Raw genomic sequence first — 106,392 nt, forward strand, 5'->3', positions numbered from 1 at the left:
GTCTGCACTATCATCTGCACTATCATCCACCACTCCCACTTCCTGCACTTTACCCTTGCCCTTGCCATTTTTCCTTCCAGGATTCTTTTTGCATTTGGGGACAGGTGTCTTTTGGTATTTCCACTGCCTCACAACCTGGAGGGGTACCAAAGTTCTATGCACCAGTGGCTGCAGCTCACCAGATTGATCAATCCATTTCTGAAATCCAAACACATCATTTGGATGGGATTCCTGTTGCTTGTGCCAAAAGGACAGCAGCTGGGTAGCTGTTGTTGTCCACATGTGACTTGGGTCATGGTCAAAGGTAAATCCTTCCAGAAGATGGCAGGCTGCTATCATTTCCACTTGATGATGACCAAAATTCTTGAATGGTACTGCTGATGAGGGATTTCTGCATGCTAATCCTGATAGCACTCAGTAGTGAGCAGTCACAAATCCATGAACCATTTTTTGTAGTTGGTCCTGGCTAAGGCCTGTGATTTCTCCTATCCAAATCTCTCCATTGGCATTTTTCACCAATTTCACAGAGTCAACCTTGCCCATCCTCATTGCTTTGGCTGCTGTCTTTTTCCAAGCATGTTTGGGACTTGACTCACCATCATGCTCTAGCAGTGTTCCTAGTTCCTCAAATGTTTCCCCAAGGTACTCTTGCCAGCTTCCTTCTGGTGTGTGGACATTGTTGAAGGGGATTCCATCTGTGATTTCATTATTGAAGTCCATACTGTCATTGCATGAGTCTTACCTAGGCCTAGAGGAGCATGTGGTGGACTCATGTGCATTCCTGTATAGTTCCCTCCTCATTTTTCCACCCAGCCATACACACTATGTGCATTCTGCAATACCTCCACATCTCCATCACAAAGTTTTGGACATACTTGTACCCATACTTGGCTGCATTCCTGGGAACCAGGATAAATTGAAGACTGGAAAGTTGACCTCATACAATCAAACCTTGCTTTTGTCTCTGGTGTGGGGCCTTCCCACCCATTCCACCTTTCCACTATATCTTCAGTGGCAGCCAATTGTTCCTCCATCAGGTTGTCCTGAATAAAAGCTGTCAATGCATTCTGATACTGTTGGATCTGCTTGCTTCCATGGGTATCACCTTCTTCTCCTTTCATTTCTGCAAGCTTCTCCTGTATTTGCACTTGGTACAATTCACAGACCACTGCACACACAGAGTATTTGTAACTGGATCTAAGGGTAATGTGAGGCTTCTTTGAATGGAGGGGCTTTTTCAACCAATCTTGTATTAGCTACAAGGGTGCTTTGAATTGTGAGCATCCAAATCAGAACTTTTAGAGCATACCTTGCACTTGGTCTGGACTTTGCTCCCTCTCAACTCCTTGTTCCTGTCCAATCACTGCATCTCCTCCCATATGGATAGCAGAACTGCAGGCTTCTTCTTCTTCCCTGCTTGCCTCCATTCCTGGTGTCAGCACCCAAGGATCTCCAACTCTTCCACTTCAAATGTTTCTTCCTCCCTTTCCCCCACATCTGATGGGTCTAGATCTTGCTCACCATCAGCATCATCTCTTTCTGTCTGGTCCCAGGTGTCTGATTCATACTGGGACTCCATGGAGTATGATGTGGTATGATGTAGAATGGTGTATAATAGATGGTTGGCTACTAAGTTTTTTTGCACCCTTGTTTGGTCTCAATGCATTTCAGTACTAGTGCAGTCATGCCAAGGAATTCATTTGGACCTCTGTGAAGCAACTGAAATATCCAATCAGGCTGATCTCTTTGACAGTATCCTGCCCAAAGGCAGATTAGTTCCCAGTTTGCATCCAGGCTGTCAGTTGGCTTGCCCAATCATATCCATACTTCTATTGATACCAAACATCTCATTTCACCTTCATCAGCTAATATAGCATCCAAATTCACCATCATAATCCAGGCAAAGCACCCAGGTAATGTTGCAGCAGGAAGGGAATGTGCAGGCAGGGATTGAGCAGTAATAAAAAGGCAGTGCCATGCATTGTGCAAGGTCAGCATAGTTGCATTTGTAATTATGCCCTGACATGTGTTAAGGTACCAATGTTGATAGGGCTAAATGATAAAGTGACTTGCACTAGCAGTAGCATTTCTAACAACTGACCTCATACTGTGAAATCAGCAACCTCCAGATGGCCAAGGGAAGCACTCAAAAGGGTATGAGAATGATTGGTCCTACCCCAGGCCATTGGGTGAAGAAGCTGGAAGTCAAGACTCAGAGAACTGGAGGTAGATATAGATTGCAATTGGCAGAAGCCATGATCAAACAGCCAGATCCAACAACCCCTGTCCATTCTCCCCAATCCTCACCATCCAAGCATTCAAGGTCTCACTCCCACAAGTACTTTGATGCATGGGCAGATTCAGCCTTTGATGGACATGAAAGCATGAGCCCACTGGTCCAGCAACTGATGCTACCATGGAAAAAGGTATGCAGCAGTTCACCAACCTGAAAGCAGACTTCACATGGTGTGTCAGACACAGAACAATTACATCCACAAATGGGTTCCATGGAAGGGGGAGTTCTTGAAGATACTCCTGGAGTGGAAGCCTCCCCAGAGCCAAGGAACTGCACCTGGTGTGGCAACAACAGGGTATACAGATGTCTGGATTGCTTGCATCAGCCCCTATTCTGCACAGAATGTTGCTGGAAGAATCATGAGAGCATGCCTTTCCACAGGATCCAACAGTGGACAGGGGACTTCTATGAGGAATCCACCCTCCACGTGGTGAGAGATCAGTTGGTTGCCCAGAATTACATTCACATCAAGACCCACAGACTGGCATTCAGTTGCACCTGGGACATGGCAGAGCACCCTGTCCCCATGTGATTGCACAAGCCCAGCAAGCAGCAGGTGAACCTCTGCCCATGGATGATCAAGAGTGGGAAGATGTGGAAGATATCAAAGAAAACCCAAAGCACCTCTGTCCTCCAGTGGGGTCAAGATATTTTACCATCATGGATGTCACAGGTGTTCATTTCATTGTAGTGAATTGGTGTGAATGTGAGACTGCAGCAACCCAATACATACAGTTACTCAGAGCCAAGCTATTTCCCTCAACATTCAAGAAGCCAAGCACTACGTTCACATTCATGGTTCTGGATGACTTCCTGAGGGACAACCTGGAATGTGGAACATCTGGCATGAACTATTACAGCAAGTTGAATTGGATCAAATCCAGTGTGTTTCCACACCTCATTCCAGTAATATTTGGTATTTTGGTTCCAAGTGTTGGAATGTCTGAAGGGTCAATCAGGATAGATACCATGAGCTTCTATGGGTTGTGCAGAAATGGTGATACCTCAAGCTACTTAAATGGAATGGATTCCACAGAACAACCAGGTCAGCAGAGAAAGGCAGACTAGCATTATTTTGTGCAGCATGCCCCCAGCCTGGAATAAATGTTGATACCAATGAGAATTTGGACCAGTAAGTGGCTCAAATAATGCAATCCTCATATGCTGACCTTCTTCAGCTGGTGGTTCACCCACACAGTAGTAATGGACAGAAACTTTAAAGCAGAACACATGCATGAGTGGAAATCTGAAGATCAAGTGTGGTTGATAGATGGACTAGGTTATATGGTGACCAATCCACACTACATGGACTATTTGAAGGCCACTCCACATATTGCAGTGTGGGACACTACCTCTGGGTAGTGTGTGAATAGGGGAAAGCTGTAGGGGAAATCCCTAGGCTCAACCCAAGGGGTGCTGAGTAGGAAGGAGATGTAGAGTGCAATGGTAGAGTTGGTCAAAGAGTCAAATGTAGGGCACAGAATTTAATTCTGTGGAGTTGGAGGTAGGAATAGACTTGCTTTTGAAATTCCAGGTGATGATCTCGACCTGACAAAGTAACTCCAAGATGAATTAAGTGCATGGGAGGGGAAACAAGACACAGTAGATGCAAGGACACGGATATGCAGAAGACACAGTAGATGCACAACTCTCTGAACTCTTTAGACCCACATATGACACAGATTGTGAGTCCTAAAAATGATGATTCTTTTTTGTTGCTGAGGTGGAATTATATAGTACATGGATAGTAAGGTACTGATTGGAGAATTGTGGGGCAGGTAAAGCAAAATTCCGAAAAACAAAGGGGACAACATGTCAGATGTCAAGGCCATACAGCAACATGTGAAAACAAACTGTAAAGTAGTAACTGAGAATGACCAACAGGAAAGATGAATATCTTCTGACAGGACAAGTGTACACTGTATTGTGGAGTGGAACATGAAGGGTACAGGCCATAGATGCAAAAGGGGTTCTTGCATTGTGGAGAAAGGTGCATGGGAAAGGAATGAGAGGGGTAACTGGAGTTTTTACTGATGATCTATGTGGTTTCCTGGCTACATGGTGAGGCAAAGGTTGAAGCAACACAACTGCAGAATTCCAGATAGACATATGTCAGGCTGATGTTGACATGGAATTCCAGGACAATGACTGGTGTGTGTTATTGATGGACAGGGGAGCTCTGAAGGTTTAATGGGTAAGGTGGCACATGAGGCAGATGTAATAATTCCAAAGACAACAGGCATGGTTGGTAATGGCAGGATTTTGGTGTTAGCATCCCTGTTTCGGCCTCAGGGAGTATACTGCTCCCTACACCTCCCAGGGTCTTCAAATGCTGACCATCCTCAGTCAGAGGTCATCAAGTTGCAACAGAAGGGTGGCAGAGATGCAGAAGGTGATGTAAATGAAGAAGGCTTGTGTTCGGCCACATGCCTTGTTTGAGCAAAAACTCTGCACCTGGATAATGTATCAGCAGCAACCCTGCAGAATTAAAAAAACTTGCCCAGGAACCATCTCATCATCAGATTCACCCTTGCTACTCCACCACCTCATTCTCAGATACTCACTACCCTTGCCAACTACTATGCAAGCTTACTTTGTCAATGACATGTGTCCCATGTTCAGCATGAGGGACCAGGTGACCACAGCACTCATTGCAGCTCTAGGGCACATCTGGGACCTGATTGAGGTGGTGCCACAGCCAGAGGAGAGATTGGAGATGATCTATGCATAGGTGGAGGACTGGGACAAGACTTGGGTGAGTAAACCTTCCACCACAGCATGTCATGTGTTGTCAGAGTTCTGCAGGCCAGCATTTACTCATGGTGGAAATACATTGATGACAATGGAATTACTGTACCAAAGGTTCATGACAAGTGCATGTGCAACTCCACCAAGAAATCTGTGATGTGCCAAAACCTTTTAGTCCCAGGTGCCATCGTCATCACTGACCTCTAGCACCCAGTGGAGCAAAGACAGATCCACATCAATGGCATCTTCAAAGACTACCAGGAGAGGGTAGAGTTGAGGGTGCAGCTCAAGGCAGAGAGGTTGACAAGAGAACCTTCTATGTGCTGTGAGTCAAAGTGTGGTTCAGTGGTGAAAACCAACCAAAACCAACACAAAAGACAAAAAGAGTGAGTGGTGGTGTGCCTATACAGTACCTAGATGGTAGGACCTGTTCTTTGGGAGGGTTTTTGCAAGCTACAGCACTCAAAGATGAGTGCTGAGGGTTGGGGGTGCTCCTGACGAAGAAGAAGCAGGAATGTGAGAGAATGTGATAGGGTAGACTGCTGTCAGCCTACAGAAGGATGGATGACAACTTAATTTGATGTCCTAAGCTGCACTGAGCTCAGGGAGGGCTTGGAGTGAAGTATATTGATGATAGACAAGGATAAGCAAAGTAGACAATAGTTAGACCCTTAATAAAGTCTCAACTATCAAAGCTGCTGAATGAATTACTGAGTGATGATAAAATTCAAGCAAGAGGGGCTCTCTGATGTCTTTTTTTTTGCTATCTAAGTACAGTGATTTATATACAGTACAGGGTGCAAACACTTGGTAAGTGATTGGTAACTGATGAGTAAGGAATGTAAGCAATGGGTAATCATCTTGGAAAGCATTGGTAAGCATTGGTAAGGATTAGCAAGCCAAAAAGCAAAGAATCTGTAAGCAAAGTCAAAAGATTGGTAAGTATTGGCAATAGGTGAGTCAAAGACAGTCAGAACATCAAAGTATGAGTCAAGTAATGTCAGGAACTGGGAAAGCACACTGGAATCACATTAGGGGGAGGCTGTGCATGTCACATCTCAAAGAGATTGCTTCTAGGCCAAGGTGGGATGACAGAGAGGCAGCACTGATCTGATGCTGATATAGTACATCCAAAAGTGGACAGGGTGAGTCAGATGTCAACAGGGGTCAAGCTTTGGGGGTCTGTGGGGTGACAGGAGCATAGGGGATTGCAACTTTCCCCCCCAAACCATCCTCTCAGTGAAGCAAATAAAAACTTCATGAATGAGGCTCTGTTGGAAGAGAGGATGAAGGGGGAGTGTCTTCTGCTGTATCTTGCAACAAGGAGGCAAGATGTGCATCATACTCATCATGGATGTGATCAGGGAGAGTGGAGAACAGTAGATTATACTGTAGCTGTCACAATCTTGGAAGAATGACAGATGAGACTGGTATGAAGACATTGCAGGGAGCAGGGAGGGAGGATCCATATGCTTCTTGGACTGGAGAGACTGAAATGACCACATAAGACCTTTCCAAGTGAATGACAGACCTGAGGCAACCAAAGAACATCCTCCTAGAGGTCATACTGACAAAAGAACATGCTGTCCAAGCTGGATGGGCTGAGAGGGCACAGATGAGGGTGGGATGTACCAGGATGCTTCAGGATGGAAGCTGGTAGGAGCTCCTGGTAGATATATGTAGTCATGGTCCCTAGCAAAGGGGACAAGTGAAATGATTGATGTAGAGGCAGCCATATCAGAAGAATTTAGTGAAATGAGTGTCTTTTGGAGGGAGTGCTGTAGAAACATGTGGAGTGCACAAATCCTTTCCATTTTGGAAGGTAAGATCATGTGGCTGAGCACTACAGGTGAGTGTGGGAATGGTCTTGGTATCTGCAGAAATGGCAGAGATATGTTGAAAACTGGAATGCTGTACATGGGCGCTTAAGAATTTTAGCCAGTGCTTAACTCACTCCCTTTCTTTTTCTCTGGCACTGATGACTTGTTCTTGTGTGAGGGATGACTGCCGACATTCCTGGCTGTCCTTCTTTGCATGAGGGCTATGGTCTTCATTGCCATTCATCAGTTGTATCCATGTCCACCTCACCAAACACCTTTAGTGTGTGACAGTGCACACACAGACAGGCAGCAATGGTGATAGGTGAAGGTCGAGGCTGTGTGCCCAGCAACACTGAAGCAGGGGAGTCTTCAAGGGGGACTGGATGACCAGTGAGGCAATGGACAGATAGCACAGGCAAGGGGAAGGGCAAGGAAAAGGTATGTCCTACCCTCCAGGAAACTCCAAGCATGATGGCTGACATTCAGAAAAACTCCACAGGCCACAGACAAAGTTGCTGAGCTGGAGAATGATGAAGGCAACTGCCTGCCCAACCCTGACCTGTCAAAAACTGGTGCTCTGGCACCTGAAGCCAACCTGCCATGCAGGGAGTGTGTGAAGGTCAATGCCAAGTGTGAAGGTCTTCCTGGGGAGTCATGTGAGCAATGTAGACAGGCCAAGCAGAAATGCAGCCAGTTGCTCAGAGTGGGTAGGAAGGTGAGTACAAGCTGACCACAACATGAAGAACAAGGGCACTGAACCATAACTCAGCCCAAGAACACTGGAAGTGGAGAGACAGCTGCTGGGCCATCACATAAATGGGTCAAATCAGTAATGGTAACAGCAACAACTGAAACTCCAGTGTCAACTGGGTTGAAACTTCGAATCCCTATTTGGACATATCATACAGATCATTGAATTCCTCAAATCTCAATAATAACTGCAATTGAAAAGAAACTAAGTGTATAGAATGATAGAGTATATAGTATATTTGGTCCCTTTACCGAGGCGCAGAGCAGATAAATGCTAAATTGAATGTGCTAGGACGAAGTCGAGTGAAATCGCTGCGGTAGCCTCGATTTCGCCCAAAAGGGAATAAAAACAAGACCCCAGACACCAGTTGGTAGGATGCCTGAAGTGGGGTTGGTGTTCGGAATTCTCCGAATGCACACCTCTTGAGTCTGCACAAAACATGCTCCAGTATTACGCAATAGATGGTACATCAGGCGACCATTGTATTCAGATACTCATCGGCCATCATGGTAAAGACAAATTGCAGGTGATTTTTCTAGCACGGAATAGCCCAGCGTGGGGTGCTGAGAAGTACACTTGTTATACAGCCTCGACGTCTCCGTCTCTACGAGCGATCTTGTTGCAGCGCGAGCTGAACTGATGCGGCTGCAGAACCGCGAGCGGGAGTTACTGGAAGAGCTCCGCAGTGTCCATTCTGCTGCCCAGGCGCAGATGGACAGGATTAACGGTTTCGTCAAGCGCAGACTCCCAGCACCAATTACCCGTCTTCCACTCTCAGTGCTCTCGGATATCATTCATCGTACGATCTGTAACACCCACCCCGTGTCGGACGCGCATCATTGCACTAAGAGGGAGCTGGCTAGCGTATCGCGTTGCTGGAGAGATTCTATCCTTAACTGCCCCAAACTCTGGACTACCATCGTGATTGGTCCTTCATGGTCTGCTCCCCTCGTCATAGCACACGTCAAAAGAAGTGGAGAGTGCCCTCTAGATATCATCATAACCAAGTGGAACTCTATGAACCAATCTTCATGACTCAAACAACTCCTAGGTGCTACTGTCACTTGCGGATATCGATGGCGCAGTCTTGTTATTCGAGAGAATAATGCGACCCTTCTCTTTGAAAACATCCGGTACATGATGTTCCCTGCCCTGAAACGTGTTGAGATCTCGGGAACACAGTTCTCCAGCTGTCCGCTCTTTCTTACTTTCCATTATGCTCCTGCTCTCGAGCAGATGAAACTCTTAAAAGGAAGCTTTATTGACCGAATTCCAAATGTTACCAGTCTCCGATCTGTCTATTTATACCTGGACGACGAGAAAGGAATGTCGGGGTCACTGCTGTTGAGCTCGTTGCTCCCAATCCAGCAATTGTCCGAGCTTGGCCTTTCTGGAACTAGCGACGAATGGCCGGATGCCGAGAGCATTTGCTTACCTGTCCTTACGTCTCTAACACTCACTCTCTCTGACCCATGGCCAGCGTTGGGAGCTTTGGTTACTCCCGGTCTTCTTTCTCTAGCATGTTCAGAATCCAAGATCAGTACACAAACCATGCGCAGGTGTGGGTGTCCCTGGGCACATGCCTTCCGAGATTTCCCCAAGAAGTTCGCAACTGTTCAGCGTCTTTGCCTTTCTGATTCGACCAATATCACGGCACTAGGCGCGCAGGCAGTATGCGCCGCGTGCCCCGGGGTACGCCGTGCGGAGCTGCCTGCCAATGTGATGGATGTATTCTTTGTCAAAGACAGTGCTCCTGCGGGCCTCTGGCAAGACCTTAAGCGTTTGACTTTTAGAGGTCTTACAACTGGGACAGTCCCTCGTGAATTTGTGCGGTGGCTCGTCGCACGAGAGTCCAATCACAGGCATCTACTACAAGTTACATTCAGTGAATTTAAAACGACAGACAGCCCAGATGCTGGCGGTTTTTGGCCGGGTTCCCTGTATGAACAACTGCATAGTCATTGTAAATTGAAGCTGAAAGGAATTCCACTGAAGGCCACTCTGAACATGGATTCATTGATGGTACGTATTCATGTGGCTGTGGGATCTTGGGACTCATCTCTTCATGAACAGGATACCCGAGGCACATCCAGTGTCTATGATTCTCCGGGGATGGTCAAAACCAGGTACTTGTGGTGTTGTCACTGTTATGACTCGGCTAGGAGTAAGATATAAGCAAGGGTTTCGAGTTGCATATACTTCTTCATCCTCAGTAATGACTCTTTTCGTAGTGAAAGTGTATTTTTTTCCGGCATCCGTAGACTGAATTGCTGATCTCATGTTCGAGTTAAGATTCAAGGGAGCTTGATTGATATGTGATATGCAACGGACTGAGAGATACAAATGAACGGAGGAAGTCATAACGGAGGTTGAAGACATCCGCTATAAACTGCCGGAAAGCCTCATACCATTGATGTCGATGTTGGGGAAGTCACCACAGAGCCACATTTAAAACTCTGCTGGCTATGTCCGAAGGATATGCGTACAAGGAGTACGTGTCCCGGGGATTTGCTGGAATAGAATATACAATATGCATTCCAACACGCTGTGACCCCTGGTTCCGCTTGGTCAGTACAATCAAAAGCCGTTGCTCGTTCCATGGCGTGCAAGTAGTGTCGTGATACATATCTAAAAATCCGTCGGTAGGCCCCCTCCCCGCTGACGGGTCCTACCCGGCGTAGTCGCAGGGCTGCAGCACAAGCACGGAAAAGTGGTTACTCCTGAGGATGCGTCTTTCCGAGAAATAGGGACTCGCATGATTAAGTAGCAATAACATACCTCGCATCGACCTCGCAGCCAAGAATAGCCGGAGCATTGCTGCACGTCCTTGTGACTCGTGAGAGGAGCAGCGTAAGCGCAGCGCAGTGCTTCTTCAAGGAAGATCTTCTCTGACGGATCCGTGATGGAACTTCGAACAAGCACACGGCGAGGGTACATACTGAGATTATGGGAACCGCGAGACGTAGATGGGGTGAAATTATGCATGCTACCCCAGATTTCGAACGACACAAGTGATAGACGCACCGGAACATAATGGCAGTCAACACTAGCCCCGAATCTATGTTTCTCGTTTCATGATTACATCGTCATGGTCGTGTTGGAGAGCCTCGAAGGCCGAGGGGTTGTGGTGCTGATCAAACTTGGGGTGGCAGGAGGACTCGCCAAGTCCTACTGTTGTTCCGTGGACAAAAACTTCAAGGTAGGCAGGAACAAGCTGGGATGTGTCCTGTAAACTTTCCATTCTCGAACTCACCACTGTTGTCGGGAAGTGTAGATGACGATGGAATTGTGTGTTCGGAGTATCGTTTCTGTCGCCCCCAACCTCATTTCACTGTACACCATCTACGTACATACCATCCAACCCAAAAAAAGTCATGTAAATCAGAGATGTGGGTAGTTTGCCTATGCACTCGTTGTCATTATCGCATCCGGTAGCGACAGATGACATGACCGTACAACGAAACGAGCCCGAATGAGGAATAGAGGTGAATGATGAAGGAATGTGTAAGTGCGATCAAGCAGCAGCACCCCCACCGCCGCCAGTAAGGAGCATGAGCGCAGCAAGTTCCTTTCTGATATCCGCCTCCCCCTCGATCTTTTTCAACTGCGTCGCTTCGAGATGGTCTCCCCGCTTAGCCTTTTCTTTGAGTTCGTCGATGGCTTTGAGCTATGTTCCGAAGTTGAGAAGGAAAGAACTAGTGAGGGAGATTGGTAAACGCACCTTCTTATTCAGATTTCTTATTTTCTTCGACGCCATATCCATCGAATCTGCATTCTCTTTGGGGGTAGTCAGCTGGGCAGTCGGACAGGGCGCCGCCCCATTCAAGCCGTTCGCAACGTCGATCGAAAGTCTGGCAGATATTGTTGTGTCCCCGCCGCCGGTGGGCGTAGCAGCACCGGATGAGACGTCCCCACCGCCACCACTAGCAGTAGTTTTCCCCTTCTTTGCGTCCTTTTTCTTGCGTTTCTTTTCTCCGGCAGTTTCTGCGGCACCTCCGGCAGTATTCGAACCCGCGCCAGGACCAGCACCGCCAGAGGGGGCACCATTGTCGCCGGTAGACGGCGTCCTCGGAGGCGCGCCCGGGACATGTCTCCTTCCCCCATTCACTCCGTTTGCTCCCTGGGGTGTGCCAGCACCCCGACCATACCCTCTCGTTGGTGTCCCATTTGTGCCATTCCCATTGCCGGTACCCCCACGCACCGGTGTCCCGCCCTCGTCCTCTCTCTTGAATATTGCCGGTGTCGCCAGTCCGCGGGCTCCAGGAGGTCTATATGCACCGGCCGGTTTCGCACTCGCCGGTTTCCCATTGGTCCCTACGTTCGACACGCTCTCGGACGGTGGCGGCGCTTGTGGAATGGTTTGGGGGAACGCCGGAACCTGATCTACGGGTGTCGGTCTCCATCCGGCTTGGTACAGTTCGTCGATGGGTTGGACATGTACGAGTGGACCTGAACAGTGCCAGACCTTGATTCCATTGTCGACGCGTAACCGGGGGGATAAGACGGCTGTGAGAAGGAATCGACCGCAGGGAGACCATGAGCAGTAGGATGTATTCGGAGCGTCGATGGTGCAGATTTTGGTGAGGGAACGACGGTCGATGATGTCGGTTTTTCCGGCGAGGTTGCCGAATCCAGCGAGTAGAATGAGACGGCCCTGGGGGTTGAAGGAGATGGTGTTGATGGGGGAACTGCCGAAGTCGTAGAGTGTGCGGACGCGGGAGTCGAAGAGCATGGCTTTGGCGGGCATGTCTGGACGTACGGGTTAGTGAGGTGAGGCGAGGGAGAAATGAAGAAACGCACATCCGTATACCACACCAAACTCTTTGCTGTTTGGACTCCATGCGACGTCATGAATGGGGCCGTCCTTGTCCAGCGTGACCCGACAATCAAAGTTACCGGCGGCACTGAGAAGGTAGAGCGAAGTCTCTCCGTAATAGCTCATGTTGGAATTGTCGACTTCCGTTTGAGTGATGATCAGCGCTTGGGTGCCTAGATCGTTCCATTTGATTTGGGTGCGATCTGCTTTGAAGAAGGTTTTGGAGCTGGTGGGTGTTGGGCTGAGTGCGAGGAGGCCATATATTTTGACGCTGGCGGGTGCGCCCTACAGAAGAAGGGAGTGTGTAATAGCGAGAGGGGAAGAGATGTCAACGGACCTTTTTCTCTGCGACGAATACGGCGATAGAGGGGTTGAGGCCGGGACTGACGGACAACATGGCAGCGTTTTCGACCCTGAGCTTATCGATGATGCCCTTGCTCCATTCAGCAGGTCTGAACACCTGTATTTCCTGAGCAACGAGGCGGACTGCGTGTGACTCGAATACGGTGTACTGAATGTCCCAGTTTTCCTGAGATTTTTGTGAGAAGGCGATGAGCTCTTCGCCTGTGCTGACGGAGAAGACACGAAGGTTTTTGTGTTGGGCGCCGTCTTCGAGCTTCACTGCGAGATGATCAGCAGGAGGAAAAAGCACGTGCACGACACGAGGACATACCAGGACGTTCCCAGGTAGAGAGGTAAGTGCCACGAGGCGAGAAGTTGAGTTCGACGACATTGGGAATGTTCAGCTCCTGCAAGAGGATAGCGTTTTCGGCCTGGAAGATCCTGACGCTGTGGACGTATGAGTGGGTGGGCGGGTGATGACGCGAGCAGGACGTACGAAGATGGGAGGGCGTATGCGAAGAGTCTGCCGTCGTTGCTGTACTGGCAGGTGCGAGCTGGCACGCCTGGATCCGAGAATCCGTGGACGGGGGAGTAGGCGGGAGAGCCGTGGACGAGGCCGAGACGCTTTTGGGCGCGGACTGGCAGGGGGATGAACCATCAATGCAGGGACTGGCAGGAGGGAGAGACAGCTTACAAGCGATCTGAGAGGACATCATCGAGTAATATCAGAGAAGGCAAGCGAATGCCTCAGCTGCGAACGGGGGGTGGGTGGAGGACAGACAAACACACTCAACCCCGCGGAAGAAGCGGTGAGGGGCGTAGTTTAGGGCAAGCACCGCGTCTCCCTCATGACCACTCCGAGGACGGGCACGCACTCCCCGCCGATGCTGACCGACCTGACGCTGTCGCAGATCCCAGATCTCTCCAGAGCGTCCTCCGAGGACAACTTGCTCGCAGACGACTCCGACTTTGACCTGCTCCGGCGCGACTACGAGCAGGGTCTCGTCGCCAGCTTTGCATCAGAGCAACCCAGTCCACGGGTGGGGATCCCTTCTACGACGCGATCGTACACTGACCGGCTACTCTACAGCCCAGCACCCGTGGCATATTCAAGGCCAAGACCAACAGGTCGTCCCTCCTACGACCCCCATCCACAATCTCCACGAACTCGCCATCGAAGAATACGCGTGCGGTTCATAAGACGACGCGCCAGTTTGCAGAACATCAACCTGACCGCAACACTGAGAACGTGCTCTCGCACGACATACTACGACGTGTACGTGCTAACAAGAGCGGGCGGTCCGCCATCGAGGCCACCGACGTTCCCTGCGCATATACGCACCCAGTGCACTCTAAACTCGATGCTCAGATCCAATCAACCAAACCACCTTCGACGCGCCAGACTCAGTCCCAGATTCCACGCATTGCAGACAAGGATTATGAGAGCCAGAGTGGTGACGGAAGTCGTGCGCGGCTCCCCAGGTATGTTGCATATTCGTGCTTTGTCTTTTGCTTCCCTAAAAATCGCTTTCCCCACTACTTCCGATGAACCCCCGTCGACACAAAGAAGGAACGCCCCAGCTCCCGAAGTTGTCAGCCTTCCTACGGCAGGACCTGTCGATGAGAACCTACCCGTACATAGAGTCAATACTCCAACTCCAGAAGCCACCAACCTGGCTACGGCAGGACTACACGGGGCAGATGTCCCTCCCATACCGGCACCTACGCATATACCCACTCAACCTTATCCCGATACATCTTCGCCGTCTTTCCCACCGCAACAGCTTCCTAAAGGCCCGTCCGACAACATGGAGGATGACGAACAGGAGGAACTTGAAGTGGCTGACATCACGATGTCCATCGCAGATTCAGACTCGGAATCAACCACTTCCAAGTCACCTAATAGCACAGATGTGAACTCGGACTCAATACCAACACGGTCCCTCGAACAAGAGCGCGTCCAAACCGTATTTTCACCTATGCGGCGTGGTACGAAGCGGAGTACCGATGGGAATCAGGAGGCTGCAAACGAGGGGAATAGGGAAGAAGACGGCGAGGATGGACAGACGAATTTGCGCATGGATGTCCAGTTGAGTGCCGAGAAGGGTGGTACTGGTGGTGAAGACGGGCCTACATGCATGGCCGAGCACGAAACTAAAAGGAGCAAAAAGGTTCACCCGCAGAAGAAAGTCAGAGTATCAGAGTCTACCTCGGCGAAAACTCTCCCTGCAAAGCGCACAAAGTACGTTCCTAGATCTGCTACTGCATGTATCTCAAGCACCGCGACGTCAAGCTTAAAGATGACAACGACGGCGAAGGCTGGAGCAGGTGGAGGTAAGACAATCGGAGCCCCTCATCTCACCCAATTGCGCGAAGCGCATAGACGGCTTGGGATCGCAAAAAGTGAGCGTCCCATCGCGCCGAGCGGTTCTGGGTTCAGTAGCAGGAGAAGTGGAACTAGTGCTGCCGGTGGAAGAATTGGGGTGCGCCCATCGTCGAGATCTGTATCTGCTTCACTTGGTCGGAGACACACGAAGCCGGTCATAGAGGTACCACTACCTTCGAGGCCTGGACCGTCCGTGCTTCCCAAGGAGCGCGAAAAGGAACCTTGGGTCGACATGTGGACCACGGATGCAACCGATTCCAAGACAAATTCCGGGACAGAGACGAGGACGGGTGGCGCAAGACTAGCTGCGGCGGGAGGGCACCTGACCAAGCCCGTACCATTCACGTTCCGCGTCGATGCACGGGTGCGCAGAGTCGTGACCGACCCGTGCGTTTGCGGGCCTGGTCTGAACGGCGGTATTGACGGTGAAAAGGACAAGAGTAAGAAGAGAGGGGATGACGGACTCAAGAAACAGATGTTATTCGAGTCGGATCACGGAGAATCGCGGTTGCGCCGTCCTGCACCGTCGAGTAGCGTTCCCCCGAAACCTGCGACAATGACGATGATCTCTACCAACACTGCGACCTCTACGGCTTCATCCACGACATCAATGTCATCGACAACCACCACCGTGCCACATCCCTTCACATTCACAACCACCCTGCGCGCTACTGAACGTGCGAAATTTGACGCCCTGATTCGTGAAAAACAAGAGGAGATGGCGCGGGCGAGAGAGGAAGCTCAGAAACAGGTCGAGGAAGCGCTGCAGAGAGAGGTGAAAGAGATGAGACGGCGAGCTGTTCCGAAGGCACACGAGGTGCCAGAGTGGTATAAGGATATGCCAAAGAGAGGAGCAGAGGGGATGGGGGGAGGATAGAGATTGGAAGCATAGTGTACTTGTAATTCCCAACATGACATTGATGTGCAGTTTATTTTGAGTCCCTCTATTAGGCCAAAATGTACATGTCAGATGACCCACCTTCAGGACCATTGGTGACTGAACTATGTGAGAATTGGTGGACATTGCCATCAGCAGGACATTGCATGCACTTCAGGTAACCAATTTTCATAAGCATTAGGCTGAAGTTTTTCTACAAATCATCCAAGCTAAAAGCCACTCAGACCAGGTCATCCCAGGGACATCTGGCCATGTCCCAGGGCTATTTGCAGTGTGCAGGACCTGAGATGTCCCATAATCCCAGTGCTTTGGTAATATATTTTGGGCTGTCCCATGGCTGCCTTAGGTGTCAGGGGTCCTCAACTGCAAATGTGCAACTTGCACCCACATTGGAATGCCAGCCTTCATTCACAAACACATTGCTGTTATGATCATCATCCAGACAATGAGCATACCCATCAAACTGGGGGGATGGACGAAAACATTACCCTCCCAAAAAACACTTACTATACATATTAGGTGATATTTGAAGACTACCAGGCAATGAGTGTGTTTGTGTGATGCCATCTGTAGAATTGTACAATGTGAATGAAGGTGAACCTGTCAATTACTAAAGGTTAATGGATTCAGAATCCCCCCAATAGTACTGTAAGTTCTTGTGTTTGTGACAACAGTCACTCCTTACTAAGATCACTACTTTCATTTTCAAAGCACAGTTGAGGTACATACATACATGCATAGTATCAAAATGATGCTATTGTGGGGGATGAACATTTGAGTGCTCCACTGGCATAGGATGCTATATGATCTGATTGGCATGGGGCCCCATGCCCAGGACAGTGGGATGCCCCTTGATAGCTTTGGAGGCTACTGTGGGACATTCCACCTCCTTTCTTGAGGCCAGTAGCATGTTTCATCATAGCTTTGGAGGTTACTGGGGGCCATCCCCCCAATTTTGCATACTCATGGTATATTAAAACACCTCAGAAGTCATGGGCACTCATCTAATGAATTTTTCAGAGACATACAAGACCAGCTTCACTATCTATGTGGTTGTCATAGTTGTGTCTTGACCCCAGCTGGACTTGGTCTTGCACTCATTCAGTCTGGCCTCAGCCTCACCAATCCCTTATCCCCAGATGTCCTAGCACAGTGAACACTGCTTTGCAGTGCATGTCACTTCAGTTGAACTCTGCCCAGTCTTGTCCCCAGTCTGCCCTGTCCCAGTCTCTGTTACCTTAGTCATACCTTACTAATACTCTCCTTACCAATTGTCTTAGCAATCCTTGTGAGACCAGCATTACCAGTCTCCATACTATAGTCTGTCTCTGGTATATAAACCCATAGTTACTTGACTTGTACTCTCCAGTCTGAAATCAACTAAGTTCACTCTGATAACCCCATCTCAGCCTTGGACTTGGACTGAGACCCATGCAAGGGAATAGTGCTGCATCCTCAGTTGCTAAGTCCAATCAGTCCACCCCTTTGTATCTTTGTCTTTCCTCCTGGTCTCAACCCCTTGGCCTTGTGCCCACTTTGGTCTCTGGTCTGGCCTCAACCCAGACATCACAAACTTGACAGTATTTCAGACTCACTACTTGTGTGGGTCTAAAACATCATGGCAACAAAGACTCATTTCCAACCTCCCCATGGCCACTCTGCCACCAACCCCAACTCCACCTCAGCCAGTGGAACTCACCACAAGACAGCACTAGCTGCCTTGGGCACCACTAGGCACTCTCCAGACCCCATTAGTCCTTTCAGGGGTTTTTCAGCCTGAACATCCAATACTCCTACCCCATGTTGTCCCACTGCTCCCATCCCCAAGGATGACCCTGGCAATGATGATAATAACAGTCCTGGTGATGATAATCTGACTCCAGCTTTTCAATGGAAGGTCCACCATTGCCATAACCCAAGTAGTAGATGTCAATATCTGCTTCACATCCAGCAATGTCACCCTGGTAACCCTGTTCTTAGCCCTGTTGGATTCTGAGTGTAAGATAGTCCTTGGACATGACTGGCTCACCCACTACAATCTGTCAATTGATTGGGTACTGAGCAGTCTAACATTCCAGACTCCTGCACAAGGAATGCCAACCCAATCAACACCCCCTGTAAGCCTGGTCTCCACCAGCCTCCCTGACTCCAGTCCTAGTGACCAGCCTGGCCTCATGCCATCTGTACCAGTCTCTGACTCCCCAGTTTGCACCCCCCTGAAGGCCCCTCTTGTCTCCCTAATCAATGCAGCTGCCTTCATGTGCACCTGCAAACTTGAAGGGTCTATCCAGTTCCAACTTCAGCTCCATCCCTTGGACTCAGCTCAAGCCTGATTGGCCTTGGCCTCCCCTCCTCTGGCCTTACCCAAGGTCCCAGAGGAGTATCATGACTTTGCTGATGTATTTAGCAAGGCCAAGGCCTTGGCACTCCCACCACACTGGGAGTACAACCTGAAAATAGAGCTTGAAGAAGGAACAACCCTGCCATTAGGCACCATCTACTTGCTGTCCCTGGTTGAGCTGCAAGCTCTCTGCAATGAAGGTATGAGTTTCTACACTATGTCAGTACCAAGTAAATGAGTGGGAATCTAGCTATACTCACCTCAGTGTATGAAGTAGTCACTGAGGTGGAAAACAATGGTGCAGAAAATTTATAGTACAGTAATTAGTAAGTGTGTTGACATCGGAATTTAATTCTGAGGGTCAGGGAGAAACTCCAAGCCCTCTGGGCAAAACTTTGGGATGCTACCGTAATTCCTGATCACATTCTTGACACTCCCCCTCAATCAGAATGAAGTCTGAGTGCAGATGTGAAGTGTTTCACCTTGATGCTAGGTAGAGGTTTGGTAAGGGTATTGGTGACCATGTCATCAGTAAGACAATAAATTAAATGAAAGGAATGATTTTCCACAGCAAAATGAATGAAATGGTATCATATATTGATGTGCTTGGTGTGAGCATGATAGCTGCCATCTTTGGTAAGTGTGATGGTGGATTGACTGTTGGAATACAGTGGGATAGGGTGTTTGAGTGGTCAGAAAACTTCCCCAATGAGTCATTGAAGCCACAGGTCCTCTTTGGCTGCATGAGTTGCTGCAACATACTCTGCTTCAGCAGTGGAGAGTGTTATGAGTTCTTGTTTCTGCAAAGCCCAACTGATAGCTCCTCCATCCAGTAGATAGGTGTATCCACTTATAGCCTGTCAATGCTCCTGCAAAGCTCCATCTGCATCGGTATAGCCCTCAAGGCCTTGTTCTGAATTTCTGAATGTCAAAGAAAGCACTTTTGTGCCTGAGATATACCTGTAGATTTGTTTCATGGCCTCCCAGTGAGTCATGTTGGGTGTGTTGTTGAACTGCATGACTGTGGAGACAGCAAATGCAATGTCAGGGTGTGTTCCAATGGCAAGGTGCATGAGGGAGCCAACAGTGGCACAGTAGGGTACATTTTTCATGTGTGCAGCTTCTTCAGCTGGCTGCAGAATTTCTCCATGGGAGAGTTTTATGCTGGGGTCCATCAGAATTGCAGCTGGCTTGCAGTCGGTGAGGTTGTATTTCATTAGGATAGCCTTGATGTATGACTGCTGTGACAGGGGTATGGTGCAGGCTTCTCTATTCTGCATCACCTTCATTCCAAGTAGCCAACTGATGGGCCCCAGGTCAGAGATTTTGAAACAAGTGCTTATCTCCTGTTTGAACAAGTGAATTAACAATGGGGAACTGCCTGTTACAGTGCAGTCATCAATGTGGCTGGTGAGGATGAGGATTTCCAATCCTATGCAACCATAGAATACTCCCCAGTCTGTGTGTGCCCTGGTAAGCCCAAGGTCTGTGAGAGTTGCACACAGCTTCTGGTACCACCAAAGTGTGCCTTGTTTTGAGCTGTATAATGCTATGTTTAGCTTCCCAACTGGATGGGAAAAATTCCGCCCTGCAGCATAGCCCTCAGGGAGCTCCATGTAGATGTCTTTGCCATCTCTGAGTTTGCCATTGAGGAATGCTGAGTGGAAATCAAGTACATTGATATCCCAGTCATTGCATGTGGCAATTGCTAGTGTGGTGTGGAGAAATGCAAGTCTTGCAACAGGAGCATATGTTTCATTGTAGTCAACACCCTGGATCTGAGAGTAGCCCTTAGTGACTAGGCAGGCCTTGTACTTCTCAATCTCTCCAGTGGCATTGCATTTGATCTTGAAGACCCATTTGCACCCTTGGGGCACTCAATGACATCCCAGGTATGTGCTTCCTCTAGGCTCTTGAATTCTGCATTTATGGCATTTTGCCACTTTGGCCAGTCAGCTCAGAATTTTGCCTCTGTACTGTTGACAGATCCAGCCCTTTCGGCTTCAGCCATCCCTGCCACCATAGCATACATGATGTTAGTGTCATCTTCATCAGTAGTTAGTTCTTCATCAAGTACAGTAGGTGGTGTTCTCTTAGGAATTTAGGGTTGTTAGGATTGCTGTGCCTCTCTCAGAGCTCCTTTACAAAGTCAAGAGGGATGTGCCCATCACAAGTGCCTTCCCCTGCATGTAGGTGCCTCATATAGTCTGATTCAAAGCACTGGCAAGTAGAACAATGAAGTTGAGGTGGAGGTGTTTTGAAATTTTCTCCAAGTGGGTCTGGAATGAGTTTTGGAATTTCCAAAGTTGCTTCAGTGGGTCACTTGAACTGTCTGCATGGCCTCAGAAGTTCCTTGTGAAGCTGTGGAATTTTGTTTTGAGGCATTGGAATTCCCCTGCTCCCCCTTGAGCAGCACACCATGTGGTATGGACACATCTTGGCACTCAAAAATGACACTATGTTCTATGCCAATTGCTTGTGTGTCTGGCCAGTAGATGTGGTGGCCATTGCTCTCAGGATCAAATCCTACCCAGTGTCTGTCTTGGGCTCACATGTCTAGTTTGGAGCCAGAGGTGTCATGGACCTTGACATGACATCCCCAGACTGGAATTTCTGAGAGGTCAGGTGGTCTTTAGGTAGAGCATTTCATAGGGAGTTTTTGTGCCTAGATGGTGAGTTGATGAGCAGTTTTTGAGCCAGGTTGCATGCATGATGGCCTCCCCCCAGAGATTCTTGGGTAGGCTGCTGGTGTGAATCATCGCATGTATGCACTCAACAAGTGTCCTGTTGAGTTGTTCTGCAACTCCATTGTGTTTGGGGGTATCATGGATGATTATGTGTTGTTCTGTGCCTCGGGATTTCAGATATTCTGAAAATTCTGCACTAAGATACTCTGCCCCCACAATCTGAGTGAAGTCACTTGATTTTAGTATTGAACTGTGTGTTCAGCCATGCTTTGTAGGCCTTGTATGATGTGAAGGTCTCAGCTTTTGTCTTCTGGAGGTACAGCTTGGTGTAGCAGGTGTGGTTGTCTGTGAATGACACATAGTACTGACTGTGGCTAGGGGTTTGGACTGGAGAAGGTCCCCAGAGATCTGTGTGGACCTCATTGCCTAGATGTTCATGGCAGGGTGGGTTGCACTCCTTCCCAATGGGCTTCTGAGTCACTTTGGCATATTCACATGAGTTGCATGTGCCCATGGTGGAATGTGCTTTGTCCAGTTTAATTCCACTGATCATGCCATCCTTGAGCATGTGCCAGATGGCTTCAGGAGTGATATGGCCAAGCCTGATGTGTATCTCCTCCATGGTTAGGGATTCTGTGGCCTTGGCTAGGCCTGTGAAGGCATGACAAGCTCATTTGAGGCAGTAGAGCCCTTTTTGCATTGGAATTTCAGCTACTTTCTTTTTCCGAGTGTCAAAAATTTGACAACACTTGTCACAGAATAATGCCACATACCCAGTGACATCAAGTTTGCTGACAGAAACAAGTGTAATTCCCATCTTGGGAGCATAGAGCATGTCCTTGAGTCAAATGTAGGTCTGGGTAGTGCCATTTGGGAGCAAGGTTGCAAGATCACCTTTTCTGATGGCATGGAAGGTGTGATTGTCAGCCACAGTGATAGGTTTGGGTATGATTGGCTTGTAATTGAGGAATTTGCTGCAGTAGGAGGACATATGACATGAAGTGCCAGAGTCAAACAGGATGGTCTCTTCTGTGGAATTTAGGCTTTCACCTGTGAGCAGAGCATGGTTGAAGGTGTTCATATATGCATCTTCTTTGTCAATGATGATATCCTGGGGGTTCAGAATTTCTTCCTCTGCAATTTCCATTACCCAGTTGTCATCCTGCAGGTGTGCTAGCCAAACTCTGTCAGGTTACGAGTCAGCACTGGTCTGCACACTCAAGCTGGCTGATGCACTGGCTGCAGTGGCTGCTTTTCTGGTGCCTTTCTCCTTCTTTTTCCCTTTTCCTTTGTTCTGGAACCACTTGGGTGCTTGCCCAGCTTTTCTGCCACCCTCTTCCCAGCATTGGTCTCACACATGACCTTTCTTTCTGCAATTTTCACAGGTAGACTTCTTTCTGTCCTTCACTGAATAGGCTGCATCTTTGGAATTTCTGGAGTTTCCAGAATTGCCTCTCTTAGTCCATGTTTGGTGCCTATCATATTCATTGGAAATTACTTTGATGATGAAGTCTGGAGATAGGTCCTTTTGCATGACCAGGGCTGAAGATGTCATAGCTGTGAGGTTGGAGTCATAAGAAGCAGGAAGTGAACTGAGGATGATGGCTGCAAAGTCATCATCTGTGATTGGCTGTCCAAGTGCAGCAAGTTGTTCATGCAGTGCATGCATCTTGTTGAAGTGAGCACAGACATTGCCTTTTTCTGCACAGCAGGACTCTTGGAGTTTTCTCCAAAGATTGATTGTGATGATGTGAGAGCAGTTTTGGAAAAGGTCAGTGAGGACACCCCACACACTCTTTGCAGTCTCTTCCTTCAGAACTTGAAGGAACAATGATTCCAGGAGTGACACAGCAATCACTTGCTTGACATATCTGTTGTCCTTAGCCCATTGCCAGAGTTTTTCTGGGTATTCATTAACAAGTTTTTGCTCTGTGGCTGTGGGCTTCCAGGAGGTGTCTTTCCCTGCTGAAGGGTCCTCTGGTTTTGCATCCAAGCCAGTCAGGTGTCTAATCAGCCCTTTTGAACTGACAGCCCATTCAACCTGAGCCTTGTAATATAGCCAGTTGCTTCCATCTGCATTTAGGGTTGGGACTTGTAAGGAATGATTGTCTTTTGCCATAGTGGGTATTCTTGCTGTGTAATAACTCTTTCAGAATTGGACTGTGAGAGCAGGGCTCATAACCTAATAACATGCTTTCTGGACCCTGCCCCAGACTCTGAGGGCAACTTGCCTTATATGGAAGGTTGCCTGAAGGCAACCTACACAGCCACTGAGGGCAACCTCATAGCCACTGAAGGCAACCTACACAGCCACTGAAGGCAACCTCCAAATAAGGAAGGTTGCCTGAGGGCAACTGTACAGCCACTGAGGGCAACCTCACAGCCACTGAAGGTGACCACATAGCAGGTGAAGTCAACCTACACAGCCACTGAGGGCAACCTCCAAATAAGGAAGGTTGCCTGAAGGCAACCTACACAGCCATTGAAGGCAACCTGCACAGCCACTGAATGAAGGCAACCACATAGCAGGCAAAGACAAGCAACACAGCAACACAGTCACTGTCAGTAGAGACAATAAGTGACCAGTTGCTTATTCTGGACACAAGATGACTAGCAAGTGATTAGCAGAAAAGCAGACATTGTAGTGACTACTGACTACCAACCACAGATCTGATGAACATGACTAGCAAAATTAAGCAACCAGTTGCTTATCTGGACAGAAGATGACTATCAGGTTGAGAGGGCACCTTGTGCAACCACTGCAGGCAGCTAGATAGTGGGTGAAGGCAACCCATACAGCCACTGAAGGCAACCCCACAGCTACAAGATCCTGGATTTCCATCAGGTTATCTTTCATACCCTGAATGCCATGCATGCCCATGTGTCCAGGTCTTGTGATATAACAGTAGGGGTGACAACTCTACATGATCTCTAGGGAAGTTACAGTTGCTCAGTACCCTCACAAATAAGCAGCCAGTTGCTTATCTGAGTTGGGACAAAAATTTGGGATGGGTGCCAATATCACAATACACCAACATGTTGAGAGGGATTGCCTAATGGGGACATCCAAATTGGGATGTTTAGGGTAGGCAGGCCAAATTAATAGAGATGATTGTGGGAAATTTTCTGCTTTGCATCTCTTCTCCTTACCACCACCATCTCATCATGCTCACCTATGCTTGTACAACCTATGGTGAAACCTTTTCCACCAAGAATCCTTATATCTCTCACAGCAAGAAGTGCTGTTCCAAGGCTACCATTCACCTGGCTCATACCAACCAGACAATTGAAGTGGTAAAGGATGGAAAGGGGAATTTCATCTGTCAATGTTCTGTCATGGGTTGTCCCAAACCCTTCAAGTTTGCTAACAGTCTCAGAGCTCACATCAAGAAGGCTGGCAGTAGATGGCTAGGGCCAGAAATACAGGTGAGCAGTGGTGGGAAATTGTTTCCTTATTTGGATATAAATCTGAGCATGTAATTCAGGGTGATCCATCCATGGGGAAACTTGACTTGGTGAGTGGCTTTACCAACCAGAAAAATAAGCAACTCCATGAGCAAGGGATGGAAGCTGGATCCAGCAGGGACTTGGTGAGTGCAATTCTGAGGAGAAAGTGATCAGCCACCCATGACATCACCATCCCAGACCCATGAGGAGGAGAGTAATGCAGGTGGTCCCAGCAGGACCAGCAAGCACTTGGTAAGTGACTGGCCCAAGCCAGAATAAGTGACTGGTCACTTATTCTGCCCAATGTCATTATAGCATGATGATATCAGTGAGAGTGACAGCAGAGATGTGAGTACCAAGCTTATGGCCATTGGTGACAAGGGAGTGATGTGTGGTCATGGCACACCAGTTCCATCACAGGGGATCCCCAGTGAGTAGATGTGTTGCATCTGTCTATCCACACCCCACAGTGCTAAACAGGGAAACAGATAGCCAAGGATTTGTGTCAGATCCCATCCCCTCACTGTTGGTGCACAGTGTGCCATCCTGTTTACACTGAGTTGATTAGGTAATATGTTAGGTACTTAGCTTACACTTCATCTTACCTTACACCTCAGACTTTGTCATTTCAAGTCTGAGGTACAGTGTCTTTTCACCACTACAGTATACTTTTCTGTACTCACTACCTACACAGTTTTGTGTCTAGGTTAGTATCTAATAAAGACTTCATCATTTCATGTCCAAGTTTTGTGTCTAGGCTAACTTGAGTAGCCTTCTGCTCTCCCCCTACCCACAAAACTCACCAGTTGATTCCACAAGATGAAATTATGCATTCACCCCCTCCACCAGCAGTGAGTGTCATTGCTTTCCCACAAATAAGTGACTGGTCACTTATCCAAGGTCTGGGTAACCATTCCAGGGCAATGTAAGGATGGTGTCACCTACAGCCCACAAGTCAGTCCCTCCCCCAAAATCCCCTCAAGCACCAGCACCAGCACCAGCACCAGCACCACCATTGCCATCTCTCATGGTGAGTCTATCAGAGTCAACTTGCTCACAACCAGACTCAAGTTCCTTCAGTCAGCAATCCAAGCCCACAAACAAAACACTGGCAATGTTGTGCCATCTTCAGGACAAAGGACCCTGCAGCCACACTTGCCATTGACCACATCTCCAGGACTGATCTCTCATGGTTTTCTGAATTCACTGGACCTTGCAGTGAATGCAGAATTCCATTTCCTGACATGCCAAGTCTGTGAAATGCCATTGGGAGTGGGAGAAGTCAAGAGCCATCTGGCAAAGATCCATGGCAGACAGGCAACCTACAGTGACATGACCTTGAAGCCAGCCATGGCATCACTGGAGGTGACAGAACAGCTGCCCACTGGTATTAGAGGGAAGGAAGAGATGAAATGATTGGAAGAGGGGGACAAAATACTGGCAGCATCAGAAAGCTTTGAGGGGTGCTGCAGTCTGTGCAGAGTGTTGAGGAAAGATGGGATGGAGTGACATGGGATCAGAGAATGCCCACATCTGGATGGGTGTGGATGGAGTGAATATGGGGAGTGGAGAAGAGGGCTGCAGTATGACATGCAGCACCACCAAAAGATCTGCTACATGTGCCATGTGCCACAGGTAAATGACAGGGTGCACCCACAATTCAAGAAGGCAGAGAAGGAGAACAAGGACTGCAAGTTTGCAGATGTGGTGGCACCTGCAGCATATGGGATCTATCAGAATGAGGAGTTACAAAGGGAAGCAGAGAAAAGGTTTGGGGAAAGCTGGGGGGAGGGTGGAGTGTATGTGAAGTGGTTGATGAGGCAACCAAGGCAAGGACATCACAGCAACTTGATTGACCTGATCATGTGGTATCATGAGCATTCACAGACATGAATAGAAGAGCAGGGATTTGTACATATGACAGTGACAGGGACTAGGAAAAACAAGCAACTGGTCATTTATCTAGAACAGGAACACAACTGCTACTAGCAAGCTCACATGAGAAAAAGGAAAGACTGACCAGTGACTGATAAGGACAAGCACTAACTGGTGATGACTGACTACCAACTGCTAACTGGTAAGCAAGATGGACAGACTACAGATGGCAAGGGACCAAGGCTGAACTGGCAAGTATGAGTATAGAAAATAAGTGACTGGTTGCTTATCTGGACTGGTGAAAGAGATGATACTGGCAAGTGACAAGCAACCACTACTGACTACAAACACCAAGTGCCTGACAACTGACAACTGAAATGCAACTACCAACTACTATACAGCCCCTGGGGGAATTATAATTACAAACTGCCAACCATAATTTGGGGGAAATAATTCTGGGAGTCAATAGATATGTCCATTGGGATGTCCCAGGTGAAATTTGAATGAAATTGGCAGTTGGGAAAAAAATCTACAGGGGGTAGAAGGATGGTCAGACCATGAAGTGGTATCTCTTTGGAAATACTTCTTGGAGGCTGGAAATCATTTCCATTGTTTTCAGTGGCATTGATAACACCCAGGACATCCATCCCTGGCAAGCTGGCACCCCCTCCTGATGCTACCAGATTGCCATCCCTGGGGTACAAGGAGGGGATCAGGCATGTCAATGAAACAAATATGGGGACCTTTGTAATGCAATTCTGATGGTCTTGTAATGTCATACAGATGGGTTAGACATGATTCAGACAGCCAGTTTGATCTCTGAAATTGTTTTGATGGAGTGAACATGGGGAGAGGGGTAACATATCTTACATGGATATTCTGATACTTAGGAGTGCTGCAACCATTGTCATCATCTGTTGTAACTTTCAGGCCCTCCAGGACAACCATTCCTGACAAGCTTTCATGCTTCCTAAATTTTACAGGATTAGCACCCCCAGGATAAGAGGAGGGGAATGACACATAGGGTCCTTTCTGGTGTGATCCAAATGGTCCTGCCATGTCATACAAGTGGCACAGACATGGTATGGGCAGCTGGATTGATCTGGAGTGTTTTGATGGAGCAAAGCTGAAGAGGGGGGTTCATGTTGGGGTCCAGTATCATCCCAAGATGCCAAACATGTTGCTACCTGATCAGACTACACTAGGCAACACTGGGATTCAGTTCCACAGGAATGGGAGCCACAATCTATATCAACATTGCATTCATCACTTTCTCCCTCTGTACCCATATCCTTGCCTTCCCCCCCCATCCCTCTGCTTCCCACTATGAGGTGGTCCCCTAACCCTCCACCCTATGCAAGGCCTTCCCTCTTCTTGCTGGAGGCTCTCAGGCATTCTTTGCCTTGGATGACTTCTTTGTCTGTGCCTCTTTCAGCCTCTGCCTTTCTAAGATGAGGGCCTTGCTAGCCAGCAGTTTGTCATATCCTGCATGCTCCAGGAGCTCCATCTGCAGTGCATTCCTGGGCTTTACCACTTGAGATGCTCATCTCCTGGCCTGCTGCTGTTCCTTCTCAGTGGAGATCCCCTCAATCTTGTAGAACTTGGGATTTGTCACCAGAACCACCTTCTCACCCTCCACCCACCATGTCATCCCAGGACTCTTGTCACTCCCTTTGGCCACATCAGGTAACATCTGAAGGATGGCAAATATCCTGCCAAGGTGGTCCAGGACCTCAAACTCCTCCAGGGGTGTCCTGTTCTTCATCTCCTGGTGATACTCCCAAACATAGCCAGGCTTCATCCAGAAGACACTCCATGGCTACCTCTGTGAAGGTTGTCCTGCTGTGGGTTGTGGGAAAAACAGATTGACCCTCTCTGCAAAGCTTTTGAATTCACAGGCACATATGGTCCTGAAGGTCTTGTTCAGAGTCCAACTCTGAATGGCATCTTCCAAAGATGTTGGCACCAGTTTTCTCTCTGGACCTGTCAGCCAAGTCACATCCAACTGGATCCAAAGTTGACAGGTAAACAGAACAAAAAGTTTCCCTATCACTGGCCCCAGAATGGACAGTTGGGCCAACCACTTCCAGTCCTGCATGATCAACCAAGGCTGCAGTTGGATAGTCCTTGTCAATTTGGCCCATGTTGGTCTGCTGCCAATGGGAAATTGTTCCATGTTGTCCAGAGGGGGAATCCTTGGCCAGGCAGGTTGTCCATCACCCCTCTTCAACTTTCCCTCCATCAGCTTGAGTACCTCCAGCTCGTCATGATCCTGAACTTCTGGAAGATGGGAAACATGATGCAAGTCCAGGTCCAAAAGGAAGAGCATTCCCAACCACTCACACACCCTGGAGACCTGGAGAAGGGCCATGGACTCCCTCACAACCATTCAGTACAGCTTCCAATGGCACTGGAATCTGCCTCTGACTGAGGCACAAGGATGTCAATGTACACATGATTGTGCTTGTGCATAGGAGCCTTCTCCTCAACAATAGGACCAAGGTAGATGGGCAGCAGTGTGTTGAACTGTAGGGAATGTGTCACCCATATGAGACTGTTGATGTCCATGGTGACTTCCCACTCCTCTGGAGTCACCAACTTGTGATCCAGCTCCAGGTCCAGGCAGATGTGTCATCCATCCTCATGCCACCAATTCACAAAGGTGTTCACAAGACATTCTGAGGTGCTTGAGCCAATCTTGATCATCTGAGAGGCACCCAGTATGACCACATCATCCACATTGACTCTTGATGGATGGGGCACCTGCCAGGCAAGAGAGTAATTTCCTGTAATGAAGCAATCAAAAGAGGGCACCAGGGCAGAATATGAGCACTCACCAGTAACATGGTTGCCAATTTGATGAGAAGACTCATAGTTAGCCAGAACACCCACTTGGAGGATATGGTCTGACAATCTGATGAGGGGACCCAAGTAGAACATCTGGTTGGAGGAACTCAGCAGACAATACCCATAATCTCAAAAGGATGTCCACATCCCAGGCTGGTAGTAGGGCTCCTCCATGATCTCATTGCAGTTGCAGTCCTGGTGCAAGCTTTCCAAGACAGGTCCTCCTTCATACTCATCAAACCTGCAATCAAAACACTTCCATTGTTGACCCTGGTATGCAGGGAGGTATACTGGTGGAGTTGGATGTGGGAAATGGTACATCATTCCAGCCAACCAGTCCTTGACATGCTTGCATTGCTGGATGATCTCAAGGGGATCATCTGGAGTGGATTCCCCTTCAACTTGATGACCATGGGCAGCCTGAGGAGGAAGTTGATCCCTGGCTCTGGCCCTGCTCACATATGGGTAGTGCCAAAGGAGATCCCTGAGACTCTGAGACTTGGCATCCTGAGGCAAATGATGGTCTTCACCTTCATCTTCAGTGTCAGTCAGAAAGTCACCATCAGAGTGCACATCAGGGTTCACTACATTGCCAGAGTCATCCCCCCTTTGGCAGCAAAGGCAGTTGGCCCCAATGACATTCAACTCACAGACAATGGTAGCATGTTGCTCTCCAGATGATTGGTTTTCCACATCCATGAGGATGTCTTCACCAATGGCTTCAGTGTCATCCCACTGTGTCCATATGTGGCCAGGGGGAAGGGTGGTTGTAGACAAGTAATGATAGTCCTCCCAGCACCTTTGACAGCCCTCCTTCACCATGACAAGCATTCTAAGGCAGAGACAATGACCACAAGGAATTGGAGGGATGTGAATGGTAGGCCTGCCATCACCAGATAGCCCTCCTCTCATGAGTGACTCCATGATAGAGGATGCAATGGGCCCACAGTCAAAACCATTCTGTGACCAATTGTACACCTGCACATCAACTTGGGTTGGGTCACTGGCACCAAATCCATGAAGAGATGCTATGTGTGTCCAGTAGAAAGGGCCATTCCATGTGTTCCAGTCATTGTGCAGTGGGTCATAGTAGGGATGGGGGGTTTCAGGGACATGTTCAATGCACCTTCCAAGGATGAATGCAAGGTTCAACCAATAATCAATGACTGCAACAAAGAAGTGACTGTTTTGCATGACCACAAAGGCAATGGGAACAGATGGATCAGCAGGATGGGAATCAAAGAGATGGCATTGATGAAAAAATTGAATCTCCTGTGCATCTGGTAAGGCATGGGTGCCCCCACTGACAGATGGAATGACAGAGAACAAGTCAGCATAGTGGACATGCATCCTGCCCTGGACAGCATACCATTGGGACAGGAGATGAAAGTTGAGGATGCTGGCATTGATCCAAGTTTCATAGCAGAGTGTCCCTAGGGTCTGGTAGGCCATTGCCCATGTGGTAGGCCTGGCCATGGAACACACTTTCAGAAGCAATCATAAGCAGACAGAGAGAAAGAGCACAGAAGAGAACAACAAAGAACAAATATATGGAGAGGAGGAAGTCAGGTGGTCATACTGCAACTTATCATATACCACCAGAACCTGTGTTCGCCATGCTTCCAACACCTTGGGCAGTCTTACTAACATCAGTAAAGGTTGTTGTGACATGCCAAACAATGACAAACATTGTCTAGCAAAATGTAGACTGGGGGAAGTCAGGTGGCCATACTGAAACTTATCATATACCTCCAATACCTGTGTTTGCAAAGGCTTCTACCACCTTATGCTGTCTGAATAATGTTCTTGACTACTACCATGGCTACCCAGTACTACCTGTCCTCCCTCAGATTCATCCACAATCCCAAAGCCTTGTTGGAAAAAGATTGGCATGTTAGGTTGGCTCCAGGAGGCTCCAAAGGGTCCATCTGACCATGCCAGGTCACCAATGCTGCCAATAAAGTTGTCATGGAGCTCCCCCATCACTACAACAAGCCTATTCAGGCTTTCACCTGGAGAGAAAAGGTGATCCAGCTGGTGCTTCACTCCAAGAAGGAGGTGGAGGTGGAAGAGCTGCTGGTGCAGAATCTGACCATGATCCTCACATATATGAACAGGGTTTTTGTTCAAGTAGTTGCAGAGGCAAAGAAAGTCAAATGCAGAGATCACACCTTGATTGGCACAGTCCAACATTCAACAACTACTTATTGATAGAATATTTCATGCAGCACCATGAACCAGCCCAGGTGAGGAATTATAGATGCAACAATGACCACAACATCAACTGCACCAGCATTGCAGAGGTTGGTAAGTGTTTCAATTTCCTTGTATCCTTTTGCTGCTATTCACATACTTATACCAAAGACTGGGTTCTCCATGAGCACTCCCTGGGTGGGATGTGGTATGGGAGCTGGACTCAGTTCAAAATGGATGAGAACATGAAGACTGTGGATGTGGCATGGAGACTGATCTATGTGATAGCAGACTTCTATGATCCAGTGGAGGATGAGGACGCTGACTGTAAGCATGGGGATACTGTCTTTCCCCATCTACTGCATTCTAACTTCAAACAGTCAGATACACATACAAAGAACATCTGCAAGGCAGTGCTGCAGATAAAGTCAAGGGAAAGGCACAGGGAGAGGGAGATGATAGCATTGGAGGAGGTCATCATGGTGGTGGGGTGAGTAGCAAGGGCAAGGGATGTGATAAGGGCAAGAGACAAGCAGGAGGGACTGTGAATGAGTGCAGAGCCTCTCAGAGGCTGAAAGATAAGCATAAGCAAAAGTCCCCCACACCATCACCCTCTCACAGCCTTGTCCACAAGGTCCAGATGCAATTCATGCAATGCATCATTTGCCTGGCCCTGTCTCAGATGTATTTCCTCTTCCACAAGACTGCCAAGGCCAATGTCATGGAAATACTGTACTCTGATATATGATGGCAGTGGAACATTGCTGACCTCCTGGTGACCAGGATAATCAGGGAGGAACAGATCATCAGTTTTGTTGTTGCTGTCCCTGTCGAATGGGGCTATACTTCTGGGCCTTTGCCTGGGGTTAACTTGCCAGTCATTTCCAATGAACTGGGCTGCTCCATGTACTAGTGCATCAATCTGTGATTGCAACCAGTCTTGCTGGCATGAAATCAACAACCAGTCTGCCTCTGTTGCCCTGGGGTCCATCTGTCATGTATCCATAGCAAGCACTATTTGAGCCTGCTCAACCTTTAATGCCTGTGCAATCCAAGTAGCTGAACCACATGAGCTGCTGAATGAATGGTTGTTATGGATTAGGTCAATCTCAATGGCTTTCATGGTGGGTGCTACCATGATGTATGTAAGTTATGGGACAGACGATACAGTTGGCCCCCTTACCCTTCTCCAGCCAGACTTCATATATGTCCATGGCCTGTGGAGTATTCTGCTGGCATGACTGTGCCACAAGTTCTTGTTCCACCCATAACTGATGCAAGCCATCCAGTACCTTGCTATCCAACTCATTGAATTTATCTTGGATTGTTGCTAATGACTGCTTGGCAACCTTGAACATCTGTTTCAATGCCGATGCTATGTGCAAGTAATCAAGTGATGGTCAACCATGTACTGTGATGACATACACATCCATATCATTTTGAGGAAGTTACTATCATTCATTTGGAAGTCCAGCAACTCCTGACAGTGTGCTGTCACCATTCCCTGGGCTGATGGTGAGATTATGTTGAGAGAAGACCAGAGGGTCTCCATGATTTCACCATCCACCTGGCTGGCACCCAGAATAAAGTTTGGAGCATATCTGGTGAAGCACTCTGTCTGATGGCCATGGACATGCCATAGTCCAATGTTGGGCTGAATCTGTAATCCAAAAGGCAGAGAGAGATATCTATTTTCCTCAAGCTGGTGGGCCAAGTTCTTGCTATACTGACAATTGATGTCATAAAAGGTTATGACTGGTTGCCAGGGGTCCAATCCATGGTGCATGGCATGGACCAGAGCATAATCCATATTGACCTGCCTGCTATATTGTTAGTCATGACCAGGGACTATGAATTGGTGCATGCTGCTCTCCCTTCTGAAAGTCAACCATTGCATGAGGTACAAAACAGCCATGCCTCACACAGGCACATCCACCAATCCCAGTCAATTCCAACTTATTCCTTTGTGCATTTGCTTGATTAACAGCCCAGTGGTTATTGCAGTCAGATTTCTGCATGATGCAATCAGTCTGGTGCCTTTGGAGAGATCATGGTGCACCAACTTCTATTCAATTTATGGTCCCAGTCAAATATTCCTTGTATGGAGCTGATGTGACCATGAAGCCATTTCCATCCATGAGCCAGACCTCTTCAGCAGCATTCTTGGGCAGCATATGCTCAGCCTTGAAGTTGCCATCCATCACAAAGGTCCTAGCAAACTGGCAGCTACACAAGTCAGGCTAACAATGCCTTTGCAATAATGAATAGAATACAGACTCAGAGAGATTGATATCCTGATCTGGTACATTGATCCCTGGCTGGGGACAGGCAGGGCAGAAGAGGACAAGTTCACTGGCCCAGGGATCAGGCAACTGTTGATGGAATCCCTGCCATTTCAACAGCTTTAGGAGCCTCCACATTCTTGACACCCTGAGCAATTCCCTATACCTATTCTTTGACCAGCATAAGCAATGTGGCATATGGTAGGCCAGGGGTGATCACACTCACCAGCACTAGGTGAGGAAATGTGCTTGAGGTGACTCTCTGAAGTTTGCTATAATAGTTCATGGCAGAGGTTCCACATTCAACATTGTCCCTGATGAAGTCATCCAGCACCTGGAAAGTCAAAGCTGTCCTTGGTGCCTTAGTTGTAGCCAGGAATAGGCTGGCCATGGTAAGCCAAAGATGTGAATCCTCAGACCCAGGGCAGTTGCAATACTGCACATTGCAAAAGTGCATGCTGCCAGTGTCCACAACTGTCAGATAGTTTCTATCATCTGGTGGGTTGAGATGTGCCAGTCGTTGACTCTCCTTGATGTCCTCCCACTCTTCATCTACATGGCTGGCAGCATCCTCCCAAGAACCTTCCCCTGCCAGGCATGGTGCTCCAGCATGGCCCAAGTGTAGCACCAAACCAACCTATGATATCAGTCATCACAGATGATGGGTTGAAGCCAGAACTCACCAGCTGTAGAGTGAAGTCTTCAAAGAATCTTCCATTCCATTTTTGTACCCAATGGAATGGTCTGAGTTTGTGTTGCTTGATGCAACATGTTTTACAAGACAATGGGTGATGAGCACAGTCCATGCATCTATATGGTGCCCCTTCTGCTTTACACACAAAACAAGCCATGACATCAGGCAGGGCCTCCATGTCCAGGAGCACAGACAGGTATCTACTCTTATAGGGCAGCCACTCTTCCAGATAACTGTTCTGTAATACCATAAAGCACACATTGCCAACACTGGGATGTTTGATAATGCACACCTGGCTTTTTGGAATTCTTGATGTCCTCAGTGGTGATGCATCATCCATGTAGCAATATAGGTCAGCATCATTACCCTGGACTAAATTGGGTTCCTGGATGCTTGAAGATCCTGCCCTAGTAGGTGATTTGTTGCTTTGGCCAGTTGCATATCTTGCCTTCTTTCTCAGAGTAAACTTGACCATCTTTTCTTTGGATCCCCTGGTTGTTTTCACCTTTTTCCAAGTGACATGGGTTACCAGGGTGGCCACTGCAGCTTGGGTGATTTGTGACTTGCCCATGTCTAGTATCAAGTCCTTGCAGGATGTCTGCAGGCCTCAGCCATACATGCCTCATTGTGATGCCTGGCATGACTATGATTTGAGTTGGATCTTGGAATCAATGTCAGAAGATCCAATCAAGATCAAACTATACTTTATCTATACATAGTAGCAGACTGGATGATAGATGAATCAGCTTACCATGTTTGGCCATGGTACTGATTGACTGGAACAAGACCATACTAACAATGGGTATGTATCATGACCAGAACATTACTTGGCCCCTGGAACTTTATTCAAGAATGGGTGATGGTAACTATGAGGAACAGACTCCAAATTTTCTTTCAACAGAGGGTAACATTACCTGCAACTAACCAACCCCAACACCTTCTCCAACATTCAGAATGGCCAGCAGTGATCACAGTACTAATTGTGTTAATACCTCAGATGAGGAGGACTTTTCCTCCAATGAGGAATCTAGCTTGGATAGCACAGAGACAACAAAATCTGCACTGGGAAAGCTGAGACTGGACAAACTTCAAATCCTCCAAAATGGTCTAAATGATTGGAAGGAAGCTGACATGAACAAAAGGGTCTCACTGATGGAGGGCATGTAGAACAAAATCAAATGGCTGGATGCCAACAAGAGCCTCAAACAAAATGAATGGAATAGAAAACAGACAGTAAGCTTGATGGTTTTGATGTGCTTGCAGTCATGTTAAGTATATTTTACAGGTGATCAAGAACTGGATGTATAACAACAGTCAGTCCCATGCACAGAAGGCCCTGGTCAAGTATGGCTCCAAATGGATGGCCCTAAAGGTGATCAAGCTGCAGCATAAGAAGGATATCCAGCAAGTACTTGTGAAGGCTGGAATACATCCCAGGACATTGGCTATGATCAAACACTATCAGCCAGCCATTCAGAAGGTAGTCCAGTCATTGACCAAGGCTGAATTGGACCAGGCAGCCTGTTTGGCAAAAGAGTGGAATGAGAGAAAGCTGCCACCCGAAGCCCAGGCAGAGTAAGCATCCAAGTTCTCCCATGGGCAATACTAACTTAAATGCGGGGTGGCAACAAGTAAGGGCTGGAAGTATGCAAAACAGTTTGCATATGACATGTGGAAGCAGTGTGGGATGAGAGTGGTGATCATGTCAGCATGGAAGGATAAGGAAGGCAAAGTGATGGTTGGAGTGTGAGTGCTTTCCTGACAGGCTTCACCATATCTGACTGGTGTAGGAATGACTTCAATGACAAGCTGGGTGATGGAGAGCTCTATTTGGATTGGGAAGACCTTCATGGAAAGTGGTCAGCCTATGCAAAGAAGGCCTTTGGGGCCAATGGTATGGAGGATGGCAGTGGAGAGGATGAGGCCAGTCAAACCACAGTAAAAGCACAGAAAGGAAAAAAGCAGTCTCAGTTCTCCCTGTCCACCAATGATGATGGCATGCCAATTCTTCCAAATCTCTTGGACTTACAGACACCAGAATTAAAGGACATCATGAGGGTGTTCATAACTGGCCATTATTGTACATGCCAACTTCCATGGTCAATGAGTTACTAACATCTAAACACAGGCTTGGCTTGTGGGAAGACAAATGCCAATGTACCTTGGGCTGCAATAGCTGACAACTGGGCATCCTATGTGTCTTCCAAGTATCTTCCTCCCAATATCCCATTCAAAGAGCCCACCAGGCTGACACATCATGAACTAACTGAAACCTTGGAGTTCTGGAAGGAGCAACAGCAGGAGCACCCAGAAGATGTCTTCTGGTTCCGAAGGTGGAGATCTCAGGATGGTTCCCTGGAGGAGCTGGTCACCAAACACCAACACTGGTCAGACAAAGCCAAAGGGAAGAGACCCTGGACAGAAGGTGAGGTCATGATCAATTTGGATATACATAACTGATCACACATTAAGTAAATTCCATTGATGGCTCCAACTACAGACATCACTCAGAGGAGGAACCAGCTCCTCCCACAAAACCTTCCACCAAATGGCAACAGATAGATGGTATGTCAGAGCTGGTCAGATTCTTTACTGGTAACCCTAACATGGCCTTGGAATTGTGTGCTGAAGATCATCCCACTGGAACATCCAATGCACAGGAGGACAACAGATGACAGAACCAGTCCACATCAGACCAGTGCAATATGGCTACTGCATACCCCAAGCCAGCTGGTAAGTGGTATCCAGCGACAATGAATATTGCTGATAGAATTGTATCAGACAATCATGCCAATGATGGTGGCAATTCAACTGCAAGGAAGCCCAAGCCCAAGCCAAGAATCAGATCCAATGGTCAGTTTCCATGCACACTTGGTTAATCCTCTCATTACAGCATTCTACAGCAGCCCAGAATGATAAGATGGTCATATTACCTAATGATTGCAGGTATACATCCATAACACAATTACACACACTTATCTATGTCAGGAGTTGATCTAGTGGGTAGGAATTTGAATGCCAGCCCTAGATGCTGTGAAATGGACAGGGAAGATGAACTGTTGGATCAAGCAGAAGAGGATGGTGTGGCTTGTCACCCAGAGTGGAATTGTAGGCCCCCACAGCAGCCAGATGATAATTATCCTACTCCAACCATGAGGAGGTGAAGGTAGAATTGAGGCCAGTACCTACTGTTTTCTAGTAGACTGGTGACAACCATATATAGTGCACAGTGCAAGAATCACTGGTGAATTACTGGCCCCATAGCTACCATGTACCATAACCCACTGTCATAATCCAATTGTGGCCAATTTGTGCACTTCTCCAATTCCATTCAACATAATGTTCATTGAAATGAGTTAAATATACAAATTAAAGCTGGTCTGGTTCAAGATGGTAGCCTACACCTGCCAGCTCTTCCTCCAGAAGATCTGCTAACTGTTGCCAGAATCTGGTAAGCATGGCATACTGCTCAACATGTGATTGCCACTCCCTGGTTGCATCCACCAGGGTATTGGCATAATACCTATATGCAGTGATCAGATTGGCATCATGTGCAGCATTGATGTCTGGCTGATGTGCCCCACTCCTAGCCATGATACTGGAGATCCACCTTGACATTTGAACTGGTAGACATGTTTAGCTATGGTTGCATAGGAACTTCTGGACTTACACTTGGTTTGTGGAGTATCAACTCCCAGCTGTATGGTGAACTCCTGGGAGACTGCTAAAAGCTCTGAATGCGACAATGGGTTTGGCACCAGTGATGGGGATCTAGCTGGTGGTATTGATGTGGAGCTGAATGATGCAGGAGTGTCTGAAAGGTCCATAGGTTGACAAGGACCAGGGAAATTGCCACCAGGCAATGCAAATGGTGTTGGGCTGGGAACTGGGATAGGATTGCGACAGGCTGGTGACACAGAGGGAGTTAAGGACTGAAATTGGGGCTCAGGCAATAGGATGAGTGGTCATGATGATTGGCCAGCTGCATGAGTTGGGTAGATGTAAGCTGATGATCTTGTGGCAGCAGGTGACAGAAATGCTGGTTCTTGTAAAGGACTGACCAGTGGGGACTGGAATGGTCAGGGTGACCCCCAAGGTGGCTTGTGCAATGGTGTAACTGGGGCAACAGGCAGTGGTGATTTGTCCCATGCTGGCTCAAGTAATGGGGTGCGGTCAGAGAGGCATGTTGATATGGAGTCTCAAGGAGGCTCAACCAATGGGCTGCTAGAGGAGGGAGATGGTGCCAATGACTCCCATGCTGGCTCTATCAAAGGTGATCTGGGCAAACCAGAGGACTGGAAGGAGGGTTCCATTCCAGTTGTGTGTGTTGTTTGAGCTGGGGACAGCTCAAAAGGTGGCTTGCATAATGGGGATGATGGAGCATCCAGCAGGTCATCTTCAGTAAACATTTCCTCATCCTCATTGAGAGATGCAAGCCACTGCATATCATGGCATGACAGAATTACTGCACACAGTCATTAGAAGTAATGGTCCTTGGACTGGTTGACTTACAGAGTTTATCTGGACTGCTGGAACTGAATCTAACATTTCTGGGAGCCATATGAAAATTCAAAACATTGTAGGTGCTGTGGGGATTACACTGATGTTTGAGAATGATTTCAGTACCAGTGATAAGATTGTATTACACAATATTTTTTCACCAGTCATCATGCAGGATGTGCAAGTGCATACATAATGGAAATGGGCACTTAGTGGAATGACTGTCAACTGCCATACATTACTCCCACCAAAATATGTTCAATGGTTAAACCAGTACATTGACTATTGTAAATCACAGCATCACTGGAGTGAGCATTTGTATTGTGCTTATGTAAGCCTGTTGAATGGTGTATGCTAGCTGGTGAATTCACCACACCACTCAAGCACCCACCACCTGCACACCAAAGCTTTAACAGCACTATGTCTACTGCCAACACCAGCACCTTCATCCTGGCACAATCAACCAACAACATCCAGCCAGTCATCACTGCTGAAAATGCCAAGTGGATGGTTGAGGAGGCTGCCAGGGTTACAATGCAGGCACTGAGAAGACTTTGGGGCCAGGACACTAAGCACTGGGGCAAAGCAGCTCAGCTTGTGTGGGCCCAGCTGGTAAGTGAAATCGCAGCCATGATATCCATTCCTGAAATCTATGTAGGGCATGGTCTGCATGGTTGTTGAACATCTACCCCCAGCATTCAAGATCCCTCTGCATCTTATTGCTATTGATATGCACATGGTTGACCCAGCAACAATCTTTGCCATGCAGACATGGCCACCTTTCAACCAGATGATGACAACACGAGAGGCTGATGTGAAGGATCATGCATGGTATTGCCTTCATCACCAGCCTAAGTCTCACCCATATTACAAGGTCATGGAGGAGCTTACTGGGCCTTCATTGAGGGCCAAGCACCAGGCACAGCCAGTGGATAAGGGGAAGGGGAAAGAGTTGGGTATGGATGAGGCTCAAAGGATTCAGCATCTGGGTGAGCACTAATTCTGAGGATGGCAATTGGGTAGACCACTGATATGGGATCCAAAGATGCACCCACAGAAACTATGGCTAGGACCACTGGAGTTGTGATGCAGAAGCCAGGAAATGAGGAGGATCAGAACAGGGAGAAGGCACGGGGCTGTAGCCAGTCAAGACATGGCTGGCCAGCAGCCAAGCCTGTCAATGCCAGTGATCAGACTAGTAGAGGCCAGGAGCCAGTCAAGGAGACCAATGAAGAAGGTGAAACCAGCAGTTGATGAGGATGTGCAGGACCAGTGAAACATCAACAACCCTCCTGAGTCCTGGGAGGTAGTGCTGGAAGCTGAGCAGTGTGTGAGATGCCAGGACAGGAGTTGGCCCTGTATGGTGCTAGCTGGCAGGGCATGCTGGCAATGCCACTGTACAAAATACTCATGCAGCTTGTTCAAGGGGAGGGGAGACAAGTCTGAGATGCAGCAAAAAGCCTCCCATTCAAGGCCTCACTGGGAACGATCCCCAGAAGACATTGCTGGCCTTCCCACCACTTCAATGCTGGCTGCACCAGCTCCATCAACTGGTCAACAAGCCAAACATCAAAGGGCATCAAGCCAAAATCAATCCACCAGTCCATCCAAAGTCACAAGCTGTCATTCATCTCCTGGCCCATGGACTGGCTGCCCCAGTAAGTTATTCACAGTCCTATGTTTTTTGCTAAGCAGTTGAACTAATATTTCTATCAAGTAGTGGAAATTATTACTCTGTCATGGCTATCCCAGTCACATTCTCATGCAAGAAGCATTGCAACAGACCCACCCATCACTCCAGTGCCAACTACTACAACTGGTGCCAGTGATCTGTGCCATTGTGACAAGTATCAGGAAGAGGTTACCATCCTCAAGTGGGAGAATGCTGACATGAGGCAGGAGATAGAAGTAACCCATACTGAGCTTGCTGCTCTCCATCAGGTGGTAGATGCTATCCATAATCACCTATTCCCAGCCCCAGACATGCTTAACCATCCTCTGGTCCCATTTCACACTACTTCCAACCCTACACCAGTACCTCACATGCCAGTCATGGTGGAACTTGGCACTGCAACTGGTGTTGTAGAGGTTCAATCATCCCAATGCAGCTCAAGACAGGAGTCCACTGAACCCCCCCTGGCTTCATTCAAGGGAGGTGCTGGCTTGGAAGTACCTTCTTCAAATGTCAAAGCGGTGCATGGACCTGCTGGAGGTCTGGCAATCTCTATTACTCCACCACCACCAGCAGTCAGATCAGCACCCAGACAGGAAGGTAGGATGGAGGTTGACTAACATCAATGTACTTGTCATTTCACAATCCATTTGTGTTTTTTTGTCTTTGTACTTGTACTTTGTTAGATGCAGCAATATATTCTATATTGTCAAAATGTGATCTCCAGGAAGAAGTAGCTACCACTACTGGTAGTTGTTACTGTATGATTCAGATACTGGAAAACCAATCTGGTATGGTGATGTCTGTACCAAGGCCATGGTGTTACAAGTGCTAAGGGCCAATGGAGTCATGGTTCACCCTAGATGATTGAATGATGACTGGCCAGCATAACTCAATTGTTTTTGCTGTATAGTATGATGGTGACTTTCATGGTATTGTTCTGGCTTGCTGGAGGCTGTAAGGCATTGAATTCACAGTTTAAATGTACTGGGTAGTTGGCTAGTCTTCTGGTCATTACCAGAGCCACCATTGTGGTAATACATGCATCTCCAGCATGGTACTGGTACCAGTATGTACATACACTGTGGACCTGCTCCTGGGAGGTCAGGCAGGTCAGGCATGGCATGGTATAATTTCTGGGCAGGCCTCCATGGCATTGGCACCAGGATGGCATTCATGGCATTGGTGCCAGGACAGCTTGACTGATGGCCTCATGGCATTGGGGATGTGCCAGAACATATGGCATAGGTGCCAGGACTGCTTCCATGGCATTGGTGTTGTGCCAGAACACATTATAATGGTGCTGGAATGGCTTGCATGATGGACTCATGGCATTGTGGATATGCTGGAATATATGGAACCAGTGCCAGGGCAGCTTCCATGGCATTGGTGTTGTGCCAGAACACATTACAATGGTGCTGGAATGGCTTGCATGATGGACTCATGGCATTGTGGATATGCTGGAATACATGGAACCGGTGACAGGGCAGCTTCCATGGCATTGGTGTTGTGCCAGAACACATTACAATGGTGCCAGAATGGCCTGCATGATGGCCTCATGACATTGGGGATGTGCCAGCACTCATTACGCAGGTACCAGGATGGCCTGCATGATGGACCTGTGGCATTGGGGATATGCTGGAATACATTGAACTGGTGCCAGGCTGGCCTCCATGGCATTGGTCCAGTTCTGGTACACATTACAATGGTGCCAGAATGGCCAGCACAATAGGCCTCATGGTATTGGGGATGTGCCAGAATACATGGCATAGGTTCTGGGACAGCTTCCATGGCATTGGTGTTGTGCTGGAACACATTCCAATGGTGCCAGTGCCAGCTCACAATACATTGGTGCTGGGACATCTTCCATGATGGCCCTATGGCAGTGGTGATGTGCCAGAGCATGTGGCATTGGTGCCAGCATGGCTTCCATGGCATTAGCATTGTGCCGGTTCACATTAAATCAGTGCCAGCCAGGACAGCTTCCATGGCATTAGTCCTGGGTTGGTGTTGGCCTGGCTCACATTGCATTGGTGCTGGGATGCCTTGAATGGCATTGGTATTGGGTCTGCCCATGTGGAATCGATGCCAGGACAGCCAGCATGGCATTGGTGTTGTGCTGGCCTGCATGGCATTGGTATTGGGCCTGTTCATATTGCATTGGTGTTGGCCCAGCTCACATGGCATTCATCCCAGGATGGCCTGCATGGCATTGGTGGTGGGCTGGCCCACATGGCAGTGTTGCCAGGATGGCTAGCATGGCATTGGTGTTGGGTTGGCTTGCATGACAGTGTTGCCAGGGGTGAACTCAGGGGCTGAGCCCATCCATACCTTCTGGGGACACCCAACTCTGGGCCTACCTGGGACTACTCATATTGCAGTGGCTGCACCCTAATCCCACAGCTGGCTTGTACCCCATGATGACAATTCTAACCTCTGCCCAGCCATTCTCCATAATGACTCCTACTCTTGGGCTCAGCTGTATGCTATGGTGACATGCATTTATTGGGCTCTCCCATAGTCCATGATGACACTTACTCCCCAACCTGCTTGTAACTGACAATGACAATTCAAACCACAGCTGCACCATTCCTCATGACAACATTTCCTCTCAGGCTCAGCTGTACTACATAGTGACACTCATCAGTTGGGCTCTCCCATACTACAAGGTGACAATAGGTTCATGGCTCTCATGTAACACATGTGCACAAGCCATACATGGGCTCAACCTCCACTGGCCTGTCACTGACAGTCAATTGTCAGCCTCTGCTGACTGTCTCATATGGCCTAACCAGGTGCATGGGCTCAGCCTAGAAGCAATCTCTTCAAGATGTGACATGCACAGCCTCCCCCTAATGTGATTCCAGTATGCTTTCCCAGTTCCTGACATTACTTGACTCATACTTTGATGTTTTGACTGTCTTTGACTCACCTATTGCCAATACTTACCAATCTTTTGACTTTGCTTACTGATCCTTCCCCTTTTTGGCTTGCTTATCCTTACCAATGCTTACCAATGCTTTCCAAGACAATCACCCATCACTTACATTCCTTACTCATCAGCTACCAATCACTTACCAAGTGCTTGCACCTTGTTTTCCATGGGCAACACCCCTGTACTGTATATCAATCACTGTACTTAGGTAGCAAAAAAAGAGAAGAAGACATCAGAGAGCCCCTCTTGCTCACATTTTTATCATCACTCAGTAAGTCCTCCATCAGCTTTGATAGTTGAGACTTTATTAAGGGTCTAGCTATCATCTACTTTGCTTATTATCATCTATCATCAATCCACTTTGCTCAAAGTCCTCCCTGAGCTCAGTGCAGCTCAGAGCATCGAGTTAAGTTGTCATCCATCCTTCTGTAGGCTGACAGCAGTCTACCCTATCACATTCTCTCACACACCTGCTCCTTCTTCATCAGGAGTACCCCCAACCTTCAGCACTCATCTTTGAGTGTTATAGCTCACAAAAACCCTCCCAAAGAACAGGTTCTACCATCTAGGTACTGCATAGGCACACCAACACTTGCTCTTTTTGTCTTTTGTATTGGTTTTGGTTGGTTTTCACCACTGAACCACACTTTGACTCACAGCGTGACATGAGGGAGCCATTGGGATCACACAGAATGAGCTCAACAGCTCAACTTTTCATTTTTACTTCAGGATGTTGTGAACACACTGGCTTTACCCTAGGGAAGGTAGCTATCTATGATGAACAGCGACTGCAGTACAAAGAACATCAACAATGATGCTTGGGACAGATCAAGGGCCACATGAGGCTAGAACAGCCATTTGATGGGAACAAGGCACTACAAGCATGGGTACTGGGCTCAATGGCCCAAGGTTTTGTTTCGATTCCATAGCATTTTACTTATGGATACTCTATTCTAGGGGAAATGGCTATATTTGATGAAGAGCGACTGACATCCAGATGATTGCAATACAAGAGATGATGACAACAGCACTGGATGCAGAGCAATGGCCATGCAAGGCTAGAAGTGCTGTTCAGTGGAGACAAGGCATGATGAGTGCAGATGTTGGGCTCGATGGCCCAGGGGTCTGTTTTGATTCCGGAACACATCACTTACATCTACTTTATCCTAGAGAAAGTGACTATACACAATGGCATGCGAGTGACATCCAGGCAACTGCAAGGCAAGAAAGGATGGTGACATTACCAAGAGCAACAGTGGCAGCAATTGGAGTGACAGTGACAATGACATTTGACACAGACTGAAGGCTGCATGAGGCAAGAATGGCTGTCTGAAGGCAGTACAAGGAATTGAGTGTGCACATGTGCAGAGGGCTGAGGCTGTGAAAATGAGAATGAAGAGGATGGTATAGCAAAAGTCCTGTCTTTGGGTGATTCTACTCACCCTGACATCTAGTTTCAATTTTCTTTCACTTTTCTTATGTGTTAGATTGTCTTAAGGACAACAGGAGTTGAGAGCACATATGCATATAAGGATGGTAAATACATGACTGAGCAGGAGTTTTTTTTAGGTACATATATGTCTTCAAACTGCCTCATAAAGGCCAACCTCTGCTGTACCAGCTGCAGTGCTGTGTTACACCATGTTACTGTTTCATGCAAAGACTGTGCCTCAACAAGCAGTCTTTGACTTGCTCCACACTTGATTTATTACTCACTTGCTTGCATGCTCAGAGTTACCTCTGTGGTCATTCAGTTCAAGGAACTTGGGGGCTGTGGAGTAATTGAGGGTCAAAGGGGTTGTCTGTGAGGAGGGTGAGGGGTTTGAGAAGCAGGGTGCATGTTTGAGAGGCCAGGCAGTGGTTCTGGGTGGAAGGAGCTGTGTTCAGAGGTGCAAGGTTTGAGAAGTTAGAGGGTGAGGAGCTATGTTTGAGGGAAGCAGATGCAAGGGTGAGGATGTCTGTGTGAGGAGAAGAGTGATTGAGGATGGTTGAATTCTAAACCACCCCTCAGATATAGGGAATGAGTTTGAGTTCCCTAGGAGAAGTCATCCTGGTTGGAAGCAAATAGGGGTTGGGGGACTTGTGTTTTATTTCTTGCTTTTGTTTTTGTGTTTGTACCACTGGACTTGGTGGTGAGCAGCTGTGTTGCTGACTAAGTGGTGTGCTGTGTTCATGGGAGTTCAGTTTACTATAGAACAAAATCCATGTCACAGGCCCTCAGTAGTAGGGTGATTTCATCTTGCATTTTGGCAAGTTTTTGAGGATAGAATTATTACTTTGGGGAGTACCCAAAGGGCCAGCAGGACTGGCAAGACATTTAGACCAGTAGGAAGACATCCCAGAGCTAAGTCTTCATTTTAGTTCACATTTTTACCTTTTTACTACACCTTTCTTTCTCCATGCAGGACCTCCCTTTTGGGTCAAGCACAAATACTTGCCCATTACTGATAATTACTATTTCTAGGTTTCTTCTATTACCTATTCCTACAATGCTGCCTCTCTGCAGTACTTGGCACCTCATCTCCAAGTTTGGGAAGAAGACTATCATAGTTGTCTTCCTGGGAATCAATGTCTTCACTGAGGGGGAATATGTCAGGGTTAAATGTTACACCAAAGTTATGGAAGGCACAGAGTGCCATTGGAATTCTTGCTTGTATTTGAGACTGAATTCTGGCATGAGCTGAAGTATACACCATTGACATTTCAGAACTCTGAATATCTGTTCGACTATGTTCCAAAGAGCAGCATGGCAGAGGTTAAACAGTTCTTGAGGATTTGATGGTCTAGATGAGTGGAGGGGATGAGTCATCAGTGACTGAAAGTGAAGTAATGATATCAAGCCCTTACTTCAGTCTCAAGTAATGCCACTCCTTCAAGTAGTAATGAATGCCCTGGTATGGTACAAGCAACACATTGCAGCTACCAAATCCAGCATCAGCCAGCAGATACTTGCCTAGAGGAATGTGCAAGTCATTTGTATATGCATCATGCCAGAGAGTGGCATCAGCAACTGAGCCATCCCAGCCACAGAGTGCATATGCAAAGCACAAGTCAAAGTTGCATATGAAGAGGCAGTTTTGAGATAGATACCCCTTGCAGTTCTGCCAAGTTGCCTGTTCTTCTAGGGGCACATATGCCCAGATATGCATGCCATCAACAGCACCAATGCAGTCTTGAAAAAAAATATAACATGGATTGCAAGTGATGGTTTCAGATGGGGGGGTTGTTGAATTGGGGAATTTGACTTGTAAGGAGTAGAAAGGATCAGATGAAAACTCAACAAGGACAAGTTTGAAATATCTGAAAACTGTACAGCTCCATTATTTCAGATCAAGAATAATATGACTTACTTCACTATGGTTTCCAGTGTATGTTGAAACCTTTCGCTGACATGTCAAGAGGAAAGTCCAGTGACACAGAAGTAGAGAAAGATAACAAGTTGTTCTTCAATGGAGATACCACAGTGGCTTCTAGAAAAACTGCAGTCACATAGAATGGATACAAGGGCTTCAAATTGCTCTTTGTGAATGCCAAGGTTGTTCTTGATGCACTGCAGATGGCCATCTAGCAATTCATAAACCCAGGCTTCACTGGTGAGGATGGAGGTGTGATAAGGGATCAGTGTAGAAGCAGAAAAAAATAAAAGCTGGTAGTAGTAGCAGGCATGGGCAATAAGACATGAAAGTAGGGCCAGGAGATGATGTCAGCATGCAACCTCATATTGAGCATTGGTGTTGGTATCCATAAGGACAGTGTTGTGTGGTTAGCACATAGATCAATATCCTCACATAAACATATGTCATGTGAGACCTTCCCACAACCTTTGTCACATGACACCATGAGAGAAATTTTCCACATCTTTTTTTTCAACAATTTTCAACTGGTATTCTGAACAGGGCCTAACTAAAAAAGGAGATATAAGGAAAGAGAAACAAAGGGAAACAAAGAACAGTTACTGTATTCCAAGGCATTAGTGGTCATGTACAATCATGAATTGTTACATTCACCTTCCTGACCTTTGACAAGAAGGTTAAATCATTAGTTCCTCACTGCGCTATCCATTGGAGTAGCAGCTAAGTAGATCATCAGTATAATCACAGAGAAAATGAAGATGAAGGTCCAACCTGTGGATGGACCAGTGGTCTCAGTTGTGTTCTGAGAACTGTTGACAGTAGAGTTGATTTCCAGGTTCTGTAACATAGCATCAACATTTTCCAAGTAGTTATTGAATTCATGGAAAGGGTCACAAGGGTTACCTGGAGGCATGAAAGACATGTTGGGCTGAGCAGAGGTATTAGTGAGGTTATCAGTATTAAGGGTTTGGTTGCAGAAATTGCAAGAGTGGTTCTTGAAGAAAGTAGCCTACCCTCCTTGCTTGGGGTGACCATGATTTTCACACCCTCCACCTCACCCCTTGGGTGCATAAGGTTCATGTTGGTGGTACCTTTGACCACCATGAGACGTATTGGCTTGTTCTATTCTATGGTGAGTGCAGCATTTCTCCTGTGTGGGAGCACTCTTATGAGTGGCCATATGTGCTGTGAAGCAGTCAAAGATAACCCATGTAAGGTATCCCACCTGATTGTTGCCATGTCACGTGGTGCTTCTCTTGGGCTTTTCTGTTTGAGTCTGTCCAAATGCAGGGGGAAGGGGGTAGCATAGGTATGGATTGGGGTTGTCTGCATGAAGGATGCAGAAGTTAACATAACTGGGGGGGACTTTATCTTGTTTGATGTCAAATGAGCCATCATGGATGGCTGTAGCAATGACATGGAAATGTTCTAGTTCAAATGGTGTGAAGTGCATGACTGGTTGTGGGGCACTGGCAGGCTGGGTATTCATAGTTTGCTTTTTATATGTCTTTGTGCTCCTCCTGACAGTAGTCCTCAAGGCTGAGGAGTAATTGGTGGATGGAGCTGGTGGAGTTGCCCAGCTGTCACTCATAGTGATGTTGTTGATGATATCTAGCACTTCATGACAGGCAGCGTGGTCTTCCCAGATCATTGATTGGGGTGTCTGCTTGTAGTTTAGCATAAATGGGGTAAACCCAGTAGTTTCTGACCACACTGAGTTCATTGCAAATTCAATTGCCAGTAGTTTCAAGGCTCAGTCCTTCTGGTTTGGGGATATGCATGCATGTAGGCATCTGAGTAAAGGTGCAGTTGGCCTGCTCAATGATTCCATCTGTCTGTGGGTGAAAGCTTGATGACATTCTCAGCTCAGTCCCCATTAGCTCATTTAGTTTATTCCAGAAAGTGCTTGTAAATAGTGAGTCTCAGTCACTAATAATGCTCCATGGCATTCCATGATGCTTGTACACTCTATCAAACATTACCTCAGCAAAGTCTTTGGCACAGTAAGTCTGTTTAGGTACAAGGTGTACCATGACAGTTAGGTAATTGATTATGACAAGAGTCATGTCAAAGGTTCCATTGAGTGTATATGATTCTGGCAAGGGGTCAACAAAGTCAATTCCAATGGTTTCCCAGGGGTATGTTGGGACATCAAGTGTTTCCAATAGTCTGTAGCTGGGGTGATTACTGGGCTTAGAAGTCTGACATAGTGTGCAGGATCTGCAGAATTCACCTATGTCTGAATTGATCCCTTTCCATGATACATTGTCTTGTAGGTAGTTGGTAGTTTTCCCAGGGCCTAGGTGTGCCAAGATTGAATGTGCATGTGAGATCAAGATCTTGCATAAGTGGCAGGAACCTATTCTTATATCAGGAATACAAAGTGTTTGCTGTCCTTTATCCTTCAAGTAAATTAGCCCATTGTCAACCTCAAAGTTTTTGTAGTTCTTAGGTTGTTTAACAATGTCTGCAAAGAATTTATCTCTGTGGTATTGATGGCATATGTCCTTGCATATGTCCAAACCTGGTTCTGCCATCATGACTACATCAGGCAATGAGGTTGGTTCCTGTATGCTGGGTGTGTCAGCTATGATGTCATCATCTGGGCTGTTATTGACATGTGTCATAGGTATTTTTGTCTTGGCAGGTGTCTTGGGTACTGTTGACATGTCAGGTGATGTGTCAGGCTTCTGTGTACTCCCACCCTCCAGTGATCCTGTTGGGTGACTAGTTAGCTTCAGGATCACTTGCTTGGCATTAGGGAATGCCTCCTGTGCATTGGACTGATGCCTAGTTGCTCCTAGGAAGATGAGTGATCCTGAACAAGGGTTGGCAGGAAGGGCAGAACTGCAGAAGGGAAGGGCCTACAGGTATGAAGGATGATCTGCAGAATTTTGGGCAACAGGGGGAACCAGAGTTTTTTAGAGGCAATTGGCATTGACTACTGGTGGTGTGGCTGGGCAGTGGTTCAGATGCAGAATTCTGTATCAGTTTATTGGCATCTCTGGGCAAATGCAGAATTTTTTGGATCAGTTTATTGATGGTCAGGGGACATGCTGGAGGTCAGGAAGAACTCTGAAGCTGAAAGGGGGTGGGATGAAACATGAGGTCATGAGTGGGAAAAATTCCAAAGGCCTGGAGTGATAGGGGCTTTTCACAGAGAGAGTGGAATTTACTGATGTTTCCTATTTCAGCCTCAGGGAGAATTCTGCTGTAGGTTAAGTAAAAAGCAAACTAGGGGATAGTAGGATACTCCCCAGGGGTGGATAGAATTGGGCCCAGTTCAACCCTGAGGGGCTCTGAGCTTGGAAATGGTGAAAGTAGGGGATTGGAGCTGGGCAAAACAAATGGAGTGGCAAAATGAGTGAATGATTGCATCAGGAGGTCATCTGGGAGTGCCTCAATGAGGGCTTGTCACTGTCTATCAATCACTGTCTTTGATTGTTGCTGTCTTGCTGTCTTGTTTTCTCTTTTTTTTTTGTGTACTGTAGACCCTACAGTAGTGCACAAAAAATGCTGACTAAGGCTACCAAAAATGCGCCACAAAGGTAGCTTAAGTATCACTAATGTAAATCAAAGCAAGAAAATGCAGTAGAAAGATAAAATAATTAAAACTCCTTAGTAGGGAGTACCTATTCCCTACACTGCTCTCTACACTGCATGCAGGGTACCTTGTGCAGGATTGACCCAGGCAGGATGACAACCCTTGGCTCAGCCTCATCCTTGCTCTCCATGACAGTCTGCCATGATCACTTTGGACCCTGAGTGTTAGCCAATGAAGCACTGTGCATGGTGTGAACTTACCTTTTGTACATGGCTGAGTCCACCACCTCCACATGTGACATCTTCTCTGTTGCAGCTGGTGTGGTGCCACTCATCCCCTGCTCCACAATGTCCTGTGAAGCCTCTTCTCTCATGTGCACATCCTTGTCAACTTGTTTGTGTTCAGCTGTGGTGATCTCCTTAACAAAGGTATGAGTTCTCAGTGCACAAAGTAGTCACTCTATTAGTACCTAACAAAGGTATGAGTTCTATGCTACATCAGTACCAAGTAAACAAGTGGAAGTATAGCTATGCTCACCTCAGTGCATGAAGTAGTCACTGCAGTGGAAAATAATGGTGCAGAAAATTTATAGTACCATAATTACTAAGTGGGTTGACATTGGAATTTAATTCTGAAGGTCAGGAGAAACTCTGAGCCCTCTGGGAAAAACTTCAAGATGCTACCATAACTCTGGAATGCATACTCAACACTCCCCCTCAAACAGAATGAAGTCCAAGTGCAGATGTGAAATGTTTTGCCTTGATGCTCAGTAAAGGTTTGGCAAGGGTATCAGCAACCATGTCATCAGTAGGACAATAAGTTAAATGAAATGAATGATTTTCCACAGCAAAATGAATGAAATGGTATCATATGTTGATATGCTTTGTGTGAGCATGGGTAGCTGCCATCTTTGGTGAGTACAATGGTGGATTGGCTGTCGGAATACAGTGGGATAGGGTATTTGAGTGGGCAGAAAACTTCCCCAATGAGTCATTGAAGCCATAAGCCTTCTTTGGCTGCATGAGTCACTGCAACATACTCTGCTTCTGTAGTGGAGCATGTGACAAGTTCTTGTTTCCACAAAGCCCAACTGATAGCTCCTCCATCCAGTAAATATGCATACCCACTGATTGCCCATTGATGCTCCTGAAAAGCTCCATCTGCACTGGTATAGCCCTTGAGGCCTCATTCTGTATTCCTGAATGTCAAAGTGAGTGCTTTTGTGCCTGTGATATACCTGTAGATCCATTTTACAGCTTCCCAGTGAGTCATGTTGGGTGCATTATTGAACTGCACAACTGTGGAGACAGCAAATGTGATGTCTGGGCATGTTCCAACAGCAAGGTGCATGAGGGAGCCTACAGTGGCATGGTAGGGTATGTTTTTCATGTGTGCAGCTTCTTCAGCTGGCTGTGGAATTTCTCCATGAGAGAGTTTGATTCTGGGCTGGGGTCCATTGGAATTGTGCAGGCTTGCAGTCAGCAAGGTTATACTTTGCCAGAATGACCTCAATGTAGGACTGCTGCAATAAGGATATGGTGCAGGCTTCTCTATTCTGCATCACCTTCATTCTGAGTAGCCAACTGATGGGCCCTATGTCAGAGATTTTAAAGCAAGTGCTGATCTCCTGTGTAGACAAGCAGATTAATGATGGGGAACTGCCTGTTACAGTGCAGTCATCAAGGTGGCTGGCAAGAATGAGGATTTCTGATCCAATGCAACCATAGAATACTCCCCAGTCTGCATGAGCTCTGGTAAGTCCAAGATCTGCAAGGGTAGCACATAGCTTCTGGTACCACTGAAGTGTGCCTTGTTTTGAGCCATACAGTGCAACATTTAGCTTCCCAACTGGGCAGGAAAAATTCTGCCCTACAGTGTAGCCCTCAGGGAGCTCCATGTGGATGTCTTTTCCATCTCTGAGTATGCCATTTAAGAATTCCAAGGGGAAATTGAAGACATCAATGTCCCAGTCATTGCATGCAGCAACTGTGATTATAGTGTGAAGTGATGCAAGTCTTGAAACAGGAGCATAGGTTTCATTGTAGTCGATGCCCTGTATCTGAGAGTAGCCCTTAGTGACTTGGTGAGCCTTATACTTCTCAATTTCTCCTGTGGCATTGTGTTTGATCTTAAAGACACATTTGCATCCTATGACATTTGCACCTTTTGTGCACTCAAATGTCCCAGGTGTGCGCTTCCTCTAGGCTCTGTAATTCCACATTTATGGCATTTTGCCACTTCAGCCAGTCGGCTTGGGATTTTGCCTCATGTGCTGTAGATGGATCCAGCCCTTCAGCTTCAGCCATCCCTGCCACCATAGAATACATGATGTTAGCATCATCTTCATTGGCAGCTAGCTTGTCATCAAATACATAGGTACCATTCTCTCAGGATTTTGGGCTATTAGGGTTGCTATCATTCTCTCAGAGTTCTTTTACAAAGTCAAGAGGGATGTGTCCATCACAAGTCCCTTCACCTGCACATAAGCACCTAACATAGTCTGATTTGAAGCACTGGTGAGTGGAACAATGAGGTTGAGGCAGAGGTGTTTCAAAATTTTCTCCAAGTGGGTCCAGAATGGGTCTCAGAGTTTCCAAGGTTGCTTCACTGGGTCACTCAACTGTCTTCATGGCCTTGGAATTTCGTTTTGAGGCTTTGGAATTTCTGTTTGAGGTGTCAGAATTTCCCTGCTTCCCCTTGAGCAGCACACCATATGGTATGGACACATCTCAGTGCTTGAAAATGACACTCTGTTCAATTCCAATTGCTCATGTGTCAGGCCAGTAGATGCAGTGGCCATTGCTCTCAGGGTCAAAACCTACCCAGTGTTTATCTCAGGCTCACATGTCCAGCTTGGAGCTGGAGGTATCATGGACCTTGACACAACATCCCCAGACTGGGATTTTTGAGAGGTCAGGTGGTCTCTTGTAGAGCATCTCATAGGGAGTCTTGGTGCCTAGATGGCAAGTTGACAAGTGGTATTTGAGCCAAGTTGCATGCATAATGGCCTCCCCCCAGAGGTTCTTCAGTAAGCCACTGGTGTGACTCATTGCTCATACACACTCAATGAGTGTTCTGTTGAACTGATCTGCAACTCTGTTGTGTTTGGGGGTATCATGAATGGTTATGCATCATTCTGTGCCTTGGGATTTCAGATATTCCAAAATTCCACACTAAGGTATTCTCCCCTCAATCTGAGTGAAGTCACTTGACTTTGGTGTTGAACTGTGTGTTCAGCCATGCTTCATAAGCTTTGTATGATTTGAAGGTCTCGACCTTCACCTTCTGCAAATATAAGGTGGTGTAATGAGTGTGGTCATCCATGAAGGAGGCCATTATGCATGCAACTTGGCTCAAAAAACACTCATCAACTCACTGTCTAGGCACCAAGACTCCCTATGAAATGCTCTACAAAAGACCACCCAAGCTCTCAAAACTCCCAGTCTGGGGATGTCACGTCAAGGTCCATGACACCTCTGGCTCCAAGCTAGACATGTGAGCCTAAGATAAACACTGGGTAGGTTTTGACCCTGAGAGTGATGGCCACTGCATCTACTGGCCTGACACACATGCAGTTGGAATTGAACAGTGTAGGAAAAGTCCAAGTAGCTGTATAATACAACCTAGATGGCTTAGATAACAGCAATAAAATGAAGGGAAAAAATCACTCATCCCAAGGGATTCTGGACTGTTGAAACTAGAAGGTGGGACCCTGCACTTTATAGCAGTAGTGTTTCATGGTGTGCATGGCATGTTCTGCAGAGTAGTACTGGCAATGCAAGCAGTGCAAGCAGTATATGTAGTTCATGTGCAGCAGTTTGTGAGACATGTGGTGTAGACAAAATGAAAAGGAAACTTGTGGTGACCTTCTGAGTGTCAAAAGGTCTCATTCTGTACCTAAGTACAGGGCTTTACAGTCTAGGAAAACCTGGAACCTAAGTAAGACAAGGTACAAGTAAAGGAAAGCTGCATGACAGCACATACAACATGAGACAGGATGCAACAGGGGCCAAGGGTATACTACTAATGCAAAGGGAACAGAGACCATGGTAAAAGAAAAGAGTCTGAAGGATGGGAAATGACTAGAACATAGCAGTGTGCAAGAGGGAGTGAGGGCTTGGGAAGGTAGTGAGTGAACAGCAGTGGGAGTGAGTGGTCTGTGCATGTAATGATAGTTGCAGAACAGTCAATGATAGGGGCTTACACATCTAGGGAATGTGGATTCCTTACACCTGCAGGGGACTTAGATGCTGACCATCCCTGGTCACCCATGTGGCATGGAGGATGTAAATAACAATGCCATGTGGTGATGGAGAAGCTGTGGTGCCAAGGATTTGAGAACACTGGTGAATTCTGCATAGAAGCAATGGAATTGTGGTGCCAAGGAATGCAAGAAGACCATTGAATACCATGTAAAAATGTCTGGACTGATGACATGAGTGCCTCATGGCCACTAAGTATATATTTTTTAGTGTGCAGCTCAAACCTTCACATTGTTTTGATTCTTCCCCTCCATCAACTCCTATTACATTTGTATCATGGCTACTAACTGTGTCCCTCATCTGTCCCAGCTTGTACATGTGGCCACCCCTGACCCAACCAAAGTGGAGAAGGCTACACTGAAGGAGAGATGTGTAGCTGCAGCCATGGCCTTGGTTGCTGAGGCCAAGTGCCTACTGGATGACAAGGAGCAGCTTCAGGAGGAATGGGTCATATGGATGTGCTGGTGGGAAGAGAGGATGGTAAGTGCATGTTCTACTTGGGGCCAATGGTGCTGACTCTCTGTATATGCTATTGTCAAGTGCAGATGGGAGCTTGGGGTAGACACAAGGATCAATGTGATGGACAGGCCAGCTGTGGCAGAGGCCAACAAGGCCTATGAGAAGTGGACAGCAGAGGAGTGTTGAGTATGTGTTCCAGAGTTGTGGTAGTGTCTTGGAGTTTTGCCCAGAGGGCTTGGAGTTTCTCCTGACCTTCAGAATTAAATTCCAATGTCAACCTGCTTAGTAATTATGGTACTATAAATTTTCTGCACCATTATTTTCCACCTCAGTGACTATTTTGTGCACTGAGGTGAGCATAGCTATACTTCCACTCATTTACTTGGTACTGACATAGCATAGAACTCATACCTTCATTAGGTACTAATAGAGTGTCATGACCATGCATTTGTCCTAGGTCCCCACTCACTCTGCACCCTACTCCACCTGTCATTCCACTCACTCTGCACCAACTCCACCAGTCCCCTGTCATTTGCAAGTCTTCTCCACCCTGGCTGCTGTCAGACTTGGTACCAGCCTTCTGGTGGACCATGCAGACTGCTCTCCAGTGGGTCACATGACCCCTGCCAGTCCAGTCTTCAGACTTCTCCTTGACAGTGTGCAGTCAGGTACTCCACAGCACATGCACCTTATGGTTCAGCACCTGGACTGTTTCCTTTTTGGTTTGTCCTGTGTTACCCATCATATGTTCTCCATCTTCCCTTCATTCATCATCCAGGAAGTTTTCACTTGAAAATTTACGAGTCTCCATATATCAGTTCCAATTCTGGTTACTGTACCTCCATAGTGGTATAAAAGCCTGTACAGTACTCTGCTGTTCTTCAGTATGAATATCACCTAAGTTCCTACCCTGTATCTCTCTGTCTTCTGTCTGTTGGAGTTATCTCCAATCTTCCATCTGGTCTCTTCCTCTGAAATATGAGGGCTGAGATCATGGAAGGGGGTAGTGCATGAGCTAAGCCCAATGCCCTCACTCCATTCCACTTCTGTCCCAGTGGACTTCATTCCTGCTGATCCTCCACTAGTTGGAGTTCCATTCAATTGTGTCAGACTTGCTTCTGAACCTCTCCCCAGACCCTGTTTCATGTTGGAGTTGATCAGAGTAGGCCCAGACTTGACATAGAGTGACTACTTTGTGCACTGAGAACTCATACCTTCATTAGGTTATGAGCCCTGCTCTCATGCTCTAATTCCAAAAGAGTTATTACACAGCAACAATACCCACTATGGTGAAAGATGATCATTCCTTACAAGTCCCAACCCTAAATGTGGATGGAAGCAACTGGCTATACTACAAGGCTCAGGTTGAATGGGCCATCAGTTTGAAAGGGCTGATTGGACACCTGACTGGCTTGGATGCAAAACCAGCAGACCCTTCATTAGGAAAAGACTCCTACTGGAAGCCCACAGCCACAGAGCAAACTTATCAGCAAATACCCAGAAAAACTCTGGCAATGGGCAAAGGATGATGGATATGTCAAGCAAGTGATTGCTGTGTCACTCCCAGAATCACTGTTCCTTTGAGTTCTGAAGGAAGAGACTGCAAAGAGTGTGTGGGGTGTCCTCACTGATCTTTTCTAAAACTGCTCTCATGTTGTCACAATCAATCTTCAGAGAAAACTCCAAGAATCTTGCTGTGTGGAAAAAGGCAATGTCCATACTCACTTTGACAAGATGCATACACTGTGTGAACAACTTGCTGCACTTGGACAGTCTATCACAGATGATGACCTTGCAGCCATCATTCTCAGCTCACTTCCCACCTCCTACAACTCTAACCTCACAGCTATGACATCTTCAGCTCTGGTCATGCAAAAGGACTTATCTCCAGACTGATTCTGCATTCCCTAGATGTGTAAGCCCCTATCATTGACTGTTCTGCAACTATCATTACATGCACAGACCACTCACTCCCACTGCTGTTCACTCACTACCTTCCCAAGCCCTCACTCCCTCTTGCACACTGCTATGTTCTAGTCATTTCCCATCCTTCAGACTCTTTTCTTTTACCATGGTCTCTGTTCCCTTTGCATTAGTAGTATACCCTTGGCCCCTGTTGCATCCTGTCTCATGTTGTATGTGCTGTCATGCAGCTTTCCTTTACTTGTACCTTGTCTTACTTAGGTTCCAGGTTTTCCTAGACTGTAAAGCCCTGTACTTAGGTACAGAATGAGACCTTTTGACACTCAGAAGGTCACCACAAGTTTCCTTTTCATTTTGTCTACACCACATGTCTCACAAACTGCTGCACATGAACTACATATACTGCTTGCACTGCTTGCATTGCCAGTACTACTCTGCAGAACATGCCATGCACACCATGAAACACTACTGCTATAAAGTGCAGGGTCCCACCTTCTAGTTTCAACAGTCCAGAATCCCTTGGGATGAGTGATTTTTTCCCTTCATTTTATTGCTGTTATCTAAGCCATCTAGGTTGTATTATACAGCTACTTGGACTTTTCCTACACTGTTCAATTCCAACTGCATGTGTGTCAGGCCAGTAGATGCAGTGGCCATCACTCTCAGGGTCAAAACCTACCCAGTGTTTATCTTAGGCTCACATGTCTAGCTTGGAGCCAGAGGTGTCATGGACCTTGACGTGACATCCCCAGACTGGGAGTTTTGAGAGCTTGGGTGAAAGCCTAAATTCCACAGAGGAGACCATTCTGTTTGACTCAGGCACTTCATGTCATATGTCCTCCTACCACAGTAAATTTCTCAATTACAAGCCAATCATCCCCAAACCTATCACTGCTGCCAATAACCACACCTTCCATGCCATCAGGGAAGGTGACCTCACAATCTCACTCCCAAATGGCACTGAACAAACCCACATTCAACTCAAGGACATGCTCTATGCTCCCAAAATGGGAATTATGCTTGTTTCCTTTAGCAAACTTGATGTTGCTGGGTATGCTGCATTATTCAGGGACAAGCATTGTCAAATTTTTGACACTTGGAAAAAGAAAGTAGCCAAAATTCTGATGCAAAAAGGGCTCTACTGTCTCAAACTAGCTCATCATGCCTTTGCAGGCCTAGCTGAGGCCATGGAATCCCTAACAATGGAGGAGATACATGTCAGGCTTGGCCACATTGCTCCTGAAGCCATCCAGCACATGCTGAAGGATGGAACAATCACTGGAATTAAGCTGGATAAAGTGCATTCCACCATGGGCACATGCAATTCATGTGTATATGCCAAAGCAACTCAGAAGTCCATTGGGGGGGAGTGCAACCTACCCTGCCATGAACACCTTGGTGACAAAGTCCACTGAGACCTCTGGGGACCTTCTCCAGTCCAAACCCCAGGCCACAGCCAGTACTATGTGTCATTCACAGACAACCACACTCGTTACACCACCCTGTATTTGCAGAAGACAAAAGCTGACACCTTCAAATCATACAAAGCTTATGAAGCATGGCTGAACATGCTGTTCAACACCAAAGTCAAGCAACTTTGCTCAGATTGAGGGGGAGAATACCTTATTGCAGAATTTTCAGAATATCTGAAATACTGAGGCACAGAACAATGCATAACCATCCATGACACCCCTGAACACAATGGAGTTGCAGAATGGCTCAACAGAACACTTGTTGAGCATGTATGAGTGATGATTCATGCTAGTGGCTTACCCAAGAACCTCTGGGGGGAGGCCATTATGCATGCAATTTGGCTCAAAAAACACTCATCAACTCACTGTCTAGGCACCAAGACTCCCTATGAAATGCTCTACAAAAGACCACCTGTGAGAAGAACATGATTGAGGGTGTTCATGTATGCATCTTCTTCATCAATAACAATGTCCTGGGGGTTTGGAATTTCTTCCACCACAATTTCTGTGAGCCAATCATCATCCTATGGGTGCACTAGCCAAACTCCATCAGGTTTGGAGTCAGTGCTGGTCTGTGTGCTTGAGCTGGCTGTTGCACTGGCTGCAGTAGCCACTTTTCTGGAGCCTTTCTCCTTCTTTTTCCCTTTGGCCTTGTTCTGGAACCACTTGGGTGCTTGCCCAGCTTTTCTGCCACCCTCTTCCCAGCATTGGTCTTTTGCATGACTGTTCTTTCCACAATTTTTGCAAGTAGACTTCTTTCTGTCCTTTGCTGAGTAAGCTGCATCTTTGGAATTTCCAGAGTTTCTGGAGTTGCCCCTCTTCATCCAAGTTTGGTGCCTATCATATTCATTGGAAATTACTTTCATTATGAAGTCCAGAGATAGGTCCTTTTGCATGACCAGGGCTGAAGATGTCATAGCTGCAAGGTTGGAGTCATATGAAGTGGGAAGTGAACTGAGAATGATGGCTGTGAAGTTGTCATATGTGATATACTGTCCAAGTGTGGCAAGTTGTTTGCACAGTGCATGCATCTTGTCAAAGTGAGCACAGATGTTGCCTTTTTCTGCACAGTGAGATTCTTGGAGTTTTCTCCAAAGATTGATTGCAACAACATGGGAGCAGTTTTGAAAAGATTGGTGAGGACACTCCACACACTCTTCACAGTCTCTTCCTTCAGAACTTGAAGGAACAGTGATTCTGGGAGTGACACAGCAATCACTTGCTTGACATATCCATCATCCTTTGCCCATTGCCAGAGTTTTTCTGGGTATTTGCTGATAAGTTTGCTCTGTGGCTGTGGGCTTCCAGTAGGAGTCTTTTCCCAATGAAGGGTCCTCCAGTTTCGCATCCAAGCTGGTCAGGTGTCCAATCAGCCCTTTCAAACTGATGGCCCATTCAACCTGAGCCTTGTAGTATAGCCAGTTGCTTCCATCCACATTTAGGGTTGGGACTTGTAAGGAATGATCATCTTTTGCCATAGTGGGTGTTGCTGCTGTGTAATAACTCTTTTGGAATTAGAGCATGAGAGTGGGGCTCATCACCTAATGAAGGTATGAGTTCTATGCTATGTCAGTACCAAGTAAACAAGTGGAAATATAGCTATGCTCACCTTAGTGCACAAAGTAGTCACTGAGGTGGAAAATAATGGTGCAGAAAATTTATAGTACCATAATTACTGAGTGGGTTGACATTGGAATTTAATTCTAAAGGTTGGGGAGAAATTCTAAGTGCTCTGAGCAAAACTCTGAGATGCTACTATAATTCTAGAATGCATACATGACAGAGGATGCTGAACAGACAGCAAGTAACCTTGCCCTGAAGTCAAAGACATTTATGGTATGGCAGTCCTCATTATTTGTAGGTCTGGTTCATACTAACTGATAATGGACTTGATGTCAGAGAGCTTCAAGAAGCTCATGGGACTACAAAAACTTGATGAGTAAGACTTAACAGGCTATCCTATGGGAATTGGGGAAGCTACAGGTACTTGGCTAAGGGGTCAGTCCATAGGGAAGAGTTTGCTGTGCTCTGACTGGAGAGCTGGAAAGCAGGACAAGTCAGTGAATGTGGATGGTCTTGAGAAGGTCATAAAGCACATGCAAGCAACAGCTGAGCAGGTCCTAGGCATGAAGGTGGTTGTGGATAAAATTGGCCCTGTACAGCTGGCAAAGGCAGTACATTCAAACTATATGCAAATGGCAGGTGAATATTGCAAGGCTAAGAAGAAGTGAAAGTGTACTGAAGAAGATGGTGACTCTGGAGAGAGTGAGGTTGAGGTGGTTGAAACAGTTCTGGGCCATGCACAAATGAAGTCCCATGTTCAGTCTGTGAGTTATGAATAATTTCTAAGATACAGATGAAATGAACTTACACATCAAAAAGAAATTAGATGCATGCAAATGAAAGCAGGAATCAGAGGAATGCAATTCAAAGTGGAAAGACAGTAAATATGATACTGCATTCATTTTGAATGTGATGTCAGATGATGATGATGATCCAAATCATGTACCTGGAGAGTCACTTGCATACATGGCAATGGAACCAGAGTGGTGACATCCTAAGGTAAGTGCCAGTACTGGCAGAATCTTCTTTGGGCATCACTCCCAGCATGTTTGCAGGTCTCAAAACTGTTCTCAGCCATTGATGCTCTGAAGGATCCTCGACCTGATCAAGCCAAGTTTGTGGGAACATGAATATGTTCAGCAGAAAGGAAAGCTGGAGCCCCACCTTTGGCAAAGTCCTTAGCCACACAAGTCTGAACTTGGATGGTAAATCCAGAACCTCCTCAACAGAACTCAGCATGGATCACAGCTGGGAGAGTTGCAACCAGTGGGGCTGTATGGGGAGAAGACAAACCAAAAGAACTATCAAGAGATAGGAAAGGGCAAGGTAAGGTGGCAGATACTGGTCTTTTAAGGAAAAGGATGGTTATTCAGAAGAAAAAGGTTGGAGATAATGAGTTTGAGTTGAAAATTGCAGTGAAGGCTGCACAGAAGAAAATTGATGAGCTCATCAATGGACAAGGGGGAGTCAATGACCTCTTCAAGTAGAAAACATCATTTCCTGCAATTCAAATGGTGTCAAGTTCTGAGTTGAGTCATCCCTCATCACAATCAAATCCAGTCTGTAGAAAGTGATGTAAAAGTCAAAACATAAATGGGAAAAGTACCCATGCAATCACAGGAAGTGTCAGCCCACAGTGGTTTTGTTTGCTTAGCAAGATGCAGTGCAATTGGAATGATGACAGCTGTGCAGGGAAGTGATGATGAGGGAGTGATTTCAATTTCTCTATACTCATTTGCATATGCAATTGTTACATAAAGTTCAGTGCACTGACTGTGTGCCTGATCAGTCATAACATAGAATTCTGAGGAAATGATCACTTACAAATGATCCCAAGGCATTGCAAGTATTTCCTCATCACAGACCATTCATTGTATAGCTGAACAGTGGAAGGGTGCTTCTTGGCATTGGATATGTACTTTGAAGTGATAGACCAACTTGCATGGAATGCAGGTATTGTCAATTACCACACCTGCGAACTGATCAGAGGTGGTTGTGCTGCAGTGGCTGAGCCAATTCTGATGCCATCCTTTATGACAAAGGGGAGAACTTTAACAGAGCAATTAGCAAATATCACCATTCCTGATGTATCAGCTGTCATGTTGTCACAAACTCAGAGCTCAGAGAAGTGCATCTGTAGGAAAGAAATGATCAATCTATAAACTTCTGGATGCTGAAGACATTGTAAGTCATAAAATCCTTTTGAGCTGCATCATGGTGGGAGAACAGTTGATTCTGTTGGCACCTCAGTTATGAGAAGCTGGAAAAGATGATGAGTTGAGCAGCACACCTGCCACAAAACCAGCAATTTGATTGCACCATGTCCCTCTATTGATCCCTTCTGGGTGATGACTCACTCAACCACCCTGCACTCCTGAGCTGAAGCTTCCTCAGGTAGGGAGATAGCCTGCATAACATAAGTCAGTGTTTTCCAATACAGGTATATCAGACTTTCTAGCTCATATAAACTATGTTTCTCAATCCAATTGTGAGCAAGTGAACACTCCATCTCTCTGCCACCATGCCCATTGAGGTTTACATCCTCCAAGACACCATTGAAGCATTCAAATCCAAAGAGCCAGGTTGCCTAAGCAGGGCCATAATGCTTAAAGACAACAACAACTGAGTAGTGCATTGCAAGATGGCTTTTGATTGTTTGGTGGACACTGAGGGACTGAAGACCTTGACAGTAAAGCTGGAGGTAGGCTTGCCCTCACTCAACATCAGCCACCAAAATTGACTTGCAAGGATACATTCAGAGGCTGCCAAGTAAAGAGACAACTTGTAGATTGCTTGTACATTACACTGAAATGTAAGTTGGTTCTTGCTGTTGCTTGGAATTCAGGGAGCCAATGATCTGATGTTGCCTGTGGGATCATGCCAACAAACCCACAGGACAAATGGGAGTATGTTTGAGAGGCAACACCATTGATCAGCTTTTGGAAGGGCATGATCATTGTCTAGCTAGAATAATATGTGAAAGTGATGTGCTTCTGAAAATAATATACTTGCATTTTGTGGGAGATGACCAACAATCGATGGCCAGATGATTGACCTAATAGTCACATCATATAATTCCCATCCCACACTGTCAAGCAGGTATCCTGCAGTGATTACATCATAGATAAACTGTTTGATGAGTGCTATTGATGGCTGTCAGTATCAACACAACAGGAGTTGGAAATGAGGCAATCCATTCCATAAAAATTGTGCATGAAGTCAATTGGTGACTGACAGGTGGGAAGCCAGCCTGGGAGCTCATTGAGCACAGAAAATTGCACCCCATGAGCATCTAGAATCACTTTCTTCGCAGTCTTAGTCTTGGCAACTTTTGTTCTGGCTGCATGCTTCAGTTGCTCCCAGTCATCATGCATATGAAAATCTATTACAAAATTTGGTAAGCCCATTCATGGAACATGATCTGCATACTCGGAATATCATAGTCAGTGGGTGTATCAATGTCATCCCAAAGGATGAAACAGTGGTTGCAAGGGTGTGTCTTATGGCTATGTGAAGCAGTGATGATCAGTTTACAGGTGGCAGGTATATCTGAATTCTCACAATGCAGTCCAACATGCATTTCATGTAGGCTATGGGCCCATGGACATGCATATATATGCCTAACAGCAAGTGAGCAATACTCTCATAGACAAACTGGTAACCTTTGTGTAGCTCAAGGACCCCATGTAGTCTGCTTAGTCACAAGATGTGGGTAGCCTGTGCACCAAATTACCCCTACTCATATAGAGCCTGACACAGGCCCATCAAATTAATTAAGTCATAACACATGAAGAGGCCCAGAGTCACAGCAGCAAATGAGCAGTCCCATGGTTAGCATAATACAACATATATGTGGGTCCATGGAGGGGCAGGATAATAAAAGGTATGTGCAAGCCATCTGTCAAGAGGTAGATGATGGAATGACACATAGATGGGCCCATCAGTGGCATGATGTGCACTGTCATCAATAAAAGGGAGGCCCATCCATTTGGTTACAGCAGATGTCACAACTTATGAGTGAACCCTTCCTGGATGTGTCAGAGTGTTGCAACATATAGACAGGCCTGGAAATAAATAGCCAGCCCATTGATAGAAAATAAGAGTGGGCCTGTCCAAGTGGTGATGGAATATATTCATGGGCCTGTCAAAGGGATATCAAATGCATCACAACTTATCTTATAAGCAGGCTGTTGCATATATAGTAGATGCTGTGGCAACCTATGGATGGGCCCATCCAAGGCATATTGAATGGGTCAAAATGGATGGGCAGGCCTGTCATATGGATGGCAAGTCTTGTCACAACCAATGGTCAGGCCTGTAGAAGGGATGTTGCATCCAATGAGTGGGCCTGTCACATACAGTGGCTCAAAAAACTGACCACATGTTTGGACATTTTCCACTAAAGTCAACACTGCCCCATACCCCCTAACTTAGGCCCCAACCTATAAGTATATGAAACAAAGCCCTTACACTTGGCTCTCTATTGGTGCAGGGGTCAAGGGTTTTGGATAAGGTTTGATCAAATGGCAGCCATTTCAAAATGATGACTCATGCAGTCAGTTTTTTGACTTTAGGTTTCAATTACATATATTTGACCCTGGCATACTGTAATATTAGTACATATATCTGGTAATGGTTCTATTATGTCACCTTTATGTAACTGAGTGTCAGACATTATAAATAAACCCCACCATCACCATGGAACCCATCTCTGCTTCTCAAAGAAAGAGTAACATATCTCTCACCATTCTTGATCTTTCCTCCAGGAAAATTGCTTCCCAAACTGGCTTAGGGTAGTCTACAGTATTCCAGGTCCTTCAGAAACTCCAGCCAGAGAGGACTAGGCTTTGTGGTGGCCATCCATTAAAGCTTACCCCCTACCAACAAAAGGGCTACTGCTCAGCAAATCATTATTGGCAAGCCCAAAAATGCTGTCCATGCCATTCAATTCATCAATTCAATTATTGATACTCCTGTCTACCACAGACTGTGTGAAATACCCTCAAGGAATCCTCTGTGAAGGCTGTGGTCAAGAAAAAGAAGCCCTTGCTTTCTAATGTACACAAGAAGAGAAGGCTAACCTTTGCTCTCAAGTACCAGAATTGGACTGTGGAGGACAGGAAGAGAGTTATATGGTCAGATGAGACCTAAATACATAGGACTGGGTCAGATGGGCAAGAGTATGTGTGGAAAAAGAAGGGTGAAGGGCTAATTGCTAGAGAGGTCAAGGGTACAGTTAAGTGTGGAAGTGGTTCACTGATGGTATGGGGCTGCAGAAGGTGGAATGAAGCAGGGGTTTTGAGTGAGGTGGAAGGTGGATGGATGCTGAACAGTATGTAGCCATTTTGGAGCAGGGGTTGCTGCAAATCTTGGAAGATTCTGGAATTCCCAAAGATGACATTATCTTTCAACAAGATAATGGCCCCAAGCACACCTCTAGGAGAGCCAAAAGTTGGTTGGAAGAACAGGAAATCAACCTTCTGGACTGGCCTGCACAATATCCAGACCTTAATCCCATTGAACATACTTGGAATCACCTCAAGAGATGCCCCTCAGGTTATGGGAGTGCTCCTACAGGCATTCACTGACTGTGGGAAAGAGTGGTGGAGGAGTGGGGGAAGATTGATGAGGAGCAGTGTCAAAAATGAATAGAAAGCATGCCTAGAAGGATTGAAGCAGTTACAAATTGGGGCCAAAGGAGTTCATACAAAGTACTAGATACATAAATTGATATAAAGTCAAAAAACTGACCACATGAGTCATCATTTTGAAATGGCTGCCATTTGATCAAACCTTATCCAAAACCCTTGACCCCTGCACCAATAGAGAGCCAAGTGTAAGGGCTTTGTTTCATACACTTATAGGTTAGGGCCTAGGTTAGGTGGTATGGGGCATTACTGACTTTAGTGGAAAATGTCCAAACATGCAGTCAGTTTTTTGAGCCATTGTATATGGCAGATGCTGTGGCAACATATGGATGGGTCTGTCCAAGGCATATTGAATGGGTCGCAATGGATGGGTGGACCCATCATATGCATGACATGTGTTGTTACAACCAATGGTTGGGCCCATAGAAGGGATGTTGCATCCATCACAACTTATGAGCAGGCCCATCACATATATGGTGGATGCTGCAGCAACCTATGGATGGGCCCATCCAAGGCATATTGAACAGGTCAAAACAGATGGGCAGGCCCATCATATGGATGGCAGGTGTTGTCATAACCAATGGCCAGGGCCATAGAAGGGATGGTGCATCCACCACAACCTATGAGTAGGCCTGTCACATATATGGCAGATGCTGTGGCAACCCATGGACAGGCCCATCAAAGTGTTGGAGTTTATCACCTTTACCTTAGTTGTGGTTCACCGAGCACAGCATTACATAATCCAAAAGCGGACACTTAGCAGTTTACTTTTCCTTACTGCACCTCAGCTTCAACCAATTGGAACACTTACTTACCTACCTACAGTTCCTTTCTATAGACTTGACAATCCTGCAGCTCATCATCCTCCAAAACAAAGGCATATTGAACAGGTCACAACTGATCAGCATGCCAATCATATGAATGGTAAATGTTATCATAACAAATGGTTGGGCCCATAGAAGGGATGTTGCATCCATCACAACTTGTGACTGGGCCCATCACATATATGGCAGATGCTGTGATGACCCATGGATGGGCCCATCCAAGGCATATTGAACAGATTGCAACTGATGGGCAGGCCCATCTGATAGATGGTGGGTGTTGTCATAACCAATGGCTGGGCCTGTAGAAGGGATGTCACATCCATCACAACTTATGAGTGGGCCCATCACATATATGGTGGATACTGCAGTAACATATGGATGGGTCCATCCAAGGCATATTGAACAGGTTATAACTGATGGGCAGGCCATGGTCATAACCAATGGTTGGGCCCATAAAAGGGATTTCACATCCATCACAACTTGTGAGTGGACCCATCACATACATATATTGTGGATGCTGGGACAACTCATGGTCAGGCCCATATGAACAAGTCAGAATTGATTTGCAGGCCCATCGAAGATATGGCAAATGTTGTCCTAATCAATGGATGGACCCATGGAAGGGAGATTGCAAGAATCATAACATATTGGCAGGCCATACATTGATGTGGTGAATGCAGCAGAAACCAATCAGGACCCTCATCCAGGGAATGTGACTCCAATTGAAACAAATATGTATGCCTGTAGTTAATATTGCAGATGCTGTCAAACTGCATCAGTGGGTCTGTCAAGCCAATGACAGATGAAGATGGCAACAGCGAGATGGGGCATTGTTGAGAATGATCTGCATAGTTGCAATGGATGCCAGCCCATCAGAAATGCTGCAAACATTGTTGGTTGTAAAGATGGTGTTGCATTGCAGATACATGCATGGTACTGGAGAATAGCAACAGTTCAATATCAGCTGGCTGTTGATAGATTGGGTTTCCTATCTGATGCTTGAGCATACATCAGATCCCAGTCAGTGCTGTAATTCAAATACCAATTCTGCATATTAACCATCTGTACCAATGATCTCAGAATTTCAGTCCAACTATCTGCCCCTTGTCCAGCATAACATGACCCCATTACAATATGCCAAGGACCTTCTGAGTAATTGGAAGATGGATCTGACAGACACTGTCTCTGCATACATGATGTCCAGGTTGTGTGAAGAGATCTTGGGCAGCCCATGTGCCCTCCCACATGTATTGATTCTGTTGCAGATAGCTTGTGAAGTGGACCACATGTTACCAGTCATAGTCCAAGCATATTGTGAATGCAGTAAGTGAATCTATCCAGGAAATATGAAAGGCTAAGACTGCCACAGTTGTGGTTGAAGTCATGCAGGATACAAAGGCCAATGCAGACCTTTTGACTTACATAGAAATCATGTATCTTGCAGCAGTGATTGACAAAGAGGGAAACATCCTTCTGTGGTATCCCCCAAATACCTTCAGTCAAGCATATCAGGTTGGAAAATTGAATGTTGCATCCTGTGCCATGCTAATGTTCCAGTCAGGCCAAGATTTGGAACTCCTTAGCAACACTCCATATCCTGAGGTCCAATGGGCCAGCCAGATGGTGGCATGATTCAACCTATTTTTGTCAAGCTGCAGAGTCTGCCCAGATCCAGTGATGTGGGGGGATGAAGTTTGAAGGATCCCAGTACATTCTTGTTCCTTGGAAGGCAAATGTGTCATGCATGCAACCAGGTTGCCCCAGTGCATAATCCACTATGCTGAGGTTATGTGTCATGATTACAGCCTTCACTTTCAGGTGAGTGTTCATTCCCAATCTGACAATTTAGTGAAAAACATAATTTCTGATCATAACACACATCTCCAAACATTCCTGGCTGTGCATGAAAGTTTACTGAAGTCCCATCAGCCATGAACACCCCATTTCTCCATGCATGGCAAGGCTGTGACTCCATGAATGTCCATGCTTGATGCATTGCCTCCAAGTGGACATGGAGGATGTAGATGAATCTATCATGCTGATCAAGAATTGCAGCCATGACATGATGTGTACAGTTCACTACTGTCCCAACACTGACACAAGCCCATTGCCCAATATTTTTAGGGGAGCATGCATTGCCATAATGACCCACACAAAAGAGGAAGATTGCAAGTTAGATAGACACTGGTAGCTGCTTGTTATTCAATTGGTTGTGGAAGACAGGGTGATGACTGATTTGATCAAGATATCATTGAATATCTCTAGGTTAATGTGCAAATTTTTACAAAAGAGGTCTGGGTGGTTTTCTGCAAAATGTTCCAGAAGGTGCAGCTGAGGTGCTCTTGGCATTGGTTCCACTGGGCATTCAAGTACCCTGGAAGCCTCAACCTTGTCACATAGGGCTTGGATCACACTCAGTAGGTTCATATAAGGTGTGGTAGTCATTTCTGTCATGGAAACAGAGCTGGTACATCAGGAAAAGGGGACTTTGCTGTAGTTTTTTCTTTTGGCTTTTTATTGTCTTTCAGCACTTTTTGTCATCCTTTGTCACTTTATAACTGAAAAATGGCAAAAAAGGGCCAAAAAAAACCACCTATAGCAAAGTCCCCTTTTTCCTGAATAGATGCTGATTCTGAGTCAACTGACATGGATCCCATGCTGAAAGGGATGGTGATTCCAGGGAGACAGGGGAAATGATCATCAGGCTCAGTGGGCTAGGGGAAGAGTTAGATGATGTATCTGTCCAACTGGTGAGCTCTGAATCCATCTCATCAAGTAGTTGTGCTCTAATCTCTTCATTTTGCATTTGGGTAGCAGTGTCAAGTATGGGTTTACCCTCAGCTGACTGGACTTCAAGTCCATGTGATGGGGACTAAGTCCAGTTGACCAGAGTCAAGGCCAGAAGTCAGGGCCAAGTCCAGAGGTCTGGAGTCAAGACTGGGAGCACAGGAATAAGACTGGGACCATGGGAAACCAACCAGTGTCACACACCAAAGGTGTTTGGTGACTTGGACTTGGACAATGCTGATGAATGGAGATGCAAGACTAGGGCCCTAATGTGAAGAAAGACAGCCAGGAATGTTGGCAGTCATCCTTCACACAAGAATGAGTCATCAGTGCCAAAGAAAAGAGAAGGAAGCAGGTTAAGTGCCTATAAAAGTTCTTAGCACCCATATACAGCATTCCAGTTTTCAATGCATCTCCCCCATTTCAACAGATACCAACACCATTCCCACACTCACTTATAGTGCTCAGCCACACAATCCTACCTTCCAAAATTGGGAAAGATCCTCATACTCCACACATTTCTACAGCACTTGTTACACTTGACTGAAGTTGAGACATAGGTTGAGCTCAGCCACAGGTTAATGGTTTCTACTGAAGCAACAGCTACAGCAACCTCTGTAAATGACAGAGGATTTGGCAATGCCAGTAAGAGAAGTCCAGTGTATGGAATCCACATTCCCTGGACATGTAAGCCCCTATCATTGACCATTCCATGACTACCATTACATCCCCTTGCCACTTGTATCCACCATTTTTCATGCACTACCTTCCCATGCCCTTGCTCCTCTCATGTGGCTGCTGTGCTTTGGTTACTTCCCTTCCTTTGGACTCTTTCTTTTAACACAGTCTCTGTTCCCTTTTTGTTAGTAGTATACCCATGGCCTCTGTTCAGGCCTATCTTGTATGTATGTGCTGTCACATGGCCTTCCTCTACTTGTACCTTGACTTACTTAGGTTCTGGGTTTGCCCAGACTATAAAGCCCTGTACTTAGGTACAGAATGGGACCTTTTGGCACTTGGAAGGTCACCACAAGTTTCTTTTCCACTTTGTCTACACCACATGTTCTGCATACTGCCATGCACAAACTATGCACACCACTTGCATTGCCAGTACTACTCCATGGACCACACCATGCATGTCACAAATTGCTACCACTACAAATCACAGGGTCTCACCTTCTAGTCTCAGCAGTCCAGAATCCCTTGGGACAAGCAATTTGTTCCCTTCATTTTTATTGTTGTTATCTAAGCCATCTAACTTGTATTATACAGCTACTTGGACTTTTCCTACAACTGGAGCCCACTGTGAGGGATTCTGCTGTTGCTTCCAGAAGGTTGCTCAGGCACACTGCCAAATGCACCAAACTAGAAAATTTACACCTGCACTTTCCCAACCTCAACCTGTCAGAAGACTCTGACCTCTTCCACCCTGTTTCACCCATAACACTGGATCACACACAAACACCTGCTGACATTCCATGGGTACTACCCACAATCACTCCTCCCAATATTTCAGCAGATCAGATATCCATCATGCCAGATCACCTAGATTTCACTGCCCCTGACCTTCCCAGTGGCTTTATCTACTTGACTCCCCAAAGACCCAAAACCCTGCCATTACCTTTGACACCTGTCACATCATCTGATTCATCATCACCAATGCCCTCTCTTTCCCATCTCTTTGACACCTCCAAATATATACCCAGACTCTCAGATCCATCAGTCACACTGCTGCAACCACTCACTCAGTCACAGGCCACCCATCAGCCAATTAGTAACCCACCAACACTTCTGCCAGTCTGCTCATGCACTATACCAACCACTCCACATCTGCAACCAATACCCATTCCACCCATTACCAATCTGGTGCTGCCACCACAGGTTAACCCACCAATGACTAATCCTCAGTTTCAGATGCCACTCCACAGTACACAAAACTCACCTAAATTTAGCAGAGATTCCCCCATGCAGCTCCCACAATACCTTGAAGACATCGACTTCCTTGGTACTCTCACTGCCCTCAATGACCATGGCAAGATCAGAGCTGCAATCCACTACACTGACCTGGAAGAACCTGAGGTCTGGCAAACACTTCTGGAAGCTGCACCTGCAGCCAATGACTGGGATGCCTTCATAGTCACTGTTAAGGGCTTGTACCCTGGCTGCAAGGGTGACGACCACTACTGCTGTGCAGACTTGCAGTACCTCATCGAAGAATACCAGTCCAAGCCTATGCAAAACCAGGATGACCTTGGAGAATACCAGCAGAAATTCACTAAGATCTCTGCCCTCCTTATTAAAACTAAAAAGCTTGCAGAGACAGAATGGGACTCCATGTTCCTTAATGGCTTCCCAAGGGCCATCACAGATTGTATTTGACATCAACTATCCATAGTCTGCACTGACCTCCACCCAGATGACCCATACCTGCTTGCAGAAGTTGTCAAAGCCACCAAGTTCCTTCTGACAGGATCCACCCTTTGTAGCACACTACCAACATTGGCAACCACAGCCTTGCCAGTTGCACCTCCCTCACCAGCCTACATGCTGCAGGTGCCACCTGCTGGTACTGTCATCAAACAAGAATACAACTTCCAGACACAGTACTTGCCACAGCAATGCAGACCCCAATCACTGGATGAGGATGTGCACACTCATTGAAGTCTATATCTGCACCAGTAAGATCACAAGGGGTACAGACAACCATCTTTATCTCACAGATGGAAGCCAAATTCTGCACTTCCCTGAATGCAACTCACTGAAAGAAGCTTTTGACCATGTCATGGCTGACAGAGACCAGGCCAGTGCATGCACTGTGGCTCCTGCTGCTTTGTGCAACATAGCTGCACAAGGCACTGCTAACCTCTTTTGCATTGCTCACCCTGAAGTTGACATGCAGTTGGAGATCCAGCCATCTGCCTTTCTGAACACTGTCCAGGATGTAGATGAATCAGCCACTGACTTAGATGACCCTGACTTTTAGGCATATGTCACCCAAGCTTGGGCTACATATCAGGCAGACAAAGGTAACAAGGGTGCAGTCATGTCCCACAGAAAGAAAGCCCACTTCAACAGGGTTGAGATTACAGCACAACCCATGGCACATCCAGCCAACCCTCCACAAGTAGATCCTTGTGTAGCCACTGTCAAAGAGGAAATCATTTCCCCTGGTGTTCAGAGTTCATGTGCTGCTCACCAGGCATCCAAGCGATCTGCACCTGTGCCAACATCCACCACTATGAAACCATATGTTCCCCTGACTAATCCCACTCTGATGCCTGCATACAAGGATCCCACACCTGCAGCAGTTGTCCTGTCACAAACACCATACCCAGCAGCTTGCAATCAGAACCAGTATTGTTACTCATTCCCTCTCAAAGATGATGCCACACCCAAGCATATCATGGCATGTGTACTCAAAACCAGCAATGCCTTGCCAGTCAAGGAACTATTTGCAGTAGCCCCTCAGTTTCACAAACAGTTCAGGGACATCACCACCAATGAGATTGAGGTAGTTCATAGTGACAATGACAAGGGAGTACATGTAAATGAACTGACTGGTCACAACCCTCAACAAACTGTGTGCAAGTATGGAGATTGCATCATCTGTGGTGACAACAGTTCCATTGTAGCTCACCACACTCTACCACTCTGCTGCATCAAAGCCAAGGTCCCTGGGACCAATGTCACAAACAACTGCATACTAGATTCCAGCTCAGAAATCATTGCTATGCCTAGGCACATCTGGGAAAAGATTGGGCTGCTGTTGTGCAGTGACCATGTCATGACTATGACCTCTGCTAACATGTCTAAGGACACTACTGTAGGCATTCTAGAGAACCTGAAACTTGACTTTGGAGTTGGACCAGTCATGCTCCAGGTTCAAGTAATTGAACACACCAACTTTGACATGCTTCTTGGGCATCCATTCATCTGCCTTATGAGTGCAGTAACAAATGACTATCCCAACAGTGGACAGTGGATCACTCTCCATGACCTGAATGATGGCTGTGAGTATGCTCTGCCCATGCACCCATGGTATGAGGGCTGTCTGTGCTGTAAGTGTGGCCTCCACACTCAGTGACTTCAACTCGAAATCTCCTCTTCCACACTCAGTGACTTCAAATCTGCCCCTTCCCTGCCCCACCCATGTCCCCCGATGCGTTCAAAATTCCCAACAGCACTTCGACACCTGTTGATGTGCCCGAGACTGCTGAGGCAGTGACAGACATGTTCAGCAATTTGTACAGCTTGGTGGTATGTCTTCCATTCTGCTTGTGTACTAGTCCATTGATATTGACTCACCACTAGAATTTTTCTCCCAACAGTTTGCCCCCTGAATGGGCCACTCCTGCTGCCATTGCTACACCCTCCACCATAGACCCCACTTTACTCTCCCTCAACACTTATCCCCCTCCTGATGTCCCAGCTGACAATGTTCCTGTCACTGAGATGATTAGGCATGACATGGATGTCGACTTCCATTTGATTCTGACTTTCCACAACACCCTACAAGCCATTGTCTACTCACTGGACCATTTCCTTGCTGAACAAGTTGTGTCCAAGAAGGTCCTTGGAAAATGGAAGAGGGAGGACTAGGGAAGGGAAGAGGAGCTGAATTGTGGTTTCTTTGCCTTTGAGGCTTCAACAGCCTTGTAGACCTATATACATCCCTTTGCCCTGTAGTTTCAACACTTTGTTGGTCAGAGTGTATCTCTGTAGTCATACATAAAAAAAACAAGACCATTGTCCACTCTGGCAGCCTGCTGTCCAGCATCTGGTAGATTGAGTTTCATGTGGTGGGCATAACAAGTAGTGAAACAGACCTCACCATATTCCCCCAATGACCCCCTGCATCAGTGCACCTACTACTTACTGCTTTGCTCCACAGCAGGGGGGAAAAGAGTTGGGCATGCATCTGATGTGGTCCATTCCAGAGTGGCAGCCAATGGTATTAATCATGACTTACTATTTCTCAACACTGGCTTCAATCTGTTGCCCAAGTACCTTTGATCTACTACTGAGCATGTTGCAAGTCTTCAGTTTCCTTGCTAGGATGGTTGATGGCTTGCAAAGGACAAGACAGTGATGGGTCAGAACAGACATCTGCAATGTGCTCAAAATTCTCTGGTTGGAAGGCCACTAGAGACAGTAAGTAACCTACATTGCCTGTGTCCATAGGAACATATCATTATCAAGCTGCTCAACAACAAAAAATTTGTCATCATGTTTGGTGTCAGGTGCTAGAACAGCCCCTCAGATGATCGAACACAACAGTATGAAGATGGATGCAGCCCATGGAACTGTCTTGACACATTTGAGTCTGAGATTGCGATCAATAGTGCAGGCCAGTCCAATCCTTGTTGTGAAGGGTTGTGCCAAGATAAATTCCATGTTTCCTATGTCTGGAATGACACAGGAAAACATGCAGATGAGATGAATGAAGGTGGTTTCTGTCTTGGTGTATTGAATAAGCGCACAGTCATAGCAGGGCACACCAAAGAATGATGGGTTGCAGCAGAGATGATCTGTGCACTGGTTCCAAGTGACAGTTGACTCATAGTTGACCAGCAGATAACAGTATTCTTTAACCTTAGCACAAGCACAGTTTCAACTAGATGAATGCATAATGAGAGTGTAGATACATACCGTGAAGTCAGTGGGGAGGGAGATCCATGACTTGACTTGATATCCATATGCCAGAAGGGTGTCATTAAGGAACTTGCAGAACCTTTGGTGGAACTGATGGAACACCATATCTGGATGACCATTTTCCTCCAAGTCTTTCAGGGTTTGGGTTGCGATGACATGTGCACCAAGCTTAATATGATCAAGTGAGGTATGCTCACTGACCGCATCAACTTCTGGATCTGATTCCCCAGAGATGGATTTCTTGAGGTGATCAACATGCAATCTGAGAAGCTTTGTAGCAAGAACTTGATGATCTACCCACAAGACCTAACATGCATTTTAAAGTGACTGTGAGTAGGAGTGTCAGCACACATGGTTGTCATACCTGAGCAGGAACATCTCTACTGTTTGATTGGTGTTCATATGCATCTCAGATTGGCTTATGCATACTTTCATTGGGCCAAGTGCTATAGTTGCATGCAGCACCCTTTAGGCAGATATCTCAAACAACATGCTTCCAGAGGTGGACCTTCAGGAAATTCCAGTCAGTTTGCAGACCATCAATGTTGGACTTCATGACACATTATGACAAATTGGCATGAGCATGAAGCATATAACTACCTTCAGTGTCTGATCAAATGTCAATATTTCATCATTGATCATGTTAACTGTACATTTGGTCTGGACATCTAAGCTGATGAGGCTATCAAGCTGTAGGTAGCTTTGGATGACTCAGAGGATCTGGTACCCTTCAGGGGTTATACTCTTCTTCAAAACATTGATCCCCGCATAGAAGATTTGCTAGGGAAACAGTTCATTGACAGCCATCCAGTATTGGACACATGTACCTTGGAGATATTGGCCAGCTTGTTACCATCTGAAAAAGTGACATGAATAACTTGGTTGAAGTGTGCAAGGTTTTGCCAGTGAGGAAAACTTGCAACACTGTTGTTGTCAAATGTGAGAAGTGACAATGTTCAGAGCAATTGATTGTAAAACAGTGACTCACTACTTCTTGACGTCAGCTTTGATCTGTCACCTGAGCACCTTTACAATCACCTTTAGGTCCCCAAAGACATGCTTTCCCCAAAAACTATGCCCATAATGCAGTTGATCAAAGCTGCAGGCGAGGTGGAGATCAGAAAACCCAATCAGCCAGAACACATTCTGCATCCCATTATATATTAGTTCACTGATGGTGATTTGTTGGTGGAAACTTACTTCAATTGGTCGTAAACCTAACCACTTCAGCAATTCATTGCCTTCAGCTTGATTCATAGCATGAACACATAATGCATTGATGCCCTGGGCATGCGTACAAGGTTCAAAAGTCCTAGAGAGGTCATGGAGTAGCTCTAATGGTACAAGACATACAGGGCAAGGGTGTTTGCCACTGCAACCACAAGTGAGTGCCATCATGCATCTGTAGTAGGCCATTGAGTTAGTATCATTAGTCCAAGCAAGAAGAAGGAAGTATATTACATCTCTTCAAAATCAGCAGACAGCATCATAAGACTCGGAAAGAGCCAATGGGTAATGTTGTCATGCAAAGATGTATGTACATACCCAGTCTTTGAGTACTGCTCAATCTCCAGAAGTAACTTTTTAAAAGATTCATACTCAATGCTGTTGTGCCTGTAAAGTCACTGTGCATCCCAGGTGAAGTGCAGACCAAGGAATGGATTTTCTAAGATATTGAGTGCCCACTCCCACAGTGGGTGAATATGTGCTTCGAACATACATTCTTCCTTTTTGTATGGTACCTTAACTTTGACCCTGGAGAACTATTTAGATAGGTAGGACAGATGGCAACAAATGGATATTTGAAAATCATACCAGAGTGAGTTCCATTGCAGCTGCATCACATGCTTTGCAAAGTTCAGCATCATTCTTGAGCATGACTTGGATGGCTCCCTGTGTGACATGAGCAAAGAGATCCAGCAGGGCATTGACTTGTTGCTGGTTGAGTAGTGAAGCGAGTGCGATTTCCACAAACTCGAAGTCACCCAACATGTGAAATGGGGACCAAGGTGTTTTGTCAACTGGGGTGGGGACTTCTCACTGTGAACATGGAACTCTTCGTAAGACTGATAAATTGGTGGTCAATTGCTTCTTGGATGAAATTGGATCTTGAATTCAGGAAGTTTTGCCACATTAGAACTTGTGGCAGTTGGCATTGACACGTCTGAGGGAATTATGAGCACTACAAGAACATGCGCCGAAGTGAATACATACCTGAGGCTTGGAGCATGTCGCTTGTCTCATTGTAATCTTGTCCCATAGTCACCTCGACTGCAGCCGCAGTTTGTCTGAGACTAGGACCACAACATAAATGGAAATCAGACTCACCAGGTTCATTGATGAAAAAATATCCTGTATCTGTGTGGTGAGCTTCAGGCACTTGAGGCTGCGATTTGAGTACTGATGCTCTCGCAGCTTGATGGTGGGCAGCTGAGTTAATAATTGAAGCCAGAAACCATTACATTGGGTCTGCCTGTGCTATGCACCAATTCACATACCTTGTTGTTTCTCTTCATACTGACATTCGAAAGCTACACACTCCCTCTCATCTTCTTTGTGCTTCCTGCAACTTGCCTCATGCTGCTTGAAGACAGTTTTCTGAAATTTCCTGTTACAGTGAGGGCATTGATGGAGAATGGCATGATTCCATTCAGCATTTTGACAGGTCAAAGCCAAACAGGTGGTACAGGAGGGAGCCATGAGAGAAGATGTATCATAGCTGGACTAGTTTGTCCTTTGATCCCGGGTTTGGCTGATGTAAGACAATGTCATGCCATATCAGTCATTATCAGATTGTTCTCACTTGGTAACTCAGGTAACTCCTGTCCAATGAAATTTCTTCCCTTGGCACTGCCCCCAAGCCATTGACATGTCATTACCAGACCACTTTAATGACCCTAATAAGGAAATATGCGAGCATTGTCAGCTGGCAGCATTATCATGCGCTTCGAAAATTTGTGACATACCCTCAACAAAGTGGAAAGCTGTTACTCCCAGGCTAAGCTTGAGTTGTATGGCCTCTTCCATGCATTGCACACAGTTCACATATACATCTTCAGTCTCACTAACTTCACTGTCGAGGTAGATGTGAAGTATATCAAGGGCATGATAAATAACCTGGATCTGCAGCCTAATGTGATGATCAATTGGTGGATCACTGGCATCCTCCTCTTCTCGTTCAAACTTGTGCACATTCCTGCAGACAGGCATGCAAGCCCTGATGGCTTGTCCCACTTTTTGTGGTCAGAACTCAACCTGCCCAAGGATGATGACCACAAGGATTGGCTAGACCATTTTTACTCTTTCTCTACAGAGGCTGTCAATGACCACCTGCCTCCTATGTCCCTTTCCAATCAAGATCATCCTTCCTTACTGCTACCTGCTTGCCATTGGGCAGGCCTCCTGCCACCTGCATCCTTCTATCTTGCATTCTCCACAATTGCCCATGCTGATAACCCTTCTGATACCCCTGATGACCCTGCCATTCCATGGTCCATGAAAGCTTGGGCATGCAAGGCAAAGATAGAAATGATCCACACATTCCTTGCAACCTGCAAGTGACCTCCTGACCTTACTGATGTGCAGTACTCATCTTTCTTTAATTCAGCCAACCACTTCTTCCTCCTAGATGGTAACTTATGGTGTGGGGAACTGCATGGACAGCACCAGCTAGTCATTGACAAGTCCAAGCAGTATCATCTCATCAAAGAAGTGCATGATGACCTCAGACACAAAGGTGTCTTCATGGTCCACACCTGCCTTCTCCTTTGCTTTTGGTGGCCTCTGTTTGTTGAGGACATGAAGTGGTATGTTCACACTTGTCACAAATGCTGGATCCACTGGATGCAGAAGCTTCATATCCCTCCCACTGTGCCCATGATAGGGGGCCTGTTTCATAAAGCTCACATTGACACAATGCTAATGCCCAAAGCTGGCAGCTACTGCTACATAGTACAGGCCCAATGCATGCTCACCTCATATCCCAAGTGGTGCATGTTGCAGTGTAGGGAGTGGTATACTCCCTGAGGCTGAAATAGGGATGCCAACACCAAGATTCTGCCATTACCAAAGTCGACCCCTATCAGAGTTCCACATCTGTCATCTTCAGAATTATTGCATCAGCCTCATGTGCCACCTTGCCCATCGAACCTTTGGAGCTCCCCTGTCCATCAATAACACACACCAGTCATCATCCCAGAATTCTGTGTCAACATCAACCTGACATATGTCTATCTGGAATTCTGCAGTCATGTCACCTCATCCTTCACCTCGCCATGTAGCTGGGAAATCATGCAGATCATCAGTAATACACTCCAGTTACCCCTCTTGTTCCTTTCCCATAAATCTTTCTCTGCAATGTGAGAACCCCTTTGCATCTACAGCCTCTATCCTTCGCATATGCTACTCTATGGTACATGGTATGCTTGTTCTGTTGAAAGATACCCATCTTTCCCTTTTGTTTCTCTCAGTTACTGCTTTTCAGTTTGTTTTCACATGATTCTGTAGTGCATTGACATCTGTCACATCTCCCTTTATTTTTCGGAATTGTTACTTCACCCACCCCACATTATCCCAATCAGTACCTTACTCTCCATGTACTATATAATTCCGCCTCAGCAACAGAAAAATACCACCCATCTTTTGGAGTCACTATCCAAGTCATTCATGTGTCTAAGTGTTCAAAGTGTCTGCTGCATCCTCTGTGTCTACTGTGTCATCTGTGTTTCTAGCATCAATCTGTGTCTACTGTGTCTTTTGTGTCCCCCACATATCTGTGTCTTGCCTTCGTGTCTCACAAGTCTTGGAATTACTTCTTTGTGCCAAGATTGTCACTTGGAATTTTGTAAACAAGTCTATTCAGACCCAAATTGTCTACAACACTGCAGAATTAAATTCCACACCCTACATTCAACTTCCTGATCGACTCTACCACCATATTCTACATCTCCTTCCTACTCAGCACCCCTTGGGTTGAGCCTAGCGATTACCCTACAGCTTTCCCCCTAATCACATGCTACCCAGAGGTAGTGTCCCACAGTGGGCAGAAAATAGTACCATGCTCACATCCTTCATCTTTGAGGACATTCTATGCCATTGGGTCCACTTGCTGAGATTGTCACTGACAATGGTCCTGCATTCATTCAAGCCTTAGATGCCCTAGCTGTGCAATATCATATCCATCACATCCATATCTCTCCTTACAACTCTCAGGCTAACAGCATTGTAGAGTGTTGCCACTATGATGTGCATGAGGCTATCATGAAGAGCTGCAAGAATGATGACTGCCACTGGCACACCATTGCACACTCTGTGTTCTGGGCTGAGTGAGTCACCATCTTGAAGTCCACAGGTCTATCCCCCTATTTCATGGTACATGGTGTCGAACTGCTGTTCCCATTTGACCTTGCTGAGGCTACTTTCCTTTTGCCCCAATCCCATGATGATGTGACACCACTGACTACCACAGAACTGATTGCTTGGCACACATGCCAGTTACAGAAGCATCAGGATGACCTAGACCAGGTCCATGATAATGTCCTCCATGCATGCTGCCAGTCTATCCAGCAGTTTGAAGCCACCTTTCAGTGTTGCATTAAAGACCATAACTTTGCTCCCAGCACCCTCATGCTTGTTTGCAACTCCTGCATAGAGAAAGAACTGAACTGGAAGATGAAGCTACAGTACACTGGCCCCATGGTCATCCTTCATCAGACCACTGGGGGCTCATACCTGCTGGCTGAGTTGGATGGCTCCATCTTGAGACTCCACTTTGCTGCATTCCACCTACTTCCCTACCACCCACAGTCTCAAACCCATGTGACTGTGACTCACATTACTGGGTTAGGTGATGAAGAACTAGACTGCCTTCTTGAGGAGACTGAGGATGACCCCACTGACAATGAGGTAGAGGCTTTTGCCTTGGACAGCTGACTGTCCTCCCTTTCTGGCACCCACAGCCCATCCATTGTGCCCTCCCCTTCTTTCCTTCCTACTTGCCTCCATACCCTCTCCTCTGACAATACCCCTACCTCCTTCTGCAGCTTTGCCCACCTCTCTGCAGCCTCTTCTGCTACCCTCATTCCTTTCCCCATGCTGACTGGGGACAGTCAGTGTTCAAAGTCCCCCACAGGGGTGACCCACACACCACTCAATACCAAACATAGTTCATTTCCTTTTATCTGTTTTACCCTGTGTTCCATCCAGAGACATCTGTTCCACCCTGGGTTTTGTCTGGTGATTCTACTGATAGCTAGTCCTCACACAAAAAACATAAAAACTGCTAACAAAAAGTCAAAAACTGTCCAGAAACATAACAAAAATAAGTATATAGCTAAAACAATGTTTCTCCTGTCTCTCTTACTAGTCTTGCTGATACCATCATTGGCTGCTATATACCATGGATACTTGCAACTACCCTGTGCATTTCTTCTTTGAACATGCAGCCAGCATGTGCACCTTGATCTGTTTTCCTTTCAGTTCTTCTTCTGTCTCCTTGCAATTGATACCCAAAGACTGTCCCAGTTACCCAATAAACAGTCCCTTCATTCTCTCTTCAAGAATCTGTCACATCCTACTGTCAAGACCATTCTATGAGGACTCACTGCTGAGAGAAGTTGAAAGTTGCACAAAGAAGACAAGTTGGGCAGTACCCCACACACAATACAATACTGCAGCTGATCTAGGGCCAGTTCCTTGCCACACAGACAGAGGTCTTTCACAATGCCTGATGTCACAACTACCAGGGACAAGACAAGGCTTGGTATATTCCTGCACATAAGATGTGGGCTGCAGCAAAAATGGGACAGGATGCAGAAGGGTGTCTACAAACTACATGGTCATCTACTCTATGCCAAGGTATTCAAGGGCCTCTGTGAGCTGGTCAACACAGACCTGAGATGCATGGTGGCTGCATGTGAAGCCATGGCCTTGGCCCTCACAATTGTCAGTGCTCGAGACAAAGCCATGGCAGTCTTGTCATCCAGTCCACCATACACTGGTGCCTTTCCTTTTCCATGGGCCCTGCTCTCGACCACCTCCACAATGTCATCATCATCATCATCATTGTGACCCTACTTTGATGGACTGGCCTTAGGGGCCTTGATGGATCACACTGTAGCAGATTAGCCTTGGACACATCAAGACACAACCACTACTTACCAACTGATGTGCCCACCTGCACCTTCTTCCCTGCCACTTTGCTTGACTTTTCACAGCCCTGCTTGATCCTTGCACAGGCATTGCAGGTCTTGCCCAATGTTCCAGTACAAGAAACCCCCTTCAGAGTGCACCACATGCATGGCTCCTTGTGGGTGACTGTACCCATGGCTGGGATATGGATCTTCAGCCAGGCAGGCTCTTTGTCACTCTCAGCAACAGTCTGCCAAGGGCACTGTGTGGTGGCAGTGTCAGTGAGACTGGAAGACATGCCCATGTTGACTTGCCTTGCAAGCTGGCTGCAGAACTTCCACATGTGACATCTTCACTGCACCATCATTGCCAAGCTCCACCATGGTCTCCTCTCCCATCTGAACATCTTGCTCTGCCTTTGCACATGCTTCCACTTCCTCCACAGTCCATTGCTTGTACAGATCATCAGCCTCTGCCAGCACAGGAGCATCTGCTGTGCTGACTCACATGGACACCCCAAGCACCTTCCCTTGCTCAACCAGGGGAATCAGTACTGCCTGTTGCAGGCTTGTCAATGTCATGTGGCCAGGTCACCATGCAAACCACCTACCATCTTCTCCTCCCAGTGCCTCAGCCACATCATCTTCTCCTCCTGCATGTCCTCCTGGTCATCAGGCATGCACTTTGCCTTGGCCACAAGCCCTGCTGACACAGCTGTGAGCTGCTCTCTTAAGGAAGCCTTTTCAGCTTCCACAGGATCTGGGGTAGACATGCAAATGAGTTGGGAAAGCTGGGGGGCATGGTTAGCAGACATGATTAGAGCATTAGAGGAGATTGATGATGAGGGGGAAAGAATCAAGTTGATGCAAAGGTTTGACCTGCGCACTGACAGTTATATACTTAGCAGCCATGAGGTGCTTATGTCATTGGTGTGAGTCAAAGTGTGGTTCAGTGGTGAAAACCAACCAAAACCAACACAAAAGACAACAAAAGTGAGTGGTGGTGTGCCTATGCGGTACCTAGATGGTAGAACCTGTTTTTTTGGGAGGGTTTCTGCGAGCTACAACACTCAAAGATGAGTGCTGAGGGTTGGGGGTGCTCCTGACAAAGAGGGAGCAAGACTGTGATAGAAAGTGATAGAGTAGACTGCTGTCAGCCTACAGAAGGATGGATGGTGACTTAATTTGATGTCCTAAGCTGTACTGAGCTCAGGGAGGGCTTGGAGCGAAGTATATGGATGATAGATGATAATAAGCGAAGTAGATGATAGCTAGACCCTTAATAAAGTCTCAACTATCGAAGCTGATGAATGATTTACTGAGAGATGATAAATTGCGAGCAAGAGGGGCTCTCTGATGTCTTTTTTTTTTTTTGCTACCTAAGTACAGTGACTTATATACAGTACAGGGGCATTGCCTATGGAAAACAAGGTGCAAACACTTGGTAAGCAATTGGTAACTAATGAGTAAGGAATGTAAGCGATGGGTAATCGTCTTGGAAAGCATTGGTAAGCATTGGTAAGGATAAGTAAGCCAAAAAGCGAAGAATCAGTAAGCAAAGTCAAAAGATTGGTAAGTATTTGCAATAGGTGAGTCAAAGACAGTCAGAATGTCACAGTATGAGTCAAGTAATGTCAGGAACTGGGAAAGTGCACTGGAATCACATTAGGGGGAGGCTGTGCATGTCACATCTTGAAGAGATTGCTTCTAGGCCAAAGTGGGATGACAGAGAGGCAGTGCTGATCTGATGCCGATATAGTACATCCAAAAGCAGACAGGGTGAGTCAGATGTTAACAGGGGTCAAGCTTTGGGGGTCTGTGGGGTGACAGGAGCATAGGGGATTGCAACTTTCCCCCCCAAACCATCCTCTCAGTGAAGCAAATAAAAACTTCATGAATGAGGCTCTGTTGGAAGAGAGGATGAAGGGGGAGCATCTTCTGCTGTATCTTGCAACAAGGAGGCAAGATGTGCATCATACTCGTCATGGATGCAATCAGGGAGAGTGGAGAACAGTAGATTATACTGTAGCTGTCACAATTTTGGAAGAATGATGGATGAGACTGGTATGAAGACGTTGCAGGGGGCAGGGAGGAAGGATCCATATGCTTCTTGGACTGGAGAGACTGAAATGACCACATAAGACCTTTCCAAGCGAATGACAGACCTGAGGCAACCAAAGAACGTCCTCCTGGAGGTCATACTGACAAAAAGAACATGCTGTCCAAGCTGGATGGGCTGAGAGGGGGCAGATGAGGGTGGGATGTACCAGGACACTTCAGGACAGAAGCTGGTAGGAACTCCTGGTAGATATATGTAGCCATGGTCCCTAGCAAAGGGGACAAGCAAAATGACTGATGTGGAGGCAGCCATATCAGAAGAATTAGTGAAATGAGCATCTTTTGGAGGGAGTGCTGTAGAAACGTGTGGAGTGCGCAAATCCTTTCCAATCTTGGAAGGTAGGATCGTGTGGCTGAGCACTACAAGCGAGTGTGGGAATGGTTTCGGTGTCTGCAGAATTGGTGGAGATACATCGAAAACCGGAATGCCGTACATGGGCGCTTAAGAATTTTATTGGCACTTAACTTGCCTCCTCCTTTTTCTTTGGCACTGACAACCTGTTCTTGTGCGAGGGATGACTGCCAACATTGCTGGCTGTCCTTCTTCACATGAGGGCTATGGTCTTCACCTCCATTCATCAGCTACATCCATGTCCACCTCACCAAACACCTTTGGTGTGTGACACTGCCTGAGCATGATGGCGAGTCAAGTCCCAAACATGCTCAGAAAAAGACAGTGGCCAAAGCAACAAGGACTGGCAAGGTTGACTCTGTGAAATTGGTGAAAAATGCTGATGGAGAGATTTGGATAGGAGAAATTGTGGGCCTTAGCTGGGACCAACTACAAAAAATGGTTTGCAGATTTGTGACTGCTCACTACTGTGAGTGGCCAGAGTATTTAGTGTCCTCAATCTCTGATGAGTGCTATCAGGATTAGCATGTGGAAATCCCTTGTCAGCAGTGCCATTCAAGAATTTTGGTCATCATCAAGCAGAAATGATAGCAGCCTGCCATCTTCCTGAAGGATTTACCTTCAACCATGACCCGAGTCACATGTGGATGACAACAGCTACCCAGCTGCTGTCCTTTTGGCACAAGTGACAGGAATCCCATCCAAATGATGTGTTTGGATTTCAGAAATGGATTGATCGATCTGGCAAGCTGCAGCCACCAGTGGATAGAACTTTGGCACCCCTCCAGGTTGTGAGGCAGTGGAAATACTGAAAGACACCTGCCCCCAAATGCAAAAAGAATCCCAGAAGGAAAAATGTCAAGGGCAAGGGTAAAGTGCAGGAAGAGGGAGTGGTGGATGATAGCATGGATGATAGCACAGATGACAGTGTGGATGACAGTTTGGATGATCACAGCAAGGCTGAGGCAAGTGATGTTGGAACAGATGGTCCCTCTGCTAAAAAGGTGTGCCATGTGTGATTTTCATGCACAACAGATCAGTGCTAATGCAATTCTGGTCTTCAGGTATCTGGCAGGAGGCAAAACCATGCCAAGACACCATTTCCTTCTCATTCCTGCTCAAATCCCCCACCAGCTGATGGTTCCCATAGTGAGCAGCTCTCTGCACCTCCAGCTCATGCAAAGACCCCAGTGCATTGTGCATGAAATAACATGCTAACTGACTATAATGGGTGGGAAAGAAATGGCCATGATTCCAATGATGAAGCTGATGAAGACACTTATTTGCCCACCCTATCCAATTCAAAGAAAACAGCAACATCCCTGAATAGTGAGCTTCCCACTGTAACTTGTATTTGCAGCAAACCCTGATCTGCACTCAGGGAACAAGTACACAACTGAATTACAGGACCACTCAGAATATGCAGATGAAGATGGATTGGAGAGCATTCCTTTCACTGACCACCCAACCAAGGAGGGGTCAACGAGCAGAAAAAAAGGTGGAAAGCTGAAATCTGCCCTGAAGTGCACACACCAGGCAAGTTCAGTCATGTTGAATCAGCTGTTATGGCTAACAAATTTGCACTGTATATTAAGCAGGCTCTGTCAGAATCGAGTGAGCCAGACATGAATTGACATCAACCTGGGGCCAAATACTTGTCCAAGTCCAACCATAATGGATCTGTGACCACCAATGCAGCATCCATGAATGTGAAACAGGGCATCCCTGGGAGCACCTGGAAGTCACCTTGTGTCAGAAAGGCCCCTGCAAGGCCAGATGCAGATGTTCCATCTCCTGATGCAAAGAGATCATGCAAGCAAACAGGCAGCAATCAGAAGCAGAAGTAGTTGTCAAATCCCTCAAACAGTCAGAGTGGAAACCTTTTTTGGAACTCATGAATGGTCTATACAGGGCTTAGCCTAGTGTGACACATTAGAATACAAGTGTATGGCATGTACAGGAGCTCATGACACCATGGTGGTTGTGAGAGGTGTCTTTGATATCAGAGAGAGGGATAGTAAAGCAGGACAGTTGAGCAGGACAATTGAGCAGAGAGCTGAGTGGGACAGGTCTATGTATTGGCCATGTGGAAGCAACTGGTAGCTATCTATGTAGGGAGATATTGCTGCTCATCTCCCATGTATTGCTGTTACCCAAAATTTGGCTCCATCCGCCATTGTCCAACCTTGCTTCCCACAGTGTGAATGATATTCTCACCATTGTTCCTACAAGTTTAAATCTTGATTGATCATTGACCTATCAGTGAACCCATCATCATTGAATATGTCTGCCAAACAGTCCTGCCATGTTCATTTCTGTTGTCAAGGTGAGGTTGTCTTCATTGTTGGATCCAGCAACCTAAGCCATCCACAGCTAATGTAAGACCAATTGAGCCAAGGCAATCTAGCTCCTGCATGAAGCAGTCCAAAAATCTGGAGGAGACACTAGTACAACTGCATGTGTTGCAAGAGCCAACCCCTCCACCAATTGTCTCAAGTGGAAGGGCAGATATGGTGGGGTCAAACATGGATATCACAGCCAGTGAGTGAACATGATTTCTCTCCAAGCTAAACAACAAACATTCTTTCACTATAGATTCATGCGAAAGCTTGGTGGATCAGTTCCTGCAGGAAAAGGAGCCAATTGCTCTGGCAGAGGGCAGAATTGCAGCTGGTGAGTTGGCATGATTGCCCTTCAAGCTAACAAACAAACTAATTTTCTAGTAATAGATCCACACAACAACTTGATGAATCAGTTCCTGAATGAATGAGAACCAACTGCTCCCCCAGCAGATGGTATGAATGTGGATCTACTCGAGCAATTGCTGAATGCACAGGAACCATTGGCACTGCCAGTCACACATGAGAAATTAAACAGGATGGACAGGTCTTCAACACCTGCACAAGATGTTACTATGCAGGTTGATTTTCTGGCAGACTTGCAGAATGTGTGGGAACCATCTTCTCTGCCCATCACCCACAAATCATCAAATCTGAGGGACCAATCTCCTTGACTTGATTCTCCGACTAACCTGCTTGCTCAATTGCAGGATATGAGGGAACCAACACCTCCACCACTCGTTTCAAATGTACCTGTTGAATCTTTTGACTTGGCAGCAGATGAGGACAATGGCACAAACCGTTTGACTTTTGGCATGCCCAAACAATCAGAAATGAGGGACCTTTTCAAGGAAATATGCAATGGTGAGCATTTGTTTGGTTCTATTCATGTGATCAGTGATATCCATTGATTATGTAGGTGAACTTCCATCCACACAGCAATCTCTTCAAATGGAACAATGGGAATTGGCACCTGTTCCATGTTGTGATCAAGGTATGGGCATGAGCTTAATCTGATACACCTTTGACATTGATAATTTTAGTCCTGCATGCCTTACATGCCATGGTATCTTGCTATTGCAGAACCACCACTCCCAGCAACATGCTGTTCGATCCCACTGTTGATAGGCACCTTGTGCAGGCTGCAAATGCCATTGTGAGAGAATTGGGCACAGCTGCAAGGGACCAGTATGGTGCAGCCTCTCAGGGCCTTTGACTTGTCAATATGCTCGATTTGATGGAAGTCATTTGTTATCCATGTTCCACCTTTGAAAATTGTCCTGAGCCATTCACCACCAGCCAATCACACCCATCTCACCAGTCTGTGGTAGAGATGGGTATCCTCTACTTGGCATGCCAGATTGAGGTGGCCTCTGTACATCTGAAGCAGACTGCTGATATTGCGGCATGGCCTGTGCATTGGTTTGCAAACCTAGCAATGGACTTGGTAGGTTTTACATCAATTTTTCACAATGTGGGACTGATACATAATTCCTTCAGAATCAGCTTAATAGCTTGATTCTGGTGACAGTGTTGTATTCCAGTTATACTCCTCCCTTCCTGGCATGCTACCATGCATACCTCAGACACCAAGATGATGAGGTTAGCTTCCATGATCAAATGCAGCTAATTCCCCTTAGTGCATTTAGCATAATCAACAATATCAGCACCATCATCCTGCATTGGACCCCACATGCAGCTGATCCAAATATGTTTCAGAAGCTTGGGCTGTATGAGGAGGTTGAATGGCCCTCAGATCAAAAGATCATTGATTCAAAATGGGTATACAAAGTAAAGCAAGGACCAACAGGCAACATCAAGAAGTACAAGGCATGTCTCATCACTAGGGGGTTCACTCAAGTTCATGGAGTGGACTATACTGATATGTTTGCCCCTGTTGCAAAGTTTATTACTATTCAAATCTTGCTCACTCTCACAGCCAAGTATGACCTCAAGTTACACCAAATTGATGTCAAGTCAGCCTTCCTGAATGGAAAACTGGACAAAGAAGTCTTCCTTTGACCTCCTCCCAGGTTCTGTACATCTGCAGATGTAGTTTGGCACCTTCACTGTGCTCTTTATGGCCTAAAACAAGCTCTGAAGGCTTGGTATACCCACTTGAGGGAAGTTTTCGAAGCCCTAGGCTTTGTGTGCAGTGATGCAGACCACAGTTTGTTCTACAAATTCAAAAGTGGAGTTCTGATTATAGTTGCTGTCTATGTGGATGATAAACTCATCTTGTTGAAGAGTCATGATGCTATTGACCAGCTCAAGACTCAGCTCTCCTCAGAGTATGACCTATCAGATTTGGGCAAGGCATGATGGATCTTAGGAATGGAGATCATCTGAGACTGTGATAAAGGAGAAATCAAGCTCTCACAGGAAAGATATGTCAAGTGCCCAATACCCAGTCAATTGATGGATTGAAGCAGGTGAGCCAGTTGAGTCCTAACACCAGCAAACAAGAGGAATCCAATGGAGTAGCATAAAATGAAATGGAGTTGACATTGCTGGAAGGAAAGCAGAGGGAAAGATCTACTTCTTGGGAAATGACAGCATTTGTACTACCATCAAACAAGTGGAGCAGAGTAGTCTGAGAAACAGAAGAAACAGGAATAGAATAGGAATGAGAGGAGCTGGAATTGATCAATGCAGAAACAGTATCAACAAAATAGTCAAGAAGAGTTACAGATGGAAGTAAAGAATCGGGACTGGAGAGAGCAGATGCATTGAGTCAGATGTCCAGTTGTGCACAGTTGGGGTCAACACTTCCTCCAGGCTGTGCAGACTCCCTGGAGGAGCAGACTAATTTTTTGGCTCAGCCTTCTCCACAGGCAGAGCTTCAGCCATAGCAGCATGGGCTTTGGCTGCATGGGAGGTTGACTTGGGACAGTCCTTAGCAGAGTGGCCAGCCTTGCCACAGAAGAGGCAGATGCTGGTGCTCAGTGGAGGTGAGCTTGCCATCCTTACCCAGAAGATGGGCAATATCAGACTTGGACACATTGGACTTGGGTGGATCTTTCTGCCTGCCCCTGCCCTTGGCATCAGACTTCAGAGCAGAGGAGGAGGAGGATGGCTTGGGCTTGTTGTCAGAGTTAGAAGACTGTGACTTGTCAGTGGTGGGCTTGGTGGTGTGCAAGATCTCCACTTTGTGCTCCCAGTAACATGCATCAATGGTTTGGGCAAGCTTGCAGAGTTGCACAAGGGTAGAAGGTTTTCCAATGCAAGTGATCTCATCCTTCATGTGGTCTGGAAGTCTGCTATAGAAGTGGTGGCAGAGTGCACCAACACCATAGTCCTTGACCTGTGAAGCCCAATGATTGAACTCCACAACATACTTGGTGATCTGAGAGCCATCCTTCATAGTGAGGTTCTTGAGTTGCTGGATGGCATTGGCTATGGCATCATGCAGACTGAAATTGGTTGTGAGTTCATGTAAGAACTCATGGTAGTCATCCATCTACAGTGGATGGTCATAATCTTTGGGATTTAGCAGGTCCAGCTCAAACCAAGCCAAGGCCATACCATTTAGATAGGATTGAGTGAAGGTAACCTTTGCCCTGTCAGAGTGGAATGTGTGGAGGCAGTCCTGGAAGTTCAGCTTGCACTGTACAAGGAACTTGTGGAGTTTCTTTGGGTTGGAGCTGTGGAAGGTGTCAGGCTCATGGACCTTAGTTTTTGGAGTGGAGTCCCCAGTGCATGAACCAGACTGTGTGAGCACATGGACAGCTCTAGCAAGAGTGATGAGGGGGTCTTCTGGCAGCTCAGCCAGGTCTTCAGGGATACCCCTGTCACTGCTTCCCCTGCCATCAGAACCACTATCAGGATCATTGGGGTCTGGGTTGGGTCCATCATCTCAGTTATGAGGCAACAGAGTGTGGAAGATTGTTGGATGGAGGTCAGAGCAACCAGCTTGCAAAGTGCTTTTTCCTTCAGCATGAGAGCAGTGTCAAGCAGAGAATGTTTGGAACTGTTTGATGGTGGAAGGAAGGCAATATGGATTAGCCAGTGCTGAAGCAAGGTTGTCAGCAACCTCTCCTTGGGATTGAGCTTGAGTTCTCATAATGGCATAAGTTTTTCAGGAGACAGGAAGTGAGATTGTACAAGTGTGAGTACAAATATACTGTCAAGTCCAGGCCTACTCTGACCAACTCCAATGTGAAACAAGGTCTGGGGAGAGGTTTGGGAGCAAGTCTGACACAGTCAAATGGAACTCCAACAAGTGGAGGATTGGCAGGAATGAAGTCTGCTGAGACAGAAGCAGAGTGGAGTGAGGGTGTTGGGTTTAGCTCATGTGCTGCCCCCTTGCATGAGCTCAGCCCTCATATTTCAGAGGAAGAGACCAGATGGAAGATCAGAGTTAACTCTGACAGACAGAAGACAGAGAGATATGGAGTAGGAACTTAGGTGATATTTGTACTGAAGAACAGCAGAGTACTGTACAGGCTTTTATACTACCATGGAGGTACAGTAACCAGAATTGGAACTGACATACAGAGACCTGTAAATTGTCAAGTGAAAACTTCCTGGATGATGAATGAAGGGGAGATGGAGAACATATGATGGGTAACATAGAACAAACCAAAAAGGAAACAGTCCAGGTGCTGAACCATGAGGTGCATGCACTGCAGAGTACCTGACTGCATACTGTCAAGGAGAAGTCTGAAGGCTGGACTGGCAAGAGTCATGTGACCCACTGGAAAGCAGTCTGTGTGGTCTGACAGAAGGCTGGTACCAAGTCTGACAGTAGCCAGAGCAGAGAAGACTTGCAAATGACAGAGGACCAGCAGAGTTGGTGTGGAGTGAGTGGAATGGCCAGTGGAGTAGGGTGTGGAGTGAGTGGGGACCTAGGATAAATGTACAGTCATGACAGACAGACAAGACTGGTATGAAGATGTTGCAGGGAGCAGGGAGGAAGGATCCATATGCTTCTTGGACTGGAGAGACTGAAACAACCACATAAGACCTTTCTAACCAAATGACAGACCTGAGGCAACCAAAGAATGTCCTCTTGGAGGTCATACTGACAAAAAGAACATGCTGTCCAAGCTGGATGGGCTGAGAGGGGGCAGACAAGGATGGCATGTACCAGGATGCTTCAGGATGGAAGCTAGTAGGAATCCCTGGTAAAATATACATAGCCATGGTCCCTAGCAAAGGGGACAAGGGAGATGATTGATGTAGAGGTGGCCATATCAGAAGAATTAGTGAAATGAGCATTTGTTGGAGGGAGTGCTGTTATGTTTTACCCTTGTTTTTGCCTTGTTGCTACCTCATTTCCTTCTGCTGGATGTTCTTTCCTTTCTTGGCCATCTTCTCCTTGTTCCAATGGCCTTTTACTTCCATCACTAGCAATATTCCCTCATGCCTCATTTGGGACATGCAATGTTGTTGTTCAACCAATAGCATAGATAACTCATTACATGCAGATGCCTCATGATCCATTTACATGTAGTATTTAGTCTGCCAGCTCAAGCCCTGGAACCTCAGACTTGAGCTGCTCAATCATACACAGCATTTCTCAGAACTTTGCCCTCAGAGTCCCTAACCTGGACTTCTCTTACTGGCATTGCCAAATCCTCTGTCATTTACAGAGGTTTCTGTAGCTGTTGCTTCAGTAGAAACCATTAGCCTGTGGCTGAGCTCAACCTACATCTCAACTTCAGTCAAGTGTAACAAAAGCTCAAGTCTAAACAGCCTTTTGGCCAATGGTCACTGTTTAGTGAACCACCAAGAACCCCTGAAATAACTGACATTGGGTGCCATTGTGACCCACATGATGTCACACACCAAAGGTGTCTGGTGAGGTGGACATGGATACAGCTGATGAATGGAGATGAAGACCATAGCCCTCATGCAAAGAAGGACAGCCAGAAATGTTGGCAGTCATCCCTCACACAAGAATGAGTCATCAGTGCCAAAGAAAAAGAAAGGGAGTGAGTTAAGCACTGGTTAAAATTCTTAAGTGCCCATGTACAGCATTGCAGTTTTTGACATATCTCTGCTGTATCTGCAGATACTGAGACCATTCCCACACTCACTTGTAGTGCTCAGCCATGTGATCCTACCTTCCAAAATTGGAAAGGATTTGCACACTCCACATGTTTCTACAGCACTCCCTCCAAAAGACACTCATTTTGCTAATTCTTCTGATATGGCCACCTCCATGTCAATCATTTTGCTTGTTCCCTTTGCTAGGGACCATGGCTACATATATATACCAGGAGTTCCTACCAGCTTCCATCCTGAAGCATCCTGGTACATCCAACCCTCATCTGTGCCCTCTCAGCCCATCCAGCTTGGACAATGTGTTCTTTTTGTCAGTATGACCTCTAGGAGGACATTCTTTGGTGGCCTCAGGTCTGTCATTCACTTGGAAAGGTCTTATGTGGTCATTTCAGTCTCTCCAGTCCAAGAAGCATATGGATCCTTCCTCCCTGCTCCCTGCAATGTCTTTGTACCAGTCTTGTCCACCATTCTTCCAAGATTGTGACAGCTACAGTATAATCTACTGTTCTCCACTCTCCCTGATCACATCCATGATGAGTATGATGCACACCTTGCCTCTTTGTTGCAAGATACAGCAGAAGACACTCCCCCTTCATCCTCTCTTCCAACAGAGCCTCATTCATGAAGTTTTTATTTGCTTCACTGAGAGGATGGTTTGGGGGGGAAAGTTGCAATCCCCTATGCTCCTGTCACCCCACAGACCCACAAAGCTTGACCCCTGTTGACATCTGACTCACCCTGTCCACTTCTGGATGTACTGTATTGGCATCAGATCAGTGCTGCCTCTCTGTCATCCCACCTTGGCCTAGAAGTGATCTCTTCAAGATGTGACATGCACAGCCTCCCCCTAATGTGATTCCAGTGTGCTTTCCCAGTTCCTGACATTACTTGACTCATACTTTGATGTTTTGACTGTCTTTAACTCACCTATTGCCAATACTTACCAATCTTTTGACTCTGCTTACTGATCCTTCCCCTGTTTGGCTTGCTTATCCTTACCAATGCTTACCAATGCTTTCCAAGATGATTACCCATCACTTACATTCCTTACTCATCAGCTACCAATCACTTACCAAGTGTTTGCACCTTGTTTTGCATGGGCAACACCCCTGTACTGTATATAAATCACTGTACTTAGATAGCAAAAAAAGAGAAGAAGACATCAGAGAGCCCCTCTTGCTCGCATTTTTATCATCACTCAGTAAATCCTCCATCAGCTTTGATATTTGAGACTTTATTAAGGGTCTAGCTATCATCTACTTTGCTTATTATCATCTATCATCAATCTACTTTGCTCCAAGTCCTCCTTGAGCTCAGTGCAGCTCAGAGCATTGAATTAAGTTGTCATCCATCCTTCTGTAGGCTGACAGCAGTCTACCCTATCACATTCTCTTGCATTCCTGCTCCTTCATCAGGAGTACCCCCAACCCTCAGCACTCATCTTTGAGTGTTATAGCTTGCAAAAACCCTCCCAAAGAACAGGTTCTACCATCTAGGTACTGCATAGGCACACCAACACTTGCTCTTTTTGTCTTTTGTGTTGGTTTTCACCACTGAGCCACACTTTGACTCACAATGAGAAGAATCTTCTTTGGAAGACAAACAGGAGAGCACTGTCACCAACACCTCCAATGAACCAGAACAACTGGATAGAGGCTTTACCTCAGGTATCCTCTCAAACCTTTTCAACCAGTCCCTCTCTTTGCTTGGTACTCCCATCCCACCTGTACCAACCCTGACACCTTTCACTCTGCCCCCACCCCTGAACACAATGTCTGGTTCATCATCAAAGGCTATGACTGGCAATGCCATCAAAGCCACAGAACTGAAGATTGGCTCCCCATCTGATTTTGACAGCAACCAGAAAAATGCCATGAGCTGGCTGTTTTCAGTCCAGACATACCTCATGGTCAATGATGAAGTATACAACACCAACACTAAAAAAGTAGTGTTTGCTCTGTCATACATGAAGAAAGGGGTTGCTCACTCATGGGCAGCAACCTTCCAGAAGACCTCTCTGGAAAAGAACCCCCCCAGTTTGGGCTCTTTTGCTGAATTTACAAAGACTTTCAAAGCTTTGTTTACCTCCTCTGACTCTGCAGGTGTTGCCATCTCCAAGATGTGCACCCTGAAACAAAAGGAATCCATGGAACAATATATCACAGATTTCTGAACCACTGCCACAGATTCCACCATCACAGAAGATGTGACCTTGATTGAGTTTTTCTCTCAAGGTCTCAAACTGTTTATTGCCACCTGCATCTACATGATGGAGATGACACCTACCAAGGTCAAAGATTGGTATGCTCAGGCACAAAAGTTTGACACAAAGTGGAGGAAAGTAAATGAGCTTTCCAGAAAGAAAGAAAAGAAGGTGCTTTATTCCAAAAACAACTTCTCAGAAGAAAAAGATCCCAATGCAATGGACATGGATGGAGTGAAACTCTCCAAAGAAGAAAGAGACTGCCACATCAAGGAAGGAAGATGTTTTGGTTGTGGAAACAAGGGACACCTCTCATGGGAATGTCCAAACAAAGGAAAGACTCCTCAGAAAAGAGTCAAGAAAATCAAGAGGATCATCAAGGTAGAAGAAACTGATGACAAAGAAAACAATGAAGGGCCCTCCATAGCTTTAGTGAACATTGCTAGAGCATTAGGAAAGGGTTTTTAGAGGGGAACTCTGAATTGACATCAGAAGGTCCCAGTAAAACAGACAGTTCCATCTCTGTTGCTCCTGTACTAGTATCTTCCACTCCAGATTGTACTATGCAAATCCCTATCTCCCTTTATGCATCAGAAGGAACAAAGAAAATCATCAACACTACTGTACTAGTTGACTCTGGTGCAGGAATATCCTGTATCAATTGGGGATTCATGTGAAAGCATAAAATCCCTACTCAACAACTTGCTGAACCCATCCTAGCCAGAAACACAGATGGATCCCAGAACTCCAATGGAAAGATTCTGTTTTCTGCCACTCTCTACTTCAAAATTAAGGGACTTTTCCACCAGTCCTTCTTCCATGTTATCAATTGTGGATTGGAAAACATGATTCTTGGTCTCCCTTGGCTACAAGAAAACAACCCCATCATTGATTGGAGAATGGGAACTCTCTCCATCAATGAAAAGACTGAAGGGTCCAAAGAGTTGTCTTGCAACACTTCTTGTGTTGCCATTGAAGAACCCACTGTAAACCCCATGTCCCCCATTGAGAAAAAAGGGATAAACAAGTTTATGGATTATGAAGAACCTGAGGATGAAACAATACAAGCTCACTTTGTAATGTGACTTGGAAAACTTGTTGAAGAAGCCAAGAAAACAAATCCCAAAAACCATTTTTTTAAGAAAGTCACCACTGCCACAGAGTTAGCACAAGAGGAAGCAAAGAAGAAACCAAAAGCAGTGCTTCCTGATGACTACAAAGAGTTCACCTCAGTTTTTGAAAACCTTCAGAAAGAATGCTTCCCCCATCCAGACCCTATGACCATGCCATAAACCTTGTTGAAGATTTCACTCCTAGAGTGGCTAAGGCATACCCACTTTCTCCATCTGAGAGAGTCTGTGGAAAAGTTCATCAAAGAAAACCTTTGAGAAGGCTTTAAAGATCCATCCCTCCAAGTCTCCCCAAGCCACTCCATTCTTCTTTGTCAGACAGAAGGATGGCTCCCTCTGTCCCTGTCAAGACTACAGATATCTAAACAAGAATATGGTGAAGGATGCATATCCCCTTCCCCTTATCTCAGATCTGGTTGACAAGTTAAAAGGAGCCTCCATCTTCACAAAAATGGATGTTAGATCCAGATACAACAATGTCCAGATAAAAGAAGGAGACCAGTGGATGGCCACATTTATCACACACAAAGGACTCTTCAAACTGACAGTCATGTTCTTCAGCCTTTGTAATTCCCCTGCCATGTTCCAGTGATTCATGAATGATTCATTTCAGGATATGATCACTGAAGGATGGTTGGTCATCTATATGGATGCCCTTCTCATCTTCTCCACCAATGCTGAAGAACACAGACAAAGAACTTGTCATGTCCTTGAACGAATGAAAGAATTGTCACATCCTCTGAAACTAGAAAAGTGTCATTTCAATCTCACTGAGGTGGAATACCTCAGAATGATCATAAAGGAAAATACTGTCACTATGGACCCCATCAAAGTCCAGGGTATTGCTGAATGGCCTGTCCTGAAGAAGGTTAAAGATGTGCAATCTTTCCTGGGATTCACCAACTTCTATTGAAGACTCATCCCTTAGAGGTTTGGAAACCTTGGGTAAGTTGCAATTAGTTCCTTCAATGCTTGTACATGTTTTTCCACTGGGGCAGTTTGCATAGTGAGTTTGAATTGAGTTTGAAACATGTCCTGCGACAGATTATGATGATCTGGATCAGCTTAGGCTTGCCTAGGTATCAGCTGCCACCATTGTTGCCCTCATATCCCAGTACACTTTGGATTCACTAACTCACTCGATGCCTAATAAGACTAGCGCTCCCACTCCACAAGTTCATTGGCACCATGAAGAAACTGCTGCTCTTGTAAGGTTCCTGCATGACAACTGGCATGAGGCAGGCAATAATGGGAACTTCAAGATGGCTACATATCAAGCCACTGCCCTGCATATTGCCAACTATTGCACAGATGGACCTCCTAAGAATTATCAAGTGGTGAGAAACAAGTGGACTGGCTATGTAAGTCAGCATTGTAAACCGCTTGTGATTTTTACTGATCTTCTGTCATAGATTCAAAAGATATATCACAATATCCAGTACTATTGAGCACAACCATCTGGAGCCCACTGGGACAATGAGAAGGGGGCTAATATTCAGGGTCAGCATGCCAAGCAGGTGTTCGAGGATTTTGTGAAGGTATTTTTATTTTTATTTTTTAACCCCATGGCTTGATGAACTGATGATGACTCTTAGAGTCAGCCCCTCATTTGCCAGTTCAAAATGAGTGGATGGGATTTATATCCCTATGTTGCAGATATCATACCCCATGGTGGTGCCCATGGGGCCAATGCCTTTAGTCCAGATAGTTCCAATGCCACCACTGACAGCCTAGACAATGGAGATGGTGGAGTGCCAACTGTTCAACTAACCACTTCCACTTCAGTGCCTTCCGAATCTGCACCCTCCTCCACTCCTGCACCCATCGAACCCATATCCACTTCCATGCCTGCTGATTCTGTGCCAGCGCTTCCCCTAGTCCTGCCCAGGTCAGACAACAACCATTTCTCATTTTTTGATGATCCACCATCTACCATCAACCCGTCTGACATTTCTATCCCTTCATCCAGTGCTCTGCTGTCTAGTGGGAAGTGGTCTCACACTGACATGCTTGGTGACAATGAGGTTTCAACTACCACATCTGTTTTCCCATATGCCAATGCAAGTGACATTTCTGCTACTGCTCCTGCCTCCAACAAATGTGCCAACCTCTCTGCCACTTTGGACTATGCAAAAGCTCCTGTTCCCATCATTCTTGCAATCCTCCACCTCCACCTTCACTTGTGATATCAAACCCTATCATGGTAGGCCTACAAGGCTCAATCAACTTGCTCACTTCATTGATCAACACGTCGATGACATCTGCCATTGATAAAGCATCAACAATGAGAGCACAAGTGATTCATTTACTGGACAATCAAGACCAAGATTTCCCCAGTCCCATCAAAGCATTCATCTGATCATTGATCATGCAGAATCTCGGCTTCACTGATGTATACTTGAGGACAGCAAAGAAGGAAAATCATTTGGCACTTGCTGAACTGGAGTATCAGATGAAACTCAGGGTTGGTAGTTCTCAGACTGGTACACAGTAAAAAATACTATAGGTAGATTGATGTTTGCTGTACCTCCATACCTGCTATCATTGTATTGCAATCTTTTTTTTTCTTTATTGCAATCTATCTTTTTTTTCTTCATCACACATGAGAGATCTGAAAGTGTACCTATATTGCATGGAATGGGAACAAATGAACTATGCATCTACAACATTGATATATCGCTCATACTGCTACCAGTGTTAGTGGAGTCATCAGAGCTATAGTCATCACTACCTGAGGGCAATTGCCCAAGATCCCACAATCGAATGATTTCCTGATAATCGTCCCACATATGTTGAGCAATCTGGTCATGGAAAGTGCATGCTGCTTTGAGCTGACCTACATTGGGATTATCTTCATCAGCTCTGCCCTCATCCACTGATCCCCCAGACCCTCCTGCACCTCACTCATCTATGTGGACATCCTGTCCTGGCATCTGACCTTCTTTGGCATTGTGAGTATGGATGAAGTTGTGCAGTGCACAGAGTGCTGAGGGGATTCAGCCTTGGACATTGATGTTGTACTCAGGGCTTAGTAGTAAGATGCAAAAACAATGCTTGAGGACACCAAATATTCACTCAATGACGTTGCATGCAGATGAGTGCTGGAGGTTGAACAACTCTTCTTTGTTCCTGGGTCTTGTCAGTTCAGCAGGATGATAAGACAGATAATTCAAAGAAAATTACCTTAAATGTGCTTGGTGCCACTCTGCAAGGTGGTAGTGAGTTGCCCAGTATGGGACTAGAATTTCTGGGCACAGGGGGAATCCAGCATCCGCAAGGAGAAACTTTCCTGTTGGGATGTCAAGCCCTTTCATACATGCATCCTGGTATACACATGCATCGGTAGCCAAACCCTCCCAACCAGTCAATGAGTATGTAAACATCAGCTGGAAATTGCAAGCAAACAAGCAGTTCTGTGATATGGAGCCTTTGCACTTTTGGTACACTGCCCAGTCCTCTGATGCCAGAGTGGCATGGATATGGCTCCCATCCAATGCACCAATCACATCCTTGAAATACAGCCAAAATCTTTTATCTCCCCTAATCCTTGGCTGAATATCATCAGCACTAGGCATCTTGACATACATGGAATAGAAGGGTGACAATGATAGGATGAAGAGTATCTTGCAAAAGTACTTGATCAAGGAGGTTAGAAAAGTATCAGAAAACTAAGGGTGATGACATAATGAGATATGGTCTCATTTGACTGTTGAAATTGTTCACCAATGTGCCTGATAGTCAGACCTGTCACACTCATATAGAGGAACATAGCTAGTTGTTCTTCAAGCAAAACAAATCAAGAGTTGCCATGACTGATCTGGTGAAGCTCCTCCACAAGTCATGCACAGACATCAGTGTGAACACCAAGTTTGCATTGGATTCATTCTGGATGACCTGCAAGGAGCTCGATAAGCCATTCCTCACTGGTTAGTGCTGACATGTGGTAAGGCTCCAGAATCCTTCAGATTGGTGTAGATTGCACTTTGGTATGACCAATCATGCAGAGGATGATATTGATGACAAGAGTGATATGGCGCAGCAAGCATTGGTGGTGAATCTCCTCATGATCACCACCAATATCGACATCATCCATCTCGCATACAGGAGGAAATGTTTCAAACTCAATTCAAACTCACTATGCAAACTGCCCCAGTGGAAAAACATGTACAAGCATTGAAGGAACTAATTGCAACTTACCTGAGGTTTCCAAACTAGCTCTTACTATTTGGACATTTCCAGACCCCTAATTGACCTAACCAAGAAAACCATCTCTTGGGAGTGGTCAAAAAAGTGTCAAACCACCTTTGAACTCCTAAAGAGGATTTTTATGGCACAACCAACCCTCTGTATGCCTGATACTTCTTGGCCATTTGCAATAACCACTGATGCATCTAAATACACAACTGGAGGAGTTCTCCTTCAAGAAGATTTGAATGGTCAATGGCAGCCCTGTGCCTTCATCTTCCAGTCATTTAACCCTGCAGAATGCAACTATGACATTTATGATCAAGAGTTGCTGGGAGTTATTCAAGGACTGAAGACCTGGAGACATTATCATTATCTCCATGGTTCCCTGTTCCCAGTCAAGGTCTGCACTGACCACAAACATTTGACCTACATCAAGGCACCCCAGAACCTAAACTGTTGCAAGGCACACTGGCTCCTGGACCTTGCAGATTTTGATCTGCAACTTGAAAACATCCCAGGCAAAGACCTGGCAGCTCCTGATGCACTCTCCTGATGCCCTGACCATGTCCCTGATGATGATGAGGATAACACAGGAGTGACCCTCCTCCCCCACACAATGTTTGTAAACCTTATCAACACCAGTCTGACACAGAGGGTTGCATCATCCTCTATGAAGGACCCCATTGTCCAAACAGCTCTTTGAGCCATTGAAAATGTCGACATGCTACTCCCCTTCAAGTCACATCTTTCCGACTGGAAATTTGATAATGGGGTGCTACTTTACAAAGATTGGGTCTATATCCCCAATGATCCCTCCCTCCAATGACTCATGGTGTCCAATCACCACAATCACCCCTCTGCAGGACACCCTGGTGTCTTAAAAATGAGACAGCTTGTCTCCTCTGAATTCTGGTGGCCAGGACTTGTGTCCTTCATCCACAAATACATTGAAGGCTGTGCTACATGCCAGCAAAATAAAGTAAACACTCACCCAATGACCCCTCCCCTGACACCCATTGTTTGGACCTTGACCCACCCCTTCCAACAGATCTCATGCAATCTGGTCACTGACTTACCCCTTTCCAAAGGCTATGATTCCCTTTTGGTCATGGTAGACCATGGGCTTACAAAGGGGGTAATTTTATCACCTACAAAGAAAACAGCCTCTGCTGCCATTATTGCAACACTGTTTTTCAAGAAAGTCTACTCCTGCTTCAGGTTATATGACAAAATCATATCAGATTGAGGCCCTCAATTTGCCTCTGCCTTTGCAAAAGAACTTGCCTCCCTCCTGGGATACTCTCTTGCTCTGTCCACTGCTTATCACCCTCAAATGGATAGAGAGACTGAACAAGTCAACCAAGAGGTTGAAACTTATCTTTGAATCTTCTGCCAGAATGATTGCACTCTCTGGGTAGACAACCTCCCCATGGCAGAATTTGCACACAATCACCAACCCCACTCCATAACCCACCAGTCACTGTTCTACCTCATGTACAGGTATGAACCAAAACTGCTTCTGTCTTTGATCACAGAAACACACCTTCCTGCCACTGAGTCTAGACTTGAGGAATTACGAAAGGCTAGAGAAGAGGCCCTTGCAGCCCATGACCTAGCCCAAAAAGCCATGAAAGACTGTGCTTCTTGACCCTTCACCCTGTTTCAAAAAAGTGATAAGGTTTGACTAGAAGCCTGCAATTTGAAATGCTCCTATGAAAATGGGAAGCTTGCACCAAAACAAGAAGGACCCTTCATTGTCTTGGACATCCTATCCCCAATCATGTATTGCCTTGCAATTCCTGCATGATGGAAGATCCACAACATGTTCCACACTTCCCTGTTATCACCCTATCATGAAAATGATGTTCATGGACCAAACTTCCCAGCTCCACTACCTGATCTGATAAATGAAGAGGAAGAGTATGAGGTGGAGGCAATAGTTGGCCATAAGAGGTCTGGCTGCAGAGACACCTTCTTAATCAAATGGAAAGACTATCCATCTTCCAAAAACTCATGGCAAAAAGAAGAACACCTTGAACATGTGGATGATATGCTCTCTGCATATAAGAAATGATTCCCCAAAGACTTTCATGGTTCACTGTCATCCCCTTCTGAAATAGACCCAGTCTCTACTCTTGGTGTCACCACCAACAAGTTGGCTGCCACCATGAATCAAGTAGAAATGCTCACAAACCTCCCACCTTCTCCTATGAGAAGTGGATGTCTGGCCACTTGGCCCTTAACCCTGTCAGACCCATGTTACTGGCAAACATGTTACTCTTGTTGCTGCCTTGGACACATTTGTGTCAACTGCAACTTGTATGAATGCCCCCTGTGTTGCACTACTTGTCCTGGACATACCTAGGCCCAATGCCCATCCTTACACCCTCATTGTCCCCTACATGAAAGAATCACTACACCTGGGCTAGTAGATGATCGAACTCTCATTGACAGTGAGGACAATGATGGGTACAATGATGATTTTGACTTTGATGACTCTGCCATCACCAACATGACCAGAGAACCTTTTGGAGAGTAGTTTGAAGTTGGGGACTTCAAGCCTTAGAAGGGGGGTAATGTTACATTTTACCCTTGTTGTTGCCTTATTGATACCTCATTTCCTTCTGCTGGATGTTCTTTCCTTTCTCAGCCATCTTCTCCTTGTTCCAATGGCCTTTTACTTCCATCACTAGTGATATTCCCTCATGCCTTGTTTGGGACATGTGACATTGTTGTTCAACCAATAGCATAGATAACTCATTACATATGGATGCCTCATGATCCATTTACATGTAGTATTTAGTCTGCCAGCTCAAGTCCTGGAACCCCAGACTTGAGCTGCTCAATCATATGCAGTGTTCCTCAGAACTTTGCCCTCAGAGTCCCTAACCTGGTGTAGGAAAAGTCCAAGTAGCTGTATAATACAAGCTAGATGGCTTAGATAACAACAATAAAAATGAAGGGAACAAATTGCTCATCCCAAGGGATTCTGGACTGCTGAGACTAGAAGGTGAGACCCTGTGCTTTGTAGCAGTAGCAATTTGTAACATGCACAGCATGGTCTGCAGAGTAGTACTGGTGATGTGAGCAGTGTGAGCAGTGTGCATAGTTCATGTGCAGTAGTATGTGGAATGTGTGGTGTAGAAAAGTGGAAAAGAAACTTGTGGTGACCTTCCAAGTGCCAAAAGGTCCCATTCTGTACCTAAGTACAGGGCTTTATAGTCTGGGCAAACCCAGAACCTAAGTAAGACAAGGTACAAGTAGAGGAAGGCTGCATGACAGCATGTTCATACAAGACAGGCCTGAACAGAGGCTGCAGGTATACTACTAATGAAAAGGGAACAGAGACTGTGTTAAAAGAAAGAGTCTGAAGGAAGGGAAGTGACCAAAGCACAGCAGCCATGTGAGAGGAGCAAGGGCATGGGAAGGTGGCACATGAACAATGGTGGATACAAGCAGTGAGGGGATGTAATGGTAGTCACAGAACAGTCAATGATAGGGGCTTACACATCCAGGGAATGCAGATTCCCTACACCTGCAGGGGACTTAGATACTGACTGTCACTGGTGAACCTCATGGTGTGGAGGACATAAACAGCTTTGCTGTGTGGTGATAGTGAAGGTGTGGTGCCAAGGGTTTGAGAACACTGGAGGATTCTGCATAGAAGTGAAGGAAGCATGGAGCCAAGGATTGTGAGAAGACCATTGAATGCTGCATATAGGCATCTGGACCGATGTCACACACCAAAGGTGTTTGGTGAGGTGGACATGGATGTAGCTGATGAATGGAGGTGAAGACCATAGCCCTCATGCGAAGAAGGACAGCCAGCAATGTCGGCAGTCATCCCTCACACAAGAACAGGTTGTCAGTGCCAAAGAAAAAGGAGGAGGCAAGTTAAGCGCCAATAAAATTCTTAAGCGCCCATGTACAGCATTCCAGTTTTTGACATATCTCCACCAATTCTGCAGACACCGAAACCATTCCCACACTCGCTTGTAGTGCTCAGCCACACGATCCTACCTTCCAAGATTGGAAAGGATTTGCGCACTCCACACGTTTCTACAGCACTCCCTCCAAAAGATGCTCATTTCACTAATTCTTCTGATATGGCTGCCTCCACATCAGTCGTTTTGCTTGTCCCCTTTGCTAGGGACCATGGCTACATATATCTACCAGGAGTTCCTACCAGCTTCTGTCCTGAAGTGTCCTGGTACATCCCACCCTCATCTGCCCCCTCTCAGCCCATCCAGCTTGGACAGCATGTTCTTTTTGTCAGTATGACCTCCAGGAGGACGTTCTTTGGTTGCCTCAGGTCTGTCATTCGCTTGGAAAGGTCTTATGTGGTCATTTCAGTCTCTCCAGTCCAAGAAGCATATGGATCCTTCCTCCCTGCCCCCTGCAACGTCTTCATACCAGTCTCATCCATCATTCTTCCAAAATTGTGACAGCTACAGTATAATCTACTGTTCTCCACTCTCCCTGATTGCATCCATGACGAGTATGATGCACATCTTGCCTCCTTGTTGCAAGATACAGCAGAAGATGCTCCCCCTTCATCCTCTCTTCCAACAGAGCCTCATTCATGAAGTTTTTATTTGCTTCACTGAGAGGATGGTTTGGGGGGGAAAGTTGCAATCCCCTATGCTCCTGTCACCCCACAGACCCCCAAAGCTTGACCCCTGTTAACATCTGACTCACCCTGTCTGCTTTTGGATGTACTATATCGGCATCAGATCAGCACTGCCTCTCTGTCATCCCACTTTGGCCTAGAAGCAATCTCTTCAAGATGTGACATGCACAGCCTCCCCCTAATGTGATTCCAGTGCACTTTCCCAGTTCCTGACATTACTTGACTCATACTGTGACATTCTGACTGTCTTTGACTCACCTATTGCAAATACTTACCAATCTTTTGACTTTGCTTACTGATTCTTCGCTTTTTGGCTTACTTATCCTTACCAATGCTTACCAATGCTTTCCAAGACGATTACCCATCGCTTACATTCCTTACTCATTAGTTACCAATTGCTTACCAAGTGTTTGCACCTTGTTTTCCATAGGCAATGCCCCTGTACTGTATATAAGTCACTGTACTTAGGTAGCAAAAAAAAAAAAGAGACATCAGAGAGCCCCTCTTGCTCGCAATTTATCATCTCTCAGTAAATCATTCATCAGCTTCGATAGTTGAGACTTTATTAAGGGTCTAGCTATCATCTACTTCGCTTATTATCATCTATCATCCATATACTTCGCTCCAAGCCCTCCCTGAGCTCAGTACAGCTTAGGACATCAAATTAAGTCACCATCCATCCTTCTGTAGGCTGACAGCAGTCTACTCTATCACTTTCTATCACAGTCTTGCTCCCTCTTTGTCAGGAGCACCCCCAACCCTCAGCACTCATCTTTGAGTGTTGTAAGCTTCGCAGAAACCCTCCCAAAAAAAACAGGTTCTACCATCTAGGTACCTGCATAGGCACACCACCACTCACTTTTGTTGTCTTTTGTGTTGGTTTTGGTTGGTTTTCACCACTGAACCACACTTTGACTCACAGCGGTGTTCCTGGTTCCTCAAATGTTTCCCCAAGGTACTCTCACCAGCTTCCTTCAAGTGTGCAGACATCATTGAAGGGGATTCCATCTGCAATTTCGTTATTGAAGTCCATACTGTCATTGCATGAGTCTTACCTAGGCCTAGAGGAGATATGGTGGACTCATGTGCATGCCTGTATAGTTCCCTCCCCATTTTTCCACCCAGCCATACACACTATGTGCATTCTGCAATACCTCCACATCTCCATCACAAAGTTTCAGACATACTTGTACCCATATTTGGCTGCATTCCTGGGAACCAGGATAAATTGAAGATGGGGAAGTTGACCTCATACAATTGCACCTTGCTTTTGTCTCTG

At 46.3% G+C, this 106,392-nt stretch overlaps 14 protein-coding genes across 14 annotated transcripts; 9 read left to right on the plus strand and 5 right to left on the minus strand.

Annotated features, from left to right (window-relative positions):
- Positions 1-8,031: 8,031 nt before the first annotated feature.
- On the plus strand, positions 8,032-9,790 carry F5J12DRAFT_972216 (uncharacterized protein; the record flags this gene model as incomplete). Its single annotated transcript, XM_051750108.1, has 4 exons — positions 8,032-8,141; positions 8,203-8,588; positions 8,667-9,637; positions 9,689-9,790. Exons 1-4 carry the CDS (start codon positions 8,077-8,079, stop codon positions 9,788-9,790), a joined length of 1,524 nt encoding a protein of 507 aa, XP_051594692.1. The 5' UTR covers positions 8,032-8,076.
- A 1,137-nt stretch (positions 9,791-10,927) lies between these two features.
- Positions 10,928-13,542, minus strand: F5J12DRAFT_866487 (eukaryotic translation initiation factor eIF2A-domain-containing protein). Its single transcript, XM_051747045.1, has 7 exons — positions 13,468-13,542; positions 13,270-13,411; positions 13,105-13,220; positions 12,769-13,052; positions 12,416-12,716; positions 11,337-12,364; positions 10,928-11,282 (listed from the first exon to the last, which is right to left on the minus strand). The coding sequence occupies exons 1-7, from the start codon at positions 13,487-13,489 to the stop codon at positions 11,130-11,132; spliced, it is 2,046 nt and encodes a 681-aa protein (XP_051594693.1). The 5' UTR covers positions 13,490-13,542; the 3' UTR covers positions 10,928-11,129.
- Positions 13,543-13,602: 60 nt separating this feature from the next.
- Positions 13,603-16,122, plus strand: F5J12DRAFT_866491 (uncharacterized protein). Its single transcript, XM_051747046.1, has 3 exons — positions 13,603-13,813; positions 13,864-14,255; positions 14,341-16,122. The coding sequence occupies exons 1-3, from the start codon at positions 13,622-13,624 to the stop codon at positions 16,034-16,036; spliced, it is 2,280 nt and encodes a 759-aa protein (XP_051594694.1). The 5' UTR covers positions 13,603-13,621; the 3' UTR covers positions 16,037-16,122.
- Positions 16,123-24,250: 8,128 nt separating this feature from the next.
- On the plus strand, positions 24,251-26,425 carry F5J12DRAFT_786984 (uncharacterized protein; the record flags this gene model as incomplete). Its single annotated transcript, XM_051743566.1, has 10 exons — positions 24,251-24,511; positions 24,571-24,600; positions 24,622-24,675; positions 24,731-24,784; positions 24,848-24,962; positions 25,003-25,068; positions 25,304-25,383; positions 25,433-25,562; positions 25,752-25,897; positions 26,168-26,425. 10 exons carry the CDS (start codon positions 24,251-24,253, stop codon positions 26,423-26,425), a joined length of 1,194 nt encoding a protein of 397 aa, XP_051594695.1.
- Positions 26,426-29,383: 2,958 nt separating this feature from the next.
- Positions 29,384-30,730, minus strand: F5J12DRAFT_898413 (uncharacterized protein; the record flags this gene model as incomplete). Its single annotated transcript, XM_051748109.1, has 1 exon — positions 29,384-30,730. One exon carries the CDS (start codon positions 30,728-30,730, stop codon positions 29,384-29,386), a length of 1,347 nt encoding a protein of 448 aa, XP_051594696.1.
- A 492-nt stretch (positions 30,731-31,222) lies between these two features.
- F5J12DRAFT_786986 (uncharacterized protein) lies at positions 31,223-32,360 on the plus strand (the record flags this gene model as incomplete). The annotated part of the gene is made up of 5 exons (XM_051743567.1): positions 31,223-31,405; positions 31,483-31,561; positions 31,619-31,774; positions 31,828-31,937; positions 32,202-32,360. The coding sequence occupies 5 exons, from the start codon at positions 31,223-31,225 to the stop codon at positions 32,358-32,360; spliced, it is 687 nt and encodes a 228-aa protein (XP_051594697.1).
- An 81-nt stretch (positions 32,361-32,441) lies between these two features.
- Positions 32,442-34,673, minus strand: F5J12DRAFT_728321 (uncharacterized protein; the record flags this gene model as incomplete). The annotated part of the gene is given in 8 exon segments (XM_051741876.1): positions 32,442-32,578; positions 32,631-32,822; positions 32,873-33,270; positions 33,290-33,477; positions 33,565-33,666; positions 33,721-33,900; positions 33,956-34,366; positions 34,413-34,673. 8 exon segments carry the CDS (start codon positions 34,671-34,673, stop codon positions 32,442-32,444), a joined length of 1,869 nt encoding a protein of 622 aa, XP_051594698.1.
- Positions 34,674-35,377: 704 nt separating this feature from the next.
- F5J12DRAFT_786988 (uncharacterized protein) lies at positions 35,378-41,215 on the plus strand (the record flags this gene model as incomplete). The annotated part of the gene is made up of 21 exons (XM_051743568.1): positions 35,378-35,566; positions 35,591-35,656; positions 35,709-35,998; positions 36,056-36,169; positions 36,214-36,503; positions 36,552-36,848; positions 36,896-37,043; positions 37,084-37,156; positions 37,205-37,276; positions 37,317-37,369; positions 37,452-37,531; positions 37,799-37,874; positions 38,078-38,098; positions 38,122-38,252; positions 38,478-38,743; positions 39,222-39,231; positions 39,282-39,535; positions 39,582-39,912; positions 39,981-40,160; positions 40,340-40,581; positions 40,676-41,215. The coding sequence occupies 21 exons, from the start codon at positions 35,378-35,380 to the stop codon at positions 41,213-41,215; spliced, it is 3,723 nt and encodes a 1,240-aa protein (XP_051594699.1).
- Positions 41,216-54,965: 13,750 nt separating this feature from the next.
- Positions 54,966-55,334, plus strand: F5J12DRAFT_898417 (uncharacterized protein; the record flags this gene model as incomplete). The annotated part of the gene is made up of 2 exons (XM_051748110.1): positions 54,966-55,169; positions 55,230-55,334. 2 exons carry the CDS (start codon positions 54,966-54,968, stop codon positions 55,332-55,334), a joined length of 309 nt encoding a protein of 102 aa, XP_051594700.1.
- A 5,152-nt stretch (positions 55,335-60,486) lies between these two features.
- On the plus strand, positions 60,487-61,096 carry F5J12DRAFT_728322 (uncharacterized protein; the record flags this gene model as incomplete). The annotated part of the gene is made up of 3 exons (XM_051741877.1): positions 60,487-60,770; positions 60,810-60,870; positions 60,950-61,096. Coding segments are annotated over 3 exons (492 nt in total), but the record flags the coding sequence as incomplete, so codon positions are not given.
- A 12,499-nt stretch (positions 61,097-73,595) lies between these two features.
- Positions 73,596-73,964, plus strand: F5J12DRAFT_786990 (uncharacterized protein; the record flags this gene model as incomplete). Its single annotated transcript, XM_051743569.1, has 2 exons — positions 73,596-73,622; positions 73,677-73,964. The coding sequence occupies 2 exons, from the start codon at positions 73,596-73,598 to the stop codon at positions 73,962-73,964; spliced, it is 315 nt and encodes a 104-aa protein (XP_051594702.1).
- Positions 73,965-76,639: 2,675 nt separating this feature from the next.
- On the minus strand, positions 76,640-77,009 carry F5J12DRAFT_898420 (uncharacterized protein; the record flags this gene model as incomplete). The annotated part of the gene is made up of 2 exons (XM_051748111.1): positions 76,640-76,780; positions 76,833-77,009. The coding sequence occupies 2 exons, from the start codon at positions 77,007-77,009 to the stop codon at positions 76,640-76,642; spliced, it is 318 nt and encodes a 105-aa protein (XP_051594703.1).
- Positions 77,010-81,862: 4,853 nt separating this feature from the next.
- F5J12DRAFT_786992 (uncharacterized protein) lies at positions 81,863-82,959 on the minus strand (the record flags this gene model as incomplete). Its single annotated transcript, XM_051743570.1, has 4 exons — positions 81,863-82,051; positions 82,192-82,407; positions 82,442-82,597; positions 82,756-82,959. 4 exons carry the CDS (start codon positions 82,957-82,959, stop codon positions 81,863-81,865), a joined length of 765 nt encoding a protein of 254 aa, XP_051594704.1.
- Positions 82,960-85,119: 2,160 nt separating this feature from the next.
- Positions 85,120-88,551, plus strand: F5J12DRAFT_786993 (uncharacterized protein; the record flags this gene model as incomplete). The annotated part of the gene is made up of 17 exons (XM_051743571.1): positions 85,120-85,155; positions 85,340-85,405; positions 85,454-85,618; positions 85,679-85,763; positions 85,975-86,112; positions 86,213-86,228; positions 86,333-86,457; positions 86,575-86,683; positions 86,913-86,940; positions 86,969-87,155; positions 87,210-87,287; positions 87,407-87,534; positions 87,664-87,817; positions 87,873-87,947; positions 87,997-88,109; positions 88,275-88,400; positions 88,498-88,551. 17 exons carry the CDS (start codon positions 85,120-85,122, stop codon positions 88,549-88,551), a joined length of 1,683 nt encoding a protein of 560 aa, XP_051594705.1.
- Between the last annotated feature and the right edge of the window lie 17,841 nt (positions 88,552-106,392).

This window comes from Pisolithus orientalis (genome assembly GCF_024613125.1).
Source record: "Pisolithus orientalis strain OTSU chromosome Unknown F5J12scaffold_80, whole genome shotgun sequence".
NCBI classification, from domain to species: domain Eukaryota; kingdom Fungi; phylum Basidiomycota; class Agaricomycetes; order Boletales; family Pisolithaceae; genus Pisolithus; species Pisolithus orientalis.

Excerpts from the sequence above, each read along its gene's own strand:
- F5J12DRAFT_866487 (XM_051747045.1), bottom strand. The coding sequence starts at position 13,489 with ATGATGTCCTCTCAGATCGCTT. Across the intron at positions 13,412-13,467 it reads GATGTCCTCTCAGATCGCTT|TCCGCGCCCAAAAGCGTCTC; the intron begins GTAAGCTGTCTC and ends TCCCCCTGCCAG. Across the intron at positions 12,365-12,415 it reads GTTTGGTGTGGTATACGGAT|ACATGCCCGCCAAAGCCATG; the intron begins GTGCGTTTCTTC and ends CCGTACGTCCAG.
- F5J12DRAFT_866491 (XM_051747046.1), top strand. The coding sequence starts at position 13,622 with ATGACCACTCCGAGGACGGGCACGCACTCCCCGCCGATGCTGACCGAC. Across the intron at positions 13,814-13,863 it reads CAGAGCAACCCAGTCCACGG|CCCAGCACCCGTGGCATATT; the intron begins GTGGGGATCCCT and ends GCTACTCTACAG. Across the intron at positions 14,256-14,340 it reads AGTCGTGCGCGGCTCCCCAG|AAGGAACGCCCCAGCTCCCG; the intron begins GTATGTTGCATA and ends GTCGACACAAAG.